The sequence below is a fragment of the Lissotriton helveticus genome, chromosome 5_1 (assembly GCF_964261635.1).
Source record: "Lissotriton helveticus chromosome 5_1, aLisHel1.1, whole genome shotgun sequence".
NCBI classification, from domain to species: Eukaryota; Metazoa; Chordata; class Amphibia; order Caudata; family Salamandridae; genus Lissotriton; species Lissotriton helveticus.
The window spans coordinates 2,044,832,273-2,044,976,451 of NC_136065.1; positions in this window are offsets into that span (position 1 = coordinate 2,044,832,273).

Consider the following 144,179-nt stretch of genomic DNA (forward strand, 5'->3'; position numbering starts at 1 on the left):
AAAGGCAGAAATGCAGGAGCGCGAATGCCAACGCGCGTCAGATTTGAAGTGAGGTGACAGATCGCGCATGAGCTCGAGCGAACAGAGCTCGCGCCTAATCATTTAAATTTGTTACAGTATCAAGGCTCACGTTAGCGCCTCAATATATCATCAGGGCAAGAGAATTCCTTTGAAGCAAATGACCACATTGAATAAATCAAAGTCTTTCGCAAACTCACAGTCCAAGGCTACTCCGTTGCTGTGTGAACGCCGTGCCGCTTTTCTTTTCTGAAGGTTTCACATCAGACTTGACGTTTGTTTGCTCCGTTGAGATTGAACACACAGCAACTCTTGGAAGAAGCGAAGCGCTGGACCATCGTCGCCAGTGAAAGGAAGAGAGATTACACAGGTTTCAAGAGGACTTCCTTTATTACCGTCCAGACACCAGCTCTCCCGGCAGCAACTGCCGTCCAGACATTCTACACTTGTCAAAGCAGGAAAAGCTCGTGACTATTAAAGAGGCAGTACTTCCCAACAAAAACCAATTCCTTGTTCTGGGCCATGAGCAGGATATCATCTAAGTAAATAATTAGACACACTCCCTTTTCTCCGAGATACTGAACCACCAGTCTAAGTACTGGTTAAGTTTACAACTACTACTTAGGTAAAGGTGATTAAGGCATTTTGCCTTCTCGGGGGCTACTTCTTGGGGCAAGTAAAATCTATCTGCACCTACCACATGCGGGATAAATGAACACATATAACATGACCTGGCTGATGCTTGGGAGCTGACTGTGGTCATAAGCTGGTACCATGTGTTATGCAAAAGGGCGCTGTGCAATGAATGTGGGATTCTGGTGTTCCGTTTGGTGTAATTTTAGGTAGCGTATGAGAGATCCATATGCAGACCAAATGCTGTGGTTCCCCTTTAGTAAACTTCTTTTGACTCGGCAGTTCCTTGGTAGTACTCAAGTGTGAGACTATCGATATTAGACAGATTGTACATAACCATATAAATATACATAACGTTTGTTGCAACACTGCAGACCCAGGTATGGATCTCTTGGGAGTCGCCTGCGCTTCTCCAGTGGCTGTGTTACTTTTGATCAGTTCATAAAAGTTTATTGTTTCCAGCTCTGAAGTGACATTGCCATGGAAGGGCTCAACTGCATTTTGGAACGGAGCTCCCATGCACTTTTTCCCTCCTTTTTGAGGGCCTTGGGTGTTAAGCAGAGCCCTCACTGAGGCCCCGTGGTGGTTTACTCCTTCCATTGGCCAAGTTTGGTGATGTCCATGCTTTTTCTTTCCCCATGGATCATGGGGGATTAATGACAAATCAGGAGCGGATGTGGCCTAATGTCTAGGGTGGCCGCTCTCAAATCTGGGAAACTGGATTCGAGTCTCGGCAATGCGCTCAACATCCTGGGATTCTGGGAAAATCACTTAATCTCCATGTGCCTAACAAAAATGAATGTGTCCTTGTGTAACACAAATGGTGCTCATATAAAGCGCTCTGATACCTTCAGGTCAAGTTTGCGGTATATAAAACTCCGGAAGAAAAAAAACCTAGTGAAGCACCAAGGAGAGGCAGAAGGGCATGGCAATAAACTCGAACCAGTGAAGACGCCACTGAAATTGCAGAAACCTCTGATGAAGAGGAAAAATAGGAACTGCCAAATACACGTCCTTACAGTCGAAATGCACCATCTAGTCTCCCTCCAGTAACAGGTCCCTCAACAAGTTTATGCCCTCAATCTTGATACCCGATCCATGAATTAAATTTTTTCAGATTTAAAACTAGACTGAACCTTCGATCTTTCTTTGGAACTAAAAAGATGGTGCTGGCAAAGCCGTGAGAGTGTGGACTAGCTTCCGCTATTGCCCCTTTCTGCGACAGCGATGAAACCTCTTCGACTATAAAATTGCTCTCTGTTATGGAAAAATTGAGAGGACTCGGTTGTTGCCTCTTGTATGAGGAGCAATAGAATTCTAGATGAGAACCCTGAACCCTCTGAAGGACCCACGGATCGTGAGTAAGCATCTCCCAATTGTGTTGACACAACCTTATCCTTCTCCCCACCAAATTTCCGAAGATGGAAAAATATTTACCTGCGTAAAAGGCGTTACCAGTATTGTTTCCTCCTCTGTATCCTTCACGTTGTGCTCAACCCCTGCTACCCCTATTGTGAGTGGGATAGAAATTGGAGCGAGGGGCACCACCATGTCTTCTTAAAGCATATCCTCTTAAAGCATATCCGCTGGTGCCAGAGGCTAGGCCCGATAGCATTCAGGAAAGTTTGGGCCTTATCAAGAGTAGAGAAGTTGGGCATATATTTGCTTAGGTCTTTGACAAATGTAACACAGAATAAGAGACCGTAGGCCAAGGAGAATCTGTGGAGGCTAAATCTGCCAATTAAGAATCTATTCTCATAAAAAATGACTTGCGTCTCTCTGTAGATAGAGCGCAATTGGCATTGCCCAACAAACATAAGGCTCATTGTGCCCATTCCAGAATTTCTGTTGGATCAAGGTGTGAATTGGAATCTTTTGCTCTGACTGCCAAATCTAGAATTTTGGTGAGGCGTCCGGACAAATCCAATAACTTATCCTGACAACCCCTCCAGGCCCGATCCAACTCCTTCTTTGGATCCTTGGCGATGTTGGGGTCCAGCTGAGTGGTCTTGATCACTTTACTGAGAAGTGAGGGGCGAGGACCTTCTGATTTCAAAGTATTGCGCACTTCACGCTCAAAGCCCTGTTTCATATTCTCTTGTACGTAGTGTGCTACCTCAGCGCTGGCGACCCACTCAATAGACCTCGTATGGATGATGTTCGTTGGATCAAAAAGAAGATTTTTGTTCGCCTGGGCTTCCGGCACTAAATGGTGGGTTTTGCGCTTATGCTTGGAAGGGGGAGGCGCCTCTCGTTCCTTCTCAGAGGTTGAGGTGCTAGACGAGGGGGATGTTACATCTGCCTTCCCAGAGGCTGGAATGGTGGGGTTATCAAAATGATATTGCACGAAAGAGCTGCGATAGCCAAGGTCTCGAAGGGCTGATGATGCCATTTGCAATTACACCTCCACAGAAGAGGAATTCCTGGAAGCCACCTCCCGGGCAAGGCCTGGCTCACCCAACTTCAACTCCCTGATTGAGGAATCTTCTTATGGTCCTCCCAAAACTTGCTTCCCATAGTTCTTCAAAGGTTGGGTTAAGGGCTGTAAAACCTTGATCAGCGCCTGATTCACTGACTCCTGAACATGTGAATCCAAAGCCTCAACAAGCTGCTCTTCTATATGGTGCTCATAAGGCACCTCTTCAAACTCTGTGTAGTCTGCACATTTTCATCACCCTCATCAGTAAAGTACGCCATTGTGCTAAGGAAGGAGAAGAAGAGGTTCAGGGGGAGAGTATGCCCAGGTGTGAAAACATAACCTGACTGTCTTAGGCCAAAAGCATCCAGTCAGTAAAGTGCAATTTTAACAGGCACTGAAGATTCAAATGAATTTAAGAGAAATAGAGTGTGAAAGGAGCCACCCCAACTCTCCTAGGCAAAGCCTATCAATGTTTATCCGCCCCGTTTAGGTACCAGGGATGAGCCAGGTCGTGAACACTGTCACAGCGCGAGGAGTCGATCGAAGATTAATTAGACCCGCTCGGCTGGTCATGCTTGTACAAGCCTGAAAGAACAAGCATTTATAATGCAATGGTCTCGGCATTGTTAAAGTTAGAGCTATTGGCATTGCTCATAACAATATTTTTATTTATGTTTTTGTTTTTAAAACATAAATAAATTGCATTGTCATTTACAATGCCAATAGCTTAATGTCTCGCAAATGCCATTTGCACCCACACACAGAGCCACTCACACACACATACAGAGCCACTCACACAGAGCCATTCACGTCGAGCCACCACACACATACAGAGCCACCCACATAGAGCCACCTACACACCAAAGAGCCACCCTCACACAGACCCACCTACAAAAAAATCTACACACACAGAGCCCAACACACACACACACACAAACACAGAGCCACACACACAGACAGAGCCACACACACAGAGAGCCACACACACACTCACACACACACAGAGCCACACACACACACACACACACAGACAGAGCCACACACACACACAGAGCCACACACACAGGCAGAGCCACACACACACACACACACACACAGAGCCACACACACACACAGAGCCACACACACACACACACAGACACACACACAGGGCGACAGAGCCACACACAGAGCCCCACACACACAGCCACCCCCACACACACACCGCCCCACACACACACTGCGTCCCACACACACACACAGCACCCCCCACACACGCAGCGCCCCACACACAGAGCCACACACAGCCACACACACAGAGCCACACACAGCCACACACACAGAGCCACACAGAGCTACACACACACACACACACACAGACAGAGCCACACACAGACAGAGCCACACACAGACAGCGCCCCACACACAGACAGCGCCCCACACACACACAGCACCCCACACACACATACAGAGCCACACACAGCCACACACACAGAGCCACACACAGCCACACACACAGAGCCACACAGAGCCCCCCACACACACATCCCCCACACACAGAGCCCCCCACACACACACAGCCCCCCCACACACACAGAGCCCCCCACACACACAGAGAGCCCCCCACACACACAGAGAGCCCCCCCACACACACACACACATACACACACAGAGCCCCCCCCCACACACACACACAGAGCCACACACACACACAGAGCCACATACACACACACATAGCCACACACACACACACACACACAGCCACACACACACACACACATAGCCTCCCCCCACACACAGAGGGCCACACACACACACACAGAGCCACACAGACAGAGCCACACACACACACACACACACACACACACACACACAGAGCCACACACACACACACAGAGCCCTACACACACACACAGAGCCCCACAAATAACTTCCACTTAACACACAGCCGCCTTTATAAGTATTTTGGGTGGAGTTTCACTGCAAAATCGGGGCCAATGGAAAACGTGTTCCCCGTATCACCTCTCCATTGAAGCAGTGGATGCGTGTGGCATTAACATGAAAAGGACTTTAAGGCTCAGCATATCATCACCCTGAGAATACGACTCCCAGTCCAAGCTCTCCACACCAACTTCCTACTGACCCACCAGTGGATCGTGTAGAGCAACCATGCATGGTTCAGAGAAAGCCAGTGAAGCATTTTGCATCCAGGGTCTCCTACCTTGGCGTTGTCAGTTTGGTTACAGTTGTCCCCATTGCAGTAATACATGCTGCTAAGTTAGAGAGGCTGAGTGATGTTGTGTGAGGGTGAGGGTGTGGTGGGTGAGGGGGGTGAGGGTGAGAGGGTGAGTGAGGGTGAGAGGGTGTGTGAGGGTGAGGGAGGGTGAGGGGGTGTGAGGGTGAGGGGGAGTGAGGGTGAGGGGGTATGAGGGGGTGTGTGAGGGTGAGGGTGCGAGGGTGTGTGGGGGTATGGGCGTGTGAGGGTGGGTGTGGGTGGGTGAGAGGGGGTGTGAGAGAGGGTGGGTGAGGGTGAGGGGGTGTGTGAGGGGGTGTGAGGGTGAGGGGGAGTGAGGGTGTGTGAGGGTGAGGGTGAGTGAGGGTGGGTGAGAGGGTGATAGGGTGAAGGTGACGGGGTGAGGATGTGTGAGGGTGAGGGTGTGTCTGTGAGGGTGTGTGAGGGAGTGTGAGGGTGTGTGAGGGTGAGGGTGGGTGTGGGTGGGTGAGAGGGGGTGTAAGAGAGGGTGGGTGAGGGTGAGGGGGTGTGTGAGGGTGTGTGAGGGTGAGGGTGTGTGAGGGTGAGGGTGGGTGAGGGTGGGTGAGAGGGTGATAGGGTGAAGGTGACAGGGGTGAGGATGTGTGAGGGTGAGGGGGTGTGAGGGTGAGGGGGTGTGAGGGTGAGGGGGTATGTGAAGGTGAGGGGGTGTGTGAGGGTGAAAGGGTGTGTGAGGGTGAGAGGGTGTGTGAGGGTGAGAGGATGTGTGAGGGGTGTGTGAGGGCGAGAGGGTATGTGAGGGTGAGTGAGGGTGTGAGGGTGAGTGAGGGTGTGAGGGTGTGTGAGGGTGTTGGGGGTGAGGGTGAGGGGGGTGAGGGTGTGTGTGAGAGTGAGAGGGTGTGTGAGGGTAAGAGGGTGAGGGTAGGTGAGGGTGAGGGTGTGTGAGAGTGAGGGGGTTTGAGGGTGTGTGTGAGGGTGTGGGGGTCTGAGGGTGTGAGCGGGTGAGGGGACTCATTGTCAGTGAAATTGCTCTCCCACCCTCGCAGCTCCACCATTAAGTGAGGTGCCCCTGCCCCTACACTCTAGAGTGTTAGTGATCGAGGCCCTCCTCCACCCACAGGTTTCCCTGCGCCTCATCCCTGGTGGTCCAGTGGACCTCTGTCTCCTTTCTCTCACTCTGCTCCTTCACTCGTTTTTCTACCCTTTCTATCTCTCACCTTTCTGCACCTTTCTGCATCTCTGCTCTTTTGTGCCTTATTTCTGCCCATTTTCCCTTTCTCTCCCTCTGCTCCTTCACTCGTTTTTCTACCCTTTCTATCTTTCACCTTTCTGCACCTCTGCTCTTTTGTGCCTTATTTCTGCCCATTTTCCCTTTTTCTCCCTCTGCTCCTTCACTCTTTTCACTCGTTTTTCTACCCTTTCCATCTTTCACCTTTCTACCCTTTTCTGCATCTCTGCTCTTTTGTGCCTTATTGCTGCTTATTTTCCCTTTTTTCTCTATCCCTTCTTTCCTCCCTTTACCTTTCCCCGCCGCTGCTGCCCCAGCGGCCCCTCCCCACCAAGCGCGACTGGCCCAATCCAGCTCCTCTCCCTGCTCCCGCCTCCCAACTGTCCAGCCCTCCCCGACCTCTACTTAATGGCGGCCACTGCGGGGACTACCGAGCAAGACCACTGACTCATTGTTAGTGAAATTGCTCTCCCACCCTCGCAGCTCCACCATTAAGTGAGGTGCCCCTTCCCCTGCACTCTTGAGTGTTAGTGATCGAGGCCCTCCTCCACCCGCAGGTTTCCCTGCGCCTCATCCCTGGTGGTCCAGTGGACTTCTGTCTCCTTTCTCTCACTCTGCTCCTTCACTCGTTTTTCTACCCTTTCTATCTTTCACCTTTCTGCACCTTTCTGCATCTCTGCTCTTTTGTGCCTTATTTCTGCCCATTTTCCCTTTCTCTCCCTCTGCTCCTTCACTCGTTTTTCTACCCTTTCTATCTTTCACCTTTCTGCACCTCTGCTCTTTTGTGCCTTATTTCTGCTCATTTTCTCTTTCTCTCCCTCTGCTCCTTCACTCTTTTCACTCGTTTTTCTACCCTTTCCATCTTTCACCTTTCTGCCCTTTTCTGCATCTCTGCTCTTTTGTGCCTTATTTCTGCTCATTTTCTCTTTCTCTCCCTCTGCTCCTTCACTCTTTTCACTCGTTTTTCTACCCTTTCCATCTTTCACCTTTCTGCCCTTTTCTGCATCTCTGCTCTTTTGTGCCTTATTTCTGCTTATTTTCCCTTTTTTCTCTATCCCTTCTTTCCTCCCTTTACCTTTCCCCGCCGCTGCTGCCCCCGCGGCACCTCCCCCCCCAGCGCGACCGGCCCAATCCAGCTCCTCTCCCTGCTCCCGCCTCCCAGCTGTCCAGCCCTCCCCGACCCCTACTTAATGGCGGCCACGGGCTGAGGGTGCGCCGCTGGTGCACCGAAGGCCCGTCAAGGGCAAGCACGTCTGCGCCCGTCCGCGACCCGTCCGCGACCAGCACCAGGGACCCTGGACCTCCGCCCCGCCAACGCTACGACCCAGCAGCACTCCACGCACTCAACCCAGGCTGCAACAACAACTGCAAGCTAGCATCACCAGCCGACACCCATGGACCCTTCAGCTGTCACCGCTGCCGGCACACCTGCAGCACCGCCAAGAACACGGATCCAGCACAACCCGCCCACAAGAACACAACCGAACCGAAGACCCTGCAATGCATCCTTCTCAATGTCCGATCCCTCCACAAACACGCCACAGAAATCTGGGACCTCCTCGACAGCATCACCCCGGACGTAGCATTCTTCACCGAAACCTGGACCAACGCCACCTCGGACATCGCCATCGCCATCCCCCAAGGATACAAGATCTCCAGGAAGGACCGCCCCACCCACCCAGGAGGAGGATTCGCCATCATCCACAAATCCAGCTTCCGCCTGAGCACACTCCCTGACGAGTCCACAGAACTGATGGAACACCTTCACTTCAATATACTGGCCAGCCCCACCGCCGCCCTCCGAGGAACCCTCATCTACCGACCCCCTGGACCCCGCGGACCCTTCGCCAACTCCATCACGGACATTATCTCCCCGCAGGGCATTGCATCCACCAACTACACCCTGCTGGGAGACCTCAACTTCCACCTCGACAATCAACTGGACCCCAACACCACATGCCTCCTGGACAACCTCCACAACATTGGACTCTGCCAGATCGTGACCGAGCCCATGCACTCAGCAGGACATACCCTCGACCCCCTCTTCACTACAGGAAACTCCATTACCTTCAGCCACACCACCGAACTCCCATGTACCGACCATCGTTGCGTCCACTTCACCTTCAGAACACCCACCATCCACAGACACCAGCACCTGCTTCCACAAAGAAACTGGACCAAAATCACAGACGACCAGCTCACCTCCTCACTCAACAACTCCACCCCCAACCATCGCGGAAAACGACAACCCCAACACCGCAGCCCGAACCCTGCATAGATGGATCTCGGACAGCACCAACACCATAGCCCCCCTCAAGAAAAACAACAATACCCGTGCCAAGAAAGCCAGATGGTTTACCACCGAACTTCGAGAGTCCAGGCGCACATGCCGCCGCCTCAAAAAGGCCTGGAGAAACACCAAATCCACAGAAGCCCACAACAACTTCAGAGCCGCCACCAACGCTCATCATCAACTTGTTAGAACGGCGATCCCGGGGGAGGCAGAAGATGTCTGACTGACCACCCCTAGGTCCACCCCTCCGTCGAGAAGTAGCCGAGCGTTATCGAGAGGCCTCCTGGGTGAGGGTCCTCTCCTAGGATCGTACAGCAGGGTAACCACAACACTACAAACGGACACCACACAAGAGGTTAAGTTCTTAGGCTTTATCAAGAATAAAGGTTGCTGGGTCTCAGCGGTATATACAGGCAGATCGAGGGATCTGTAGAGTCTCGTAAAAGGGACAGGGTAGCGGGACAGTCTCGGTATGGATACAGGAAGGGATACCCTGCGCACAGCTCTCAATCCTCGAGCCGGGCGTTCCGAGAGGTCGAGCCGCGGCAGCGCCTGCAGGACTCGACAGGTGGTCTTAACGGAGAGGAGGCCGCGGCAGCGCCAGCAGGCTCTCAAGATGGTTCAGCCGCGGCAGCGCCGGCAGGCTCTCAAGATAGTTCAGCCGCGGCAGCGCCAGCAGGCTCTCAGGTGGTTCAGCCGCGGCAGCGCCAGCAGGCTCCTAGGATGGTACAGCAAAGGTGGGCCGCGGAAGCGCCAGCAGGCTCTCAAGATGGTTCAGCCGCGGCAGCGCCAGCAGGCTCTCAGGTGGTTCGGCCGCGGCAGCGCCAGCAGGCTCTTAAGATGGTACAGCAAAGGTGGGCCGCGGCAGCGCCAGCAGGCTCTCAGGGTCTCTTCAGGTTACAGGAAATGAGTTCTTCTGGTGTTGGCCGTGACAGCGTCAGCAGGGCTTCCAGTCCAGGATACAACTGGCGTCCTACTCCGGGGCTGACCCAGATATAGGATTGGAGTCCTTTGATGTCCGGACCCTCGCGCCTGGGGGTCAGAGGGGCCGGGATGATGGTGTCCAGACCCCCGGCAGGGGGGTGGAGCCAGCGCCCATGTTAAAATCTGGATTGTGGCGTAAACATTATCGGCGCCATCTTGTCCTTTTCAGATCCATACGTGCGTGTAAGCGGCAACCATTTTGATTGCCATGGCCTCTCTGCCCACTCCCGATAGCCAGTGTCTCTCTCCCCCCTCACTCCCCAGCCTCGCAAGCATCCCCAACAGCCCCCGGTCTCTCCTGCTTGGGTCTTAAATGCACCTCCAGCGCGACCCTGTCTCCGAGCCACATCCCGTGCTGAACCCCCCTAACTCTTTCATCTCATTCATAGAACAGGCCCTTTTGATAACCTCTTCCTCCCTGCCCGATTGTCCGGCCTGACCCCAGGCCATCAACTAGCTCAACAGATGCAGTTTATTGCCCCCTACAGTAGGACCTCGCCCCACATCAAAGGAGCAGGGATTAATCAATGCCTTCATACCCCTAGATCCGACCGATCGCCCACATTCCTGTTCCCAGCGGAATGTCCAGCTGCGCGATAGCCATCATGCTGTGATTTGGGTGGGGACCTCTACTGTAGATATGTGTGAGAACGGGCCTGAACCGGGGATTCCAAAGATGCCTTTTTGAACTTCAAAGCAATACCACGGATGTCATAAATGTAATAAAGCCATAAACCTGTGTATAAGAGGCCAGGCCTCAGAGATGCGGTTAGAGAGCACCTCGAGAAGATACTCTGTTGTCTGATTTGACGTGTTCTGCTCCGTCGGAATAAACTCCTGTTTCCTGCCTTCCAGTCTCCAGCGCCTGCCTCTTTATTTGGTAACCGTGAGTTGGGTGAGAGGCGGCTAACGCCGGGCAAACCTTGAAAAGGGGTAATCGACCTGATCTGCCTGACCCCTTTTTCCTCAATTGGCGTCCCAAACGTGGGGCCCATCAGCGACACGTGGATCCAGTGGGAAAGGTCCTGACGACGGAGTGAACGACTGCAACGATCGGGAAGTGCACCTGCCCGATATACCCTCGTCTGGCAGCCGATCATCCGAACTTCACTGGTTCCGAGCAGACCTCTCTCGAGTGATCTACAGTCCTGACTGGGAACCATCAGGAGTGCCACGACAGAAGATAGAGGACGATCAGGCGCTGGAATCGGAAGACAGGAAACTGTCCATGCGGTCCGGGTAAGGTCGTGTAACACGACAAACTGTAAAATATTTGATTGATTGATTGGAAAATACTAGTATTACTCTCCGAATTGTTGGTTCTCTTGGAGATTCTCTGTCTGCAAACGGAGAGGAATAGAAAGTATTCTCTCTTCCTTTGCAGGTAGTGAAGGGTAGGTAACGCAGGCCTTTTGCCCCCGTTGTAACCCGTCGTGCCTATCTTTCTCCCCCACTGATTGATTGTTTGCCCGAACATTGTTTGTTCGAGGATTGTTTTCTCGAGAATTCTCTGTCTACAAACGGGGAAGGATAAAAGTATTCTGTCCTCCTTTGCAGATAGTGAAGAATAGGTAACGCAGGCCTTTGCCCCCGTTGTAACCCGTCGTGCCTATTTCTTTCTCGCCACTGATTGTTTGATTGAACGGACATTAATTGTTCGATATTGGTTCTTTGGAGGTATTCTCTGCTTACAAATAACGTGGAATAGAGATATTCTGTCTAGTCTTTGTAAGCAGTGAAAGGATAGGTAGTGCAGACTTTTGTCCCCATTGTAACCCGTCATGCCTATCTTCTCCCCATTGTTCAGTAGTTGGTTCAGCCCGGACCGCTTATTAGAGGTGGATCATCCGGCTCCTCTGGAGGGCACCCCTAATAAGGATATGTTTTTAAAGTATGGACTAGTCGCCGTAGCTTATAGTAAGTTATGGCATAAATATACTAAAAAGGATCAGGAAAGTCAGTGGCCACTGATAGGATCCTTCGATGACGCAAAAATAAGCGTGCTGGAAACAGCCCTTTGTAAACATAAAACAACGCCCACTATGCTTGATAGTTTCGGCATGTGGTGCAAGGAGACGGAACAACGAAAGAAAAGAAACGAAGTCAGACTAGAGAAAGAATTGCGAAAAGCAGCTCATTTAGCCGCGAGCAAGTTGAAAGAAGAGATAAAGGAAAGAGAGGGAGCTAGACTGAAGCAAGAATCCGAGACATCGAGCCAATGTCCCGTTAGAACACCCTCTACGCTTTACCCTGAGCTACCTTCGAAGCAGCGAGCGAACGATGATCTACTGCTAGGTCCCCCGATCATCTACATGCCCCCTCCATACGCCCCTTCCCAACCTCTAGTGCAACGCACGCAACCCCCTAGCACAGATGAGAGCAGTGCCAGAGCCTCGGTCCTCACGACCTCCGCGCCGGCCGAGCCCCTTGTACTCAGCGCAGCGCAAGCAGCAACATTAGATGAGCCCGAAACTGAGAAGAAAGACTCTGCTAGGCTCCATCGATTGAGTAAGAATGAACGAGCAGGGATTGATAAAATCGCAAAGACGCTAGTAGAACGGAAAGAAAACGAAGATTACGTGACAGATATATGCAATATATATATGCTGATAACCACAAACGACACTTTGTTGCACGTTTCGATTACCACACCCTTAACGCCAATGAAGACCGGTATCGTAACAAAGGTCCAGAAAGCCTAACGACACTGTATAGAAAAGTCGACATTGGAGACGAGGGCGAAGGTGATGTGACGGACCTCTTCTCGTGCACGCTTGAAGTCTTCCGCCACCTCACTGAACAAAAATTAGAAGCCGACACCACGACCCCTGTAGCGACTGAACCTCAAACCGAGAGAACTGACACCATGATGCCAATAAGAGAAGCGGCACCTTATTGGGTCCCCTCACGAGGACAGGGAACACACGACGATATTAACCACCAAGATGCGAGAGGGAGGGTAGTGTACAACTGGGTCTACCAACCCTGGGATCGGCAAGACATCCTGACTTTCCGAAAGTCCTTGCCCGATCTACGAAAGAACCCCACTGCCTTCTACACAGAATTAGGTACCGCCTTGGGTTCGACGATTATGACCCTAGCAGACATCGACTTGTTTTTCGGGCTATGTCTGCCAGCTGATGTGTGGAAGCAAATCCGGAAAGTCGACCACCTTGAGCTGTTCGGACATACCTGGTCACAACTCGATGGCATAGACAAACAGCGAGAGCCCGGACAGAAACCCTTGAAACCGATTCTAGACCTGCCAGACAAAATAGTACTAAAACTGAAAATCATAGTACCAGAAAAGAAGGTGGACTGGTCGATAGTAACGGCTTGCTGCCAGAAACCACAGGAAGACGCCTCAGAATATTTCTCCCGGTTCGAAACGGTGTTCTCCGATTACAGTGGCCAGGGCATGACCTCTGCGACCGGACATCACTTGTTCGTCCAGAACTTTGTAAAAGGCCTGACACCAGAAGTCTCGCAAAAACTGCAGACTAGTGAAAGTAGTTGGGCTGCCTCCAAACCCGCGGCTATCCTTCAGATGGCTCAATACTACGAACGGCAAAAGAACGAGAACGATAGGGCGACTGAGAAAAAGAAAAAGGACTTGAAAGAACGAGTGATGATTACTCAATTGCAAGGAGTGACGACAGGAAGGGAACAGTATAGAGGAAACTACCAGTCGAATGCTCCTAGAAATCCACCCCCTAGAGACCGCACACCCGCACCCGGCGCTCCACGAACAGACCTCGATGAGAATCAGTGTGCGTTTTGCAAAGGATATGGGCATTGGAAGTCCCAGTGCCCGGTCCTGCTAGAAATGTACAAAAATAGGGACGCAAAAGACGTAGCGGGTGGGCCGAAAAATAGAGGACAGGGACGAGGGCACACCAACGACGCCAGAAATGACAGATCAGGCAGACCGAACGCTTTTGACCACCCCCGACAGAACCAATGCCAACAGACTGACTGTGACGATGCCCGCAACTGGGCATAGGACTGCCTAGGGCAAGGGAGGGATCCAGTCGAGCTCTATGTTGACCAGCAAGGTCCTTATGTCACCGCTAAGGTCCTAGGTACGAAGTCTCCATTTCTGGTAGACACTGGCGCGACACGTAGTGCGTTATCTAAACGACTGATTCCAAGGGCACCCTTGTCTGGCTCACGCATAACATCAATAGGCTTTGATGGAACGCCCTCCACTAACCCCTTATCCGCACCGGTTTCCTTCGACTTGGACAGTAACCCCACTGACACGACGTTTCTGCTTTCCTCCAACACCCCCGATGCCATTATGGGACTTGACTTACTGAAGCATTTCCGAGCTACTATCAGGTGTTCACAGGACGGAGTTCGAGTCATTCTGTACGATAACCCGACTTTGCTCAGACCTCACCCCGCACGACACATGTTCTCCATCTCTGACGCTGACGCATCCTTACTTGACTCTCTACCTCTGTATCTGTGGGCTAAAACTGACGCTGACGTAGGACGAATGATGATCGACCCCGTGCACATAACTGTTCGCCAAGATGCGATACTCCCAAAACTCCCACAGTATCGGATATCGCCCGAAGGTGAGAAGGCATTGGTAATGATAATCCAGTCCCTGGTAGAGGCAGGAGTGGTAGAGGAAGTAGTCAGCAATATTTGCAACAGCCCTATCCTACCCATTGTGAAGAAGCAGGGCGAGGGAGATGAGAAAGCGTACCGCTTCATCATCGACCTTCGAGAGGTCAACAAGGTAGTTGTACCTCAGTACCCCGTAGTCTCAGACATCGCCACCATTCTGACCCTGATTCCTTCCACAGCCACCACCTTCACTGTAATAGACCTCAAGAACGCTTTCTTCTCCATCCCCATCCACCCAGACAGCCGCTACCTTTTCGGCTTCACGTTAAGATCCCGCTCATATAGATTTTGTAGAGCTCCCCAAGGTTACACAGAAAGTCCCAGCATCTATAGCCAGGCCCTCAAGAGACAGCTGGACGCCGTTCAGCTACCGGAGGGAGTGGTGTTGATACAGTACGTCGATGACATCCTTTTGGCGGCCGACACCACTCCACTTCCAGTCACAGCCACCATCCAACTCTTGCACTTCCTTGCGGAAAATGGCCACAAGGTCTCCAAGAGAAAGTTGCAATTCTGCCAACCCCAGGTCACCTACCTAGGCCATCTCTTGTCCAAAGACGGGAGAAAGCTTACACCCGATCGAATTCAGGCCATTCTAGAAACCCCTGTCCCAAAGACCCAGAAACAAGTCCGCTCCCTGGTAGGCCTCACCTCCTTCTGCCGGCAGTGGTTGCCAAATTTCAGCCTCATTGTAAAGCCACTACTTTCCCTACTAGCCAAAGATGTCCCCTTCCCACTCCCTTAGACCCCCGAATGCCAATCTTCCTTCAAAGAACTTCGAGACGCACTTTGTTCTGCACCAGTCCTAGGAACCCCCGATTACACCAAGCCCTTCTCTCTCTACACTCACGAAAGGGAGGGGTGCGCTTTGTCTGTCCTGACTCAAACTATTGGCCCCAAGCAACGACCATGTGCCTATTTCTCTGCCACCCTTGACCCCGTAGCGAGAGCCTTGCCTGCCTGCCTTCGAGCCGTAGCTGCCGCTGCTGTCTCTATCCGACAAAGTGAGGGGATCGTACTATCGAATCCCCTCACGGTATTAGTGCCCCATGCTGTTGACACCCTCCTGAACCAGACTAAGACGCAACACCTGACTAGCGCACGACTGACTGGATACGAACTGACTCTGCTTGCACCCCACAACACGCTGAAAAGATGCACCACACTGAACCCAGCCACCTTGTTGCCTCTGCCCGAAAACGACCCAAATGTCCCCCCTATACATGACTGTGTGACCCTCACAGACGAACAGACTAGGAGTAGAGTTGACCTCCGAGACACCGCCTTCACAGACCCTGACGGAGTGCTATGGGTAGACGGCTCTTGCATCAAACTCTCCGACGGCACCACCTCAGCTGCCTATGCAGTAACGACAGCCCGAACAGTAATTGAGACAGCTCGCATCACACAACGATCCGCACAGGCGGCATAACTGATTGCCCTCACACGAGCATGTATTATAGCGACAGGGACCACGGCAAACATTACACAGACAGCCAGTACGCCTTCGGAGTGGTTCACCATTTTGGACTCTTGTGGAGAGAAAGGGGATTCCTGACGTCCCAGGGCACGCCCATCCTCCACGGAGATCTAGTCTCCGCCCTGATTGAAGCAGTTCTCCTCCCCAAACGATTAGCCGTAATCAAATGCCAGGCACACAGGAAGGTGACAGACTTAGTCGGACAGGGAAACGCACTGGCCGACATCACTGCCCGAACCACAGCTGAGAATAGGACGACGACACGCATGTATGTGACCAGGTCTCAAGCAGAAAAATGGACTGACGCTAGGGAAACGATTAGGGACATCCAGTTGGCCAGCACACCTCACGAACTGACTGAGTGGGCACGGGTAGGCTTAAAAGACGATGAAGGCTGCTGGCGGACAAAAGACACAAACAAATGGTTGCTGCCTGACTCGTACCTGATTCCCATACTGACTATGGCACACTCCCCCGCACACATAGGATCTGCCCCCATGATCGAACTCATCTCCAAGGTCTGGCACAACGACAAAATCCCCGACTCAGCCAGACGCCTGGTCCAGCAATGCCTTATCTGCCTGCAACACAACCCTGGGAAAGGAACTGTGGTACCCCGGGGAGGGTTTGGGGTCCCCGACCATCCCTTTGAGGTCCTCCAGATGGACTACATCCAACTAGAAAGATGCCAAAGCCTGAAGTATGTATTAGTCATTGTGTGTGCCTTCAGCAAATGGGTAGAAGCCTATCCAACCCGTGATAACACTGCCATGACCACTGCCAAGGTACTACTGAAAGAGTTTTTCCCTCGCTACGGTCTTTGTCGAATTCTATGGAGCGACAACGGCCCCCACTTCATAGCTGAAGTTATCCAACTAATCTTGAAAGGGTTGGGTGTAAAACAAAGGTTTCATGCAGTCTTTCACCCCCAATCTGCTGGCTTAGTTGAGCGACACAACGCCACACTGAAACTAAAACTGTCGAAGATAGTGGCCACCAGAGGACTTAAATGGCCAGATGCCCTCCCACTGGCATTGCTATCGATGCGCTCCACTCCCACTAAGCACCATTTGACCCCCTACGAGGTTGGATTTGGGCGACCGATGAACCTCTGGACTGCCCCTAAACCGACCTCCATTCACAACGTCCCGGATGTCTTACTGTCTGATTACTTGTGCAAATTGACTAAAACGTTGTCTGTCATTCATCAGCAGGTGCAGCAGGCCATCCCCGATGCTTCCAGGGGTCCGGGTCACGATATCCAACCGGGGGATTATGTGCTGATCCGAAATTTCCAACGAGCAAAGAGTCTGGAACCCGGGTGGACGGGCCCCTGGCAAGTACTGATCACCACCCGGACGGCTCTTCGAGTGGAGGGGAAACGACACTGGCTGCATGCACACCACTGTAAGAAGGTCTCCTCGACCCTGGCCACGACAGAAAACGTCAGCACCCAAGAAGAGCTCCTGAACAACGACCGTCCATCACTGAACTGTTATCCTGATACCGAGGCACTCGAACTTGCAAAATTCTCTGATCCCACTGTGCCATCCAGGGAAGGGTATTTCCTGCGTCGAAAGGAGGGAGCTTCGGCTAAGTAGACCACGGACTAAGTTGAATCTCAGAACGGTAGCCTAAACACAACCAAGGGTTACCCGGAGAGAAGCTAAACGAAGTCTGCAGTTCTGCCCACTACCGAGCACCTCGAAGATGATGGAAGCGCCAGATAAGAAGATGATGGAAGCGCCAGATAAGAAGATGATGGAAGCAACCGGAAATACCCACTACAGGAACCCAAAGACTGACAGTATGCACAAATCAAAGACAATTGCCCTTTTCATTGTCCTCCTCTTTTGCCTCCTCCTCATGACTTCCTTCTGGATCGTGGAAGAGAGCGCACCCGCTCATCAGATATTGCTGACCACCGCACAGCCAACCACTATGAAAGAGCATCACCTGATCTCCCTTTCGCCTCAGCTCCGAGAAAGGCGTAAGGAGTTCTGGAACAATTCCTTCGTGCAACTGTTGCACCAACACAACCTTGCCGCCAACGCCACAAACTGCTGGATCTGCGGGTTGCTCCCGCATGCCACCGGACACTCCATCCCTTTCATCCCTTCCCCTTTCTCAGTTCATGGCTCCTGCCTTGCCTGGTTGATCCTCTTGCAAGAGAGCTACAAGGACAACGCCACTTCTGGTCAAACCGTGTCACACTTTTACCATGGGTTCTGGCTGAACAAAACCGGGAGGACATCTGCTCCCTTTTGTCCTTTGACCTCTGGTTCCTCCTTCCATATGGACATCCCTGCCAAGGAACGAGTTGAAATGCAGGTGTTCCATAATCCAGCCAGACCCACCTTCTCCTACCTACGGAAACGAACTGCTGCCACTCTGACTGTGGCTCTGTCTGTTATCAATGTCACGGGCCTCGTATGCCTCGAAGGCCTGGGAACAAAGCTGGTGTGTCACAGTTCCTGCCACATCACCAGAACATTGGACTCAATTGATCCCCCCTCCTTTGTTGCTTCTCCGAATATGTACTTTGTTTGTGGCACCAAAGCTTACACTTGGCTTCTAAAAAGTTGGGGGGGTACTTGCTGCATCGCCTTCATTCTCCCTCCAACATACGTGGCCCCAGCAAACCATCACCGGCAGAAGCGCGCAAGAGACATTGAACAAGCCGACTCCACCGGAGCACAGTTCCTGGATGCAGTGAAGGGACTTGTTCCTCTGTGGGGCCCAATGGCAAACAGCCGCGCCATCCGACACCTGACCCAGGCAGTAGAAACGACCATGAACATCACGGCTGGCATCCTCACTAACAATACGGCCGAGCTTCAGGCAGTCCGCCTGGTGGCTCTTCAGAACCGCCTTGTTCTAGATGTGGTTCTAGCTGACCGTGGAGGAGCATGCCGCATCATCGGATCCAGCTGTTGCACCTACGTGCCAGATAACTCGCCCTCAGTCTACAAAGCAATCGAGCACCTCCACAGACTTTCCTCAGAGGTTCACCAGGAGCAAGAAGGATGGTCGCTTGGGAGCTGGTTTTGGGGTACTTTGAAGGACTGGGGATGGACGTTGTTTACATTTATATTGATACCGGTCGTGGTACTGTGTGGGTGTTGCCTAGGTATTCAATGCTTGCCACCTTTGTGTTCACTCATTGCTAACTGCATGTGCCCTAAGACTCCGAATTTCGAAGCTGAACGTATGAAAGCTTTGTATGATATCGAAATACGTAATATAATGGGGATAGACATAAATTGACAAGCTGGCTAGATATGTTGAAAAGGGAGGACTGTTAAAATCTGGATTGTGGCGTAAACATTATCAGCGCCATCTTGTCCTTTTCAGATCCATACGTGCGCGTAAGCGGCAACCATTTTGATTGCCATGGCCTCTCTGCCCACTCCCGATAGCCAGCGTCTCTCTCCCCCCCTCACTCCCCAGCCTCGCAAGCATCCCCGACAGCCCCCGGTCTCTCCTGCTTGGGTCATAAACGCACCTCCAGCGCGACCCTGTCTCCGAGCCACATCCCGTGATGAACCCCCCTCACTCTTTCATCTCATTCATAGAACAGGCCCTTTTGATAACCTCTTCCTCCCTGCCCGATTGTCCGGCCTGACCCCAGGCCATCAACTAGCTCAACAGATGCAGTTTATTGCCCCCTACAGTAGGACCTCGCCCCACATCAAAGGAGCGGGGATTAATCAATGCCTTCACACCCCTAGATCCGACCGATCGCCCACATTCCTGTTCCCAGCGGAATGTCCAGCTGCGCGATAGCCATCATGCTGTGATTTGGGTGGGGACCTCTACTGTAGATATGTGTGAGAACGGGCCTGAACCGGGGATTCCAAAGATGCCTTTTTGAACTTCAAAGCAATACCACGGATGTCATAAATGTAATAAAGCCATAAACCTGTGTATAAGAGGCCAGGCCTCAGAGATGCGGTTAGAGAGCACCTCGAGAAGATACTCTGTTGTCTGATTTGACGTGTTCTGCTCCGTCGGAATAAACTCCTGTTTCCTGCCTTCCAGTCTCCAGCGCCTGCCTCTTTATTTGGTAACCGTGAGTTGGGTGAGAGGCGGCTAACGCCGGGCAAACCTTGAAAAGGGGTAATCGACCTGATCTGCCTGACCCCTTTTTCCTCACCCAGGGAGGCCAGAGGGCGATCGAAACCAGGCGTCCGGGGACGGCTGGAGGGCCATCGAAACTCCCTTTTCTCCGGGATCTGTCGAGTGGCCACTCGACCACCTGGGTTGATCTTGGTGCCTCAATGTCTGGGCTTCGCTGGACCTGGGCCGGGGCCGAGGCCACGTGGTCGGGACGTGGTGGGCCCAAGATGGAGTCGGGCGCGGCCTCGTGCTTAGGTCGTGAGGGGTCCATGATGGAGCCAGGCCGGTAGTGGGGGTCCGGGATGGTGACCGGACCAACAATGTTGGGGCGTGCAGTGTCGGCCAAAAGGGCTGCCCGATGCTGGGTGGAGGGCCAATGTCGTCCTGGGCCCGCCATGCGGGAGGGGTAGGACCACGCCATGAGGCCGGGTCCAACACAACTCATCAGAGAAACGAGGAAAAAAGCGATTGAAGACAGAATCTCCACCCACGCACACAACAGCAAGGAACTCTTCAGCAGCATCAAGGAGTTCGCCCAACCCACCAGCGAGTCTACCAACATCCCTCCCTCACAAGACCTCTCCGACAAACTCAGCACCTTTTTCCACCACAAAATCAAGAGCATCTACGACAACTTCGACGAAGACAACCAACACACTGAACCCTCACCAACCACCCCCGACACCCGGAAACCAGCGATTGATGAATGGACAGCCCTCACCACCGAAGACACACTGAAGACAATGAAGTCAATCCACTCAGTGGCCCCCACGGACCCCTGCCCCCACCACATCTTCAACAGAGCCGCCAACACCATCGCACCCATGCTCCGCCACACCATCAACCGCTCCCTGGCGACCGCCTCATTCCCCGACGACTGGAAACACGCCGAGGTCAACCCCCTCCTAAAGAAACCCTCAGCGGACCCCACCGACCTCAAAAACTACAGACCCATCTCCCTGCTCCCTTTCCCAGTGAAAGTCAACGAGAAAGCCATCAACAGCCAACTCGCCACATTCATTGAAGAACACAACATCCTCGACTCCTCCCAATCCGGCTTCAGAAAAAACCACAGTACGGAAACCGCCCTCCTCGCCGCAACAGACGACATCCGCACCCTACTGGACAAAGGAGAAACAGTAGCCCTCATCCTCCTAGACCTATCAGCGGCGTTCGACACAGTCTCCCACCGCACCCTAATACGCAGACTCTACGACGCAGGAATCCAGGACAAGGCCCTCGACTGGATCTGCTCCTTCCTTTCCGGCAGGACGCAACGGGTCAGACTCCCCCCTTTCCTCTCAGACCCCACACCTACCACCTGCGGAGTCCCCCAGGGCTCCTCCCTCAGCCCGACGCTCTTCAACGTCTACATGGCTCCACTTGCCCCCATCGTCAGAACCTACGGACTCAACATCGTGTCATACGCAGACGACACCCAGCTCATCCTCTCCCTATCCAACGAGCCCAACACCGCCAGACGCAACTTTCGAGAAGGCATGGAAGCAGTCGCCAAATGGATGAAAAACAGCTGCCTACAACTAAACACCAACAAAACAGAAGTACTCATTATTGGCCCAAACCCCGACGCCTGGAGCGACACCTGGTGGCCCACCGCCCTTCGGAAACCCGTCAACCTCCACAGACCACGCACGCAACCTGGGAATCATCCTGGACTCCGAGCTCAAAATGGACCGCCAGATCAACTCTGTCTCATCTTCCTGCTTCCACACCCTCCGCCTCCTTCGTAAGACCTTCAAATGGATCCCCCTCGAACACCGAAAGACAGTCACTCACGCCCTGGTCACCAGCAGACTCGACTACGGCAACGCACTCTACGCCGGAATAAACAAAAACCTCATCCGCAAGCTACAGAACATCCAGAACGCCGCCGCAAGACTGGTCCTCAACCTGCCAAAACACTGCCACATCTCCCAGCACCTGCGCACACTCCACTGGCTCCCCGTCGAGGCGAGAATCACCTTTAAGATGCTAACCCACGCACACAAGGCCCTCCACGGCACCGGACCAGCATACCTGAACAGCCTGCTCAAATTCCACACACCCCAAAGGACCCTACGATCAGCCCAGCTCTCCTACGCCGTGGTCCCCCGCACCAGAAAGACCAGATCGGGAGGCCGCTCCTTCTCCTTCCTCGCGGCCAAAGCATGGAACGCCCTTCCGCTCCACCTCAGACAGACAACATCGCTCCCCATCTTCGCAAGAAACCTCAAAACCTGGCTCTTCGACAGACCCCCTCCTTGATGGAATGGAACCTGCACCCCCCCACCCCTAGCGCCTTGAGACCCTTATGGGTGAGGTAACAAACTCCTGATTGATTGATTGAGGGGGTGTGAGGGTGAGGGGGTGTGAGGGTGAGGGGGTGTGAGCGTGAGGGTGTGTGAGGGTGAGGGTGGGTGAGGGTGGTTGAGAGGGTGTGTGAGGGTTCCGGGCAAAAAAGTTTTTCATGGAGAACTTCTCAAAGGTCTGTGGGGCAGGTGGGTCCTTGCTGTCTGGGGGGTCACTGCTGGCTTCCATGTTGGCCAGACAGCCACAAGGACTGAGCACTTGACACAGGTATCAGTTCTGGTAATTTCTGTCCTTCAGATCTGCAATGTTCGGTCTTGTTAAGGAGGGCGCCCCCTTCGCTTGCAGCACTTCACCCCTCCATGAGCACGTGTGGCAAAGGTTTAAATTACAGCATCGACTGCCTTCCCGCTTGCAAGCCGGCGCCCACCCAGGGTCAAAATCAAAGCAGAAACCCGCAACCCTGCCACAATCCCTCTGCAGTCAGTCTCTGGGTAGATGTGCACAAGCTCAACGCCGAGCAAGCGGGCGAGCTTTGAAGTCCGACTCCCAGCCGTTCCGAAAGGTGCTCCACTTCCGTGTGTCAAACACCTACAAGCACACGAGCGTTCCCCGGGCCCTGCCCTTCCAAAACTTGCGGCCCGCGGACTGCCTTCCCAGGAGCACCGCCTTCCTCCCACTCTTTGTAGGACCGGCCTTCACTGAGCTACACCCTGAAGGAAGTGATCCCGTAGTAGGGACTGCTATGCCGGTCAGTGCTCCCGCTGCACTAATCGGAGGAACATAAAGGTCACTACTTGCTCGAATCCGGGCTCAGACGTTCATCCTTCTGGGGTCGACACCACCAGCCATTGGGTTAGGTAAGGGGAACATCTTACCAGAGTGCGAGACACACCGACGGAGATAAAGTACACTTAAAAAATAAATAAAACAATACAAAAAGCAAACAACAACAAAAAAGGCTCCACTTAGCTGAAAACGAATTCTTTGCAGGTGTGTTTTTAAATCCGATCGTCTCCTTTTGCTCCTTCTGAAGAGTTGGACCAACAATTCGAAGTCTCGAAAAACAGCCACGTAACGACGCGGGGAGTTTTGGAAAATGGGGCGCGGGACTCGGAACTCCAAGGGCACGAAGGGTCCGGCTTCCGGGTTCCTCGGTCCGGTCCAGCTCCTCGAGGCAGCAGACCGCGGGCCATCGGCACCGGGGCTCCGTCCTCCCGGTCTCCAAGGACTCGGTTTGGAAAGCAGACCGGCCTCTGAAGGGCAGCCGGCCGGTGTCAGGTTACCTGTCAGGTGAGGCTGTTGCTGCCGGCGTCCAGCCAGCACGAATCACGGTCAGTATAAACAAAGCAAATAACCCATACCTAGAGCAATGTAACCCACCACCCAGACCCTCACAAGCACCCAAGGAAATTTAATAAAAAGCCCACTTAACAATCCGTTCACTAAAGGAGAAGAACCCCTGTGTCTTCATAGAGCCTGCTGGCACAGTCGATCTCTAGGAGTGTCAGCTCGTTCTCCACACCTTCCACCGGCTGCTCTGCAGCTTTGGTTTCCACTGTCTTGTGTCCATTCTTGGTGGTTTGTGCTCGAAATCAGACATGGAGTTTTGAACGCGGGTGGCAAAATATAAAATGTTTAAAGTGGAAACAACCAGTAAGTGTTCTTGCGAGTTCCGGGGGAGGGGGGCGTGGTTTTCGTTCTCTTCCCTTTGGCTGGAATGTAAAATTCCAGCCAGTGGGAAGAGGAGAGAAAGAAAACAGAAAGAAAGTAAAGGGAGGAGCCAAGATGGCGATCGGAACGGTCGCATAAACGCCTCGCTCCGTGATCCTTTCCTCCCCGCCATCTATCCTGTCTTTAATCCTGTTCGGGGCGTTCCGAATTTGGTTACCAAGGAAGAGCCTTCACTTACCGTCTGTTTCCGGGGCTCCGGCGTGCAGTGGTTTCTGCATTCTGCCCTTGTCGTCCTGCCGGCCTTCCCGGCCCTGACGCCGGGGCCTCGAGTGCTGTGTCTGCCCGGAGGTGTTCGGAGTGCCGGCGGCCCGGAACCGGTGGAAAGACCCAATGGTGGGAGCCTGAGAGCCGCGGGCCGGAGAGACTGGAGCGGACCCACCCCCGATAGTGGGCCGCCCCACATGCCCGATTTCCTGCCGGACCGGAGAGAGAAACCGCGTTGTCCGGCGCCCCTTCGGTGAGACGCCCACTCCTGTTGATTGTCCCGCCTGGGATCCGGTGCTGGGCTCCCCGAGAGTTGTGGGGAGCACACCCGCTCTTCTGGTGACTCTCCTTTCTCCGCCGAGCGCCATCCGCCGCGGATCTACTGTGTGTCCTGGGGCCTCCGGCACTCATGGTGGACTTGGAGGCGGACGAGATAATGGCGGCGGGCGATGTACTCAAGATGGCGGATGGCCCCTCGGAGTGTCTTCCTCCTGGAGACAGGGACGTTGCTGCATTTGCTCTCCCCGGCCCTTGTTTGCTTTGGGCGGCCCCTACACGGAGTTCTGTTTTGCTTGCCCTGTCTGCTCTACGGATCGACCTGTCCTTGCAATGCCGGGACTTGGAGTTGCGGATCGCCGCCATGGTTGCTCCGCCATTTTGTGACGCTGTATCGTCTCCCCGAGTTGGTTTCGTTGAGCCTCCTCCAGCTGTTGTGCTGGAATCTCCTGATGGTTGCTCGATTCTATGGGATCAAGTGGACTTGAAGCCGGTGCTGCAGTGTTTCCTACGTCCTGATTTCTTTGCTTCGTGCTGGACGGCCCGGATTTTGTACTTGACCACGTGGATATTTGGTGTACTTTTGCATTCTGACTGCAGCCGAGTCTTCCTGGTTGCTTCTTGGTGGCCGGGACGCTGTTCCGCGAAGATTCCACTTGTTTTCCCTGACTGGTATGAGCCCACTATATCGTACTGTTTCTTGGCCATGCCGGGGTCTGGCAGTTCTGCTCTTTGTAGAAGTGGACAGGGGTGATCGTGCCTGGGTGCCTGCGGGACTTTCGTTTTGTTGATGGCATCTCCGGGCTTCATTATTTGGACAGTTTCTGTCTCCATCCTCTGTGTAGGCTTTTCTCAGTATCCTTTTTGACCTCGATTATTGATCCTTTGTTGCGGGTGGGGAGGTGTTCTGTATTCCGATCGCCGGCTCCTCTCCTCTCTCTCTCTTTTTTTCTCTTCTTTTCTCTTTTTCTCCTTTTCTTTCTCCGTTATTTCTCCCTTTCTCTTTTCTCCTACCTTTCGGGTTTTCTGGGGCGACAGGCACGCTGTTTAGTGGGGTAGGCCATAGCCATTACAGTGATGTAGGGTGGGGGGGGGGTGTTTGTTATTTTAGCTTGTTTTGTTCTATGGTCCCTTTTTGCTTCCTTTCTAGGGGGTGGGCTATGTCCTTTTTCTTCCTCCTTCGTTTTGCAAGTGTCTGCACTTTCTCCTTTTTGGGGCGGGTGGGCTGTCTATGTGGCGTCCTATTCAATTGTTTGCTACGATTTGTCCTTGATTTTTGACCCCTTTGTTGGGCATAGGATGTCTTTGGGATTTGCCCTACTATGGTTACCTGATTGCGTGGGGGGCTATATCCCTCCCGTCCCTCCTCCCTTCTCTCCTGTCTATGTTGCATGACGCACTGGTAGATATGGCTGCTACCTCCTCTATAAATATAAAATGGAACCTTTCTTATCCTGGCGCATACTGTGTAGCGACTTTATTTCACGTCTATACTGTATTCAGTTTGCCATACGCATTGTTGTTGCTCCTTTTTTGCCTCTCCTGCTTTTGCGGCCGGCCCCTGTGGTTGTAGGCCTGCGCTTGTACTGATACGCATATTTCAATAAAGGTTTTTAAAAAAAAAAAAAAAAAAAAAGAAAGTAAAAAAGACACCCCTGAATCCCATCTTCAACGGAGTGACGCCCCTCTCCTCCAATGGCTGGCCTCTGTTTAGGAAGCCAGCCAATGGAGAAGACGGGCGCGTTCAAGCCCCCACACTGTAGACATAAAGTCTCGAAGCGAGACTGCGCAAGCGCAGCCTTCGCTAGTCCGAGACCTAAAAAGGGGACTGGCCTGTGCGCACTAAGCGTGTCTGTCCTGTTCTTGCTCCACCAAGGAAAATTCATTATTACGTTTGCGCGCTGTCTCACGCTGGCTGTAACACCATTGAAACAATGACATGCCACCAAAAGCAAACACACAAAACATGCAGCTCAAACACTGTACATCTGAACCAATTAACAAGTATGTAAAAATCACTTAACTGTGCTGCTGTAGCAGCAAAAAAAGAGGAAGGACTACAGCTTGTTGGCTATATATAATGAGACTGGTGACCTGTGATTGGTGGAGAGATGGGCTGCTAAGGCTGTTGGGATATGTAGTTGAAAGTTTTCATTGACTGCTGTGTAAGCTAAGTAAAGAAAGAGAAGCGTAATCCGAAGCCTCCGTTCCCTGGCATAGAATGTAGATTTTTCTAGTATTCTTGACGGAAAATCTTAATTTTATTAAAGACACGGAGGCGAGTATTATGCTTTCTTATCTTGCTTTATTACACACAGCAGCCAAGATAAGTAAAAAAACTACAGTTCCCAGAGGGCCAGGGGACAAACTGGGCCATGGGACTGAAAAAACGTGAGAATACATTAGCCAATCACAATGAACCTATGAGATAAAGACCCTAACTGACTGCGCAGCTTCCTCTTTTCGCTGGCGAGCAGATCAAGAATAGTCATTAAACAAAGGGAAAATGAATAAAATTAAGGATATAGCCAAAGTCCAGGAACAGAAGTCTTGCATCAGGGGAATCCAAGGGAGAAGACCAAACAGGCGTCCAGGAGGATCCGGGAGCAATGGAATCGGAGCACTTGCAGGAGAAGATCGAAGAAGGTGCAGGGTAGATCTCTAAGATGAAGCCGGTGGCAAGGCTGGATTCGCTGTAGGGAGGGAGAACAGAAGTTAAGAAATGTTGCGGCGGGATAATACTCGCCTCCGTGTCTTTAATAAAATTAAGATTTTCCGTCAAGAATACTAGAAAAATCTACATTTTATGGCAAGACCGGAGGCTCCTATTATGCTTGTTTAAAGCATATGAACAATATCAGAAGCCACAGTATGAACAGGTTTGCAATAGAACATGCGAAATATGCTGTCATTTGACCAGTCTGCTGATCTCAGAATGTCTTCTAGGCGAGAGCCAGACCAAAAGGCTGTAGAAGCCATGGCTCCCCTGGCCGAATGAGCCCCGAAAACGGAGACGTCAATTCCGGCAAGAGACATGACCCAACGGACCCAGCGGGCCAGAGTGGGAGAAGAGACAGGAAGATGGGGTTTAATAAAAGAAATAAGGAGTTGAGAATGAGAGGGCGTTCTGAGATCAGCAGTTCGGTGTTCGTACACTTTTAAACATTGACCCACACACAGTTTGGGATGAGCTGGAAAATAAGGATAAAACACTGAATCCAAATTAGTCTTAGTACGTCTGCGTATCTGAAACAGCACACCTGAAGGAGAATATTGGCGAGCAGAAACATCTAGAGCCTTAACATCAGAAACTCTTTTAATGGAAACTAGACACAGTAACATAGTGAGTTTAGCAGATAACATCTTTAGTGAAAGAACAGCATTGTCTGGCCAAACATTAAACAATTTAAATACCACTGTAACATCCCATAAAGAGGTATACTTAGCCAACGGAGGTTTCGCACAACGGACACCCTTGAGTAGACGACAAATCATAGGGTGAGCACCAACTGGTTTACCATCAATTTGGGAATGGTACAGGGAGATGGCAGAGCGATAGAGATTGATGGTGCGGTAAGCCTTACCGGCACTGGCTTGTGAACCAAGGAAGTTAATTATGAAATACAGAGAGGCTGAAATGGGATCGAGGTCCCTTTCCAAACACCAGCTTGTCCAAAGAGACCAGGCGGATCTGTATGCTTTGGAGGTTCCCGGAGCCCAAGCTTGGTTGATAAAGAACGAAGCCTCTTGTGAAATGAGGACGTCAGAAGGGGAAGGCCGGAAACTTTCCAGGCCGACAGTTGCAGGGAGGAATCGAGAATGAGATTGTGTTGATCGCCCTGAGGATTGAGAAGTAGGTCTCCGAAAGAGGGAAGAAGGACCGGGAAGTCCACTGCCATCTCGAGAAGAGTCGGAAACCAAACCTGGGCTTGCCAGAAGGGGGCAACTAGAACCAGGGACGAGGACTGGCGGCGAGCCTGAGAAAGAACCCTGTTGATCATCAGAAAAGGAGGGAAGGCATAATGAAGATGACGAGACCAATCCTGCAGGAAAGCGTCTGTCGCCAAGGCCAGGGGATCCGGGCGCCAACTGTAAAACCGGGGCAATTGGGAATTGAGACGGGAAGCAAAAAGATCGATAGAGAAAGGGCCCCAAAGATGGGAAAGAGAGAGGAAAACGGATGGACAAAGCTTCCAATCGCTGGAATCTCGAAGAAATCTCGAGTGCCAATCCGCCACGCTGTTGAGATCTCCAGGGAGATACTCGGCGGTCAGAGAGAGATGATGGGCGAGGCAAAATTCCCATAGACTCTTTGCCAAGTCCGCCAGGGGTTTGGACCGTGTTCCGCCAAGATGGTTGATGTAGCGGACCGCAGAAACATTGTCCATGCGGAGGAGAATAGAACAGTGAATCCTGTTTTTGGAAAGGCTTTTGATCGCAAAGGAACCTGCAAGCATCTCTAAACAGTTGATGTGCAACTTTGACTCCTCTGCGGACCATGAACCTCCAGTCGAGATTGGTCCACACCGGGCGCCCCAGCCCGACAGGCTTGCATCTGATTCTAAGACTAGATCTGGGGCCGTGGCGAAGATAGTGCGCCCGTTCCACGCATCTAAATGGTCTATCCACCATTGAAGCTCGGTGCGGGACTCGGGGTCTAGAGCCACGAGATCTGAATATGCAAGGCCTTGACGAAGATGACGGATTTTTAGGCGCTGAAGAGCACGATAATGGAGAGGTCCCGGAAAGATGGCCTGAATGGAAGAAGAGAGAAGGCCGACAATCCGTGCCAGAGATCGGAGGGACAAAAGAGAGGACTGAAGAACAGATAGGATCTCCGCTTTGATCTTGGAAACCTTGGAAAGGGGGAGACGAAGGGACGCTGCAGCAGAGTCCACTAGGAATCCCAAGAACTCCATGTTCTGAGAAGGAGTTAAAGACGATTTGTCTTTGTTGATGAGAAAACCCAGATCCAGGAGAAGGGACTGAGTCAAAAGAAGGTCGGAAAGGAGAGATTGTTTGTCCGAATTCATGAGAAGGATATCGTCCAGGTAAATAATTAGCCTTATGCCAAGAGATCGAAGATAAGCGACCACTGGTTTCAAAAGCTTTGTGAAACACCATGGCGCGGAAGATAGGCCAAAGGGAAGAGAGGTGAAACAATAGTTGATACCTGACCACTGGAATTGAAGAAATTTCCAGTGAGAGTGATGGATGGGGACCGTGAGGTATGCGTCTTGAAGGTCCAGACGGACCATCCAATCGTTGGGACGAAGAGTGTCCCTCAAATGTAAAATGGTCTCCATTTTGAAATGGCGGTAAACCACAAACTGATTGAACCATTTCAGATTGATGACCATGCGGAGCTTCTTGTTTTTCTTCTGAACAAGAAAAATGGAGCTTAGAAAGCCTGAGGAGTCGACGGGAAAAACTTGAATTGCTCTTTTGAGGAGAAGAGTTTCGATTTCGTTTGAGATTTGAGATGCCATCAGAGTTGAAAAAACGAGAGGGGGGGGAAGAGAAGTTTGGATGGGAGGAGAAAGGAACTCTATCAGGTAGCCTTGTACCGTGCTTAAGACCCACGGATCTGAACTGAGGGTGCACCATTTTTGAAGAAACAGTTTTAAGCGACCCCCCACAGGAGGGGAAGAAGAAAGGCTTACCTTGTTGGTTGGAGTTTTGACGATAATTCCGTTGGCCTCTGCCTCTGAATCCGCGGCCACGTTGGGGATAGAACTGAGGCTTGTAGTCCTGGTTGTTGTTGGACGAACCTCTGGAGCCTTGGTTGTAGGGACGGCCGGAAGAGCGACCCCTGCCTCTGCCGGCCCGTCCAAAAACCCGAGGGGCGAAGACCTTCTTTACTGTTTGCTGGGCTTTGTCCAAAGAAGCAAACGTAGAAACAAATCTACTAAGGTCACGAACCAGAGAATCTCCAAAGAGGAGACCATTTGCCTTGGGGCCAGGATCCATGGGAGCCAGATTAGAAAGTTTGGGATCCAATTTGATTAAGAGACCTTTACGGCGCTCATGGGTGATAGCGGAATTGGCATTTCCTAGAAGGCAGAAGGCGCGTTGGGCCCACATGGAAACATCATCTGCAGAAAGTTCAGAACCTTCTAAGCGGGCAGCTTCCGCTAGATCAAAGATACGGGCGAGAGGGCCCACAACATCCAATAGTTTGTCCTGGCAAGTGGTCCAAGCTTTATCCACCCCTCTGCGGGGGTCCTTGCCGAACTTGGAGAAGAAAGTGAGGAGAGGTTGGTCGATGGAAGGGACCATCGTAATTTTGTCTGGAAGAGAAGGTTTGGGACATTCGGATTTAAGTCTGGCTCTTACCGGTGCCTCCAAAGGGAGGCGCAGCCTGGCAGAGATATATTCTCCCACATGGTGAGAAGGGAACCATTCGGTGGAATTAGGATGACGAATAGTGGAGGGATCAAACATGGGTAAACCCTCAGAGTCAAAAACAGGCTCAAAAGAAAAAGAATCCAATTTGGGGGATTTAGCAGGGGGGGGGAAGGGTCAGTAGTATCAAACAGGTCAAAATATTGGTCAGCGTCATCGAAATTAGCATCATCATCATCGTCATCAGTGTCCAATATAGTGGAAATTACCAATTTTCTCTTAGGAGACTCTGCATGTTTCTCTTTTTGTTTGCGTTTACCCTCGGAGCCAACAAACCCCTCCTTAGAAGGAGGCCTGGGAGGAACAGGGTCCTCAGTCAAATGCGAGGAAGACTCGCTGATCAAAGACGCTTTTTTGGGGACACGAGATTGAGCAGAGAATTCCACTTTTTTCTTTCTGCTTTCCCCCGCAGACTGGGCCAACATTTTGGACATGATGCTTAACATCGAATTTTCCATGTTTTTGGACATTCTCTTCATAGAGACTTCTACAGCTGATTCCACTGAATTATTAATAAATTTATTTAAATCCCTTTTAAAAGAATGTGATTCCTGGGAAGGGATTTCCTCTGAGGAACTATCACGTTCCATGATGCAGCTGTCAATAGAGCCAAAAATAACACCCAGGAGGTAGGAGAGGGTTAATGGACAGAGCGGGGGCGTGTACAAGCTGTGGGCTGGGCAGAGCGTGAAGCGACGTCTGTACACGGAGCTCCAAAGGCACGGAGGCCGGAGCACAAAGCGGAGCAGCAGGCACACACAGAACGGTGACCGGAGGGAAAGAAGAACCCAGAAAGAGGTCAGAAGGCGCGCGAAGACGCGCGCGCTGAGACGCTACCAACGGCGTCTGAAAACGGGGGGGGGGGAGGGGGGAGCAAGCTAGAAGCGCCGGAGCTCCGAGGAGAAACGCGCGAACAGCGCGAAAGAACTAGCGCGAGGTCGCGCTAAACAGTCATAATTAAAATGTAATACAAGCGGTCACAGTAAATGCATACAAAGCATAAAAAGTACTGAGAGCAAAGATAAAGGCACTTATCTGACTGCGAGCAGCAAGAAAAAAGGAAGCTGCGCAGTCAGTTAGGGTCTTTATCTCATAGGTTCATTGTGATTGGCTAATGTATTCTCACGTTTTTTCAGTCCCATGGCCCAGTTTGTCCCCTGGCCCTCTGGGAACTGTAGTTTTTTTACTTATCTTGGCTGCTGTGTGTAATAAAGCAAGATAAGAAAGCATAATAGGAGCCTCCGGTCTTGCCATAAAATTAATGAACTTCCTTTGGTCTACCCTGTAAAACTTACCTTTGGTATTCAGCATTTATCTTCTGGTTTACGGGAAAGATGGTAGTTTACACGATTGCTGGAGGTCAAACAGGAAAAATGGTTGGATAACAGTTGGCGCTGGGATAAGATATACTCATATCTAGGAGAGGATGTGGGTTAGCGGCCAAAGCGCCGCCTTTGAAGCTAGGGAACCAGTTTCGAGACTGGAGGGAGGCTCAAACATCCTATGATTCTGGACAAATCACTTAATCTGGGTGAGTGCGCACTATTTAAAATTGCAACAACAAAAAAAACATCTTTTATTTACCACAAAGTAGTAGCACCAGTATGTCTGATTTTGCTTCACATAGTGACCACGCCTTATAGCCTAAAACCGGTCTTGCTTCATACACAATGTTTAATCTTAGGCCTTATGTACCTCTAATTATACTACATCTGTGCATTACCTCTCAGTGTTATTATATAGCAAAAGAACCCAATAAAACTTAAGTACCGGCTTTTTAGGTCGAGCTTCGGTAGTGCATGCGCTGTTCTGCAAGGCATTCTGTGGTGAATTTCAGAACTACACATTTAAGATAAAGAAGTATTTAATGCATTTCTCGACCAGACAAAGAAGAAAATAATCCTCCGGGAGCTAACAGCTATAATCAACTGCTCTCCGGTGCAGTTAAGCTGCATTACGTATCTATATTTCTACACTTTCCTCGCGGGCCTACCCAAGAATGAGAGTCCCACGAGGAAAGAGCAGAACGCCACACATCTCCTCCTTTACAACACATAAGACATTATTCGCAAACAAAATCATTTAATGCAACAGGGCGTTTGATGACTCTTTTTTCCACGAGTGTTGGTATCTTCATCCGGAGAAATGTCGTGCAGTACAATATCTTAATTTCTCTGAGCAGGATGAAATTGTGGTTCAATAGAAAAGTCATGCAACACTGAAGACTGTTTGACATCAGATTTGTAAGCTAAAGGAGCTTTGCACATAGCTACTCTCTTGAGATTCCAACACTTTCCATCTTCCAAAATAACAGCATTTTTCCTTAACTTGGCAATACTTTGAGGTTCAAAGAATTTGCTCACATTTTTCTTTACAACACCAGGTTTTTTTACTCTAACCCCCTGTCCAACAGATAGTTTAACATTTTGCGTGTTATGCTTCATGCCATAACATTTCTTGTACCTGTCATGTTTAAGGGAAAGATTGTTTTTTACATCAGCAGTAGACCAAATCACGTCACCACAACTTTTAACCCAACCAGGATACCACTTAGCTCTGGGTTTTCTCCCTCTCATGAGCTCGAACGGGGATAATTTAGTTGAATCAACAATTGAAACTCTATAAGCCCAGAGTGTTTTAAACATTTGTGTTTCCAGGGAATATTGTTTTTAAAAGCCATCTGAATTGCGCCTTTCAACACTCTATAGTACCTCTCCACCAAGCCATTTCCACTGGGATTATATAGGGAGGAGGTTTTGTGTAGAATGCCACATTTGAATAAATATTGGTTCAGGACGTCCAAAGTAAACTGTACACCATTTTCGCTAATGATGACCGCCGGAGTACCTTCAGAAAGGAAACTTCATCAAAAAATGCTATTACAGTCTCAGTATCTAATTTTCTGATAACTTTGAGTACCGGCCATTTAGAAAACACATCCATCATGGAAATCACATACTTCTCAGAACTGCCCACAGGACCCATGATGTCCACAGCAACGCACTACTATGGGGAATGTGGGCACATAAAATCACTCATAGGTGGTCTTAGAGTTTTAAGTGTTTTCTAAGCAGAGGAACACAAACCACACTCTTTCACAACTCTTTCCAAGGCAATGTCCATACCGGGCTACCAATACCTGCTCTTGACAATGTGCTTAGTTTTTAAAATCCCTAAATGTCCCTCCTGGCACAAAGCAATTATTTTATTCCTTAATTCAAAAGGAGGAATAATCTTGTCACCTCTCATAAGATTACCATCCAACGAGGATATTTCATCTCTAACTTCCCAAAAAGCTTTTACGTCTTTAATGTCTATTGTGCAAGGCCAACCGTCACTCACAAATTCAAAAGCTTTTTTTAAACAGTCATCTTTAGTCAAAGCATCATTCCACTCATCTTTTTGAAAGGAATCCAGACCTTGGTCCCATAATCACGCGACTTGAACACTATCCATAAGATCATCCTGGTTCTCCACCATTTGAACCGGTAAGCATGATAAGAAATCAGCAACTGCGTTTTTTTTACCAGGCAAATATTCAACTTTGTACAAAAAATTCAAAAATCTCATAGAAATGCGTGCTAATCTGGCAGAAGCATTTTTCATACCAACGTTAGATAGCACCTTGACTAACGGTTTGTGATCACATTTGATGGTAACTTCGCTGCCCCAAATAAACGTGTGCAAGTGTTCTAAAGCCCAAGCACAACCAAGTGCTTCACGCTCAATTACTGCATACCTACACTCGGCAGGAGACAAGAATCTATATGCATACGCAACAATGGATTCAACACCCTTTTTATCAATTTGTGAGAAAACAGCACCCATACCAGTACCACTCGCTTCAGTCGTGATTATATTTTTTCCACATTGATCAAAGCCTTGAAGAGCTGGGGCAGAGGCAATAGTGTTCTTAACATCAGAGAACTCCTTCTGACAAGCCTTGGACCACACACATTTAGCATTGAATTTAAGGAGTTCCCTTATGTGAAAGGTTCTGTTAGAACTTTTATGTATAAACTTTGAAAAAAATTCCACTAGTCCTAAAAAGGATTTCACTTCATCTTTGTTTTTAGGACTTGGGGCATCTGTGATTGCAGAAACCAATTTGGCTTTGGGATGAATACCTGGAGCACTAATTTCATTATTCAGATAGCTCACTCTGCTGGCTGCAAACTTGCACTTTGAAAGCTCAATAGTTAAACCAAATGTGTTCAAAAGGGACCTCACATAGAGCAATTTGGTTTTGTGGTCCTCGCTGTTCCTACCCATTACAAGAATATCATATTGAAAGATGAGCACATATTTTAAATGACCAAAAATTGTATTCATTAATTGTTGGAAAAACTGCAGCCGCAGAAGCTAAGCCGAACAGCATTCTAGTGTACCAATGTGAGAAATGAAAGCAGTAAGACGTTTACAAGCACTAACAAGGGGAATTTGATGGTAAGCTTGAGAGAGGTCAATCGTAGAGAAAACTTCCATACCCCTAGTTTTAGTAATCCTTTAATTAATTTTAGGTAACGGAAATTGATCAATCAAAATATTATCGTTAAGATGGCGCAAGTCGATGCATAATCTGAGCTTTCCGTTGGCCTTCCTTGCTGCGACCAATGGAGAAACCCATTGGGAGGCTTCAATTGGTACAATAACTCCATTATCTACTTACCTACTTAATTCTTTTTCTACCTCATCCCAAACTGAAAAAGGTATATTACGTAATTTATGAATTTTGGGAGAAGCATCAGGTTTGAGGCAAATTAGGTGTTCAAAACCTTCTATTTTACCTAAATTGCCAGAAAAAACAACAGGAAATTTTCCCATAACATTTTACCTAAACATTTACCCTCATCCGATACCAGAACTTCTTCAATACCATTGGGGTCCAAAATCATGTTGAGTTTCCTCTGATCTTTCCATCCAAGAACTGATGTGCCTTTTTTAGAAACATAAAGCTTAGAAAGCTCCCTTCTATTCTTGGATCTAAAAATAAGGGGGCATATTATCAAGAAAGGGCGTAACATTATCGCCGCTTTTATCGGCAGGAAACTGCCGATAAAGTGGCGATAATGGGCTTGATAATATGCTCTATGAATTCCAATCGAAGCCCATAATAGATGTCTTCACATCTAACATGGGCTTCGATTGGAATTCATAGAGCATATTATCAAGCCCATTATCGCCGCTTTATCGGCAGTTTCCTGCCGATAAAAGCGGCGATAATGTAACGCCCTTTCTTGATAATATGCCCCAAGGTTCCTATAACCCAAAAGATCAGTTGGTTCACCAGTGTAGCTTTGTGGAGCAATATCAGGTTGAAGTAGATTAGGACCTAGTTTCATAACACATTTTTCAGAGCATATAGCTTCATTCACAATGGTGAATGGGGACCCTGAATCACCTGCAATGTGAATATCAACACCCCCTAAAGACATAAAACATATGGGTTTGTTAGAATCATTATCTTGCACAATTATGAGGACAACCTTACCCATGGATCTTGATGTTGGACAAACTTTATCATCACTAGCTTCATTGGAAGATGAAACATGGCCTTCCTCAATACATTTGATTTTATCTTTTCTAAAATTCTTAGCATGACAAACTTTTCTGAAATTACCCATTTTCTTGCAAACTGTACATCTTTGTCTAAGGGCCGGACAATTTTTATCATTAGCAAGGTGGTGTCTACTATCACAGCGATAGCATCTGAAATTTGTATCACTTGAATATACTTTCTTCTTAACAGGAGACTTAGTAGAAGGGTTATCTTTGGTTCTATTAGTAAGAACAACAGTTACTTGTTGTACGCGATCAGAATTTTCATTCTTGAGCGCCAGACCTACCCGATAACTCAGATTTTCTAGCTACAGCAAGAACATCTTTAAGCGAGTAATCACCATTAACCCATAACCTGTCTTGTATGGATAAATCATATGCTTGCATCACAACTTGATCTCTGATTAATTTTTCTTCTTCTTTCTTTTGGCCCAGGCCCCTTAAAACACACAACCACCACACACCTCTCCATACCCACAATTCTCACAAATCCCCTTAGGCCCCCCACTCTAAGCAACAGAAGCTCCGTCCCCAATAATCTCAGAAAAGTCCCCCTAGAACACGCGACCATCCTTCTCACCCCCAGACTTAAATGCATCCTACTCAACTGCAGATCGGCCCAGAGACACTCCTCCGACATCGCGGATCTCATCATAACAATGGATCTTGACCTAGCCATTCTGACTGAAACGTGGCTAACTGAAGCTTCTACACCTATAATGGACATACTAGTCCCCCCCAACTACCACATCATTAGACTCAACAGGACCGGCAAGACGGGCGGGGGAATCGCATGCATTTTTAGGAGCAACCTCTCCGTTACTAAAGTCACCTCCCCCTCCCTCACTTCATGTGAACTCTTCTGCCTCGATATCTCCAGCGAGGGCAAACCAGTATGCGCTTTACATCTCATCTACCACCCGCCTGGGGACAACGTCACCTTCACCCAACAACTCATGGACACGATCTCATTCAACACCGGTCGGCAGATCACTCAAATCTACCTGGGTGACTTCAATCTCCACTGGAACGATCAGAAAGACGCAGTGGTGAATAGTCTCAAAACTTTCCTTAATGCGCTTGACCTCACCCAAATATGCAACAGCCCTACACACGACAAAGGCTCGATACTCGACCTTATCATCGCCAAAGAGGACTCTACCCAACTGGGGGCGATCCAACCCTGTGACTGGTCAGACCACTACATTATCACTTTCTTCATCAACGAAAAAGTTAAACTTAACCCGGCTCAACCCACCAAATCCAAGATCTGGAAAAGGGACATGAAGAATCTTAACCCCAACTCCTTGCCTCCTCACACCTGCAGTCTCCTCCTTCCCCCGTCGGGCGCCTCTGATGTTCAATCTCTGACCGACCTCTACCTCGATTCTATGAGCTCAATAATCAACGAAGCCGCCCCACTGCAACTGAAGAGAGTCTCCACCAAGAACTCGAACCCTTGGTATGACGGTAGACTCAATGAAGACAGGCGTGCTATGCGAATGGCAGAGCGCACCTGGAGATCTGACCCCTCAGCACGGCACCTTAAAACGCTTAAGAACAAGAGAAATGCCTACTTTAGGAAAATCAAGCGCTCGAAATCTGACTTTTTCAGCCTCCAGCTAAACCAAGCAAAAAAACGACCAAGAAAACTGTTCGAACTAGTCAAAACTCAAACCAAGATGCAACCCTTACAATCAAACAGCACAACAAGCGATATTCCACACTGTGAAGACTTTTCTGCTTTCTTTAAGCAAAAGACCGACAACATAAGAAGTGATCTCCTCAATGATGTAAGCCGATACTCCAGCCCCATCAGCATGAATACCACTCAACCTAAAAACAACGCATCATGGACGTCCTTCGACACCTACTCTGAAGAAGCAATTCACAAACTGCTCGGCACCTTGAAGCCCTCTAATCACTTCACAGACCCCCTACCTGCTAATGCTGTAAAAGACTTCACCCCCCTGCTCCTCCCACTCTGGACTAAAATCATTAACAGCTCCCTTCAACAAGGACTCATCCCAGACTCCCTCAAGGTGGGGCAAGTCACGCCGATACTCAAGAAACCTACAGCTGACCCGTCAGACCTAAACAATTACCGCCCTATCACCAATATCCCCACCTTGGCCAAACTGCTGGAAAAATGTGTACAACTCCAACTGACAAAACACATTGATCAGTTTGACCTCCTCAACCCTCATCAATCAGGCTTCCGAGCGAAACACAGCACCGAAACGGCTATGACGCACATAATTGATGACGCCCTCCAAATCTTGGATCGCAATGATTCCTGCCTCCTCATCCTTCTTGATCTCTCCTCAGCATTTGATACGGTCAAACATGAGAACCTACTGGAGCTGCTAAGTACCAGAATGGGTTTATCCGGGACTGTTCTCAAATGGTTCACCTCCTTCCTACATAACCGGTCTCAGAAGTTCAAGATTAACAACGTGCTGTCCTCACCTGTGCCTGTAACTTTAGGCGTCCCACAAGGATCTTCTCTTTCCCCCACATTGTTCAACCTCGCCACCCTGCTCCAGGCATCTAATGTACACTTCCATATGTACGCCGATGACACTCAACTTTACCTCAAGCTACAATCCCCGGAAGACATCGAACTTCTGAACTCCACACTTAGAAACACCCAATCATGGTTGGCCGATAATCACCTCAAACTAAATGCTCTGAAAACTGAGTTCCTTCTGATCTCACCTCCTGCGAAAATCGCCATCACCCAAACCTGGCTCAATCACCTAACTGCCCTCAATGTCCAACCCACCATTGTGGAATCCTCGAAATCCTTAGGCATCACACTTGACGCCAAGCTCAAGATGCAGCAGCACATTAGCAAAGCAACGAAAGGAGCTAATTTCCAAATCAACACATTGAGGAAACTTAAACCCTTCTTCCCAGCCGAGGACTTCCAAACTGCTGTACAAGCCCTAGTCATCCCCCGCATAGACTATGGAATTGTGGCCCTCAGCGGACTCCCCCTATCAACAACCGCACCCCTAAGAGCCTTCTTGAACGCTGCCGCGAGACTCATTACTGGTTCAAGAAAACATTCACACATATCCCCTGACTTAAAATCCCTGGAATGGCTGCCTTTTGAAGCCAGAATACAGCTGAAAATTGCCGTTATGACACACTCGGCCGTACACCACAAGTCACCCAACTACCTCAATCAGAAGTTGACTATATCAGGTGGTTCGAGATCCAATAGAAGTACAAAAAATCTACTCCTGAAACCTCGTAGATTCCGGAAGGAAAAAACATACAAACGCTCCTTCTCAGGAATGGCACCCAGGATCTGGAATGCACTCCCTCCTGAAACCAGGCTTATCTCCTCCACTGCATTTTTCAAGAAAGAGGTAAAAGCCATCCTTATGGCCAAGTTCACCTGAACTCTATTGTTGCTGGATCAGAGACTTTGCACTGCTTTTGTATCAATTGGATACCTGATTGTTTATTGTTTATTATATTTTTACATGATTGCGATCCTATTATGCTACTCACTTTCTACTGACTACTATAGTGTACCCAATAGCTTGTTTAACCACCCTCTTGATGCCCCTACCCCATGTTTTTAAGAAAGAGGTATAAGCCATCCTTATAGCCAAGTTCACCTGAACTCTATTGTTGCTGGATCAAAGACTTTGCACCGTTTTTGTATTATTGGTTACCTGATTGTTTTTTTTTTTTGGTATTATATCTTTACATGACTGCTATCCTATTATGCTATTCACTTACTACTGACTACTATATTGTACCCAATAATCTGTTTAATCACATTCCTGTTGCCCCTACCCCCTGTTTCTGTAAAGCGCTCTGATATCTGCAAACATCTTGTTCGCGCTATATAAAACTTTAAAAATAAATAAAATAAAACCACAAATCTACAATCTATTGCCAGTTTCTGAAGAGCTGTATCAAAATCATCGAATGATTCATTCTTAAGTTGTTTTCTTTGGAAGAATTTAAAACGTGTTACACCAATACATACTATGGGTGAAAAGTAATTATCTAATTGTCTAATAGCTTGGTTAAGGACATTATCATCTCCAGCGACAGTATCAGGTATGGACTTAAAGCCCCGCCCACTCTCCGCCCACATTTTTCATTGGTGTGTGTCATTGTCCACTTTAAACTGTGGCTGTTCGTTGGTCAAAAGGCTTAGTTGTCCCTTCTTAGTACCGCCTTGTCCCATTTAGTAACTTCCCATGAGGACACCCCCTGTTACATGTGTTGTTGCTCTGTAGGCTTTAATTACAGCTTCCGAGCACTATTTTCCGAAATAACTTTGTCCTGAAGGAAAAGGCAGAACACACTTTCTCCTACTGCCAAAACTGTGCCCGACAGAGAATCAAACACAGGCAGTGTTGTTTTTGTATCACTTAATATTGAAATGTCTTTTCCCGTCAAACCGATTGCTGTTTTAAAGTCAATGAAATGAACTGCTTTTCTTTTATCCCTTCTGTACATAGTTTTGCCCTCCCCTTTTAAGGTCTACAAAGACGTTGTGAGGTTCCAGAGGAGCTGGGGTTGAGTCAGTCGCACGCTTACTGTCTCCCCTCAAGGAGCAGCACCGAGTGACAATCTTGTGACTGCCTTGTGGATGTAAGTAACTGCGTGGGGTACAGCCCCTGAGACCCCTCGTAAGGCGGCAGTGATATAGGTACTGACCTTTCCTAGTATGCAGCTCTGTTGTCATTTGTATAGCGCTTACTACTATTTCCGCAGCACAGAGCGCTTTCCTAATCTGGGCGTTTCTTTGTGCGGGCCGGTAGTGCCATTACTCGAACATCTGTGGTTTGTTAGGTGCAACAGTAAATTCTGCCATCTGTGAGTAGGGTCTGCAGGAAGATTTTAATGTTTGGAGTCTTTAATGCTCGCAGCCACTGTAGAGCGCCGAGATGCAGCCGCGGTGCATCCTCCATTGCATCCTCCATTGCATCCTCCATTGTATCTGAGGGGTGTACAAAAGTGAAGGACACTTTTTGCACATCCTTTCTCTTGGCCCCTCGAGAAGCCACTGTCCTGGTGTCCTTTTTGCCAGCTCTGAGAAGACTCTTGAAAATTCAGAAGTAGTCTTTTCCCTACTGCCTATCGGATTCAGGGCTTGATTAATGCATGTGCGTTGAAAAAATATATAACATGTTTGCTGTTGCATCCACAAGAGACACCAATGCTTTGAATTAAAGCTCATCCCCACAGTTTCCTTCATTTCATTGCCGGGTGTAGAAAGGCAGAAGTGGACACTGTTAAGTTTTCATTGCTGGACATTTCTTGTGTAATCCCTACACCTTCTCTTCTCAGCAGATCTCCCATCTGAGAGAAGAAAACAAGCATTTGCAATGCAATAGGTCTCGCATTTGCGAGAGTCTAAGGTATTGGCATTGTAAATGACAATGTCTTTTATTTATGTGTTGTTTTTAAAACAGATTAATAAAAGGCATTGTCATTTACAATGCCAATAGCTTAAACTCTCACAAATGCGAGACCTTTTGCATTGAAAATGCTTGTTTTTCCTATGGTGCTGAAATAAGACTCCAATGTGGTTGAAAGTACCTCAAGATGTACTACAGCTTCACACTACAAGATATTTTTGTCCCACCCTCCAAAATGTTCCACTACCAGAACCTTGGATGGATCACATCACCAAGCTACAAGAATTTGAATAAACACATCGTAAAAACTTAACCAAACACACACAAGACACCACACATCTCCAGCTTACAAAGATAAAAATGATGATCACACCAATGCTCAACTATATGCTAGCCATGCTACCCCTCACCAACACAGAGGACTTCCACAAAAAGATAGACAAGATACTGAACGATTTCCTATGGAGAGGGAAGAGGGCCAGAATAAGTATGCAAAAACTTAGACTATCAAAAGAACAGGGGGGGCTAAACATAACAAACTTCAAGCGATTCCACGAGGCATGTCTAGCTAGACAGGGACTGCACTGGCTAGACCCAAGACAGGACTACACCCCGGCATGGCTAACATTAGAACAAGGGTTGCTAAACGGTATGAAACCCATCGCTCTCCTCACGGCCACCAAACACCCGGCAATAAAAGACAACCCGATACTCAGAAACACAAAACGAGCTCTGCTTAAGATTGACAAACTGCTAAATACGAGCATCAAAAGGGGACCTCTTGAATCAATCTGGCATAACCCATCCCTAAAATACAGGGGTAAGGTCCTAGACATGCATGACTGGTACAGTCAAGGCATATCCACAGCCAGTGACTTTAAGAAAAAGGGCACCGACGTAACGTTCGAGACCCTGAAAGGAGAGTACAACCTAGAGAGCGTAGAACTATACAACTTCCTGAAGATAAAGGTCGCAATAAGGAAGGCAAACCTCAACATCCAGACACCCTCGATAATACAGCTGGCTAACAGTCTGAACACACTGGGACATCAGGTAGCACACCTTTACAAGATCCTAAGCCCCAAACACACCAGACTGAATGACAAGGTCATGAACTTCTGGGGGGAGGCAGCAGGTCAGGCACTCAGTGAGGAAGCCAGAGCAGAGCTATGGAGGTCCACCAGTCGGAAAAAAGTAACGGCCACGCTGAACCAGACAAAATTCTGGCTGATACACAAGGCATACTGGACACCAGCCCGATTAGCCACCGTAGGCATCAGAGACAGCGATGTGTGCTGGAACTGTGATAAAGAAAGGGGAGACTTAGAACACCTTTTAATAAAATGCCCAAAAATAAAGGACTTCTGGGGGAAGATCAGAACACTTATCCATGAGATCACTGGCACAGACATACAAACAGACCTCACAGGCCTAGCGCTAGGATTCACGTCCCAGGCAATCACTAAGACGGAGGACAGGGACCTCATAGATCTCATGCTGACAGCCGCAGTCAAAGTCGTCCTAACTAACTGGAAGGACACATCAAAGGCGTCCCCACAGGCGTGGCTCAACTGGGTCACGTTCCTGAGGGGGGCGGACAACATAACAGCAAAATACACACCGAAGACGCACAAACAGTCGACCATGTGGGGATCCTTAGATCACTACCTGTCATCATCACACAAGCCGCCATGAGCATCTGGGGTCACAGGCCGAAATAGGCTAGTGCCAACAGAGCACCGAGCACATCTCCTACTCAACCTATAACCTATAACCTAGACTTCTTTCTACTGTCCCCCGGGGTGGCGCGGGGAACAAGCCGCCTGACAACAAACGCCAGGGTATACCAATGGGCGCAATATGGACTACCAGACTATGAGACTTTTGGACTATGAGACCACGAACTGGCGAACGATCTCAAGAGTATGGAAATGCCCCCCCCCCCCCTCTCTTCTTTTCTCTCTTTTCTTCTTTCCACTCATGTATAAGCCTCTTCCATGTATGTAAAATTATATTTTTCTATATACAATAAAGAATTTCAGAAATAAAAAAAAAAAAAAGACATAACTGCACAGGCAACACAACCGGAATCGCACATGAAAACTCCAGTACATAGACACAAGATATATAAGTTGCTTCTAGAAATAATACTTTATGTGCTGAAAAACGCGAATCATGCGATTTGACGATAACTCATTCAGATCCGGGCACACATCTTGCCTCACAGCCAGTGACACCCCTGTCACATACATACCTGCCCCCTGACCTAGTGAAGGAAGACCTTGGATGCTACATCTTTTCCATGCCAACCTAAACTGAGTGAAATACTGACATAATGCACATCAGCCCCCACTCTGGCCAAACCATCTACAGCACAACTATTCAACCAGTGAACCACAAAACTGCACCATCTTTCTACACAACTGTGATGCTCGTTTACCAATTGGTAGTTGAGGTGCATAACTTACACGGAGAAAAAACTGTGTTCAATTTCACCCCAAATGCTTGATTCCAAACGTGCGTCCACTCGCTAGTTGTAAAGTACAACTCCTGCATGCTCTTTTTGTGACAAAAACTCTCCTTGGCCTTGCTGCACAACATTACATACATTCTTTCATATCCTTCAAACCTGTTTTGCTAAATTCCTCGGTAAACATGTTGACCAAGCCTCTATGCCACTTGACACGAATATTCCACTCAGCACTGCAAATGGACATAATCTACACCAGGGTAAAGAGCGGTATAGGAAGAACCCAACATAGCAAACTGGCATTTTCCAATCGACTGGCCAGAAACACTGTTCATCTAGCATATTGCTTCATTAAACCACTAACCCTCTCTACTAGACCATTAAACTGGGGATGATGAAGAGCCATCCTTTGATTCCAGTACAAAAAATATTCAACATATCGGTTCCTCCTTGGAAGTAAACAGCAACTTGTTATCCGAAGCAAACTGTAGTGGACAACTGTCTCTAAAATACACTGGTTAAGAACTTGATTACACCTTCTATGGTTGAATGTTTTATAAAGTAAACTCAACTTATTTTCTGAAACTATCAGTGCGAGTCAGCAAAACAATGCTGGCCACTTGGAAGATTATTCACAGGTTTTACAAACAGAACTTGCTTCTAACTACTTTTCCCCCATCTACCACCAGCCATAAGAATTCTTCACACACATTTTCCTTGTTATTGGCCAACCCAAATGACCTTTAGGAGTAGTACCAACCAGAACATGTTTGACAACTATAAACGGGTCAAACTTAGGGGTCAATTACGATGGCGGTGAATCCGCATCCTCCGGGCTGGCGGAAGCCACTGCCGGCCCGGAGGATGCGGATTCACCGCTGCGGTCATAGCAAACACCCACCGCCAGATAATGATGGCGTTGGGATCAGCGGCGGATGGCAAGTCCGTCCGCCGCTGATCCGCGGTGGGTGTACACAAATATGGTGGCGGTGTCTGCAAGACACCACCAGCCATATCACGACGCAGGCTGAAACATGCTTTTTCACAGCTGCTTTTCTGCCGTGGAAAAGCATGTGGTCTTTTGTTTTTGGGGGCCCGTTGCGAGCCCCCAGAGTGTTGGGGGTGGGGGGTGCACATGTGGGGTACCTATGGTACCCCCCTGCTTTGGCATGCACAAGGTGGCAGGCACCACGCGGTGCCTGCCAAGTTGTGCATGCCAAAGGTAAACATGCATATTTTACATTGCGGCGGGTGCTGCTTAAAGCAGCACCCGCCGCAATGTAATATATACGGGATGTGACCGCCAGGGTGGCGGTCACATCTTAATTGCAACGGAGGGACCGCCGCTGCCCCTGCGGTCGGTCCCTCCACCTCGGGGGGGGCGGACGGACGCAGATCCGTCCGCCATCCTAATCGACACCCTAGAGCCTGATTCACGAAGGTAAACTAGTCTATGATTGTTTGGTATTCACAAAGGGATTTACGAGTAGTATCTTTATGAGATATTGACAGAAACCTTCAACAACTCCTGAGCCCATTATCGCCGCTTTATCGGCAGTTTCCTGCCGATAAAAGCGGCGATAATGTAACGCCCTTTCTTGATAATATGCCCCAAGGTTCCTATAACCCAAAAGATCAGTTGGTTCACCAGTGTAGCTTTGTGGAGCAATATCAGGTTGAAGTAGATTAGGACCTAGTTTCATAACACATTTTTCAGAGCATATAGCTTCATTCACAATGGTGAATGGGGACCCTGAATCACCTGCAATGTGAATATCAACACCCCCTAAAGACATAAAACATATGGGTTTGTTAGAATCATTATCTTGCACAATTATGAGGACAACCTTACCCATGGATCTTGATGTTGGACAAACTTTATCATCACTAGCTTCATTGGAAGATGAAACATGGCCTTCCTCAATACATTTGATTTTATCTTTTCTAAAATTCTTAGCATGACAAACTTTTCTGAAATTACCCATTTTCTTGCAAACTGTACATCTTTGTCTAAGGGCCGGACAATTTTTATCATTAGCAAGGTGGTGTCTACTATCACAGCGATAGCATCTGAAATTTGTATCACTTGAATATACTTTCTTCTTAACAGGAGACTTAGTAGAAGGGTTATCTTTGGTTCTATTAGTAAGAACAACAGTTACTTGTTGTACGCGATCAGAATTTTCATTCTTGAGCGCCAGACCTACCCGATAACTCAGATTTTCTAGCTACAGCAAGAACATCTTTAAGCGAGTAATCACCATTAACCCATAACCTGTCTTGTATGGATAAATCATATGCTTGCATCACAACTTGATCTCTGATTAATTTTTCTTCTTCTTTCTTTTGGCCCAGGCCCCTTAAAACACACAACCACCACACACCTCTCCATACCCACAATTCTCACAAATCCCCTAGGCCCCCCACTCTAAGCAACAGAAGCTCCGTCCCCAATAATCTCAGAAAAGTCCCCCTAGAACACGCGACCATCCTTCTCACCCCCAGACTTAAATGCATCCTACTCAACTGCAGATCGGCCCAGAGACACTCCTCCGACATCGCGGATCTCATCATAACAATGGATCTTGACCTAGCCATTCTGACTGAAACGTGGCTAACTGAAGCTTCTACACCTATAATGGACATACTAGTCCCCCCCAACTACCACATCATTAGACTCGACAGGACCGGCAAGACGGGCGGGGGAATCGCATGCATTTTTAGGAGCAACCTCTCCGTTACTAAAGTCACCTCCCCCTCCCTCACTTCATGTGAACTCTTCTGCCTCGATATCTCCAGCGAGGGCAAACCAGTATGCGCTTTACATCTCATCTACCACCCGCCTGGGGACAACGTCACCTTCACCCAACAACTCATGGACACGATCTCATTCAACACCGGTCGGCAGATCACTCAAATCTACCTGGGTGACTTCAATCTCCACTGGAACGATCAGAAAGACGCAGTGGTGAATAGTCTCAAAACTTTCCTTAATGCGCTTGACCTCACCCAAATATGCAACAGCCCTACACACGACAAAGGCTCGATACTCGACCTTATCATCGCCAAAGAGGACTCTACCCAACTGGGGGCGATCCAACCCTGTGACTGGTCAGACCACTACATTATCACTTTCTTCATCAACGAAAAAGTTAAACTTAACCCGGCTCAACCCACCAAATCCAAGATCTGGAAAAGGGACATGAAGAATCTTAACCCCAACTCCTTGCCTCCTCACACCTGCAGTCTCCTCCTTCCCCCGTCGGGCGCCTCTGATGTTCAATCTCTGACCGACCTCTACCTCGATTCTATGAGCTCAATAATCAACGAAGCCGCCCCACTGCAACTGAAGAGAGTCTCCACCAAGAACTCGAACCCTTGGTATGACGGTAGACTCAATGAAGACAGGCGTGCTATGCGAATGGCAGAGCGCACCTGGAGATCTGACCCCTCAGCACGGCACCTTAAAACGCTTAAGAACAAGAGAAATGCCTACTTTAGGAAAATCAAGCGCTCGAAATCTGACTTTTTCAGCCTCCAGCTAAACCAAGCAAAAAAACGACCAAGAAAACTGTTCGAACTAGTCAAAACTCAAACCAAGATGCAACCCTTACAATCAAACAGCACAACAAGCGATATTCCACACTGTGAAGACTTTTCTGCTTTCTTTAAGCAAAAGACCGACAACATAAGAAGTGATCTCCTCAATGATGTAAGCCGATACTCCAGCCCCATCAGCATGAATACCACTCAACCTAAAAACAACGCATCATGGACGTCCTTCGACACCTACTCTGAAGAAGCAATTCACAAACTGCTCGGCACCTTGAAGCCCTCTAATCACTTCACAGACCCCCTACCTGCTAATGCTGTAAAAGACTTCACCCCCCTGCTCCTCCCACTCTGGACTAAAATCATTAACAGCTCCCTTCAACAAGGACTCATCCCAGACTCCCTCAAGGTGGGGCAAGTCACGCCGATACTCAAGAAACCTACAGCTGACCCGTCAGACCTAAACAATTACCGCCCTATCACCAATATCCCCACCTTGGCCAAACTGCTGGAAAAATGTGTACAACTCCAACTGACAAAACACATTGATCAGTTTGACCTCCTCAACCCTCATCAATCAGGCTTCCGAGCGAAACACAGCACCGAAACGGCTATGACGCACATAATTGATGACGCCCTCCAAATCTTGGATCGCAATGATTCCTGCCTCCTCATCCTTCTTGATCTCTCCTCAGCATTTGATACGGTCAAACATGAGAACCTACTGGAGCTGCTAAGTACCAGAATGGGTTTATCCGGGACTGTTCTCAAATGGTTCACCTCCTTCCTACATAACCGGTCTCAGAAGTTCAAGATTAACAACGTGCTGTCCTCACCTGTGCCTGTAACTTTAGGCGTCCCACAAGGATCTTCTCTTTCCCCCACATTGTTCAACCTCGCCACCCTGCTCCAGGCATCTAATGTACACTTCCATATGTACGCCGATGACACTCAACTTTACCTCAAGCTACAATCCCCGGAAGACATCGAACTTCTGAACTCCACACTTAGAAACACCCAATCATGGTTGGCCGATAATCACCTCAAACTAAATGCTCTGAAAACTGAGTTCCTTCTGATCTCACCTCCTGCGAAAATCGCCATCACCCAAACCTGGCTCAATCACCTAACTGCCCTCAATGTCCAACCCACCATTGTGGAATCCTCGAAATCCTTAGGCATCACACTTGACGCCAAGCTCAAGATGCAGCAGCACATTAGCAAAGCAACGAAAGGAGCTAATTTCCAAATCAACACATTGAGGAAACTTAAACCCTTCTTCCCAGCCGAGGACTTCCAAACTGCTGTACAAGCCCTAGTCATCCCCCGCATAGACTATGGAATTGTGGCCCTCAGCGGACTCCCCCTATCAACAACCGCACCCCTAAGAGCCTTCTTGAACGCTGCCGCGAGACTCATTACTGGTTCAAGAAAACATTCACACATATCCCCTGACTTAAAATCCCTGGAATGGCTGCCTTTTGAAGCCAGAATACAGCTGAAAATTGCCGTTATGACACACTCGGCCGTACACCACAAGTCACCCAACTACCTCAATCAGAAGTTGACTATATCAGGTGGTTCGAGATCCAATAGAAGTACAAAAAATCTACTCCTGAAACCTCGTAGATTCCGGAAGGAAAAAACTTACAAACGCTCCTTCTCAGGAATGGCACCCAGGATCTGGAATGCACTCCCTCCTGAAACCAGGCGTATCTCCTCCACTGCATTTTTCAAGAAAGAGGTAAAAGCCATCCTTATGGCCAAGTTCACCTGAACTCTATTGTTGCTGGATCAGAGACTTTGCACCGCTTTTGTATCAATTGGATACCTGATTGTTTATTGTTTATTATATTTTTACATGATTGCGATCCTATTATGCTACTCACTTTCTACTGACTACTATAGTGTACCCAATAGCTTGTTTAACCACCCTCTTGATGCCCCTACCCCATGTTTTTAAGAAAGAGGTATAAGCCATCCTTATAGCCAAGTTCACCTGAACTCTATTGTTGCTGGATCAAAGACTTTGCACCGTTTTTGTATTATTGGTTACCTGATTGTTTTTTTTTTTGGTATTATATCTTTACATGACTGCTATCCTATTATGCTATTCACTTACTACTGACTACTATATTGTACCCAATAATCTGTTTAATCACATTCCTGTTGCCCCTACCCCCTGTTTCTGTAAAGCGCTCTGATATCTGCAAACATCTTGTTCGCGCTATATAAAACTTTAAAAATAAATAAAATAAAACAACAAATCTACAATCTATTGCCAGTTTCTGAAGAGCTGTATCAAAATCATCGAATGATTCATTCTTAAGTTGTTTTCTTTGGAAGAATTTAAAACGTGTTACACCAATACATACTATGGGTGAAAAGTAATTATCTAATTGTCTAATAGCTTGGTTAAGGACATTATCATCTCCAGCGACAGTATCAGGTATGGACTTAAAGCCCCGCCCACTCTCCGCCCACATTTTTCAGTGGTGTGTGTCATTGTCCACTTTAAACTGTGGCTGTTCGTTGGTCAAAAGGCTTAGTTGTCCCTTCTTAGTACCGCCTTGTCCCATTTAGTAACTTCCCATGAGGACACCCCCTGTTACATGTGTTGTTGCTCTGTAGGCTTTAATTACAGCTTCCGAGCACTATTTTCTGAAATAACTTTGTCCTGAAGGAAAAGGCAGAACACACTTTCTCCTACTGCCAAAACTGTGCCCGACAGAGAATCAAACACAGGCAGTGTTGTTTTTGTATCACTTAATATTGAAATGTCTTTTCCCGTCAAACCGATTGCTGTTTTAAAGTCAATGAAATGAACTGCTTTTCTTTTATCCCTTCTGTACATAGTTTTGCCCTCCCCTTTTAAGGTCTACAAAGACGTTGTGAGGTTCCAGAGGAGCTGGGGTTGAGTCAGTCGCACGCTTACTGTCTCCCCTCGAGGAGCAGCACCAAGTGACAATCTTGTGACTGCCTTGTGGATGTAAGTAACTGCGTGGGGTACAGCCCCTGAGCCACCTCGTAAGGCGGCAGTGATATAGGTACTGACCTTTCCTAGCATGCAGCTCTGTTGTCATTTGTATAGCGCTTACTACTATTTCCGCAGCACAGAGCGCTTTCCTAATCTGGGCGTTTCTTTGTGCGGGCCGGTAGTGCCATTACTCGAACATCTGTGGTTTGTTAGGTGCAACAGTAAATTCTGCCATCTGTGAGTAGGGTCTGCAGGAAGATTTTAATGTTTGGAGTCTTTAATGCTCGCAGCCACTGTAGAGCGCCGAGATGCAGCCGCGGTGCATCCTCCATTGCATCCTCCATTGCATCCTCCATTGTATCTGAGGGGTCTACAAAAGTGAAGGACACTTTTTGCACATCCTTTCTCTTGGCCCCTCGAGAAGCCACTGTCCTGGTGTCCTTTTTGCCAGCTCTGAGAAGACTCTTGAAAATTCAGAAGTAGTCTTTTCCCTACTGCCTATCGGATTCAGGGCTTGATTAAAGCATGTGCGTTGAAAAAATATATAACATGTTTGCTGTTGCATCCACAAGAGACACCAATGCTTTGAATTAAAGCTCATCCCCACAGTTTCCTTCATTTCATTGCCGGGTGTAGAAAGGCAGAAGTGGACACTGTTAAGTTTTCATTGCTGGACATTTCTTGTGTAATCCCTACACCTTCTCTTCTCAGCAGATCTCCCATCTGAGAGAAGAAAACAAGCATTTGCAATGCAATAGGTCTCGCATTTGCTAGAGTCTAAGGTATTGGCATTGTAAATGACAATGTCTTTTATTTATGTGTTGTTTTTAAAACAGATTAATAAAAGGCATTGTCATTTACAATGCCAATAGCTTAAACTCTCACAAATGCGAGACCTTTTGCATTGAAAATGCTTGTTTTTCCTATGGTGCTGAAATAAGACTCCAATGTGGTTGAAAGTACCTCAAGATGTACTACAGCTTCACACTACAAGATATTTTTGTCCCACCCTCCAAAATGTTCCACTACCAGAACCTTGGATGGATCACATCACCAAGCTACAAGAATTTGAATAAACACATCGTAAAAACTTAACCAAACACACACAAGACACCACACATCTCCAGCTTACAAAGACACAACTGCACAGGCAACACAACCGGAATCGCACATGAAAACTCCAGTACATAGACACAAGATATATAAGTTGCTTCTAGAAATAATACTTTATGTGCTGAAAAACGCGAATCATGCGATTTGACGATAACTCATTCAGATCCGGGCACACATCTTGCCTCACAGCCAGTGACACCCCTGTCACACACATACCTGCCCCCTGACCTAGTGAAGGAAGACCTTGGATGCTACATCTTTTCCATGCCAACCTAAACTGAGTGAAATACTGACATAATGCACATCAGCCCCCACTCTGGCCAAACCATCTACAGCACAACTATTCAACCAGTGAACCACAAAACTGCACCATCTTTCTACACAACTGTGATGCTCGTTTACCAATTGGTAGTTGAGGTGCATAACTTACACGGAGAAAAAACTGTGTTCAATTTCACCCCAAATGCTTGATTCCAAACGTGCGTCCACTCGCTAGTTGTAAAGTACAACTCCTGCATGCTCTTTTTGTGACAAAAACTCTCCTTGGCCTTGCTGCACAACATTACATACATTCTTTCATATCCTTCAAACCTGTTTTGCTAAATTCCTTGGTAAACATGTTGACCAAGCCTCTATGCCACTTGACACGAATATTCCACTCAGCACTGCAAATGGACATAACCTACACCAGGGTAAAGAGCGGTATAGGAAGAACCCAACATAGCAAACTGGCATTTTCCAATCGACTGGCCAGAAACACTGTTCATCTAGCATATTGCTTCATTAAACCACTAACCCTCTCTACTAGACCATTAAACTGGGGATGATGAAGAGCCATCCTTTGATTCCAGTACAAAAAATATTCAACATATCGGTTCCTCCTTGGAAGTAAACAGCAACTTGTTATCCGAAGCAAACTGTAGTGGACAACTGTCTCTAAAATACACTGGTTAAGAACTTGATTACACCTTCTATGGTTGAATGTTTTATAAAGCAAACTCAACTTATTTTCTGAAACTATCAGTGCGAGTCAGCAAAACAATGCTGGCCACTTGGAAGATTATTCACAGGTTTTACAAACAGAACTTGCTTCTAACTACTTTTCCCCCATCTACCACCAGCCATAAGAATTCTTCACACACATTTTCCTTGTTATTGGCCAACCCAAATGACCTTTAGGAGTAGTACCAACCAGAACATGTTTGACAACTATAAATAGGTCAAACTTAGGGGTCAATTACGATGGCGGTGAATCCGCATCCTCCGGGCTGGCGGAAGCCACTGCCGGCCCGGAGGATGCGGATTCACCGCTGCGGTCATAGCAAACACCCACCGCCAGATAATGATGGCGTTGGGATCAGCGGCGGATGGCAAGTCCGTCCGCCGCTGATCCGCGGTGGGTGTACACAAATATGGTGGCGGTGTCTGCAAGACACCACCAGCCATATCACGACGCAGGCTGAAACATGCTTTTCCACAGCTGCTTTTCTGCAGTGGAAAAGCATGTGGTCTTTTGTTTTTGGGGGCCCGTTGCGAGCCCCCAGAGTGTTGGGGGTGGGGGGTGCACATGTGGGGTACCTATGGTACCCCCCTGCTTTGGCATGCACAAGGTGGCAGGCACCACGCAGTGCCTGCCAAGTTGTGCATGCCAAAGGTAAACATGCATATTTTACATTGCGGCCGGTGCTGCTTAAAGCAGCACCCGCCGCAATGTAATTTATACGGGATGTGACCGCCAGGGTGGCGGTCACATCTTAATTGCAACGGAGGGACCGCCGCTGCCCCTGCGGTCGGTCCCTCCACCTCGGGGGTGGCGGACGGACGCAGATCCGTCCGCCATCCTAATCGACACCGTAGAGCCTGATTCACGAAGGTAAACTAGTCTATGATTGTTTGGTATTCACAAAAGGATTTACGAGTAGTATCTTTATGAGATATTGACAGAAACCTTCAACAACTCCTGAGGCGGAAAGCCGGGAGCACCACTTGCTTGCAAACTTTTTAAAATCTGTTTGTCTTTTTAAAATACTGTTTGGGCACTTACCCCTTTCACTTCCCTCCCCTCCTCACTGCATTTCGCTTCACCCGCACAGCCGATTAGGCGCTGTAGCGGGCAACGGTTGGGGATAGCCGCCATCTTGGGGGAAGCCCTGGGTTGCCGGTGCAGTCCCACGGCCACTCCCACCCCCTGCCCTCTGCCATTACTTAAATCGCGCTCAGAGGCTTGCGCGCTGTATTGACAGAAACCTTCAACAACTCCTGAGGCGGAAAGCCGGGAGCACCACTTGCTTGCAAACTTTTTAAAATCTGTTTGTCTTTTTAAAATACTGTTTGGGCACTTACCCCTTTCACTTCCCTCCCCTCCTCACCGCATTTCGCTTCACCCGCACAGCCGATTAGGCGCTGTAGCGGGCAACGGTTGGGGATAGCCGCCATCTTGGGGGAAGCCCTGGGTTCCCGGTGCAGTCGCACGGCCACTCCTACCTTTTACCAGCATATAATGATCACTCTCCCCCGACCGCGCAGCGGACGCGTGCAGCGGGCGCGCCAAAGGCAAGCCCGTCTGCGCCCATCCGCGCACGGCCGGGACCCGGGGCCCATCCCCATGCCCGTTTATTAAACTACTCCCCTACACAATTACACGCCTGCCAAGGCAATTGGCCTCTCAGTGCTCCCATCCTGGCCCGGATTGAAAATCTTGGCATATCTCAGCCAATTCATCCTTCATTTTCGTCTCCCTCGCTTGGACCACAGACTTCCTCATCATCAACTCCTCAATCAGTGCCCCTTCCCACTCCCTTCCTAGCCCTTCTGCTGTGGCTACGGCCTACCTCCTCAACACACGCTCAGCGGTCAAACACCAACTAGAGCTTTTTAAACTCCTGGACACAGCCAAGCCTGACTTCCTGTTTCTGACTGAAACATGGTTCTCACCTGATTCCTTGCCCGATGTCCTAGCGGCTCTTCCTGACTCTTATTATGCTCTCCGAGCCGACCGCCCTGATGAGAAGGCCGGAGGTGGAGTGGCTATGATAGTCCGCTCCAACCTTCAGTTCCAGCTTCTTTCCTACCCCTCTATCACTGCAGTTGACTTCCTAGTCGCTCGCTCTATCAACCTAGCGCCTCCTCTCACCTGTGCGCTTTTTTACCGTCCACCTCAAGCCATGCCTTACTTCATCCCAGATATGCAGGAATTGGTGGCCACCTTGGTGGTCAAAAATTCCTCTATTCTGATACTGCGTGATTTTAATTTTTGGCCTAGCGATCCTCGAGAGGACCATACATCTAAAGATTTTACAGAATCTCTTCACTGTCTAAATTTCACTTCTCAGATCCATCTCCCTACCCATACACACAGCCATACCCGTGACCAGATCTGGTCAGCCAATTTGCCCATTTCCTCCCTCACAGTCCTTCCTTGCACCTGGTCCGACCACTCCTTGATTTCCTTTTCCCTTGAACTTGGGGCCGTTAATAAGCACTCCCCTCCTAAAAACGTTTGGGCTCGCAATTGGAACCGCGTGGACTTTGCTGCTCTCTGCTCTTCTCTAGCGGCATCGCCCCCCTGTTTGGCCGATGCCTCCCCTGATTCTCAGGTGGCTGCCATCAACAGCTGGCTTTCTGCTTCCTGTGACTTAGTCGCCCCTCTTAAGTTGGTCAGAACGTGTCGTTCACACGAGGCTAACAGATGGTTTACTAACGACCTTAAGGCTCTCAAACTTGCACTTAGGCAGGGTGAGCGTCACTGGAGGCGCGGATACTGTCCTATACTTAGGACACAATACTCGACTCTCCTTCGGGACTACAAAAAGGCCATCCTCTTAGCCAAAACAGAATACTTTTCCTCAAAGATTCTCCTTGCGGCAAATAAACCCAAGGAGATCTTTACCATCGTCCACAACCTAGCTGCCCCTGACAGAGTCGCCCCCAAGCCTATCCCCTCTCAATCTCTCTGCAACTCCCTCAATACCTATTTTATTGAGAAGATTGCTATTATCAAATGCAATATTCCCCTGCCCTCCCCTTCCTTCTCCTCCCCCCAACTTCCTCTCACCTCTTCTTTCCTTGACCAACTGTCTCCGATCTCTAAAGAGGTCTTCCTCTCTCTGCTTAAGAAAGTGAAATCGGGGTCCCCCTCCGACTGTTGCCCCGCCCACATCCTGAGGGAGGTTTTCTCCAGCTGTCCCGAGCCCCCGCTAACCCTCCTCAATACCTCCATTACTCAGGGAATTGTCCCAGAATCGTTCAAATCAGCTACAGTTATTCCCATCTTAAAAAGACCTGGTGCTGATCCTTCCTCCCTTTCCAATTTTCGACCTATCTCTTTGCTCCCGTTCCTGGGAAAGATCCTGGAGAGCCACGTCACCACCTGTCTCTCTGCCTTTATTGAACAGAACCACCTTCTGGCCTCTCATCAGGCCGGTTTCCACCCAGCTCACTCCACAGAATCTGTGGTCCTCTCCGTGCTGGACGAGCTTAGGAGAAGTGCTGATATCAATTCTCCTCAGGCCTTTGTTCTCCTCAATTTGTCCGCCGCCTTCGACACGGTCGATCATTCCATCCTTATCGATCGTGTCGGGGGCACCGGTATTTGGGGGTCAGCTTTGGCCTGGCTCACCTCTTTCCTACAAGTCCGCACCCAGGCCGTTCAGTTGGAGGGTTTTTCTGCCCCTACCTGCTCTGTCTCTTGCGGGGTCCCCCAGGGTTCTTCTCTCTCTCCTCTCCTTTTCAACCTTTACATCTATCCTCTCATAGCCGCTCTGCAGAAAATGGAGGTCACGGTATTTAATTATGCCGATGACCTCCAGCTCATCTTCAATCTCTCTCCTTCTTCTGATTCTATCTCTAAGTTCCAAACCACTCTTACGTTCATCTATGACTGGATGAACTATAATCACTTAAAACTCAATCCTGATAAGACAGAGTTGGTCCTTACCGGCGGCCTCCCTAACCCCTGGACCTCTGCTTTCTGGCCCCCAGCCCTTGGTCCCCCCCCCAACCCTCTACCTCTGTTAAAACCTTGGGCATTAAAATCAGTCATGATCTCACTATGCGTCCCTAGATCAGTTCTGTTGTTTCATCTTGTTTTTTGTCTCTCAGAATCATTCGTAAAATTTCCCGCTTCTTTTCTGTTGAAGCCCTCAAACTCATCCTTCTGGCTATGATTTTATCCCGCCTTGATTACGGTAATGGCCTCTATGTAGGCATTCCGGCTTACGAACTTCGGCGCTTACAATTAATTCAAAATCAAGCAGCCCGCCTTATCTATAGGCTTCCAAAGTCCCATCGAGTCACCCCCCTGTTAAAAACCCTCCACTGGCTGCCAATCCTGGAGCGATCCTTATTCAAGATGGGTTGCCTGATCTTCATGGCCCTGGCTGGCACTGCTCCAGTCTTCATTAATTCGAAGATCTGTGCTAACGTTCCTAGCAGAAACCTTCGCTCCTCCACTCAGTCCCCCCTGAACGTTCCTCGCTTTCGGAGGAAAAAATTTGGAGGCATGAGGTTCTCCACCCTTGGCCCCTACTTCTGGAATACCCTTCCCTTTTCCATCAGGTCCATTCCCACCTATATGGACTTCCGTAAAGCCCTAAAAACTCATCTCTTTTCCCAAGCATATTCACCGCAATAATCCTCTCGCTTTCCCTCAGCGCTGTCACCTCATAGCGTTAAGAAACCGCATGATGTTAGAGCGCTTTACAAAACACTTCAACTTCAACTTATGAGTGCGGAGAGAGTTGGATCTCTAACTGTCCAGAACGCACCTCAGCAAATGCATCATTCTGACAAATCCTGGTACAAATCAACAGTACAATTCTAAACGGTCTAAAAACTAAACCACCAGTACTGGATCCATACACGGTTGTGGGTCGTGTATCGCGGAAAACCTTCACAATAGTCTTGTGTATGAAAGCATCACTCACAATTACATGATCCCGAAACTGATCTCGGCGTGACGTACGCAGTCAGGGCATGAGTATTGTGAAAAAACGTACTCTGGTGATTTGCAGTGAAAAGCTGCAGGCAGAACATATTGTGGAATCAAGTTCAATAACTTTAGATAGCCAGTTACAATCCACCCCAAATAGATCCATTTATTTAGCACTTTTTTAGAAGGCAACGATCACAGAAATTACCAATGAGAAGGATTTGATTGGCTAAATACTTTTGGCTTCCACCATTGGATGGATGGGCACACTACATGGCACCTTCCTTCAATCTGATCTTGTGCTGTAAATCTGAAAGTTTTGTTAACTTAGTCAAGAATATTTCCAAGAGCTCTTGAGTTTGGCTTTGTTGAGGATTGTTATACAACATAACCAAAACTGAGGTTTCCAAAACGTGCTTCAAAACAGTATTTAATTCCGCTTGATGCTACCACCAGGACTCCTCAACTCCATCCTCAGAAACATATACTTTCCCTTCAGCTCTATTTGTGTGTTTGTGGAATGGGCACAGGGCAGAGAACCCACATGCTTCCATCCTGCCAGTACAACCCTTTCTGCACTTGACACTCAGAGTAGCTAGGGCGAGCAGTCAAAGGCTCTTGTGAAGATAGTATGGGGGCAAGAACTCATAATTCAACAATCAACCAGCAGACACAATAAAGTGTTGTTTAGCACACTGGTAATCTTTTAAGAAAAAGAAAGTACTTTAATCAAATGTTACTCAATACGACACAGCACATTTTGGGAAACACTCTGATTGAGTATAGACGCTACATACAGAGGTGGTGTATGTTTGGCAATATTAGCATGGAATTGTTTATTAAATTCATGCAGCAGGCCTTCGCCCACTTTTCAGTCTCTCATTCATACATGCTTTCCAGCCCCTTGGTTACTCGCTATCGGCAGCTGGAGGACAGAGACAAACCAGGGCCGGACTGGGCGTAGCGGGCATTGGGCTTTTCCCCAGTGGACCAGAAGGGTGATGGCCAGTTTAGGACCAGTGGGGGCCATTTTTGTTAATGGGGGCCAGTTCTGCAGCAGCACTGCAAGATCGGCCGCTTGTAACAAAAGCGCATGCAGCAGCAATATTGTTCCCGCCAACACCCACCCCAACTCCCAGTCGACCTAATTGCCAGGGCTAGTTTGCGATCCCAGTCCAGCCCTGAGACAAACGTGTGAAGCGTTTCTGCTCCAGCTGCAACTTTGGAGCTGTTGGGGCCCTGGCCGTGTTGTTGCTGGTCACTTGCAGACTTTGGTGATCTCGGTGCATCAGTTTCCAGTCTTTAGCGGGTGCAGCCTCCCTAAGCTGAGGCTGGTAGGGATGCTCTGTTGGCATCGATTCATGCCAGGCTGAGTTCAACTTCGTAGATGGTCTTGGCATTTGGAGCCTTCGAGCAAATCAGGCCACACCTCCAAGAGCAGTGGAGCACTCAGTCTCAGCCAATAGTGGAGGCAGCACCAGGCTTTCATCCGTGGTGGACCAAGGCCAGCACCAGCCATGCTGCTCAGGGGCACCTGACAGCCACTAAGGCTTGTGTTATTCTAGCAGTATGCTTAGAGCCCTCAGTCCACACTTTACCTGTCCCTGTATTTTGACCCTAGAGGACCTCTCAGACCGGGTACCTTGCCCTATGTACCACCATGTCCCCCCCTGCTGACTGTCTACGCATTTAACCTCCACGCATGCCTCAGTCTGGCCCTGTAGTTACTTCATGTCTAGGTGGCAGTCGGAAAAAGGAGCTGTCTGCTCTTCACATCAATTTCAAGTCTCTGCATAAACATGTCCTCCACATTTTTTGTTCTTCTGTGTGATGGGGGCCTGGATCTGCTTTTTATGATGAAAACGTGGATGAATGAGTTTTCTGTGCTGGACATTGCTTCGGCTGTTCTGGAGAGGTATTCCCAGGTCCAGCATGATAGATGCCATACACGAGGCAGAGGAGTGGCAATAGTTTTTAAACAGCCTCTTGCATGCTCTACTTTTTAGCTTAGTGACATTAAGGGAGCGGAGTTTCGGTTACCACTATACACTCTCTACCCAACCCTCTTACTCAGGGCCACTCTTTTACCATACCCCGGGCATCGCAGAGGATTTTATTGATTCTATTAAAGAAGCTTTGGCCACTCACCTCTTTAAATGGTCCAATTTTATCGTATTAGGGGACTTGAATTTATATGCCAATGACCCTCAGGCCCAGCCGCTCTCTTCACTGTCTGAAAGCATGCAAGCACTGAATCTGCCCCAGCTTGTTTTGGGAGCTACGCATTTGGCTGCTTGTTATCTATTTGAAAATGGGAGTGGGGTCGCACACTACTCACACACCAGCGGGATCGCCCCTAAGGACTGTGGTAAGTGTAGTTCGTGTTCCGCGATGCATCTTCTTTCGATTCTCTGCTATCTTCGCTATCTTCGCCATCCCTGGACACATGTTTCAGGGTATTTACCCCTCATCAGCAGGGATTAGACCGTGTTCTGGGGTTGCCGGTGGCTGCCAAATATTGCCAGGTTTAGTACCACTCAGGCGCGCAGGTGCGGGGTCCCAGGCTCGTCAGCCAACTGCTCGAGGGAGCTTTAACATTACAAATGGGGGTGGGGTCGCACACTACTCACACACCAGCGGGATCGCCCCTAAGGACTGTGGTAAGTGTAGTTCGTGTTCCACGATGCATCTTCTTTCGATTCTCTGCTATCTTCGCTATCTTCGCCATCCCTGTACACGTGTTTCGGGGTATTTACCCCTCATCAGCAGGGATTAGGCCGTGTTCTGTGGTTGCCGGTGGCTGCCAAATATTGCCAGGTTTAGTACCACTCAGGCGCGCAGGTGCGGGGTCCCAGGCTCGTCAGCCAACTGCTCGAGGGAGCTTTAAAATTACAAATGGGGGTGGGGTCGCACACTACTCACACACCAGCGGGATCGCCCCTAATGACTGTGGTAAGTGTAGTTCGTGTTCTGCGATGCATCTTCTTTCGATTCTCTGCTATCTTGGCTATCTTCGCCATCCCTGGACACGTGTTTCGGGGTATTTACCCCATATCAGCAGGGATTAGGCCGTGTTCTGGGGTTGCCGGTGGCTGCCAAATATTGCCAGGTTTAGTACTACTCAGGCGCGCAGGTGCGGGGTCCCAGGCTCGTCAGCCAACTGCTCGAGGGAGCTTTAACATTACAAATGGGGGTGGGGTCGCACACTACTCACACACCAGCGGGATCGCCCCTAAGGACTGTGGTAAGTGTAGTTTGTGTTCCGCGATGCATCTTCTTTCGATTCTCTGCTATCTTCGCTATCTTCGCCATCCCTGGACACGTGTTTCGGGGTATTTACCTTTCATCAGCAGGGATTAGGCCGTGTTCTGGGGTTGCCAGTTTCTGCCAAATATTGCCAGGTTTAGTACCACTCAGGCGCGCAGGTGCGGGATCCCAGGCTCGTCAGCCAACTGCTCGAGGGAGCTTTATCATTACAAATGGAGGTGGGGTCACACACTACTCACACACCAGCGGGATCGCCTCTAAGGACTGTGGTAAGTGTAGTTCGTGTTCTGCGATGCATCTTCTTTCGATTCTCTGGTATCTTCGCTATCTTCGCCATCCCTGGACACGTGTTTCGGGGTATTTACCCCTCATCAGCAGGGATTAGGCCGTGTTCTGGGGTTGCGAAGATAGCTAAGATAGATAGGGTGTCAAGGCATGGAATGAACTTCCCTGTGAGCTGCAACTGACTGCTTCTGGTAGATCTTCTGGTATTGGGTTGTGCACTGGTGCCCACCCGTTAGTACGGGACACTCCTTGGAGAAGCCGTGAGCTCTATACATCTGTCATTCACTCAGTGGTTGTTTTTTTGGGAGGCTTCATGTGGTTCATGATGACAGCTGTTTATGGTGATCTGGGGATCACATCTACACACAGGTTGCACATGGCATGGTCTCTGGCAGCCGTTGACTTTCTTCAGTTATTCTCACACCAGAAGCACACTGGGCTTCTCTGCTGAACAGTCTCTGCTGCTGCTGGGCAAGTCCCTTCCATTTCTCTGCAGTAAATCAGGCATTTAGACAGGCCTCTGTCTCCTCCAGAAGAAAGTACAGACTTCTAGTGATGTTTCCTCACACTGGGAAGATTGGCTGTCAGGCAGACATTAGCCTTTAAATATATTCAACAGCACTAGAAAGAGTCTCCTACCTATATAATTAATATCTTTACAGCAACCTAATTTCATGTTCTCTGAAGCGTATTTGATTTGGAAAACACAAGGTACTTTTATAAGAACCCTCACTCATCTACCTAGTAGGTGACATGCTTCATCAATCAATCAATCAATCATAGCATTTGTATAGCGTGCTACTCACCCGGAGGGGTCTCAAGGTGCTGGGGGGGGGGGTCTGCTACTGCTCGAAGAGCCAGGTCTTGAGTTGCTTCCTGAAAGAAAGGTGTTCCTGGGTCAGCCGGAGGTGGATGGGGAGGGAGTTCCATGTCTTGGCTGCCAGGTAGGAGAAGGATCTTCCTCTGGTGGTGCCTCTGCGGATGCGCGGAACGGCGGCGAGGGCGAGGCTGGTGGAACGTAGCTGGCGGGTGGGAGTGTAGAAGGTCAGGCGGTTGTTGAGGTACCTCGGTCCCAGGTCGTGGAGGGCCTTGTGTGCGTGGGTGAGGAGTCTGAACATGATCTTCTTGCTGACGGGGAGCCAGTGCAGGTCTCTCAGGTGTCCGGAGATGTGGTTGTGTCGGGGGATGTCCAGGATGAGTCGTGCGGAGGCGTTCTGGATGCGTTGGAGTCTTTTCTGAAGTTTGGCTGTGGTTCCGGCGTAGAGGGTGTTTCCGTAGTCCAGTCGGCTGGTGACGAGTGCCTGGGTGACCGTCTTCCTGGTTTCGGTGGGGATCCACCGGAAGATCTTTCGGAGCATACGCAGGGTGTTGAAGCACAATGATGAGACAGCGTTGACTTGTCTGGTCATCGAGAGGGAGGAGTCCAGGATGAAGCCCAGGTTACGTGCGTGGTCCGTTGGCTTGGGCGCGGTGCCCAGGGCAGGGGGCTACCAGGAGTCGTCCCAGGCGGAGGGCGATGATCCCAGGATGAGGACTTCCGTCTTGTCTGAGTTCAGTTTCAGGCAGCTGTTCTTCATCCACTCGGCGACATCTTTCATCCCTTCGTGTAGGCTGGTTCTGGCGGTGGCGGGGTCGTTAGTGAGGGAGAGGATCAGATAGGTGTCGTCGGCGTAGGAGATGATGTTGAGGTTGTGTTGGCGTGCGATGGCTGCGAGGGGGCTCATGTAGACATTAAAGAGGGTGGGGCTGAGTGATGATCCTTGTGGTACGCCGCAGATGACTTCGGAGGCCTTGGATCTGAACGGGGGGAGGCGGACTCTCTGCCTTCTTCCGGAAAGGTAAGAGATGATCCATTCCAGTGCCTTCTCTTGGATTCCAATGTTGCTGAGGCGCTGGACTAGGATGCGGTGGCAGACAGTGTCGAACGCTGCGGAGAGGTTGGATCTGATGTCGTCTGTGGCTGCGATGAGGGCGGTCTCGGTGCTGTGGTTGGCTCGGAAGCCGGACTGCGAGTGGTCGAGGGATCCGTTTGTCTCGAGGAAGGCGGCAAGCTGTCTGTTGACGGTCTTCTCGATGACCTTGGCAGGGAAAGGGAGGAGCGAGATGGGACGATAGTTCTTGAGGTCGGTGGGGTCCGCCGTTGGTTTCTTCAGGAGGGCGCTGAGCTCAGCGTGCTTCCAGCTCTCCGGGAAGGTGGCGGTGTTGAAGGAGGTGTTGATGATGTCCCGGAGTTGGGGTGCGATGATGGAGTCGGCTTTGTTGAAGACATGGTGGGGGCAGGGGTCGGTTGGTGACCCGGAGTGGATGGTGTTCATCACGCGTGTGGTGTCTTCGGTGCTGACCGGTGTCCAGGCGCGGAGGGTGGTGGTGGGGGGGCGTTGATTCGGTGGTTGGGTGCGTGGTCTGTGCGCCAAAGCTGTTGTGTATGTCGGCGATCTTGCTGTGAAAGAACGAGGCGAGTGAGTCGCAGAGGTCCTGCGAGGGGGTGATGTCGTTGTTTCCGGCGCTGGGGTTGGAGAGCTCTTTGACGATGCTGAAGAGTTCCTTGCTGTTGTGGGCGTTGTTGTCCAGTCGTTTCTTGAATGCGGTCTTCTTGGTGGTGCGGATCAGCTGGTGGTGTTTGCGGGTGGCGTGCTTGAAGGCAGTCATGTTGTCTGTGATCTGGTTGTTGCTCCAGGCTTTTTCGAGGGTACGGCAGTTCTTCTTGGAGTTCTTGAGTTCGTCGGTGAACCAGGAGGCTTTCTTGCTGCCGGGTCTGCTGGGAGGGTCTTCAGTGGTGCAAGGTCGTCGGCGCAGGCGGTCAGCCACTGTGTGAGGTTGCTGGCTGCTTTGTTGGGGTCCGTTGTGCTAGCGGGAGGGTTCTGGCTGAGGGAGGTGGTGAGCTGCTCGGCGGTGATCTTGCTCCAGCTCCGGCGAGGAACCTGTTGCGGGTGGTGGTGGGTCGTGGTTCTTCTGAAGCTGAAGTGGACGCAGCTGTGGTCCGTCCAATGAAGTCTGGTGGAGTGGCTGAAGGAGATGTGCTTGCTGGAGGTGAAGACGGGGTCAAGCGTGTGGCTGGCGTAGTGGGTGGGGGTGTTCACCAGTTGCTTGAGTCCGAGGTTGGCGAGGTTGTCCAGCAGGGCGGTGGTGTTGCTGTCGTTGTTGTTCTCCAGGTGGAAGTTGAAGTCCCCTAGGAGGATGTAGTCAGCGGAGGGGAGGGCGTGCGGGCTGATGAAGTCTGTGATGTCTTCGCTGAATCGTGTGCGTGGTCCCGGGGGTCTGTAGATGAGGGTGCCTTTGAGGGTAGTCTTGGGGTCGGTGTGTATCTGGAAGTGGAGGTGTTCGGCGGCGGTGAGGGTGTCGTCGGAGTTGGTCGTGATGCGGATGGTGTTCTTGTGTACGATGGCGATGCCTCCTCCGGTCTGGTTGACGCGGTCCCTCCTGGTGATCTTGTACCCGTCCGGGATGGCCATTGCGATGTCGGGGGCTGAGGAGGCGTTCATCCAGGTTTCCGTGAGGAAGGCGACGTCTGGTGAAGTAGTGTCGAGGAGGTTCCAGAGTTCCACGGCGTGTCTGTGGACGGAGCGGGTGTTGAGCAGGATGCACTTGAGGTGGTTGTTGTTGGTGCTCGGCTTGGCGGGTGCGGTGCAGGTTCGAAGGCAGGTGGACTTGCAGGCTTTGCAGGTGAAGGGTCCGTGGGTGCGTTTCGGGGTGGCTCGGTAGCAGGCAGGGTTCCGGCCGCCTTTGAGTGCGTTGAGGGTGGCGGCGTCATAGGTCCGTCGGGTGGTCTTGCATCAGCGGGGGCCAGGGGTCCTGGCGCTGGGCGTGGACCAGGCGCGGACGGGTGCAGATGGACTTGCCTTTGGCGCGCCTTCGGCGCACAATCGGGGCACCCGCTGCGCGAGTCCGCTGCGTGTCCGCGTGGGCGTCATAAGTAAAGAGCCGGGAGGGAGGAGCAGCTGGGTGGCGGGAGCGGGGCGGTGAATGGGCTGGAGGGGGGCGGGGCCGCAGGGAGGCAGCGGTGGGAAAGTAGGCGGCTCAGCGGCGGCTGGGGCGTCCGGCAACTGGAGCTGCAAAAGTGAGGCAGGAGCGGCACAAAAGTCAGGCAGGAAGCAGCGGTGTGTGGGGGCGACCTCGCCTGGTTACATCATTGGCTTCCCACCCTGGTTGCCGAGTGCTTCTAGGGGGAGCTGCGATGACTGATTCCCGCTGGAGTCGGGTTTTTTGATAGAGTGATCTTGTGGCTGTGTGGGTGTCAGTGTGAGATGAAAACAATAAAATTGGCTCGAGATTCCGTTCCACAAGTTATGATTTTATTCCCTAGGATTCTCAGTCAATATTAAAAAATAGTGGCAGATATTTGTGGGATATTAAATTGCTCCCACTTATCCTCGATGTGGTTGACATGATACAGCCATATTTTTGTGCCTCTCAGGGTCAGATTGGCTCTCTTGATGACCAAGGAGTCTTTTAAACTTGCATGCGCACAAAAGCATGCAAGTGCAGGGTGTTGTGCAGTCAGTACTTACAGAACCCCCGGTGTTCGTGAAGACAGTATCACTTGTGACCCACAATCTACGGGACTGTCGAGGATGTGGTAGGTTCCAATGCAGGTGAGACGCAAAAGTCCCTACGGGAGCCACAAAGATGGTCTCAAATACTCACAGATGCCCATAAATGACCTATTTTTTGCAATAATACCAATCTCACAGTAATCAGAACCTCCAATTTTCTCAAAAGTATCTCAAAAGCCAATTCTGGATATATCAACTGTGTAATAACAGCTCACAATCGCATATCAATCAAAGCATTATACAGAATTCAACATATGAGAAATTTCAGGCAGAGAAAAAAAGAATATTTGTACAAATTGGGCATACATATATTTATTTAACAGTTGTACAATTTTATCTCACATAGCAAAGACTGAAAAAATGCATACAATCATAATACAAAATGCATGTTATATAAAAAACATAAAAAACCAATATACGGCGATAGTTAAAATGATCATGAGGAACAGGTGTCGACGCGGCGTTTCGGTTGAAATGCAAATTAAAAACCTTCTTCAGGACAGTTTCTATAAGGAAACACACAATTACTATTTCATGTATGTAATACATTTTCACATTATTTTTGTTTCCACATACAGTCTTTATTGCTATAGCTTCTATTTAGTCTCTGCTGATCTCTTTTTAATTTACTACACACATATTCTACTCAAACAGTTGATAACTGAAACGATTGACTTATCACTAGATCTTACTCTTGGAAGGTCATTTTATTGGTATTATCAAAAAATCGGTAGGGCTCTATTCTCAAACAGCACAAAGTATAGCTCCTATACTATGTGGATATTAATCTATATATACGCTCAACCAGTGAAGTATGAGCTCTCTTACCTCAGTACCTGAGGCTTATTATTTCCTCAGAGGTAGGTAAATAGGACCGTTCACTAATTCGGGCACAACGGAACTCAGACGATATCCAAATTTCTATATTGTAGATATGTCAGGATGTTCAAGTATCTGAAAAATGAGTAAAGTCGAAGGTGCTTCTATTAATAATGTTAAGCCCTCATTCTTGATTGTTATCCTGTCTATTTAATTACAAAAGGGTAAAATACCTTCATATGTTTTCTTTCAGGTTCACGCTATTTTAGCAGGAGCCACCGATATCGGATTATATATCCACTTGCATATTGCTAAGGAATAGACCAAGAGCATAGGTTTTACCTTATTGTCTAAAATATTTTTGTCTCTTTAGTCTATAGATGAATAGTACTTCCACTCACCAAGTTCCACTTAATGGCAAATCGCTGTAGTCGCAGCCCTTTCAATTGGCATGTTGTGTCGACTTTGCTAGTCTGGGGGTTGGCCTCCCACTGTTTCGGCAATTTCTGATGGTAAAAGGGACTTATGTTCAGAAACCCTTTTGTACTTAAATAGACAGGATAACAATCAAGAATGAGGGCTTAACATTATTAATAGAAGCACCTTCGACTTTACCCATTTTTCAGATACTTGAACATCCGGACATATCTAGAATATAGAAATTTGGATATCGTCAGAGTTCCGTTGTGCCCGAATAAGTGAACGGTCCTATTTACCTACCTTGAAGAACCCGGGTTATTTAGAACCCAGCGGTGCCAGGGGACACACCCGAAGTCTCCGGATTCACCTGTCTCAGAACTACAGAAACGCGGACTCTTCTTGGTGACGTCAAAGATCAGATTTATTGGCTGCAACCGGTAACAGAGGTCCACAAAGAACAAAGGCTGTATATTCGTAGGAGACTGCTCAATTTTACAAAGCAAGTCATTCCTTTTATACCAAATATTGTGCTTCAGGCAAACATTCCTTATTTACAGTTGACCAATCCCATGTGTACACGACAAAAGCATTGCATGACAAACCCACATTTCATTGTCCAGCCCACCATCAATTACCCGGAAAAGGCCCAACACTCTTCATCAGATAAGTCGAACGGACCCCTAATAAAAATGGGCACCTCCTCATCGTAAACAGGCCATAAAGAAAGGAGCAGAGACAGGTGTGAGTAAGATAAGACATAGTTGTGTGCAATAAAGGGTTTATGATGTCCTCTGCCTTGATCCTTAATCTTGATCAGCTACTGGGAAAGGAACTGGTCTTACAAGTTTGGCTTCGGGCAACGGAGTCAACTTGCCCAGGTCACACAGAAGTCAGCTATAGGTGTACGTGTCCCAAGGACTCGTTCGGACATAGTCATCGGCCTATGTGAGGGCAACCACAAAATGGCTGTCGTGCACAAAATGGAACCCAAGGGTTGTGAACGGAATCCCTGATTTCATGGTGATCTCGTCGCTCGAACATGACGAAAACACTCGTACATCTTACACTCGCCATTTTCGGTCCGCTGATCCCAAAATCGTCATGATACGACGACTTTTATGAAACGGGTTCAGAATTCACGGAGCCTCAGACCCTCCTTTTGCCCTTACATAGGCAATAACCTAAACCCATGTCAGTCTGAATCTAGGTCTATACTCATCAGATCATCAAGATGTTGCTGTAGCATCATCCTATTACTTAGCTCGTCTCTTGACACAGGTCTCCTTACACACGATGTAGCACAAAGGCCACATATAGCAGGAGCACACTGTACACAAAGACAGAACAGGAAAAGGATGGCTAAGATCATCCCAATGACCATCAGAATCTTCCATCCCCAGGCTGATAACACTTCCCAAAACAATCCCATCAACGACCAATCTCCTTTATCCACGTGTATAGATCCGGAGATCTTGTGTAGTTTGGAAATGGCCTGGTACACTGTTGAAGCATTGTCTGGAATGAAAACACAGCAGCTTGATTGGATCACTTTACATACCCCACCTCGATCTGCAAGTATGACATCTAACGCAACCCTGTTCTGGAGAGTCATAAGGCGATCCGACTGGAGCTCAGCAGTCAAGTTACTAAGGGCACCGGCAGTTTCAATTACGGTGGACTCAACCACTCTTGTCAATTGCCGCATGTTCCTGCTGTTAACCATAGGTCCCCAAAACGGCAGAAAACCCTTCAAGAAATCACCTAATTCTTGTCCTGCAGTATCTTCCTTACTGAAGACACCTCTAACAAATCTCGGCTTGTGGTAATCTGCCGCAGCTGTGTAGGTGGGAGGCAATAGGAACGAAACAAAACATGTGCCCGAGAAGGCATGGGGCAACCATGTATACGCTCTATCGTAACAGACAAAATAGGTACCCTTAGCTGCCAGAAACGATGGGGAAGTCTGGGACGCAAAAACATATGTCTCAGTGCAGATACTCTTCCCTAACTGAGCTCTCGGATTCTTGCCATTACCTTGCAGACAAAGATGGCCCTGATGGGGTACGATCCAGATCGGAGAGGATCTTTTCGATCGCTGGTTCTCACTCAGACTAACTCCATATCCGGTCACGTTCCATCCAATATACGCTAGTGTCTCATCTCTCCGGATAGTCTCATAAGAACTAGCTCCTCTAATCATATCGACTATACCCTTAACTAGAGCACTATTTTTTGGATTGTCCTTCACAGAACGTAGGGGGTGGACTTCACGAGCATAGATGAACATCGTTCTGTATGCCCACACAGAACCATTGTAGCTGAATGGCAGGACCAGGTAAGGAATACCTTTATCAGTGGTATGAGGCATAATGCCACACACCCAACAGTTAGTCGTGTTCACTACTAGCTGGTGTTGGTGCAGAAGCTGAACAAAGGAGTTATTAACGAATTCCAATCTTCTAATGGATTTATGTTCAGGCAGAGGATGAAAAGAATGTGAAGAAACAGTAGAAGAAGGTATGGGCTGTGTAGTGGGTGCAAACGTCACTTGAAAAGAGAATATAATATATCCTATCAAAAACATCACTAAGCTAAGCAACATAAAAAGACACAATATTAAAAAACATTTTCTGCTCATAATTGTACACATTCTGCTTCTGAAATTCATTTCTTCAACAGGTCTCTCCACCTCGAAAAACTCCATCCTCTAACCGTGCTGCTCGCGGCGGTAGGGTGTTCCGTGCTAAGGAATGTGTCTGTCAGTCCAGGGAACGCCCTAGGACCAACCAGAACCGTCGACCTTGTGTCTTCGGCTTGCACTCCAAAGACTTGAGACCGCGACCCTACAGCTGAACCCGGATGGCGGTTCGAAAAACAAAAATCAGTCAAAACAGTTTCCCAGATGGGAGAGTTGAACCTTCAAAAATAGCAAAGAAAAGAGTTTATTTTATTTGTCCCATGATTCTTGGTCGTAAATTATAACGGCCTTTCCCAGGCAATGTCTGGTCTCGGAACAAGAGTTCAGGCTCAGTAGTGTCCAATCGAACTGGCGGTGGCACAGTTTCTTGAAGAAGATCGTCGCTTTCACGCTCAGAACTCGTCCCCATTAAACGTGCATCGCTAAAAGGCAGAAAACGAGGCACAGTCTCAGTTTCCGAATCAGGAATGCCCTCCTGGACCCACCGGTCGTACGGCAGAGGCAAAGGGACCCTCTTACAGTGTACGCCGTGGATCCAGTTCTTCTTTCCTTGCACTCGCACTGCAGATCGCGTTGATAACAGCACCAAGTAGGGACCAATCCAGCGGGGCTGATCGTTCTTTGTCCGCTGAAAATTATTGATCAGCACCCATGAGCCTGGATCGATGACATGTCCTGGATCTTCAGAAGCCGGAGGCAAAGTATCGTGAACCTGTTGGTGTAAGACACGCAATTTAGCAGTCAATTCATACAGATAGTCAAGCAATACAGGGTGTTCAATCTCGCTGAATTTCGTCGGCCTCGGCACTCCCCATATGTTGGCCGGGCGACCAAACGCAATCTCATAAGGACTAAGTCCTACTCGGGAATGTACAGTCATCCTTGATGACAAAAGTGCTAATGGCAGAGCGTCAGGCCATTTAAGACCAGAGCTCGCCTGTATCTTGGCAAGTTTTAGTTTAAGAGTGCCATTATAGCACTCTACTAGTCCAGCTGATTAGGGGTTATTTGCAGCTTGGAATTTCTGGCGTATTCCTAACCCATCACACACTCTCTTCATCACTTGACCCACAAATTCACTCCCATTATCACTCCAGACCATTCTCAGCAAACCATACCTAGGGAAAAACTCTTTGACAAGGGATTTAGCTGTGGACAAGGCAGTATTATATTTCAAGGGATATGCTTCTAGCCATCTTGAGAAGGCACAAACAACCACGAGTACGTATTTCAGGTTGTTGCATCTCTCCATGTGAATAAAATCTAGCTGCAAAACCTCGAACGGATACGTCGGAGGAGCAAAATGACCAGCTGGAGTTGGAGTTCCCTTACCAGGATTGTACCTCAGACAAACCATACAATTCTTGACCACATTCTCTGCACACTTAGGAATTCCAGCATTTTGCCATACTGGAGCCAACAACTTACAAATCCCTTTCACACTGATATGAGCCATTCCATGTGCCATCGTGACCACTGCAAGCACGTACGCATCGGGTAACAACCTTCGCTGATGTTCTGACAACTCAACCCAACAACCATTTGCATCCAATTTACCCGTACTCTCTCTCCACACACAACTCTTTCTCTGTAGCTTCAGCTTGAATCGACTTCACACTCTCTTTCGTATCCTCACACATTCCTCTATCTGGAACCCATCTTGCCGGACCCGCAACATACATTCGACTCATCACATCCCTTGCCACGTCTTTCGCAACTTCATCCGCAAACGCATTACCGCGACCAACGTCATCGGTAATCTTCTTGTGTGCACTGCATTTCACAATCGCAACTTGCAACGGCAAGGTAAGTGACTCCAGAAGCTCATTCACCAACTGACCATTCTGAATCTTTGTCCCATGAGACGTGAGGAACCCACGTTCCTTCCACAAACGACCAAAGCTATGAACCACACCAAACGCATACTGGCTGTCGGTATATATGGTCACTTTCTTTCCTTTCGATAACACACACGCTCTCGTAAGTGCAATCAACTCTGCTGCTTGGGCTGAATTATGTGGGATACGTGCAGCTTCAACAATCGTATGCAAAGTCGTAACAGCATATGCCGCAGTCCTATCACCATTCGGAAGCTTGAAGCATGAACCATCCACCCATAAGGTACCGTCACACTTTGCAAGAGGAGTGTCCCTAAGATCTATTCTCCCTTTTGTTTCCTCCTCTGTCCTGAGAAAGCAATCATGCTGTTCAAAAACATCTGTCTCTACTGAAATCGGCAACAACGTGGCTGGATTCAACGTATTGCATCTCTTTATGTGCACATGACTCGCTAAAAGTGTCAGCTCATAGCCTGACAATCGAGCACTAGTTAAGTGCTGTGTCTTGGTCCTGTTTAACAAAGTATCCACTGCATGTGGAACCATCACGACCAGTGTATTATTCATCACCAAACCAGCAGACTGTCGAATAGAAACAGCTGCTGCCGCTGTGGCTCTCAAACAACTAGGCAACGCCCTAGCTACCGGATCCAAAGTCGAAGAGAAATACGCACATGGGCGCTGCTTGTCCCCAAAAGATTGTGTCAACACTGACAACACACATCCCTTGATCTCGTGGACATAAAGTCTAAAGGGCTTACTGTAGTCGGGAGTACCCAACACAGGAGCCGAACACAATGCATTGCGCAATTCGGAAAAACTTTTCTGACAATCTTCAGACCACGGGAGGGGATTTGGTGTATCTTTACAGGTCAATGCCACCAGCGGTTTGGCCAGCAGAGAAAAATTTGGTATCCATTGTCTGCAATATGACGTGATACCCAAGAAAGCACGCACTTCTCTCTGTGTAATTGGCACACTCATTTTCGCAATCGCTTGAATTCTTTCTGGGGTCAATCTTGTCGACTTCTTGTCGACAATACTGTAATTTCGAAAGAGACACCTTGTGATGAAAATCAGACAAATGACGCAACAATGATAAAGTAGCTTTCTTACAAATGTCCTCAGTATCGGCAGCAACTAACAAATCGTCAACGTACTGAAGAAGAGCAGCACCATCAGGTAAGACAATCGCATCAAGTTGTGTTTTCAAAGCCTGACTGTAGATTGATGGACTCTCACAATAGCCTTGAGGAGCATGCTTAAACCGGAAACTTCGACCTCCTAAAGAGAAGCCGAAAATATCTCTACTCTCCTCGGCAATCGGGATGCTGAAGAAAGCATTCTTCAAATCAATCACCGAAAACCAAGTGGCCGAAGCTGGGATCATCGTCAATAGGGCAGTGATATCAGGGACAACAGGAAATTGTGGCACGACGATTTTGTTCACCTCTCTAAGATCGATCACAAACCTGTAAACAGGTGGCTGAGAAGAGTCAGTGCGTTTCAAGACAGGCAAAACAGGGCTATTGCAAACATTACGTCTTGTTTCTTCAATTACATCTTTCTCAATTAGACCATGGATAATCGTTAACAACGCTCTTTCACCTTCACCAGAGATCCTATATTGGGGAATGCGTGGCATTTTAACATTCGCTTTCAACGTTACAACATATGGCGGTATCTCCAAAGGACCCACATCATTAGGACCAGTCGCCCAAATAGTATCAGGAAGAGAAGACAATTCTGTCGGAAGTTTATCCTTTGATAAATACATCGGAGAGACCACTTTCTTACCCAGTGTAAGTTGTACTCCCGAAGGAGAACAATACAACGTCGCATACAATCTTTTCAACAGATCAAATCCCAACAAGTTCTCACCACAACCTGTCGTCAGAATAAGGGGTGCTTCAAGTTCGCATGGTCCAACAGAAAGAGACAAAGGATTAGAAATTGGGTTTCTAACTGGGGTGCCAGAAAAACCTACTGAAACATTCGTTAAGCCAGACAAAGGTGCGCCAGGGAGTTTAGAGTGCATAATAGTACTCTTCGCAGCACCAGTATCCAACAGAAAAGGCTCTGACACACCTGATGTAATCACCTCAACATAAGGTCCACTCTGATCTACTGGAACTGAAACAACTCCCTCTCTTTGTCCATGGCTGTCCTAGCAATCATTACCATCTATATTCTCACCCTCAACGTAGTAGTTGTCAGCATAGTACTGAGTCGTCCTACCAGATGCATTATTTTGCTGATCAAAACTATTCATCGAATTTTGTGGAGGAAAGGAACGCGCGTTCTGGGGGAAACCTCCACGTCCCCTACCTCTAGAAGCTTGCGGAATACCCCGACCTCTTGTGCCAAAAACACCATTCATACGCTGTAACAAAACAGGGCAACTATGTTTAAAATGACCCTCTTCTTTGCAATATGCACATTGATTAGGGCCTACAGGAAAGCGCGGTTGAGGAGACTCGTACCTTTGTGAGTTTCTCTGAAACTGCTAAGGCTGTTGATAATCACGCTGGCTACTACGGGGCGGATACGCTTTCTGTAAAAGCACCTTCGTCTTCAACTCTTTAGTTTTCTTGTCTGCTCTATCCTTCTCATCCTTATCCCTATTTTCGTAGTATTGCGCAGTAGCCAATATCTGTGCTGAAGAGGAAACAGCCCAAGAACTCTCTGAATCCTTTAACTTCTTACATAATTCGGGAATTAAATTATGCACAAACTTGTCAACGAACAACCGTTGACCACCTTTTGTACTCATGTCGTGACCACTATGGTCGATAAACGTCTCATCAAACCTAGTGAAGAAATCAGACACGCTTTCATCTTTCTTCTGCTTACACGCAGACAATTTGTCCCAGTTTACTCGCATAGCAGGCATTAAAGTCTTCATGTAGGTAATGATCTTACCAGGGAGTTCTGCAACTACAGGCTCAGGTTTAGCACCACCAACTTGTCGGCCGTCCGCAGCACTAATATTATTCCATGTATCACCTAACTCCTGCGCATGATCAGTATGACGAATCAAACCCCATAAAGGCTGTGGAACCACATTTCCAAACAACATGTCTATATCAGTTAGATTCATAACACATGAGTCTGCAGTCTGTGATAATTCCTTATAATATCCTGCAGGATTTTTACGGGGGTCAGGCAAAGTCTGCTTAAGAGCCAAAACTTCAGCACGTTTCCATGGAACATGTACCCACACACGTTGAAAATGAGCCGGTACGGCATTAATGTTATTAACGGCATCAGCCTGAACAGCGTCCTTCCATACAGGAGGAACTTCTCTCATGGGGCACTGTCTCACTTTCCTCCTAACAAAAGGGTCAGGCTTAAACAACGACCGAGAAGGAGACTCATTCCTGAACGAAAGCAGTGTCGCTACCGCCCTTTCAACGTCGAGACCCACATTTGTGCCTTTCGCAAACTCGGATTGCACATTAGACAACTCAGGCGGGGTTTGTTCCAAATCACCATCTTCCCATTCCTCACGGAGAAAAACGCACATCTTATCGAAGACATATCTCTGCTTCGGTGCTTCCCATTGACGGAAGACATCCATAACAGACTCTAAATCATATCTTAAAGGACGAGTGACCCATTTATGTGCTAAATGATCCAATACTTCCCTCTCTCGGGAATCAGGCAGTTGACTACGCAACTCCTTACGCTCTGAAACGGGGGTCGTATTAAATGACCCAAAGAAAGGAGACAAAAAACTAGTAACAGTATCAGTCATTCTCTGTCGAACAGAAGGAGAGGTTGACAGGACAGGAGATAAAGCGGACTGAGAAAAGGTCAACGTAGGAGCAGTAGCAGAGGAGGTAGCGAGAACAGGCGAACAAGTCGCAGGAATGAAAGGCAGAGCAGGTAGCAAAGTCGGCAACCCTTGAGTAGGCTGCACCAGAGGAGCAGGAGCCAGCTGAAGAGGAGCCGGCGGCTGTGCAATAGCAAGAGGCAAAACAACCGGAGGTTGCGCAACTAAAGGTTGCGGAGGTGCTGTAGCACTCTTCGCATAAGGGGGTGGCGAATTCAACAAATGTGACAAAGGATATTTCTCAAGTTCTTTCACTGTATCTTGCTGTTGAAACGGCAAAGCTGGATAGCATTTATCAATCGCCATTTTACGTTGCCTGTGCAACTGCTCGCTTGCTTGTTCTTCTTCATTGTCTTTAAATTGTATAGCAGCTTGCATTATCGAGATACCCTTTTCTCTTTTATTTCTCTTCGCTAATTTAATTTCTTTCTGTTTGGCTTCCTTTCGCCATAGGCGGAAAGAGTCAAACATCGCCGGCCGGGCTTTCTTCTTAAAAAGTCTAACCTCTAGATTATCTAAAACTTCCGTGTCAAAACTACCATATTGGGGCCACTTTAGGACACCATCCTTCCTGGTGTATAGGACCCATACTTCATTACACGTGATGGAGGCCACGCCATGTTTCACATAGAGCTCATAGGTTGGAGTTCCAATCGGAGGAACCGGACACGAGTCCTCCAATCGGGAATCCCTATTACAACCACAACAAAATATCTTACCAAGTCTGCTAAGACCAGGCATCTTCGCTCTCTAGTCTAGCTTCAAACTTCAAAGGATTATCGAATACGATAGTCTCGTGAATACACAAGTCCCTCGGCTTTGGTACTTGCGAGGCCCAAATCAAAAGATCCCAAAGGGATACCCAAAAACTAAGGACTGGGAGACGCTCCACTCATACTTAACTGAGGTATCGATGACATCACCAGAAGACCCGCCTATAGTCTCGCTCTACAAATCGTCTAAGGCTCCAAGACAGGGCGACAGTCAGGGCAGCAGTCCTTCGTAGCCGTCGGAAAGCGGGGAACCTAGCAGCAAAGACTTTCGGACCACAAAGACATACAGGGATCGATGAAGTGGCTGGCGTTCCTCCAGAATTTTCACACGAAGCTCCTCACGATCGTCAGGCTTGGACCGGTACCGCTGAAGTCGCTCCACGTTGGGCGCCAAATGAAGAACCGGGTTATTTAGAACCCAGCGGTGCCAGGGGACACACCCGAAGTCTCCGGATTCACCTGTCTCAGAACTACAGAAACGCGGACTCTTCTTGGTGACGTCAAAGATCAGATTTATTGGCTGCAACCGGTAACAGACGTCCACGAAGTACAAAGGCTGTATATTCATAGGAGACTGCTAAATTTTACAAAGCAAGTGGAGAGGTGTGGCTCACTGGTTAGAGGCGGCAGACCTGTAAGCAGAGAACGGCCCGGGACCAGGATTCAATTCCCAACGTGGCAGGGTCTTGGACCAGGGTCAACGGACTCGATAATTCTCGCCTCAGTGCCTACTCTAACCAGGGAACACACTCGGTAACTCTGGGCATTAAGCTTGCCTCATCTCTACAACGGCCCCCAACAGACGCCGGGGATGCCTGGTTTCACCCTGGAGATACCCAGAAAGGGACCATCTCACAGGGAAAACCAGGACGGGTTCCCCAGCGGTCTACAGCGCCAGGACACTCGGGTAGAGTAACAGTGCGCTTTACAAGTATCCCACATTTACATTTACAAGTCATTCCTTTTATACCAAATATTGTGCTTCAGGCAAACATTCCTTATTTACAGTTGACCAATCCCATGTGTACACGACAAAAGCATTGCATGACAAACCCACATTTCATTGTCCAGCCCACCATCAATTACCCGGAAAAGGCCCAACACTCTTCATCAGATAAGTCGAACGGACCCCTAATAAAAATGGGCACCTCCTCATCGTAAACAGGCCATAAAGAAAGGAGCAGAGACAGGTGTGAGTAAGATAAGACATAGTTGTGTGCAATAAAGGGTTTATGATGTCCTCTGCCTTGATCCTCAATCTTGATCAGCTACTGGGAAAGGAACTGGTCTAACAAGTTTGGCTTCGGGCAACGGAGTCAACTTGCCCAGGTCACACAGAAGTCAGCTAAAGGTGTACGTGTCCCAAGGACTCGTTCGGCCTTAGTCATCGGCCTATGTGAGGGCAACCACAAAATGGCTGCCGTGCACAAAATGGAACCCAAGGGTTGAGAACGGAATCCCTGATTTCATGGTGATCTCGTCGCTCGAACATGACGAAAACACTCGTACATCTTACACTCGCCATTTTCGATCCGCTGATACCAAAATCGTCATGATACGACGACTTTTATGAAACGGGTTCAGAATTCACGGAACCTCAACCTCCGAGGAAATAATAAGCCTCAGGTACTGAGGTAAGAGAGCTCATACTTCACTGGTTGAGCGTATATATAGATTAATATCCACATAGTATAGGAGGTATACTTTGTGCTGTTTAAGAATAGAGCCCTACCGATTTTTTGATAATACCAATAAAATGACCTTCCAAGAGTAAGATCTAGTGATAAGTCAATCGTTTCAGTTATCAACTGTTTGAGTAGAATATGTGTGTAGTAAATTAAAAAGAGATCAGCAGCGACTAAATAGCAGCTATAGCAATAAAGACTGTATGTGGAAACAAAAATAATGTGAAAATGTATTACATACATGAAATAGTAATTGTGTGTTTCCTTATAGAAACTGTCCTGAAGAAGGTTTTTAATTTGCATTTCAACCGAAACGCCGCGTCGACACCTGTTCCTCATGAACATTTTAACTATCGCCGTATATTGGTTTTTTATGTTTTTTATATAACATGCATTTTGTATTATGATTGTATGCATTTTTTCAGTCTTTGCTATGTCAGATAAAATTGCACAACTGTTGAATAAATATATGTATGACCAATTTTTACAAATATTCTTTTTTTCTCTGCCTGAAATTTCTCATATGTTGAATTCTGAATAATGCTTTGATTGATATGCGATTGTGAGCTGTTATTACACAGTTGATATATCCAGAATTGGCTTTTGAGATACTTTTTGAGAAAATTGGAGGTTCTGCTTACTGTGAGATTGGTATTATTGCAAAAAAATAGGTCATTTATGGGCATCTGTGAGTATTTGAGACCATCTTTGTGGCTCCCGTAGGGACTTTTGCGTCTTTTTGAATATTTTCCCCTGGTCCCAGACCTTAAATAGAAGGGGGCCTCCTTTACTTTTATCGAATGCAGGTGAGGCACCTTGAAGAAAGTGTGACTGCAGGGCGTACATCCTCACAGTATCCCAAGCAGCAATGGGCTGCCTCAAATTAGGACAGGATACAAGAAGTACTGTCTTAAAGTGGTGAAATAAAGATAACACTGGAAGAACTGTGGTCTGTGCCTGGTCGATTTTAGCAGAATCAATACAGGAGGCGTCATCAGTGATGTCACTGACCATGTCATGAGTTATGTAATATGTGAGGTCATAAGCAGTGCATTTCGGGGGCGTGAGTTATAGTTAGCCCAGCTGACTATAAATGCAGAATTTCTCTGGTTTTGTACGAGTGAAATGTCAGCATAACTATAACATCCATGTAACCTTTGTTTTTTCAGGGAATTTCTAAGGTTTTTAAAAATTTTTGTTCCTAACTATAACGTTCCTGTAACCTTTGTTTTTTCCGTAAATTTCTAAGGTTTCTTAAATGCTAATTCCTAACAATAACGTCCCTCTAAACTTTGGTTTTTTCAGTGAATTTCTAAAGTTTTCTTTAATTCTATGGGCACCCTTGCTTAACATTTGCGTTACCTCTATGTCTATAAGAGACATCTTCTCTTCCTCTAAATGTAATTCCATTGGTTCCCTGATTTGATGGGGTGTTTTCCAAAAATCTATTTTGAAGCTTACAACTGTTTCTAAAACCCAAGAGTCGTGAGTTATCAATTTCCAATTATGGGTAAAGAATTTTAGTCTGCCCCCCCACTTTTGAGTGGAGGCTCTTGCTCTTCCTCTGCGGTTCCTTGGGGTCCTGCACCTTTGAGGGTAGATATTGGAATTTTTTCTGAAGCCTCTCCATAGGACTGGGGGTTTCTATATTCTTGCTGATAGAATTAGGACTTGAAGGATCCGCGGCTGACGGGTGGTCCTGTTCTGTCAGCTCTTCCAAAAAGTGGATGTGAGTCAAAGACTCTACGCATGTTATATTGCGGTTTGCTGAAGGCAGTAAATGTTGAAACGTATCTGCCCAAAGTTTTTATAAAGTTCTCACCATAAAGGATACCATTGGTATGATTAATGTCTTCCTCGGAAGCAAGATCTGCTAACTTTGAATTCATTCTTATCAGGACGGCCTCCCGTCTCTCCATTATGAGGTTTGCATTTACGTTGCCTAACATTCTTAAGGCCCTTTGCGCCCAGCGTCTTAGTAAGTCAATGTTCACAGGGATATTTTTACCCCTCGCTTTCAGTCATGTCCAGGATGCGTGTTAGGGGCCGTAAGATATCCAGGAGATTATCCTGAGACTGTTTCAGGCACCTCTCTATGCCTTTCCTCGAGTCTTTACCATACTTAAAAAATAAACTTATGATCTTGGGATCCAAATTAGGTGTAATACACACCTTGTCCTCTGTAGAGTGTCTTGGGCACTCACTCTCAAGGAGGTTATGTGTGTCTTCGTAAAGGGTTTTTTGACCCATAGACTTAAAAGTGAGAGGCATGTTCTAGCGGCCACCAGTCTGCACTTCGTGGGTGCTTAATAGTTGCGGGATTAAACATCTCTTCCCCAAAGGGGTCCTTAATTCCGTGGGAAGTAGAGGGTTTAGTCAATATCGTCATCCAGGTCATCTAGGAGATTGAATTTATCCTGTGGGTCAAAGATAAACTTGTCTACATCATTATCAGCTGATGATGTCGTAATTTTAACATTTATTGTGCCATTAAGGTCACTCATTCTTATTGTGGCACCATGGGCTACCTTTCTCCGTGCCCCGTTAAGGTGGTCATTTTCTTTTGTGCTGCAGCACGCACCTGAATCTATTGTAGCGCGAGGGCTACCAGTAACATAACCTGGTTCAAGAGCTTTAGCTAGGTGTTTGCTTTTATGAGTAAATCCTCATCAGATCGAGAAAAATAATTATCCTCAGAGGGAGCTCCTCTCTTTCTTTTAGACAAAGTGGCATCTACTGCCTCTTTAAGGGAGGCTTTACGTTCCTCCTGTAAATACTTTCTAATATTGTCCCCCAAAATGCCTGATTCTCCCTGGTTCTGGGAGTTATTCAGCTCCATCAGGCTAATAGATAATTTAATAAAATTAAATGGGTGGTAAATCCCTTTAAATATCCTCCCCGCGCGGCTACGGCCCCTCCGCCCGACATCCTGGTGTGCGTTCAAGACTATCGGACTAAGGAAGAAATACTGCAGAAGGCGCGCCAGAACCACCCGATCATGTTCCAGGGCACTTCACCGCAGTTGTTTCAAGACCTCGCGGCACTCACGCTACACAAGCGCCGGCTCTTCAAGCCGATCACCTCCTTCCTGCAACAGAAGGGCATCCCGTATAGCTGGGGCCACCCCTTCCGCCTCGTCTTCAGAATGGAGAATAAACAGTACCAGCTTCGATCGGTCGCCGAAGCCTGCTTCTTGGTTGGTATAGAGACGCCGGAGGAGGAGACGGAGGCCCAGGGGTCGGCACCCGAGACTGGGGGGCGGAGGCCACAATGGACCCAACAGCGGCGGCGGAAGCGGGTCAGGAAGCCGCCGGCGACGGAGATAGTAGCGGGACAACGTGCAGCGGTGGATGCAGTGGCCACGGACGGCGGCGCCGGCCCCACGGGATGAACGCCTCACGACATAGCTTGCCTTGACCGTCTGCTCTGGCCATCGGGCCGTTGGCGGGAGGAAGACTCCCGAACTGACTAGTAAGACTACCTTACTTTACCTCCTATTCTTCTTTTCGTCCTTGGATGAGAGACAATGGTACTTTTTGGGGCATACATTGACAGTTTGCAGTTGGGGGGGATGGGGGTGGGGAGTTGGGTAGGGGCAGAGTTATTGGGGGTTGAGGGCTGGGGGGGGGTGGGGTTCATGGTCCATGGTCGGCGGGTGGTGTGAGGGGTTGGCTTCCCTGGGGGAGGTAGGGTGGCAACACCGAGGGTTAGATGTGTCTGCCAGTCAGGGCGCTGGGCTATGCCCTTATGGCTATCCGTCAGTCTCCCTCTTCCTGGATGGCGCGGGATGACACGGTTGTTCTCACCCTGAATGTGAGAGGCTTGAACAACCCGGTGAAACGTAAAGCAGTGCTCCTGTACTTAGAACACTCCAGGGCGGACATCTGCCTCCTGCAGGAGACACACCTTCTAGCTAGGGATTGCCACCGTCTCCACTCTCCCAGATTCCCGCAGCAATTCTTCTCCTCCTGTACAGAGAAAAAAGCCGGGGTAGCTATCCTGGTAGCACGCACTTTCAAGGGCAAAGTCCTGGGCAAGGTGGCGGAAATTAAGGGGCGGTTACTGGTTTACGGGTTTACACTGGGAGACCTACACTATACGATTGGCTTGATATACGGGCCGAATGAGGGTCAAGAGAAGTTCCTACACTCCGCACTTACGGAAGCGACTGCAACACTAGACCATCACATTCTGCTGGGGGGGGACCTGAATTTGGTTCTAGATAACTTATTGGATCGCTCTTGCCAGCGCGTTAGTCAGGTGGGTGCTCTGTCAGCATCAGGCCTGGCTCGCTTGAATGACCTAGGGCTTGTAGATGTATGGCGCGAGCTTCACCCGGGGGAGACAGAATACACACACTTCTCAGCTGCGCGTAGAACATACGCACGCCTGGATTACCTGCTTGTCTCCACAGCGGTGCGCCCTCTTGTCACCAATGCAGAAATCGGCACGGCGTCACTGTCCGACCATGCCCCAGTCATGGTCACCCTGGCAGGGCCAAGTGAACCGCGCCTCGGTAAAGTATGGCGGCTCCGAGACTCACTGCTCTACAAGAAGGACGCGGTTGCCAGAATACAGGGCGCCATAAAAGATTACCTGTCCCACAACAGCAACGGGGATACCACTCTGGCTACTCAGTGGGCCGCGCTCAAAGCCGTACTGAGGGGTGAATTTATATCGATTTCCGCCGCGGAAAACGCGGAACGCCAGGCCAAAAGGGACAAGCTCACCCAAAAGACCAGGGAGCTAGAGCACATCCACAGACGGACTGGGGCCCGAGAATTTGGCGCCAGTTACGAGCTGCCCATCAACAGCTGGCAGCTCTAGATATGGACAGGGCGGAGTATGCTGCATTACGGCTGAAACATGCCTACTACACTGGGGGAGACAGATGCGGGCGTCTCCTGGCGCATAAACTCCGAACGGTTGCCCAGAAACGTGAGGTTAAAGAATTGAAACGTACCGACGGTACCAGTGTCACCGGTGACAGTGCAATAGCGGCTGCCTTTAGTGCTTTCTATGGCACTCTATATGCGGCAGACCCACCTGACCCAGAAGCGGAGTCTGCCTTTCTCGACGGAGTCCCGCTGCCGGTCCTGACTCCGGAGCAAATGGATGACCTGGAGAGAGACATCCGTCCGGAGGAGGTCATATCAGCGATCTCTCGGCTCAAACTCGGGAAGGCGCCGGGGCCGGACGGCTTCCCGGCATGCTTCTACAAAACATCCTGTGTTCAGCTTGCGCCGCTCTTGGCCAGGCTCTTTACATCGTTTGCGGATGACGGGGCGATCTCTCGGGAACTGCTGGAGGCCTCTATAGCGGTTATACCCAAGCCAGGCAAGGACCCCACAGACTGTGGAGCTTACAGGCCTATCTCCCTTTTGAATGTTGACCTTAAGCTCTATACGGGGATCCTCGCCTCCAGACTGGGCCCTTACATGGGTGGTCTTATTCAGCCGGACCAGTCGGGCTTTATCCCGGAGCGTCAGACCTCTGACAACACCAAGCGGGCCTTCCACCTTATCGAGAAGGCAGCCCGCACACAGGGCGAATACATGATGCTGGCCATCGATGCAGAGAAGGCCTTTGACAGGGTTCATTGGCCCTACTTGGAGAAGGTCTTACAGAAGGCTGGTATGGGACCCAAGTTTCAGACTAGGGTACTGAACTGCTATAAATTCCTCTCGGCCTCGGTCAGGGTTAATGGTTTATCCTCCCCGCGCTTCCAGATTGAGAGGGGCACTAGGCAGGGGTGCCCGCTATCCCCTCTCCTGTTTGCCCTCTACATGGAACCGCTGGCACAGCTCATTCGATCTAACCAGGAAGTCAAAGGAATCAAATTTGGAGCGGACGTTCACGTCATCAGTCTCTATGCGGACGATGTCCTGCTGTCGCTCGCGGACCCCCGGAATTCTCTCCCCGCTTGCATGGCCGACCTTGATAAGTTTGGCACCGTATCGGGCTTTAAAGTCAACCTGACGAAATCGGTGGCCCTTGACCTATCCTTAGCAGTGAACACGCGCACCTCACTACAGTCCCAATTTCCACTGCAATGGGCTAAGGAGGCGGTCCCCTACCTGGGAATCAAATTGGCGGCCTCCCTTCAAACCACGGTGGAGGTTAACTATGACCACCTCCGGCAGAAGGTACGGCAGGAATTGGGACAATGGAAACATTATCCGCTGTCTTGGTTAGGCAGGGTGGCGGCGATCAAGATCCTCTACACCTTTCGCACTATACCTCTCGCCCCCCCGAAGGGATGGATTAAAGTGCTGCAGTCGGAACTTTCTCGATTTGTTTGGAACGGGAGGAAACCGCGCCTGAAAGCCCAGATTGCAATGCTCCCGCCGGAGCGGGGGGGATCGGGATCCCGAATCTAACCGCCTACTTCCAGGCGGCACAACTACGCTTTCTGGCGGAATGGCTCCAATGGGACTCTGGGAAGCACTGGTTGTTCCAGGACCAAGCGGTGGCAGGGCGTACGCTGCAGGAGATCCCGTTCATGCGCAAGATACACAGGCCACGCAACCTGTATGCATCACACATTACTCGAGTCCCCCTTGAGATCTGGGACCGGGTTGGTCTGGAGCTCGGTCTTACCACCACCATTTCACCTCTCACCCCCATACTGGATAACCCCGACTTCCAGCCGGGACTAGACGGGAGGGCTTTCGCACGATGGAAGTCTGCCGGTTGTCATTCCCTATGCCACGTGTATGATTCTGAAGGGATAATCCCCTTTCCACAACTGCGTCAGGACTTCGGCCTTCCGGAGACTGAGCGACTCCATTATTTCCAAGTCAGGCACTGGGCCCTCAACAAGACAGTCAGAGTGGACGCTGACAGGCGTCTAACGGATTTCGAGTATTGGTTGATCACCCGCAAATCGGACAAGCAGCTAATATCCGACCTATACAAATTGCTCACACGCAAACACGAATACACTTACAGCGCGAGTAGGGCTCGCTGGGAGAGGGAGCTGGGGAGGACCTTTACACGCAAAGAGTGGGAAGATATGTATTACAGAGCGCGTCATTCGGCGTATCACATGGGGCTCACTGATACGCTGACGAAGGTGGTGACCTACTGGTACTACACACCGGAACGACTATACGAGATGGACAGTAGCAAGGACCCCCTGTGCTGGCGGGGCTGCGGGCAACTAGGCACTCTCACACACACACTATGGGACTGTAGTCTTCTGCAGGAGTACTGGGGTCGGGTTCTGGACGACGTGGATAAGCACTTTGACACCGAAATCCCACGCTTCCCCTCCTACGTCATCCTGGGGCTCCCAAATGCGCTGACTTACCCATTGCGATCGCGAAGGGGTCGCTTGATAGCTATAGCCCTAGGTTCGGCGCTACAAAACATCACAACGCACTGGCGCACGACCCACATCCCCACGTATCAGGGATGGCTCCACCGACTGTGGATGGTGCTGGGTATGGAAAGGCTCTCACTGTATAAAGCGGGGGAAGGGGCAACATATGCCGAGCTTTGGCAACCATTCCTAGCTCTCCTGTCCTCAGAGTTCATAGAAGTCACCTGTCCGAGGTATCTTCGTTTGTTGAGATTGACTGAACCAGCCCCGGCAGTAGGGAACGACAAACCTGCCCCTAACTCAGGGAAGTGAAGGTGTAGGACTCGCTAGCCCAAGATTGTGGACCGGGGGGGGGGTTTTGGAGGGGGCAGGGGGGTTGGATTTGTTGGGGTTGGGGCGTTGGGGTGGGGGGGTGTTGGGCATGGGGTGGGGTGGGTCTACTCCGGCAAGGGTGGGGGTGGGCGACAGTTTAAGAGGGTGCTGGCGGCCTGCACAACCGAGCTGTGGGGGCAAGCCATACTCTACATCGGTGAGGGTAGGGATGGACTGGCAAGAGGACTTGGAGCTGCACTGACCAACATCGCAATGTTTGAAACGCGGCCGGCCCGTAATGGGTTGTAGGCGGTTTGCTGTGTATAATCACGAATTGCTATGTACTGCATACTCCTGCACCCTCTGATGCAATTGAGCCCCAGCTCTGGATGACATGTATGCTTAGACCTCTTGATTGTTGATGCTGATACTGTGTTAACTTACTTAATAAAACATTTAATACTAAATATATGTTATGGGGTAGAGAAACCTTTAAAAAGAGCTTTGTCTAAAAAGCTGTTTATTTTTTCTAAAATGGTTAACAAACGTACCGGAAACAGGTACTAGGTGGTGCCAAAGAGTCTAAAAAGCTTAATACAGTATAAAAAAGTGTCCGATTGTCTCCGTAGCAGTCCTACTCCTGTGGAGCCGTTACATTTTGTTTGGAGCTGTAACCATGGCTACACAGCAGAAGGATACCGTCAAAGAGGAAGGACTTCCTAGCGCGTTGTCATGGCGATCGCACGTGAAACTTGTAAGTTGTTTTTTATTAAAATGGGAAGCGAAGTGAGGCGCCTGAATGCATGCCTCGCCTCACGAATATAAATTATGAATTTATGTCTAACTAACGCCAATTCGGGCACTGTTATATTTAACATTATGAAGGCAAGGATCCTTCGGGAGAGTACCTGAAGGAAAACAAAGATAAATAAGCCGACCATACATTGGAAGGCTGAGAAAAGATATAAGGAAAAATAAACTTGTTAATCCAAGCGGTCACATTAAGACACCATAGCGTGAAGGCATTTTAAAATTTCTCTATAAATGCGATTTACATAAGAATCAAAGAATTATAGTCAAACATAAATACTGTTATACTTAAGAGCTGTATATTACTAAAATAATGTAAATAAAAATTGTAATCAAAACCAGTAGGAGAGTAACAGAGTGGTATACTTATCTTGTTTCGAGCAGCTAACAAAAGAGGAAGTAAGCCCTGCGCATTGGATAGTTATACTTGTTCACGAACATTCTGTATGTTTATGATAAATTACTGTTCTTTAATGGGCTGCATGTTTGGGCAGCAAATAAAAGTATATGCATAATGGTAGCCTCCGGTCTTGTAATGAAATTTGTGCTCAGCTAATGTATTTCACATACTGAAAAATACACTAAAAGCCAATTTTAAATCAGAGCCATCCAAGAGGCCAATATTTTGATCATTTTCAAGTCAAATAGTTTTTGGGTGGAATTTTTAAAATCCGTGACGACGTAGAGATGACCTTGATCATGTTCCAAAATCGCAAAACAAAAGCAGACATTCAACAACCACAACCACATTCAAAAATGTTAATGGAAAAAATGTATTCTAACTATTACAATACACACATTACTAACTACAAAACTGCTTTAAAAACATATTTAAACACATATATTTCTATTAACTTTTTAAAAAACTGTGTTTGAACCTTACTTCCAGTTTTCGCCATTTCACTGAGAGTCGTGATGACTCCAGTAACTGTGACAATCGCCCCTTTTTTAGGCGGTGCAAAACACATATTTGCACACATTTTACAGTATTTTAGACACTAGGGGTTTATTACTGCACTGTTTAAAGTCATATCTTTGTAGGGAGTTTGTATAAAAACAACCATTTAAAATGATTATCCATTTTTGCGGTGACACCGGGCATCGCAATGATATTGGTAGCCACGATCACTGCGAATACGCCATGAAATGACAAAACAAATGCTGACATTCAATAGCCATACCAAAGGGGATGATGGAGGGAGCGTTAGAGCAAATCAAACACCCACCCCCAGGCAACTGATCTGGGTTTAATCCATCATCATTCTTTAGCTCACTCCACCACCCCAGTTCAGACATGGCCATATGCAGATCAGTCTGACCCTGTGCCTCATGGGATCAGTCCAGCCCGAACTACCACGCCATGTCTTCCCTGGGGATCACTGAAAAAATATCGACTGACATAATATCGACTAGCAAAAATATCGATGAAAAAATATCGACACACAAAATATCAAGTTTGTATCTACAAACAGGTAAGTACAAAAATATCGAGTACAAAATATCGTTTACAAAAATATAGTTGTAAAAAATATCGACTTTATTAAAAACAGTGTTAAATTAAAAATTAATTACTAAAATATACTTAAAAATACTTAAATTAACTTATAATAATTAAATAATTAATGAAAGTTATAAAAAAACATTTTTACAATCATATTTGTTAAAACATATATATATATTAACATAATATAATTAAATAATATCCAATAATATTACCGTACAATAGCATAAGTGTAAAAAATAATATTCCCACTCCACAGAGTGCAACTGTAGGGAAAGCGTTGAATAGCGGAGGGGTAAAAATTACTATTCCCACTCCAGTGGGTGCAACAGTAGGGAAAGCGTTGGATAGCGTAGGGGTTTAAATTACTATTCCCACTCCAAAGAGTGCAACAGTAGGGAAAGCGTTGGATAGCGTAGAGGTAAAAATTACTATTCCCACTCCAAAGAGTGCAACAGTAGGGAAAGCGTTGGATAGCGTAGGGGTTTAAATTACTATTCCCACTCCAAAGAGTGCAACACTAGGGAAAGCGTTGGATAGCGTAGAGGAAAAAATTACTATTCCCACTCCAGTGGGTGCAACAGTAGGGGAATCGTTGGATAGCGTAGGGGTTAAAATTACTATTCCCACTCCAAAGAGTGCAACAATAGGGAAAGCGTTGGATAGCGTGGGGTTAAAAATTACTATTCACACTCCAGTGAGTGCAACAGTAGGGAAAGCGTTGGATAGTGTAGGGGTAAAAATTACTATTCCCACTCCAGTAGGTGCAACAGTAGGGAAAGCGTTGGATAGCGTAGGGGTAAAAATTACTATTCAAACTCCAAAGAGTGCAACAGTAGGGAAAGCGTTGGATAGTGTAGCAGTAAAAATTACTATTCCCACTCCAGTGGGTGCAACAGTGAGGAAAGCGTTGGATAGCGTAGGGGTTTAAATTACTATTCCCACTCCAAAGAGTGCAACAGTAGAGAAAGCGTTGGATAGCGTAGAGGTAAAAATTACTATTCCCACTCCAGTGAGTGCAAAAGTAGGGAAAGCGTTGGATAGCGTAGAGGTAAAAATTACTATTCCCACTTCAGAGAGTGCAACAGTAAGGAAATTAAATACTTCATATATTATTTCAATAAATATAAATTAATATCTATCAAAAATTAATTGAAAGAAATTACGAATTTTATATAATATAATAATTAATCAATTAAAATTACAAATTAAATGTAATTATTACAATTATTTAACTATTAATACAAATGAATTACAAATTAACAATTAATAATTTAACATTTAAAAATTAATTTACAATAAATTCAAATTAAATACAATTAAAAAAATTTTTAATTTAATTAATTATAAATAAATTACTTCCCATCCTATTCCCCTATAAACCCACAACCCACTACAGAAAATAAATTATTAAATAACATAATTAGCAATTAATCAATTAAATAAAATTAATTAGCAATTCCAATGTAATTAATTACCCATGAAAAATTAATTAACAATTAATTCTAAAACAATACCAATAAATATGTTAGCATATTTAATTAATTATAAATAAATTACTTGCCACCCAATTCCCCTATAAACCCACAACCCGCTACAGAAAATAAATTAGTACAATTAACATAATTAGCAATTAATCAATTAATTAAAATTATTTGCCAATTAAAAGTTAATTAATTACCAAATATAAATTAATTTACAAATAATTAAAAATGAATAACAATAAATAACTTTACATATTTAATTAATTATAATTAAATTACTTCCCACCCTATTCCCCTATAAACCCACAACCCGCTACAGAAAATAAATTAGTAAAATTAACATAATTAGCAATTAATAAATTAATTAAAATTAATTGCCAATTAAAAGTTACTTAATTACCAAATATAAATTAATTAACTAATAATTAAAAATGAATAACAATAAATAAATGTACATATTTAATTAATTATAATTAAATTACTTCCCACCCTATTCCCCTATGAACCCACAACCCGCTACAGAATTAAATTACGCAAAAATTAAAAAATAAAAATGTCATTAATTAAAATTATTTATAACATAAATACACACTTTTAACACATATAATAACATAAAAAACACTATAAAAAATTCAATATTATCAAAAATTCGGTAATTTTATTAACCTATATTATATACTTCGATATTTTAAATGTCTATGGGCCAGATGTAGGTCGGTCGGTAACGGCCGAAAATCGGTATTTTCGGCCGTTACCGACCGGTATTTCAGAAATGGTATGTAGGGCCCTTAATTTTACAGAATCGGTAAATTTACCGATCGGTAAATTTGAGATGTAGGTGGGACTCTTCTGAGTCCCACAAGCCTTACAAAATCGGTATTTTACCATCAAATCCAATTTGATGGTAAAATACCGATTCCGGTGTACATGCACACCTCTGCCATATGACAGGCAGACCTGCCCTCGGGGCATGTATGCCTGCCACATGGCACCCGAGCCTGTTTTGGGGGGGCCAGAGGGTGTCAAAGTGACACCCCCTGCACCCTTGTGAAATTCGGTATTTACCGATTCGGTAAATACCGATCGGTAATGCCCATTCATTCCTATGGGCTTCAAAGCCCATAGGAATGAATGGGCATTACCGATCGGTATTTATTGAATCGGTAAATACCGAATTTCTCCGATTCGGTATTCCAGCACATCTGGAATACCTACATACCCACCCCTCAGATTTACCGATTCTTAATTACCGAATCGGTAAAATTCGGTAATTAAGAATCGGTAAATCAATCCTACCTACATCTGGCCCTATATTTTTTACATTCGATATTACATTACTTACCTTAAAAACGATATTTTTGATGTCTATATTCTGTCCAGTCGATATTTTGTCCATTCGATATTTAAAACTCGATATTGTGTCCAGTCGATATTTTGTAGTCGATATTTTGACTGTGCACCCTTCCCTGGACCAGAAACAAGCATCCTAGGACCGGTTTTGGGTTCATAACCCTTATCAGCCAGGCAATCTTGAATCCAGTGGCAAAGTGAGCAAGGGACCCACGTCTGGGCATACCCTGCCAACTTAGGGCGAACAAAGCGATACCAAAGGGGATTAAACCCAAATCAGTTGACAGGGGGTGAGTGTTTGATTTGCTCAAACGCTCCGTCCATCATCCCCTTTGGTATCTTTTTGTTTGCCCTAAGTTGGCAGGGTATGCCCAAACGTGGGTCCCTTGCTCACCTTGCCACTTGATTCAAGATAACCTGGCTGATGAGGGTTATGAACCCGAAACTGGTCCCAAGATGCTGGTTTCCGGTCCAGGGAAGACATGGCTAGGCAGTTCAAGCTGGGCTGTTTCCATGAGACACAGGGTCAGACTGATTTGCACATGGCCATGTCTGAACTGGGGTGGTGGAGTGAGCTAAAGAATGATGATGCATTAAACCCAGATCAGTTGACTGGGTGTGAGTGTTTGATTTGCTCAGACGTTCCGTCCATCATCCCCTTTGGTATCGCGACATTCAATAGCCAGCACCACATTCAAAACTTAAAACTGCAAAATGAATTATAACTAACACACTAAACACATTACTATCTAAACTACTGTATAATAGCATATGCAACTACCTTAATATCTCTATAACACAGTGCATAACTTTTTCAGTGAAATCTATGACTGCATGCATCACTGTATCACTAAGTCTCTCATCCACTCAAAGTATTTGAGGGGATCTGAGAGACGATGCATCAGTCTATCAATACTTCTGTAACAAAATGTGTGACTACCTCAGTACATCTATGAGTGAGTGCATCACAATGGGTCTGTGATTGGTTGCGTAAGTCTCTCACTCAATCTGTGAGTAGGTGCATGAGTGCATAAGTGGGTGTCTGAATGGGTGAGCGAGTGGGTGCATGAGTGTTTAAGTGGATCTGTGAGTGAGTGCATGTAAAGTGCACAAAGTCCTAAGGCCAACATAAACAAGAATAGAAAAATATGGACAAATAAGGCAACGTTTTGGGGGACACCCCCTAAGGCTGTCAGGTCTAACAGGGAATGTAAGAGTTGACATACTGGATAAAAAATTTTTTTTAAAAGAGTTGACATACTTGAGGTCTAACAATGACCTAATTTCCCCTGAGCCTTTTTTTTTAACATCAAACATTATTGAATAAACTCCCTGCCCAATTTGGGAGAGGGGAACAATGACCTTTTTTTAAGAAACTTGCGAACATCCTGCAGTAGAGCATCTTTCTTCATTTGATGTGTCGGTAACAGTGTGTCTCGAGAACACTATAGTGGTACGGAGTCAAAAACAATTCTGTAGCCCTCTTCGACTATTTTCAAGACCCACTGGTCTGAAATTGATGTCTTCCATGCCTCTAGTAAACGTGATATCTGACCTCCCACCAGAATGCTCTTGTTGTCTACATGGTCAGAATTTTGACTGTGATTGGGATACAATCTTCGACAGATTGGACCAGACTTGTCTGAGGTAGGGACCCCCGGCCACATTCCCTCCATCAAAAGGGTGATTCGATTTACCCTGAAACATTGGTGCAAAAGCTCTCCTACTACCAAAACCTTTTCTTCTAGTAGCTTTCGATGGGGCCAAAAGCTTTCTGTCCACAGCCAACCTCTCAATCATCTTCTCTATAGGAGCCCAATCTAATTTTGGTTACAAAAAGAAGTCTTCATGGGTAGAGACTTCTCAGGTCATCTGTCTTCCAATTTTGCGACCGTACTAGCTTTTTTGCCTGAATAGAAGATCCCGCCATGGCTGCTGCTACATTCAATGTTTCATGTGAAAAGGCTGATAACATTCTTGACTGCTGTTCCAGTACAGCAAGTGTTGTGTTACTATCTGCTCCCTGCCATATCAACTCTGCGGAATCCTGAAAATCTTTAAGCAGGGATTGTATTGAATAAGAATAAGTGGCCGCCATGATGGCAACATTTGCTGCATAAGTGCACTTGACTGCTGCATCTACCCTCTTGTCCTCGGGATCTGAGGGAGATGTGTTTTTCAAAATGATAGTCCCATGTGACGCTAGACCAGCTATTAAGGATTCAACTTTAACTGACATAGGATAATCAATTGCAAAGTTTTGTGTACAGTATCTCTTTGCTAAATATCTGGGATAGGTGGTTTTATCAATCTCCTTCCACTCGTTATCCACCACCTTCTTTATAGAGGCATGCAGTGGTAGGGACCCTGTTTTTTTTTTTTAATACTAAAAGAAAAAGTCATCATTCTCCTATGCGACCGAACTCTCAGGGAATGCCATATTGTCCTTTAGATCCTGCAGGACATTGCACAGTTCTTGCCCCTGCACATATCTATGCTTAATATTCTCCTCTTCTCCCTCAGGGTCCTCATCAGTAGAGCGCTCCAAGTGCTGCTTCTTGGGTGAAGGAAGAGTCTCTTATTCTTTAAAGGCAGCAGACACCACTGCCTGAAACATCATTACTGCCAGGAAAGGTGGACCAGCTGTTTATTCTTGACCCTCCTGAATGTTGCAGGTCTTGTCCTCAGCTTTGCTTGAGCACTCTATGTTGATTGTGGCACAGAAACAATGAAGGAACAGAGACCCAGCAATAGTTCTCACTTCTTATAGCTGCCTGGCAATGGAGAGACGAGAAGAATGCATTTGTCATATTGTCTAGCAACTAGAAAAGCAGACAAGCGATCTCACGCTAGCTCCATTCTCTCCCCCGCAGCCCGAGAGGGAACCCTGCTCGTAGCTGCTGCCGCATTGCCCAGGAAGAAGCCCTAGTCAAATGATACGAAACAGCAGGATCTAAACTTTAATCACTGTGAGCCCGCTAGAGCAGCACCTTATGAACACTACAAACAGTCGGTGTCACGCAGTGCTTTAAATCAACAGACTCCGCTATAGCAGGACCTACGAAGGGTATATGGGTCCACTTTAGCAAGACCTCACCTAATCACTTTTTTTCTTTTGTTAAACTTACCTGAAAGTGGCTTGAAAGTACTCCTCACAGAAACTATGTTGGATGGTGTATGTTGGGGGGTTTCTCTTTCCTACACAACTCTGATTGTTCAACTACTTTGGCTATATCAACAGCATCTTTAAGAGAGGGATTTTTTTGCTGCCCAGAGGCGTTCATGCATTTTCTTGCTCCTGCATTGAACTATTAAATGATCTCGAACCCACTCATCAGTCAAAACTTTGAATTGACACTTCATTGACAATACTCTAGGCCTTGAAATAAACTCATCCACAGTTTCATTCTCATTCTGAGCTTGGTATAGAATTTGTATTTGACCATTACCAAATTGACCTCCTTGGTAAATCTAGTTTCAAATCTTTTCTTTGCACCCAGATATTCAGACAACATGGGTTGCCCATTTAGATCAAGAGCCATTAGTTGGTACTTGAATATGTGCTGACCGTCTTTCCCTAATGTATTTAACAATAAAGCTTTCTTACGAGAAGGATGATAGTTTTGCCAATCTAGTGCCTTAATATAATGCTCGAACATCCCTATCCAATCTTCCCATTCGATAGATGGTGATCCAGGTTGTGGAAGGAACAGAGGTGGGGTAATGATGGAAGCTTAAGACTCCATCTCAACAGACTATACAAACTGATGGATGCGCTTACAACCTAAAAACGAAGATCACATACAAGAATTACAATTGAAAAATAAAGCGTACTTAGGTGTGCGCATCACTGGTAAATGATGATCCAAGGGAAGTTCACCAATTGACCCAAGATGTGCGTATCTCTAAGGTGGGTGCATCACTTTGTGGCCACATCACCTTGTGGCCAAGACAACTGGCGTAAAACGTACCTGCAAACAGTACGGAAAGTACAAGGTGTGCTTATCACTAGTACAATTGGCACACGCAAATAGAATAAAAAAGGTAGTAGCACATAGAGATGTGTGACTCAAAGTGAGGCCAATGTAAAATGGGTTTTAAGATGCCCACTTGCAAATATGTGTGTTTTTAATTTGTATATTTCATATTGAATAAAGGGGGGGCAATAGCTCATTTAATCTCCCCGATGGCCCCCAGCACCTTGAAACCTTAAGGGGTGATATGTTCATGCTTTATAAAGATGGAATTATTTATTGATCCTTCGAAACAATAATCACCACTGGCTCACACGACGTGAACGAGCCCCATTCCAAGATGGTGCTTACACCATGACACCACACTGTGCGTCATGTGTCAGGTGCTATGCAGTCAATGTGCCACGTGAAGGTACTTCCAAAGCCTCCTCAACAACCAAAAGGTAAGAGGTGAAAAATCCTTCTTATAAAGTTGCTATTGATAAAGCCAAAGTAGTTGAACAATCAGAGCTGTGTATGAAAGAGAAACCCACCAAGATACACCATACAACAAACTAAAAAACAGGAGGAGGAAAAGATATAACTTTCTTTTGTGTGGTGATAAGAGGAAATCAGCCAACTTGAGGGAGGGACAAGAAAAACTAAAGCGCATTGTTTTTCTTTATGATTCTGTCCATAGGAGCTATTGCTCTCTTTGTTACAACTGTGGAGAGGAAGACCGACGAGGAGGAAATCTCCTCTGACCAAATCTGCTCTACTAAAACCCTCTGTCCAGGGTGTCCAGGTCAGACATCCGGTTGAGGGTCGTCAATCATGCACAATACTAAAAATACTATCCACTAGGTTTAAAAAAAAGACAACATCCTTCCATTCTGTAGCATGCTGCCATGTGGTAAGCACTTCAGAGTCCCAAATAGGAGATTAAGGGCAGCCCTGAACAAGATTCCGAGGTCTATGCATCAGGGCAGATTTTTTTTCTTTGAATTATGGGACTTGTAGTCTTGTATGAGTCAAAAAAAACTTGGGCTGGAGTAGCTCATCGACCATGAACCTGGAGAAAGTGGCAGATATGTGCTCTATATAAGGCGACAGTGCACATATCAGGGCACATAAATCCTGACTGCTGTAGCTACATTGCAGCAGGAGCAATGACATCAGAGCCCAGGTGTGCAATGGGCCCTATTCAAACCTGATTGTGGCTGCTTTTACTTCCTAACCAGGGGATAGTGAACTCCATTTCCACTGTTTGCAATAAGGCCCGATGGCTCCGTGGCTTCGCTACTGGATTTCACACAAATCCGGATGTGGTTTAACGTTTAGAGTGGGCAAACTTGAAGCTAGGGAACCAGGTTCAGGTCTGGTGGGAGGCTCAAGCATTCTGGGCAAATCACTTAATCTCCCCAATGAATGTGTCCGTATGTAATGCAACTGGTGCTATGCTGGGGCGGTTTCTGTCTTAGGGTGACAGGGCATTGCCCCACTAATTTATGCCCCCCAGCCTTTGTAGTATAATGTGTATATAAAAGAAGTAAGAAACTGATTACTTTATTAAAATCAGCCTGCAAACAAGTCAGCCTTCGGTGCAGTGGCATTGGGGAGGGGAAGCTTAATTGACACCGTCACGTGACACGACTCAGAGACAGGCAATGATGAACGAGCGCACTGCACAGCAAAGTGCGCATGTCTGTTTGGCCGACTGCCTTTCCCCAGCCAAACAGACATGCGTACCACAGGCTTCTCTGTACTGCACATTGAGTGAGTGGGGGTTGCTAAATACCGCAGACCCCCAGTCACCTAATGAGTGGTGAATTTGACTGCTCACACCAATCCTGAAGCTGCTCTCGGCAAGAGAGCAGCATCTGAATTGCCTGCAGCAGGGCCGGCGCTAGGCATGGGCAGTGTGGGCAGCTGCCCAGGCCTCGCGCTCAGCTCAGAAACATGGGGGCCCCTTGCTCTGTGACTGTGAAAGGTCACACTTTCCCAGTCAGCCCTCCTGCTCCTTCAGGGCCCCCTCCCCAAAGCAATCACATTGCTAATGTGTTTTCAAGTGAGGTGTCTCGACTTCCCTGCTCACGGCGTGGGGTCATTCATAGAGGTGCAGTGGAGGGGTGTGGGGAAAGACTAGGTATAGGAAGTGACAGCCGCAATGCCAGCAATTATGCCGCCTCACAGGCTCAAGGGCGGGGCAGCACCTCTGTTAAAAACCTGTCTGCCCTTTGTGTATTCTGTTTTCTCCGCAACAGAAGGCTCTTTTGTTTCACGGACTAGACGCACATTAACAAGTAAGGAGAGGTGGCTGAGGGGAGGAGGGAGCATCCAGATCAGACTGGCAGAGCAGACTAGTGCAGTGTTTAGCAAAGTGTCTTGCTACTGCTTTGAGGCACAGGGGAGGTGTTTTTGCCATCCCATGGGCCTCGAAGCACTGGATCAGGCTACAATGTCATCTGTGGGGCCCCTTTCACTGGGACTTGCGAAGCCCAGGGCAGGTAGGCCTCACAGCATTCAATTAGGCTGCAAGGTCCTGGTGTGGGGCCCCCTTTGCAGGGCATTGTATCCATTATGTAGTGCTGGGAGGCCCAGGGCAGGAGGGCCCTGCTGTCCTTGACCTCGCAGCGCTATACCGTGAGATCACTACATTTTATTCCGCAGAGGGACTAGCATGTTAGCTTCCCAGACCAGGCCACCAGTGCTAAACTTAGAGGGCTAGAGAGGTAAATGCAGCTAAGTGCAAAAAACCTGATAACCACCCAATTCCCCAGCAGGGAGCTCTTTTCATGATTGTAGCAGATTAACTGCTCCATGACACACTTTGAGTCCCCCGGTCCACTTATGTCCCAGGGGCTGTGAATTCATAATTTCTTGTCCATATGATTACTCGTAGGAGATTTCATAGATACAGTTTTGACAGCCCATGGCGAGGTCTGCTCCTGGGCCTCGTTTGACAAGGCAGTGAGGGTGCAGTGCAGGGGCAGACAGAAAGGATCTACTGTAGCTAGACAAGGTTTCTTGTTGTGGAAGAGTGCGACCGCTGTCAGCCAGCAGCCACGAAACCTCGGTACCTTACCTGCCCTTTCAAATGTAGAAATAGCAGGCAACTTCCTTGATATGATGAGTGACCAAGCACTGATTGAGTCAACTTAATCAGTGCCCGTCCATTGCTCCGGACGTCATAGAGGTACTATTCTGTTATGTTAAACTTGTAGTGCCCTGCAAGTAGAAGGCATGCGACTGGCATAAACATGCCCAGCAGGACAAACAATTGCAAAGATTTATTTTCTATACTCAAGTTGCTTTTATTTTGCCACGTCTTCTTTTCCTAATTTGCACTCATGCTTTCTTTTGTTTTTGCTTGTGGACACTGTTCTCAAAAGACAAGGATTATTTTATTGTAAAGCACAACGTTGTTTCTTTCTTATGTGTATTTTCTGAAATTATTTGACACATAATTGTGCAGTACACCCAAATCCACTCCAATCCAAAACAATCTGCCCCACTCCAATTTACAGCACTCCAATCCAAAACAATCTGCCCCACTCCAATTTACCCCACTCCAATCCAAAACAATCTGCCCCACTCCAATTTATCCCACTACAATCCAAAACAATCTGCCCCTCTCTCAATTTACCCCTCTCCAATCCGCAACAATCTGCCTCACTCCAATCTACAGCAATCTGCCCCACTCCAATCCAAAACAATCTGCCCGACTCCAATCCAAAACAATCTGCCCACTCCAATCCAAAACAATCTGCCCCATTCCAATACAAAACAATCTGCCCCACTCCAATGTACCCCACTCCAATCCAAAACAATCTGCCCCACTCCAATCCACTCCTATCCAATCTGCCACACTCCAATCCGCCCCACCTCATTACATTCCACCCCACTCCACTCCAGTCCACTCTAGTCCAGTCCACCCCACTCCTATGCACAACACTCCACTCCCATCCACCCCATTTAGATCCACCCCTCTCCAGTCCACCCCACCCCACCCCACTCCGGTTCACAGCACTCCTGTTCACTCCACTCCATTCCACCCCACCCCACCCAATTTTAATCCACCCCACTCCAATCCACCCCAATCAGTCCACCCCACTGCAGTCCAATCCACCCCAATCTGCTCCAATCCACCTGACTCTACCCCAATCTAATCCACCCGCCCCAGTTCTATCCACACCACAAAATCCAATTCCTCCAGCTCACCACATTCCAATTCACCCCAATCCAGTCCAATCCACCCCACTACACCAGTCCAATCCACCTCATCCAGGACAGTCCAATCCACTCCCCCCAGTCCACTCAAATTCACCCCACTCCAAACCACCCTACTCTAATCCATTCCACCCAATCCAATCCACCCTACCCCAAACCAATCTAATACACCCTACTCCAATCCACCTCAATCCAATCCAACTCACCCATCAATCCCCCCTCTACAATCCAATCAAGTCCATCCACTCCAATCAATCTCACTCCACTCAATCAAACTCACTCCACTCAATCAAACTCACTCTACAGTCCAATCCACCCCTATCTTCCTCACTCCACCCGATTCCAACCCAACTCACTCCACTCTACGGCACTCCACTCTATTGTAATACACTATACGACACTGCACTCTGCCACTGAACCACTGAACTCTACTCCCCTCTTCTCAACTGTATGACACTGTACTCCCCCTACTGCATACTGCAACACTCTACTCCAACAAATCCAGTCTATGACACTCAACTCACACCACTCCACTCCACTCAAGGGCACTCTGTGCCACTAACTTTCAACCATGCTGAACAACAGCCACGCTAGTGTACAACATGCCAAATACACATTGCCAAAGCCAATTGCCCTTATAGGGGAGACCTATTGGCTTTACCACTGCTTGTTAATGGTGATGTTATTCTGGGCCTTTGCCTAGAATATTTACCAAGAAAAGATTCACACAGCACATTGGGTATTAACACAGTGGTGAAAAGCACAATATCTATGTGGTGGTGTGCCAAAAATATTTTTAGCTGTCATTTGAATTACCACTACCATATCAAAGTGTTTAATTCCACTTTTTCTAAGGAGTTGCTATTATACTATTTAATGACGCTCACATAATGGACCCTGGAAGGATGATTGTGCATCACTTAGATTCAAACTACTGATCTGCAGTTATACAGCCAGAGTGCAACTCACCAAACTATTCAGCTATCATCTGTGAAGAAACAGAGGCCTTTGCTTGCCTCCTCTCCAGGCTTTGTTGGTCAACAGATTTACTATCCAAACCAATTACTCAATTATTAGTGACCTCACACAAGGATCCAGGCCTTGCACTTATTTAGCCTTGTTTGTTGCATGTACAGAGCACAAACACACTTTACGGAGTGGGGGAGAGGGAATGAAATTTAAAAAAAACACACACTTACCTGTCTGCCGCTCGCCATCACCTCCGCCTCCTCTCGGTCTTCTTCCCCCTTCCAGGGCAGGAAACAGGATGCATCCCACTCCCAGCCTCCTGATGGCCAATCACAAAGCTACAATACAGCATCGTGATTGGTCTGAGCACCATGGATCGGCGCTCAGCCAGAGAATGGGAGGCTGGGCATGTTCTCCATGCAGGCTGTAATGCAGCCTGCAAGGAGAACATGCAAAGTGCGCATTAATGTTAGGCCGGCCCCAATGGCCGGCCAAATGTTCATGTGCACGTTAGGGAGTGCAAACCACTCCTCCAGTCCCCTGCTCTGTCAGCAGAGCAGCCACGCCCCGTCCCTCCTGCAAAGCTGCAGCAATAATGAAAACATTAGCATTATAATTTTATTTTTCCTTAAGTGACACTGCTTAAAAGCAGTGGGGCGACCCTCCTCCGCCACTGGATGTCGGTTTTCTATGAAAAATTAAAGGTAAGAGAAAGCTACAAGGGGTTTAGTTTATGACTTAGTTAAATTGATTTGATAGCATCAGTCAATAAAGTTAGTTCTCAGAAATCTAACTAGAAGGTAACCATAAGATAGCAAAACAGTTTCATTCAATCAAGAAACAATCAATGGCAAAAGCACACAGATAAAAGAAGCACACGGAAAAATAATTATATCTGAAAAGGTATTTATATTGAGTTTATCAAAAGATTTGTATCGCAGGGAAATAGGGCACAGATGAATGTGAGCAAAATAGGTTATGGACAGATATATGCATGAATCAAAAGATCAGTACATAACAATTCATCAACTCCTTCCTTTAGTACAATGTAACCGAGTCCATTAATGAACAAAGGTATACTTTTGAAGCGATGTTTAGCTTTGGAGATGATGATTCGGTCGACGTTTCGGTCTTGAGTGCTGTTGTCTGTAAGGCCATCATCAGGACTAATATTTTTGCACAAAAGTTGCCCCTTGGCAGCGCGGCCAAAAATGATGTTATGTTATGTTATGTTATGTTAAGCATTTTGTAAAGCGCAAACAGCTGCCCCAGCAACGGGGCGTCCCGGCGCTAGAACCATAACACAACAACTGAGTAAAGAACAGAGGGAGACCTACAGGGGGGGAAAGAGATGGGTTTTAATAGCTCTGCGGAAAGCTAATAGGTTGTCGAGGCAGCGGATGTGGAGGGGGAGGGAATTCCATAACTTAGCCCCCAAAAGTTTGAAAGAACGTCCACCGATGCGACAGAACTTAATGAGGGGTACCATGACTAGATGTTGCCCCTTGGACCGGAGGTTGCGTTGTGGGTTATAGGGCGTCAGCAGCTGGCGGAGGAGCTCTGGACCCTCATTATTCAGAATTTTAAAGGCAAAAATAAGGGCCTTGAATTGGATGCGGGCTTCCACGGGCAGCCAATGTAGTCTGTGAATGGTAGCTCTCGCTGAGCACCTTCTAGGCAGACCTACTATTGCCCTAGCCGCCGAATTCTGAATCCGTTGGAATCTCTTGATTTCAGCTTTGTTGGCTCCTAACAACAGGACACTCGCGTAGTCCAGTCTAGCCAAGATGGTCGATTGTACAATCAGTTGCCGCGTTTTGGAGTCAAAGTAGCCTAAGACGGGGTTGAGGCTTCTCAATAATCCAATACAGGTTGCGGCAACTTTTTTTGTATGCGACTGGAAGTTAAGTGCAGAGTCCAGCCAAACTCCTAAGTTTTTTACCAGAGTTTTCGGTGGGGGGGCTGGGCCTAATGAGTGGCGCCACCAGAGGTCACTCCAGCTGTTCGGGTTTTTCCCCAAGATCAGTACCTCGGTTTTGCCACCGTTGAGTTGGAGGCAGTTTGCTGTCATCCAATTGGCAACGGCGGTCAGTCCATCCCTGAATCTAGTAGCATCGGGAGAGGGCGCCTCAGTGAGGCTTATGACCAACTGAGTATCGTCGGCATAAGCCACCATTGTAAGGTCCCATTTTTTGGCAACCTCCGCCAGGGGTTGCATGTATAGATTAAACAGGCCGAAAGAACACTAAGATTTGGATACCACCAGTATATTTGCTGAACTGGGTATCTTCTGTTCAGAGCATCTGATATGTGAGTAGTAGGTCCAATATACGGAGACCAAAGTTCACTGTAAGGTTGCTTATCTCGAGCTATCTGTATACAGCGTTTCAGGAAAGATAAATCGTCCACATCAGCCAACGCCGGGGGGGGCCCTATTTCCCTGCGATACAAATCTTTTGATAAACTCAATATAAATACCTTTTCAGATATAATTATTTTTCCGTGTGCTTCTTTTATCTATGTGCTTTTTCTATTGATTGTTTCTTGATTGAATGAAACTGTATTGCTATCTTATGGTTACATTCTAGTTAGATTTCTGAGAACTAACTTTATTGACTGATGCTATCAAATCAATTTAACTAAGTCATAAACTAAAACCCTTGTAGCTTTCTCTTACCTTTAATTGTTTACTGCCCATACCTACAAGGGTCAATTGGGTTACCCATTACCTCTTTAGGTTTTCTATGAAGTCACTTCTCGTGATGTCACATGCAAATTAGAGGGGCCTCGCATCTTCCATTTCGCCCAGGGCCCCACAATTCCTAGGACCGGCCCTGGCCTGCAGGGTATGGTTGCCAGGTCTAGTATAGCCGGCTTTTGGCACAGAGTTCTACACATGGCACCGCGGGTTGGGAGGATCTGTGCAACAGAGAAATGACCAATCACTATAGTGGGTTATTGTAAAGCCATGCTGTGATTGGCCCTTTCTGCAGTTGCTGGGCTGGGCTGATCAGCCTGCCTGTCTCCCCTCCTCTCGCGAGCCTATGCTGTTGTGGCGAGGCAGATCTTGAGCCACTGTCACAACAAGTCGATCCCGAGCCTAGGAGTTTCACTTAAGGAGTGGACGAGCCAAGGAAAGTCGACTAAGCATCAGTAGTCACACTTCTTAGCAAAAGTAGGTTGAAACGAACTGTGGCACTGTGGCTAGAAATGCAGACGGCAGTTAGTTTAGTGGGGCGTGTAGCGTGCTTGATTTGGCTAGCGCTAGATTAGCGGCCGCGCTACGCTAGTAATTACAGGAGCGAATTCTTGGTCAATGCGTGGCTCCGACTGACTGTCGTGACCACGCCCCTTTATATCCCCCGCGTCTGACGTCAGACGTCAGCGCGGGGACGCTACGGCGGTGCGAGACGGCAACGGCGCTGTCTCGCGCCTTCAAACATTACATTCCTTTCAACCTTTATTAAGACAATGAACTTCAGAAAAATGATATGCATTTAACGATGGATCTGTTACCAGTCTGCCAGTGTTCCATTTGGGACATCACTCCACCAGGTAATCAGCAAGCTGGGATGAGGGCGCTGGATTCCGTCTTAGTCCATACCTGGATTGTCCTCCTCTGTGCATTGTCACTCTGGGTGTCCCCGGGGTTGTGGCATTATTGCGTCCGGCCAGAGAAGGTGGGCTGGACTCTCTGCTCACTGGGGTAGCCGGAGGTCGGGGACTGTCTTGATCTCCCAGGCCTTCTTCTTCCGAGATATACGGGTCAGTCTCTGGCTCTTCCTCCTGTTGTGAGCTTGGGCTGGATTGCGTTTGGCTGGGGGAGGCATCTTGGTGTGCTCTTTTGAAGAACGAGATGTCTTGCGTCACAGTTTCAGCTCCTCTCTGGGCGGTCACCATGGTGCCGGTCCGGCGGGTGACAGTCCACGGTTGATGCTCAAATGATAGTCGGAACTTGCTCCCCGGGTACCGGTCTTTGACAGACTTGGTCGCTCAGTTGGATTGGGGATTCTCGAGCTACGTGGCGTTTGCTGGCTTGTTCATTGGAGCGGGCTCGGTTTGCAAGCGTCTTTTCCTGGCTGGCCTGCTGGGGGACCCACCGGGGGTGGCTCGGGAGAGTGTCTTGGATTATCCTGCCCATGGTCGATGCACTGGGTGCTGCCTCCGTTGTAGCGTGTGGGGTCATGTGGTATTCTCGGAGGAAACTGTAAATGGCCTTCTCTAGGGGTGACCCATCGGCGAGGGCTATGCGGATGGTCTTGTTGAGTGTGCGCATGAACCTCTCTACCTCCCCATTGGCTTGGGGCCAGCGTGGGGTTATTTTCCTGTGGTGGATACCCCAGCTCCTTAGGTACTCAGCAAATTCCTGGCTTTGGAAGGGTGGTCCATTATCAGTCTTTACCACTCCAAAGATGCCATGAGTGGCGATGGTCTTCTCAAATTTGGCTATGACCTCCATGGCCGTTTGGCTGCCTACTATTTCGACCTCCGGATATTTGGTGAAGTCATCGATTATCACGAGTGCGTATCGCCCATCCGGGAGGTGTCCAAAGTCCGCGCTCACATGTTCCCACGGCTTCTGAGGGTTGTCTTCGGTTGCCACTGGGTGGGGCCGATCTGGTTGTCCTGCGGCTTGGCACCAGTTGCAGGTCTTGACGGTTTGTTCGACCATGGGGTCCATGCCGGGGAACCAAACCTTGGCCCTCAGTCTGCTTTTCATTTTCACCATTCCTTGGTGACCTCTGTGTGCCAATGTTACCGCCTGATGGGTTAGGCTGGTCGGCAGGACTAGACGGGGACCTCGTAGAAGGCATCCTTGGCTGTCAAGGGACAGTTCTTCTCTGATCCTCAGGAGGGATTCTAGGGTTGCTTTGGCTTGAGGTGTCCTCTTGTTTAGAGTGTCTTGGATGGGGCGCCATTTGCCCGACCGGACGGCGTCGGCAATCAGCTGAAGGCATTCGTCTGCCTGCGTTGCTTCTACGATGGAATCAAGGCTCATGGGCAGTGGCCGGGATCTTTCTGTCACGAGTCTGACATATTCTTCCGTGTCCTCCGCCTCCTCCTTCTCCTTAGATGTGGCCTCTCTGGGGTGCCTTGACAAGTAGTCCGCAGGGTTTGTCGATCCAGGCTTGTACTCCAAGCGGTAGTTGTAACCCTGTAGCTGAAGGATCCACTTTTCTATTCTCGGAGGTGGCTTTGATGCTGATCCTTGGAACAGGGGTAACAGAGGTTTGTGGTCCGAGGTCACGGTGAAGGGGTGGCCGTACACATAGACGTGAAAGTGTCGACAAGCCCAGTGGATGGCTATAGCTTCTTTCTCGATCTGTGAATACCTCTGTTCGGTGTCGGTCAATGAGCGGCTGGCATAGGCGATGGGTGCCCACTCTCCGTTATGTTGAAGCTGCGTCAGCACTGCCCCTAAGCCAAACGGACTGGCATCCACTGCTACGTTGGTGGACTTTGATGGATCAAAGTATGAGAGGGTGGTGTCCGCAGAAAGGGCTGCCTTTGTGTCATGGAATGCTTTCTCTTGTTCTGGGCCCCATTGCCACGTAGTGGCTGATTTGGTCAATTCTCGGAGCGGTTTGGTGAGGTTGGAGAGATCGGGGATAAAGCGACCACAGAAGTTCACCATGCCTAAGAAACTCCTGGCCTCCGAGACGTTGGTTGGGGCCGGGGCTGCCTGGACATCCTTCACCTTGTCGGGGTCTGGTGCTACTCCCTGATCTGAGAATGTGTACCCGAAGAAGCTGATTTTGTTCTGCAGGAATTGGCACTTTTCTCGGTGTAGGGTTAAGCCGGACTCTTTGATCCTTTGGAGGACGCCTCGGAGTCGTTGGTGGTGCTCCTCTATGGATGTCACGTAGATGAGTAGATCATCGCTCACGTTTAGAACTCCTGGGAGCCCACTCAGGACCTCGCGGATGGTGTTCTGGAACACTTCTGCTGCGCTCGAGATCCCGAAGTTGAGGCGTCGGTATCGCCTTAGCCCTACGTGTGTGGAGAAGGTGGTTATGTACCTTGAGTTGGGGTGGAGCGGTAGCTGGTGATATCCCGATCGAAGATCTACTTTGGAGAACCATTTGGCACCATTGAGCTCCCCTAGGATGTCGTCGATCGTGGGGGTCAGGTGTCGTTCCCTCTTCACCGCTGCGTTCGGGAGGCGCATGTCCACGCAGATGCGGACTTGCCCAGGCTGCTTTGGTTTCCGGGCCACCACTATTGGGGATACCCAGGGGGTGGGTCCACTGACCTTCTCTATGATTCCTTGCCGTTCTAGTGTTTCGAGTTCCTCTTCGACCTTTTTCCTTAGATGAAATGCAATGCGTCGGTGCCTTAGTGCGACAGGCTGGACTGATGGGTCGATGTGGAGAGACACTTCTTTTCCTTTTAGGCATCCGATACCTTTGAACACCCCTTCAAACTCCTCCAAGATGGTGTCTAGTTCTTCTTCCAGAACTGCCATGGCGTAGGAAATCAGTTTGAGGTCTTCTGCCGATTGTCCGCTCAGCAGCATGCCACTACCTTCTCTGGTGACGTAGATCGTTGTGTGTACTTTCTCCTCTTGATGTTGTAATTCTGTTCGGAAACACCCGATCAGGGGAATGGGCGTCTTCTGGCCAGATGCGAATACCCGGATCTTGGCTTCTCGCAGAGGGGGCTTTACTTGCAATTGGTTATACACGTTCGCCGCCATTAGCTCGATGGACGCCCCTGAGTCTATGGTTGCTCTCACCTCTTGCTGGTGAATTTTAATGCGGCACTTCGGAAGACGGCGTTTCTGTCTTGTTGGCTGGTTGATGGCGTATACGTAGTGAATTGGATAATCTTCGGTATCGTCATCCATGTCTTCACTGTCCCTTTCTTCTCTCACTGCATGTGCGGCCTCCTTCTTGGCTCTCGTGGATCTGCATACTGCCGCAAAGTGGTTCATCCACCCACATGCACTGCATTTCTTCCCTCTCGCTGGGCAGTCTTGCATGCGGTGAGGCTGGCCTCCACAATATCCACACTCCTTCTTCTAGCCTGGTTGCCTTCTTCCGCCTGTTTGTCTTCCTTTCGGCCGTACCATGTTCACCTTTTCTGCCGCGTTCACTTGTTCCGTCTTGACAGCCCGATGGAGGGCTGACTCCATGTGGGAGGCTCTTGCCTGAGACAGTTCCTTGGAGCGGCCGAGTTTGAGTATGTCGGCAAGAGGTTTGTCATCTTCTTGGAGGATTGCGACCCGGAGTTTCGACGAGAAACAGCCTTGGATGATCTGTCCACGGATCTCCTCCTGTTCATCCCGGAACCTGCAGGAGCTGGCTAGTTCTTTGAGCCTGCCGTGGAACGCGTCCAACGATTCGTCGGCCTCTTGTTTCGCTTGGCGGAAGATGAATCGCTCATAATCTTTGCTCGCCATGGGCTCAAAGTAGGCATTGAGCGCCGTAAGGAGTGTTTGATATGTTTTCGGGGTGGCCTCCGTGAGAGTCTTGTAAATACGATGTATGTCTTTACCTCCTAAGTGTAGCAGTAGAGCTCTGCGCCTTTCTCTGGAGATACCCGCACCCTCAAAGTAGATTTGGGGACGGTCTGTCCAATCCCTCCAGCGTGGGGCAAGGGATGATGGAGCACCGTCAACCGCGAAAGGTTCCAGGGCGGGGATAGACGCCATTTTGGCACGTGCGCGATGCGCTGTGGCGAGTCCTCGACGTTCTGGTGAGGCGGCGCTGGATTGGGGCTGCTGGCTGTCTTGCCTGTGCACCACTTGTGTGGTTCCTCCCTGCTCTGGGCGCGCTCACTCGATCTGGCTCCAGGCGCGTCGGTGGCGGTGCGTGGATAGCTCCTGGGGAGGCGGTAGACACAGGGCGGTGGCGTGAGGTGATGGCCTTACTCCCTTCGCCTACGCAGTTGCAGCATCTGCTCTTCGGGCGGTATATTTGCTCCTTTCCCCCTTTTGCAGTGCACCTGATGAGGGAGGCCTCTGATCACGTGGCCTTAGGCTTTGCACTTTTCGCCCCTAACGCTGTCCAATAAGGAATTTCTGCCACATGCAGGTGGGGGAGTGGGTTCAGAGGGACCCTCGTCGCCAGTGTAGCGTGCTTGATTTGGCTAGCGCTAGATTAGCGGCCGCGCTACGCTAATAATTACAGGAGCCGAATTCTTGGTCAATGCGTGGCTCCGACTGACTGTCGTGACCACGCCCCTTTATTTTTATATCCCCCGCGTCTGACATCAGACGTCAGCGCGGGGACGCTACGGCGGCGCGAGACGGCAACGGCGCTGCCTCGCGCCTTCAAACATTACAGGGGCGGGGGGAGAAGCAAGAGTACGAATTGGCCTGAAATAAAAGGCGAGGTTGGGTTCGGTAAGGGACGGTTAACAACAGTAACAATCCCAGAATGATACGGAACCCAAGCACACCTCTGCTAATGTAAATGCCTTTGTTTCCTCACTGGAACTGTCCAGTTTTTTCGTCGGAATTCTGTGCTTGCTATAAATCTGGTGCAATGCATACCCTCTCATCCAGGGTAATATATGCCCTCTCTTTCACCGAAATTTCAATCCTGCTTCTTCTGTCGCCTTTACAAACGATATCAGGTTGTTCTGAACAACATGATCTAGTTTGTAAAGGTGATAGGAGGAGCAATGTTCTGTCAGCAGAAAACATGGCCCGTATAATTTAGCTGCGTAAATAACCTGGCGGGTCTTCATTTGTTTTAGAGTTTTGTATAGCGCGAACTAGACCCGAGACATCTGGTATCACAGTGCTTTTACATGAGCACCAGTTTCCTTACATGAGGACACATTCATTGTTGTGTGGCACGGGGAGATTAACAGCCTGATTCATCATTGGTCCGTTTTGCGAGTCCTTTATAGCGATTATTAAGGAATCGCTATTAAGGACTTGCAAAACGAGATTCATATAGGAATCGCTAAATAAATTACGATTCCTACACATTCCTTATTTGCGATTAGCTATTTGCTAATCGCAAATAAGGAATAACTCCCCATTCATTCCTATGGGCCTAAAGGCTCATAGGAATGAATGGGGAGTTATTCCTTATTTGCGATTAGCAATTTGCTAATCGCAAATAAGATAGCGATTTCAAGGGTGCCAGGGGTGTCCAAAGGACACCCTGTAGCACCCCTGAAATGTAATCTACATTGGTGTTGCGCACACACATGTCCAAAGGACATGTGTGTGTGTAACATGCAACTTAGAAAAATGCATTTAAATGCATTTTTCTAAGTTTTCGCTATTTACCACGAGGTTTGACCTCGCGGTAAATAGCGGCCCAAAATTGCGATTTCGCAAATTTAAAATGGTTCATGAATTGCATTTAAGGAATCTCAAATAGCAATTCCTCGCAAATATGCCAATTCTTTATTAGCGAATTTTGCATTTGGGATGATGAATCCCAAATGCAAATATTGCACTCGCAAAGGGCCAGATTCACAGATTCTCAGAATCTGGCCCTTTGCGAGCGCAATTAAGCTTGATAAATAGGCTTTAAGTGATTTGCCCAGGATCACAGGATATTGAGCTGTTGGTGCCGAGTCTTGAACCCGGTTCTCCAGCTTCGAGGTCGACCGTCTAGCCATAGGGCTACATCTTCTCCTTTGGCCAGCCCTATACGGAATGGAGGGATCTGATACGGCAGCGAACAGAAGAATATCTGAAAAAACTTGTGCAATTTTTTCCAACAGCATACTGTGTATGGAAAATTTGTTTACAAAATGGTTGAACTCAGAGTCAGTGGGTGGTCGGTGTACTCACTGCATACTGCCACGTTTAGAGCTATAACGGAATGGCTAGTTTTCTCATTGTGCCACCTCTAACCTTTCTATTCCTATATTGAAACATTTGACCAGGATGTCGTTTTTCAACTGTTTTTGAGCTGTTAGCTGGCTCATGTCGTATTCACCCTAATATTTGGGAGACAGAAAGATGCATGGAATGGTTCACAGTTGCCTCACCGGTGCCAAGGGCCGTTATCATGCCACCCCGAAAAGCCATGCCATGATGGATGTAAAAATGCCCCACTGTTCGAGGGCATCTTAAGGATTTCAAGTAACCGACAGTACTTCTGGTGACCCCTACCACTGCTGGTCATTTCACCCACGTGCTGCCCGTGAATGGTGGGGCTTCCGCTGCTGAAATAAATGAAATATGAAATACCAGAATTTGAAAAGCGCACAGCTACCTCCAGAGAGGTGTTCCGGCGCTGGGGGCCGTCGGGAAGGTTAACACCTTCCATGCTCATGACGAGCTGAGCTCGTCATGAGGCACGGTGCTCCGGTGAGCCGTGGAACACTCCCACGTGGGGATAATTCCCCTGCTGTGCTGAGCGTTCCACGGGAACGGATGCAGCTGTGACGAGCTCAGCTCGTCATGAGCATGGGGGCGCTATGCGTGCCCCCCCAGCACAGCGGGGGAATTACCCCCTGCAGCGAAGGGGTTTAGCGAGCTATTGCCCAGAGTCGCATGGTGCTGGGCTAACCTGCCGCCGGCACCGGGGATTGAACCGAACTCCGTGGTCTGGGGTCAGGCACCCTGGCCGCTGCGCCATACCTCATCCACACACCTCTAGGAGGCCACCCTCTCAGATGCCAATTAGTGCCAAAGCCTGGCACATGCCAGGATTAGAGATCATGGTCTGCCGGGAACTTGGCAATGAAATATTAGTATATCTCTGGAAGGCTGGTCTACTCAACACAGTTTTTTGATATGTTTAAAGAAAACTGTAATTAAATAAAAAGGATGACTTGAAGAACAACCTTGGACGCAGATCTTATAATTTTTTTGATATTGTTCATACGGTGGTGCACCTACTGCTTTGTTTTGTTAATCTCTGAAAGTAGTTAATGAGTGGTCAGCTTAAAATTGCATAAGATTCCGGGGGTGGGGGAGGGAGACTAGATTTTTTTACAGACTCAACAGCTGTCAGCAAGTCCTGACTAGGGATCTGTATATATTCATGGGGCGAGAGGGTTCACTTGCAGCTCTGTATTTATATGGAGTGGAGAAGCGAACGTTGGGGTAGAAGGATGAAAGGTAGATGGGAGGTGAGGTGGAGAGGAGAAAGGAGGGGTCCCTCGCCATGTCTTAAACCAGCTGTATTAGGTTTGAAAAGTGATGTCAGTGTGAGAGCGGGTGGCAGACAAATGGGTATCTGCCATTCTGTGGTCTGACCATACCCTTCTCTGAGGCATGGGACTGTCATTTGACAGAATCTGAACAAACCCTAAAACCCTCTCAGAGGCACAGGCCTGTCTTATTTCTGAGGGACTCTGAGCAAGCCCATAAACCCTCCAAGTAGCATATCCTGTCCTATATCTGAGGCACTCTCCACAACCCTACCATCCTCTCAGAGACACTGGCCTGCCTCATATAAGAGGGACACTGTGCAAACCCCATGAGATACTCGGAAGCAGTGAGCGTCTCACATTTGAGGACACTGCCATAACCTACCACCCTCTCCCTGATGCACCTTGTGTCATTTCTCTTCTGGCCGGATGCCCTCTTCCATATGACGTAAGTTCAGGGGGGTGAGAATGGCAGTTACACCAGGTAGGTCACGTGTTTGAATAATCCCAGCAGATTCTTGTCTGGGCTAAATAACTTTGCAGGAAGGACCTGTTTGCACTGGACAGAAGGCTTCACATTCATTCACAAGGTGACACCAGGACAGTGGTGGTGTGGAGGCATTAGATGAACCAGGCAACACGGTCTTGTGACTTCTCCATTTTGCCATTGGTCAAGGATGGCCAAGAGGGCATGTGACATGCAGTTTGTTAGCCCTGAATTACCAGATGATCTGACTCACATGAAGAATGGTCCCCTCAAGGGAGGAATATTCATATAGCAATCTAATTTTGTGGTTATACTGAATAAGATATCATAACTACACTTTCACAATTGCCTTATTAAATGTCTTGCTGTCTCAAATTTGCTTGAAAATGCACAATGTGCCCACTCTTTTTTCAAAATTTTCTCGGGGGAGAACCCAGTCCCCCTTCTGACAGTCGTGCTCGCTGGCTACTCTTGCTCGCTTCAGGTCACTCACCAAGAATGTTTATGCCTTACCACTTTCAAATGTCACCAGCCACCACTGGTACTATGCTACATTCGGGTCGAGTTTGCGCTATATAACACTGCAAAAATAAGGAAAACTGCTTCTGAAATGTTTTCTTCTACTCCTGGAGTCCGATGTGCATAGCTCCAATAGTGCATTCTCCATTGTGACCGCGTGGTGGCGGCATTGCTCCAGCTCTGGTTTCTTTCTGAAGCTCGCCATATCACAACTGACTCCTGCTTCAGGGTCATTGAATGAAGGCGGTGTGCTAACGCCGGACCAAGGGAGGGTAGAGTGCCTTAGATGGGCAGCATACATCCTGTCGCCATTTTCTCCACCTTATCTGGAGCTGGAGCTTGATGCACACCTAGGACCTGGACTTTCCCCCACTTACACAAACTCACCTCAGATGCCCTCATGCGTCAGCTATGTACATAGAAACGCGCCTCGGCCCGTCGTCTTTGCAGTCCGTCGCTTCGGAAAGCCTCTATTCGCTAACAGCAAGGATTTTCCCGCGTAAAGTCCACTCCCCCTTCCCACTGTGGGTCAAGAAAATACCCCCAGCAGTCCACCTTACATTACAACCTGAAGCTGTGCCAGGGATTAGGGTATTCACTGCAGCCGGCATAACTCAAACCTCTTGCCACTGCTGCAGAATGCCAGTGTCAGCATTGCCTACTAACCATCACATTTAAACAAGTGTGACATCTTGCACTATTGCAGGTCACCTAAATATGTAGGGATGGGTCGGAATTGCGAGTTTTTAGCATTTTGTGTTCATACAATAGTCTGAGGGCCTCACCATGTGGTGTACTCTCATAAGGAAATGCTGGAGTTTATAAATAAGTGCGGGTGCCCCGGCACAAATTGAGGGGCCTATTACCAAGGCAAGCGATATGAAATTATCGTCGTTTTCGGCCACAAAGCGGTGATAATTTAATCGCCCTATTAGCAAGCTGTCGCTAACATCAGTTAGCGACAGCTTTTAGGGGATGTATGACATTACAACGCATGCTTTTACCACGCATGCCTTTACATCGCAGTTTTTACAACGCATGCTGTTACAACGCATAGCGTTAAGGGTTGCTGGATAGTGAATAGTTTAATTTACTATTCCAACTCCAGTCCCCGTGGATAGTAGGGAAGGTGTTGGATAGTAAATTAAATCCATTCCCTATCCTAGAGCGCCCCCCAGCGCAATGCGTTGTGATGACATGCGCTGTAATAGTTGCGTCGTAAAGGCACTGCGTGGTAAAAGTTGCATTGAAAAGGATGTTTCCCGCTTTTAGGTGATAACGAGCGGTTTGGGGCAAGCTTTGCATTTCAGTGATATTTATCGCTAATGACATGCAAAGTGGGCGACTGAAAGCAGTCGCTAACATCGCTATCGCCTGTTATCAACGCAAGTGTGGCGATGAAAAAATTTGCGCTAAGCGCGAATATCGCTGAAAACTAACGCCTGCTCAGACCACTTCTTAACCTGTATATCCAATGGGAGGTGGATATTCAGGTTAAGACCCTATTGGCGTTAATGCCTGAATATCGCTGGATTCCCAGCGATATTCACGCATTTCGCCGCTATCGCCGGATATTTTATCGCATTGGAGATAAACTTTGCTAATAGCACGTTATCTCTGCGATAAAATCCGGCGTTGCGCTGCGATAAAAAAAATGTCGGTAAGCTTATTTAGTGATAAATATCGCTGGTTGTTGATAATATGCCCCTAAGCGCTTAAAGAAGTTGTCAGAAAGCAACACCATAGGCACAAGGAGGCAGTGTACTGTCGCCTTTGTTGTTACACATATATAGGGGCTATCGACAGAATGAGTGAGTAGCTACAGAGAAGGGATGCTGCCTTACTGGAGGGGTCTAGAGGCACCCGAAGGGATGCTGCTTTACTGGAGTGGTGCAGAGGCACTTGAAGGGATGCTGCTTCACTGGAGTCATCCAGAGGCACTTGAAGGGATGCTGCTTCACTGGAGTCATCCAGAGGCACACAAAGGGATGCTGCTTCACTGGAGAGGTCTAGAGGCACCCGAAGGGTTGCTGCTTCACTGCAGTGGTCCAGAGGCACCCGAAGGGATGCTGCTTCACTGGAGCGGTCAAGAGGCACCTGAAGGGATGGTGCTTCACTGCAGAGGTCCAGAGGCACCCGAAGGGATGCTGCTTCACTGGAGTGGTCCAGAGTCACACAAAGGGATGCTGCTTTACTGGAGTGGTCCAGAGGCACCCGAAGGGATGCTGCTTCACTGGAGCAGTCCAGAGGCATCCGAAGGGATGCTGCTTCACTGGAGCGTTCCAGAGGCACCTGAAGCGATGGTTCTTCACTGCAGTAGTCCAGAGGCACTTGAAGGGATGCTGCTTCACTGGAGTCGTCCAGAGTCACAAGAAGGGATGCTGATTCACTGCCGTGGTCCAGAGGCACCCAAAGGAATGTTGCCTCACTGGAGTGGTCTAGAGGCATCCGAGGGAATGGTGCTTCACTGGAGTGGTTTAGAGGCACCCGAAGGAATTCTGCTTCACTGGAGCCGTCCATTGTCACACAAAGGGATGCTGCTTCATGGGAGTGGTCTAGAGGCACCCGGAGGGATGCTGCTTCACTGGAGGGGTCCCGAGGCGCCCAGATGGATGCTGCTTTACTGGAGCGGTCCAGATGCACCCGAAGAGATGCTGCTTCACTGGAGCGGTCCAGAGGCACCTGAAGGGATGCTGCTTCACTGGAGCGGTCCAGAGGCACCTGAAGGGATGCTGCTTCACTGGAGCGGTCCAGAGGCACCCGAAGGGAACTGCTTCACTGCAGTGGTCTAGAAGCACATGAAGGGATGCTTCTTCACTAGAGTGGTCTAGAGAAATCCCGAAGGATGCTGCTTCACTGGAGTGGTCCAGGACCTGTTGACAATATTAGCCCAAAGCCACTGACAGACGCCTCATACTGTCTGGAACGAGATTCTATGTAAATTACATTTAGGTGAGTCTAGGAGCGGCCGACCTTACACCTGCTTGAATGGTCTTTTTGCCTCCTTGCTACTGATTGTAATATCACATTAGAGTAGGTGTAGGGCAAGGAGAGAGGAGGGGCTACTGGTGGTGAGAGAAGTTGGGAAAGTTATGCCACTTGTTTGAATGTGTACCAGGCTGGCCGCAAGGTGATGCTCGGTGTGTTTATATATTACCCATGTGGAAGTGCATGTGTTCTAGGTTAGGGGGAGCACCAAAGCCGATAAATATCTTATGCAGGGGTGCTGCAGTGAGGGGGCAGTACTTATCACAGCTAACAGGAACCCAGTTATAACATGTATTTAAGTATCACTGTGCAGGATGTGCTGACCTTAAAGCACTTGCTCGCTTCTACTTGTTGTGACCTGGCAGGCTGAACACACATCTTTTGGGCCTAGCTAAGCTTGTGGCAAAGGTGCTGTTCATACATACAAAACACTGCTGTTCATGCCAAGAGGGATCCTTTCATATGAAGCACTGTCATTCACACCAAGGTCCTTCCATGCCAACCAAGAACGCCCCATTCACAAAACTCACTCCTGAGTCACACAAAGAACTGCCCATTCATTCCAGGCACTCCCCATTCATATCAAGCATGCCAGTTCATTACAAACGTAGAAAGAACAATTAATGGACAGAATGCTGAACAATGTCAAACATTCACCCCAGTACAGAGATCTGGGCCTAAATCCATTGTTTTTTTGCTCCCCATGCCATTCTAGTTTAAACTCAGCCATATGCAAATCAGCCTTGACCCTGCTCCCTATGGGAACAGTCCAGCTGGAACTGCCAGACCAGCTCCTCCCTGGACTGGAAACAAGCATCCTAGGACCGGGTTTGGGGTTTCGCCCTCATTAGTCAGACTAGCTTGACTCCAGTGGTCTGGGCATACCGGTCTCACTCAGGGTGACAATTGCAAAAAGAACAATTGATGGACACAATGCTGAACAATGCAAAAATTCACCCAATCTCAAAATTCACCCCAGTACAGAGATCTGGGCCTAAATCTATTGTTTTTTGCTCCCCATGCTGTTACAGTTTAAACCCAGCCATATGCAAATCAGTCTTGACCCTGCTCTCCATGTGAACAGTCCAGCCCGAACTGTCAACCCCCTTTCTATTTAAAAGGCTCCCTTGAGCCAACAAACTGATGAGCTTTGGACACGCAGCTGTGTGCCGTTGAGTGGTACTGAGACCTGTGAAGACTCTGGCAGCATTTCCAGCATCCCTAGGTGAAATTGCTTTCTGTTCCATACTGATAAAGGATAACATCCAGAAACATGTGTCTAGAGCTGAACAGCACTATCTGCACCAAAGCTGGTGAAAAACGACAGTTAATACTGAAGTAAGACCTACTTTGATACTGCATTTACCATAATGCAAAAAGACCAACTGTGCTAGGATGTGAGGCAGTGTGCTCCCAACCACCCTTCCCCCCTTATGCTTTTGTATGTGTTTTTGCCATGTTGTACACCAGTGTGGCTGCTCTTCAGCATGGCTAAAAGTAAGTGGCGTGGAGGGTCCTGGAGTGGGGGGAGTAGAGTGGCGTAGCCAGAATTTGTTGGAGTAGAGTGTCATGTGGAGTAGGAGGAGTAGAGTCTCGTAAAGTTGAGTAGAGGGAAGTAGAATTCAGTGAGAAGTCGTGGAGTAGAGTGTCGTAGAGTGCAATGTCAAAGACTTCAGTGTCGTAGAGGGGAGTGGCGTAGAGTGGGGTGGGGTGGAATAGGGTGGAGTGTATTAAGGTAGTGGGGTAAATTGGATTTGCGTAGACTGGGGTGGATTGGAGTAGGATGGATTGGTGTGGGGCGGACTGGATTGAGGTGGGGTGGACTTGATTGGGGTGGATTGTTTTGGATTGGAGTGAGGAGGACTAGAGTGGGGTGGATTGTTTTGGATTGGGGTGGGGAGGACTGGAGTGGGGCGGACTGGAGTAGGGCAGATTGTTTTGGATTGGGGTGGGAAGGACTGGAGTGGGGCGAATTGTTTTACATTGGGGTGGGGTGGACTGGAGTGGGATGGACCGTTTTGCATTTGGGTGGGGACGACTGGAGTGGGTCAGATTGTTTTGCATATGGATAGGGAGGACTGTAGTGCAGTGGACTGGATTGGGGAAGATTGTTTTGCATTTGGGTGGGGAGGACTGGAGTGGGGCAGATTGTTTTGCTTTGGGTTGTGAGGATTAGAGTGGGGCGGACTGGAGTGGGGAGGATTGGATTGCGATGAGTGGTTTGGATTGCAGTGGGGTAGATTAGATTGGCGTGGCGTGGATTGGATTGAGTGGGGCGGATTGGTGCGGGGTGAGTTGGGGTGGATTGCCACAGATTGGAGTGGGGCAGATTGGGGTGTACTGCATGATTAATTGTTAAAGCATCATTTCAGAAATTACACATAAGAAAGAAACAATGTCACTTTGCAATAAAATAATCCTCATCTTTTAAGGACCGCGCCCACGAGCAAAAACAAAAGAAAACATGAATGCAAAAGTGAGAATATAAGAGTTGGCAAAATAAAACAAAGTAAACTATAGAAAATAAATCTTTGCAGTTTTGTTTGTCCTGCTGGGCACGTTTTTGCCAGTCACACGCCTTCTATTTGCAGGGCACTCAACGGTAAAAAGAACAAAATAATACCTCAATCACATCGGGAGCAGCGGTGGGTATTGATTAAGTTGAATCAATCTGTGCTTGGTCCCTGCTCTACCGAGATGAACAGAACTGATATTAGGCCTGCCTTGACGAATTAAGAGGTTGTAAAGAAAAGTGCCACAAAGCCAACGAAGGGTAAGTAACGGTGGGCTCCAACCCTTTTTTGTTAAGTGTCTCGCAAGCGAGACGCATGCGCCAGCGCATGCTCTTGCAGGCTCGACCCTAAATATGCCATGTATTTAATCACTTTACAAAAGGGACAATTGCCTATGTTTCTCCCAAGTCTACAGGGTACTTCCAAGAATCAAGACACCCATAAATAAATACATAAATAATCAAAACTTATTAGTATGAAACAATATTCAAATCAGTATTCTAAATGAGAAAACGCAAACATACTGGCAGAGTTTTTAGATGTACCTCTAAACACGATTATTTGGACTGTGAACACACAAGCATACCCCCAAATATCATTGCAAACAGTCTAACCCCTAACCAATGTCGACCTTCCTCCACAGCTGCGGTGAGCTTCCATCATTTGCCCACAAGGAAAGATATAAGAATGATTTGCGAGTTACAAACGGGTTTACAGCTGCAACAACTATACCACTGAGATGTATGAAAACCCAAACCTCAAGAGTGTAAAAACTGCACAGAGAACCGACTGATTGTGGAATCTGCAAATTAGAGACAGAGAACCACAATTCCCAAAAAGCAATTTCTAAATAGCGAATCACAAAATGTGTGTGCATTCGCAATTTGGGAATAGTTGCAAAAACAGCAAATTGTACCTGCAAATTAACACCAAGTGGAAGCAATTGGTAATCAGATGCAAACAATAATGGAGAGCCAAAAGACAGCACCAATGTCCTCAAGGTCAGCCCTCTATCCTGTGGTGAGAGAGATGCGTATATTGAATCCCAGGGGAGGAGGGTGGAGAGAGCATCAAGCAGGGAGTTACACTAATTGACCAGACAGAGAAGGAGACGTGTGGCAGGTACACGTTGAGTAGTTCTAGACCTCATAGAAGCGCTGTAACCTGTGCTAGGCAGAAAAACTACAGTCAGGCCAATTCTACACAAGTACAGGTCCTGTGTGTTATATCTGTCATGTACAAGAATGTTGCTGCCCTGCCAAGTACCACACATCAGGGGTTAGGATAACTCATAATGTTAGTATGTGGCGGAGGGTTCTTGGGGACTGACTGAGGAAAGCTGGTGAATCTTTATCTTACCCTGTGAGCCTCAATAAGTATTCTGGGCCAGATTAACAAAGAAGTCACGCAACGCAGCACAGCAAGTAATGTTGGCACACTGCATTGCATGAACAGGACTACTTACTAAGATGTGGTGCTGTTCTGCTCTCTCCCTATACTGGCACACTGCTGGCTGCAATGTGCCGACACAGACACCCTTTCACCCTAGTCTAAAAATGCCTAAATTGTGGTCAGCAGCTTTTTTGTGCTAGAAGGGGTCTTTTCTTGTGCAACAACTTTGCTTTAAGACATTATCCTGTTTGTATGTGTGATGTAGCACGCAGCACACATACATAGAGTAAGATATGAGGCTAAATAAAAATATTTCTCCTCGTTACCTCTGCCTCAAGGAGGTGTAGGATTTTAGCGCAAATCCCTGTCTATGGTTCGTTGAAGATTGTGTTTGCATCACTGGTGGTTGCATGGGAATGCCCATGCACTACCCATGGAATGTCCCCTTGAAGCAAAGTAATGCAAGGCAGTGCATTGCACTACTTTGCGTTAATTTGGTTTATAATCCAATGCAAATCTTGATTTGCTTTGGAATGTAAATACCAACACAACACTTTGCGTTGAGAAAAAAAAGTAACGCAGACCCAATACAATGTAATAAGATAAAAAACAAGGTACACTGGGACACCTTCAAATCATTGAACCAGTACAACATTGCTAAAACGCTAGCTGACATCAAACCTAACAACCACTATAATGACCCACTACTGTCAAAATGCCTTACAGAAATCAGACATTTCGTGATCCCTATTTGGACAGAAATCGTAAACGCATCGCTTTCCCAGGGGATCCTTCCAGATTGCCTTAAAAAAGGTCAAGTAGTACCGAACATCAAAAAACCTACAGTGGACCCAAAAGATCCAAACAACTATCGCCCGGTGACCAACATCCCACTTCTGGCCAAATTAATAGAGAAATGTGTACAGAATCAGCTGAGCCAACATATCGACAACTTCTCTCTACTAGATGACTGCCAATCAGGATTTACAACAGGTCACAGTACAGAAACGGCAATCCTACACATTGTCGATGATGCACTTCAAGCACTAGATCAAAACAGATCTTGTCTACTCATCCTCCTCGACTTATCATCTGCATTTGATACAGTCACCCATGAAAAATAACTGAACAGACTCCAGGACAGGATGGGAATATCTGGTAAAGTACTGAGATGGTTCGAGTCCTTCCTACAGAATAGAAGTCAGAGATTCCTGGTCAACCAATCTCTCTCACCTTCATGTACAAACACAATTGGAGTACCTCAAGGTCCAACATTATCTCCTTCACTGTTTAATCTGTACATCAAAGCCCTCACAGAAATGCTAAAAAAAATCACAAAATATCTTACCACATGTACGCGGACGACACGCAGATCTACATCAAGATCGAAGCCATGGAAGACATCATCTTAATGAACGAGGCCCTCAAAATGACACTAAATTGGCTAACTACCAATCATCTGAAGCTAAACGCACATAAAACAGAATTCTTACTTATCTCGCCACAAAAGAACCAATCAGAAATGAAAGAATGGTCGAAAATGATCACAGCGTTAAATTGCACCCCTACTCTAGTTGATTCAGCGAAATCACTTGGAATCACACTGGATGAGAATCTAGACATGAAAGCAAACATCAAAGCTATGGCAAAAAACGCCCACTTTCATCTGAACTATTTAAGAAAAACGAAACCATTTTTACCAGAGAGAGTTCTAAAACTAGCAGTACAATCACTGGTTATCTCGAGGATTGAATATGGTTGTACAACGTTAGAAGGCTTACCAAAAATGCAGCAGCAAGACTGGTCACAGGAACGAGGAAATTTGACCATATATCCCGCACTTGAAAGCATTAAATTGGCTACCCTACGAAGCTAGAATTCAACTAAAAATGGCATGTATTACCCTCAGAGCGATTCATTACAACACACCAAGATACCTAACACAGAAAATTGTAATATTGGGAGGAAACAGACCGGCCAGGAAGGCCAAGGAACTGATGCTGAGACAACCCATATTCAAGAAGAAGAAAACCTACGATAGAACTTTTTCAGGAGCGGCCCCCAGAATTTGGAACTCTCTCCCCCCGAACATTAGAAAAATTCCAAACACCACAACATTTAAGAGGGAAGCTAAGATCTTTCTCATGAGCAAGTTCCTTCTATAGACAAACAGATCATCATCTAAGCCTGACATAGAGACGCCTACCCTACAGCATACGGGAAGTAAATACAAAACAGCCAACTCTATGTTGATACGAGTTTGAGTTTAAAGCATTTGTTGAGCGCACGTACACCTGGCGGTTTCATGGCGCTATGAGGTACTGAGCCCAAGAGGGTAGGGAGATCGGAGAGGATGAGGAGAGTGGGGTAGTTATGATAGGAAGGCTTGTGAAAAGAGAAAGGTTTTAAGCGCCTTTCGGAAGTACAGGTAGTGAGTGGAAGATCTGAGGTGGGCGGGAAGGGAGTTCCAGAAGGCAGGGTCAAGTGTGGAGAATTTCGTGCCCCCCCACTTTTTACGCTTGAAGCGTGGGATTGTCAACAGCTGTTGGGAAGATGAGCGTAGTTCCCTGACGGGGGCGTATGCTTTGATTTCCGAGGAAATAAAAGCGGGGGCAGTGCCGACCCGGGCTTGAAAAGTGATGCATCCCATCTTGAACTGAGCTCGTTCTCGAATAGGGAGCCAGTGCAAGGACTTGAGGAGAGGCGTAACGTGATGGAATTTGGCCAAGTTGTAAACCAGGCGGGCCGCCTGGTTTTGGACCAGTTGTAATTGTCGCATGCTGTAGGCGGGCATACCACAGTATAGAGCATTTCCGTAGTCCAGGCGGGAGATTATCATCTGTAAGTATCAATGGGGGCTAGCTAGCTTTAAGGGGAAGAAAAAGGGTGACTCAGGTACGTCAGACAATACAAGGAAAGCGCAATGTTTTCCTTTGAAAGCCCTCACCCACCGACCTAGTCGGTGGCATGCTTCATCATCGGGCCCACCACAGTGGCACCGAATGTGCCCCGGGTGTGCTGCAACGCCAGGAGACTGCGGAGCTGGTATATTGCTGCGTGTGCAGTGAAGGGGTGAGAAGTGAAAGTTTAAAAAGCTATACAAGCGGTCCCAGCACCCGAGGGTTAACAAGTGTTTAATAAACTGGGCCTCCGTTAGCTGTTTAAAAAGGCGAAAGGACAAAGTGGAGTGATTAATGATCTCCCATGTCCTGTGTGGTCTACATGTTTCTGCCAGTACCTTTTCTATTATAAGCTGGCTTTCCTCAGGACCAAAGAGTTAAGTGAAAAAGTGCAATTAAATAATAAACTAATAAACTATATTAAGTGATTGTGTTTTTGTTGGCTATGTGTTGCGCTCGCTAAGGCGCTGTAGCTGTTAGAGGGGGATTCCCTCAGGCTTGTTCTGTTATTTCTCTGTAAAAAGCCTCATGGGTCGCCTGGCAGAGAAAGAGACCGAGTAGTTCGGTCTGGTTCCTCCTTGGACCTATTCGTCCTTCCGCGGCGCCGCGGAAGGACGAATAGGTCCAAGGAGGAACCAGACCGAACTACTCGGTCTCTTTCTCTGCCAGGCGACCCATGAGGCTTTTTACAGAGAAATAACAGAACAAGCCTGAGGGAATCCCCCTCTAACAGCTACAGCGCCTTAGCGAGCGCAACACATAGCCAACAAAAACACAATCACTTAATATAGTTTATTAGTTTATTATTTAATTGCACTTTTTCACTTAACTCTTTGGTCCTGAGGAAAGCCAGCTTATAATAGAAAAGGTACTGGCAGAAACATGTAGACCACACAGGACATGGGAGATCATTAATCACTCCACTTTGTCCTTTCGCCTTTTTAAACAGCTAACGGAGGCCCAGTTTATTAAACACTTGTTAACCCTCGGGTGCTGGGACCGCTTGTATAGCTTTTTAAACTTTCACTTCTCACCCCTTCACTGCACACGCAGCAATATACCAGCTCCGCAGTCACCTGGCGTTGTAGCACACCCGGGGCACATTCGGTGCCACTGTGGTGGGCCCGATGATGAAGCATGCCACCGACTAGGTCGGTGGGTGAGGGCTTTCAAAGGAAAACATTGCGCTTTCCTTGTATTGTCTGACGTACCTGAGTCACCCTTTTTCTTCCCCTTAAAGCTAGCTAGCCCCCATTGATACTTACATATAAATCCAGGGGATACGGGCTAGCATATCTAGTCCTCTCTCTCTCTTTGATCTGAATAGGGAGATTATCATCGCCAGGACAATGAGTTTAAGGGCAGAGAAGGAAAAAAAACGGGAGACTTTGCGGATGGTGCGAAGTGAAAGGAAGGAAGAGGACACCACAGAGCTGACCTGGGAATGCAGGGTGAGTTGGGTATTCAGCTTGATTCCTAATGTTCTCACAGAGGAAGAAGGAGAGGGGGGGACCTAGGGAGGGGGGCCAAAAGAGAGAGGACCAGGGACTGGAGCAACCACCTGTCAGAACCAGCTCGGTTTTGTCTGGATTTAACTTCAGGTGGTTGTAATTCATCCAGTCCCGGATGAAGATCATAATAGACTGGAACATCGCCATGGACTCAGGGGATGGGGACAAGGTGAAACTAAGCTGTAGGTCATCCGCGTAATTGTAGACGGTGACTTCCATTTGCTGGAGGGCGAAAATGAGAGGGGCGATGTACAAATTAAATAAAAGGGGGGAGAGGGAGGAGCCCTAGGGGACGCCGCATGGAACTTTCCGGAAGTCCGCCGAGAAGTCACCCAGGCGTACTGCCTGGATGCGGTCCCTCAGGAAGGAGGACAGCCAGACCAAGGCTGAACCTCCGATCCCCGCCGCCCTGACACGAGAGAGTAAGATGGAGTGATCAACCGTGTCAAAGGCGGCGGAGAGGTCGAGGAGGACCAAGGCCTGGGGATGGTTGGTGTCCATACCCTCTCTGAGGTTGTCAAGGACCGATAGCACCACGGACTCCGTAGAGTGTGCGGGGCGGAACCCAGCCTGTCGGGGGGCTAATACCCCGTTCTCCTCCACAAAGGTACTGAGCGTACGGGTAACATGGCGCTCCAGTACCTTCCCTAGGAAGGGCAACAATGAAATAGGGCGGTAAATGACAAGAGCTAAGGGGTCGGCTCCAGGTTTTTTTAGGATGGGCAAAATGGTGGCTGTTTTTAAGGGTTGAATGACAATGCCCTGGGACAGTGAACAGTTGAGAAGTTTGAGAGGGGGCTGCACACAGGCAGAGTAGATATGTCTGAGGATGTGAGGAGGACAGGGGTCCAGGGGAGAGCCTGATTTGACCATAGGGAGGAGGGGAGAAAGGCCTCCTCTGTCAAAAGGGGGAGAGAGTTGAGGCATGCCTCGACTGACGGGCACTGGGGGTCGACAAAAGAAGGGGGGGGGGATGTTTGCTTTAATGTTAGAGATTTTGTCTAGGAAGTAGGTGTTAAGGGAGTCGCATAAATCCTGGGAGGGAGATGGTTTAAGGGTGGCTCTGTCAGAGTAGGCAAGATAGTGTACAATGGAGAAGATATCTCTAGTCTGGTTTTCGGCAGCCAGAATTTTGGAGGAGAAGTAGGCAGTCTTCGTGGTCAGAATGGCTTTTTTATATTGGGACAGGAGGGCGGAATACTGGGTTTTAAGGCTGGGGCAGTAATCACGCCTCCAGGCCCGCTCGGCATGGCGTACTGAGATTTTAAGGGCCTTGAGTTCCTCCTTGAACCAGCGATTTGCGTCATTCAGACGTCTGGAGGACACCCGCCTAAGGGGGGCGACCGAATCGCAGCCCGACAGGAGCCAGGAATTTATAGAGTCAGCTTGTGCGGACGATGACAGGCCGTCTAGGTCCGGGCTGGATGCGGAAAGTGTGGCGGAAAGAGCAGCCACATCCACCTGGCTCCAAGAACGTGCCCAGGTGTTTTTGGGAAGGGAAGGCTTGGTGACTGGGTTAAGGTGCAGGGAGAAGGATATCAGGAAGTGATCAGACCAAGTGCAAGGGGAAATAGACAAGGAAGCTATGGGGCAGTTGAGAGACCAAATCTGATCAAGGATGTGACCCTGATTGTGGGTGGGGGAGTGAACGTGGGAATCAAAGTTAAGAGAACGAAGGGTGTCCGAGAATTCTTTAGAGGTTGAGCATTCTGCGGGGTCGGAGGGCCAGAAGTTAAAATCTCCTAAAACCAATATGGAGGAGTTATTGACCGCAAGGGGGGACACTAGATCTTGGAAACCGGGCAGAAAAAGTTGGGAAGGTTGGGGGGGACCGTACATGAGCAAGCAGGTAAGCAAGACTCTAAATGACGGTGAACGGACGACTAAAAAGTCGGTTGATCCGATGGAGGAAAAGGTTAGGGGCTGAAAGGAGAATTCTCTACGGGCGATCAGGGCGATGCCACCTCCTGATTTGCCGAAGGGACGGTCGGTGCGCAAAGCATAGTATGCAGCGGGAAGGGTAGCTAGCAGGGAGGGAAGGGAGTGGTCACCGAACCAAGTCTCTGTAAGAAATAGGAGGTCTGGTTTGTGCAGGTCCAATAACACAAATAGTTTGTTCGTGGCAGTGCTTGACTGCTGATCTGGTGTTGAGATAATAAACGGATAGGGTGGTAGGCACAGGGGGGGGAGGGGGAGCAGGGGGTAGAGGAGGGAGGGAGGATAAGAGCGGGAGGGAGGAGAGAGGGCACGGAGCCGTCAATCCCAGTTTGCCAATGTGCAAAGTCACCGAGTCATCCAAAGGCCACGGTCCTTGGAGATTATACAGCTGTGCGGGAGAATATTGAACAGTCTGGGCATGATGGTGAGCCCCGGGACCCGGTCGGCCGCGGACGGGCGCAGACGGGCTTACCTTTGGCGCGCCTTCGGCGCGCATACGGCGCGCCCGCTGCGCTCGTCCGCTGCGCGTCCGGAAGATGCACATAATTTATGGACAGGTGAGGCGGTGGCCGGGGGCGTGGCCTCTGAAAAAGGGGCGTGGCCTCCGGGCTCGCCGAGATGGCGGCGAGAGATGTTTTGTTTAAGGGGTCGCGGCAGCGCTAAATCCGCTGCGCGACCAGAACTGAGGAAGCGAAGTGGGTAGGTGGTGGCAAACAATATACAAGTGACTTTCAGTGCCAATTTTAAAAATACAACTTAAAAAGAGTCTCGCTCCGATCCTCGGCATTCGTACTGCGCAGGGAGAGATGGTATACACCCAGGCAGCGGTATTGGAATGTTTTAGGGGGTACTATGAGGAACTGTATCAGGGCCAGCTGGGAGTGGGGGTCCAGGACATTGCGGAATACTTGGGGGCGAGGCAGCTTCCGGTCCTAGATGAGGAGGACGCGAAGGAACTGGGCGGCCCGATCACGCTCTCAGAAATGCGGGCGGCCATTAAGCATATGGCCCGCAACAAAACGCCCGGGGTGGACGGATTACCGATTGAATTTTATCAGCGGTATGCGGACAGTTTGGCGCCCAGGCTGCTGGCGGTGTACGCTGAAGCCTTCGAGGCTGGGGTATTGCCTGGGTCCATGCGGGAGGCCTTGATTGTGCCGCTCCTAAAGCCTGGCCGGGATGCTGCGGATGTGAGGTCTTACCGCCCGCTATCCATGCTGACGGTGGATTATAAGATTCTGAGCCGAATACTGGCCACCAGGCTGGCCCCATATATGACGGGCCTGGTACATAGGGACCAGGCCGGGTTCATACCCACGAGGAGCACGGCGCTGAATATTCGCCGCCTGGTGGGGATAATGGACGCCATCTTGGACGAGGAGGGAGCCCCGGCGGTCCTATCCGTGGACATCGAGAAAGCCTTTGATAGCTTGGAATGGCCGTTCCTGGACGGAGTTTTGGAGAGGTTTGGCATGGGCGAGGGGTTCCGCAGGTGGACAAGGGTCTTGTATGCTTCGGCGGCGGCGAGGGTGCGTTTGGGCGGCCTGGTGTCTGCGGCGTACCCGGTGGGCAGGGGCACGCGGCAAGGATGCTCTCTGTCCCCCCTGTTGTTTGCTCTGGCGATGGAACCTTTGGCGGTCCATGCGAGGTCGGGTGTCAGATACGCGGGGATAGCGAGAGGCGGGCAGTGGCATTATATATCGCTGTATGCGGATGACTTGCTCCTGTACCTGGCTGACACCTCGCGGGCGTTGGCCGGTGCGATGGAGCTGTTGTCGGAGTTCGGCCGGCTGTCGGGCCTTAAGGTCAATTGGGCGAAGACTTGTGTGTTCCCGCTGCGAGCGGGCTCGCCCGTTCCTGGTGGCGACTTGGGCGTGGTGTGGGAGCCATCTTGTTTCACCTATCTGGGTGTTCGCATCTACCACGCGACTGCGGACCTCTTGGAGGGCAACATTGGTCGCTGTGTCCGGGCACTGAGGGGCAGCTTGTCTTTCTGGTCGACCCTCCCGCTGACGGTTCTGGGTAGGATTGCGCTTTTGAAGATGGTGGCGCTCCCCCGCTTCCTCTATTATTTCCGAACGCTGCCTGTCTGGATTCCCCAAGGGGTCTTCAGAGACCTGAGATCGATGATTATTGGCTTCTTATGGGGACACGGCCGCCGTAGAGTGGCCCTGAGCACGCTCCTTCGCCCTAAGGTTGAAGGGGGCATGGCTGTGCCTGACTTCGAGCTGTATTATCTAGCGGCGCAGCTGCAGGTTCTTACACAGAACGTAGCTAGGGTGTTCCGGGGTCCAGAGGAGGACCGGGACCGAGGGATACGACGCCACGTGCTGTCTTATATTGTCATGCAGCAGAGGCTTGAGTTGCGGGCCCTCACTATGGAGGAAAGGACGCTCCGGCTGTGTTGGCAGAGGAGCCTTCGGAGAGCGAGGGCTTGGCGGCCTTATGCGCCGGAGATCCCGATCGGCATGCTGACGGCCTTGCCGCACGGGGGAGATTGGTCCCCGTTGCTGGATTGGGAGGAGGCGGGACTACAGGTGGTAGGCGACTTGTACATAGATGGGGCTTTGGCACCGTTCGAGGCGCTCCGGGACCAGTTCGGGCTGCCCGACGGGGGGTTCCTCCTGCACGCGGCAGTGGTGGCTGCCATACAGAAGCACTGGAAAGGGGGGCTCGTAGAACCCACGACGACTATGGCGTGCCAATATGTGGTGATGGCAGCAGGCACGGTCAAAGCTGTGACGTGCCTCCATAATAGGATGCTGAATGAGGGACTGGAGCCACTCCTGGGGCTCAAGGCTAAATGGGAGGAGAGTGTGGGCCGGCACATACCGGATACGGCTTGGGGACACATCCTGCGGCGCACGTGGAAGGGCACGAGAAATGCGCGCTTTCAGCAAGTGCATTTCTATGTGCTTCATAGGGCCTATTTAACTCCAGAGAAATTACAGCGGTACTTCCAGGTGCCGGATGCCCGATGCCCACGGTGTTCGTCTCTGGGAGCGGACATGGATCACTTGTTCTGGAAGTGCCCGCAATTGGGGACCTATTGGGCGGAGGTAGGGGGACTCCTGAATGCAGTGACAGATAGGGAGGTGGAATTCGATATGGCGGCGTGCCTGCTGCTCTGGTTCCCGCACACTAAACGCACCAAGGTGACGAGCAAGTTCCTTGATCTGGGTCTGATATTGGCGCAGAGGGAGATATCGTGGCATTGGAAGTCCAGGGGGGGGCCCTCGCTGCGTAGATGGAAGAATGAATTGCTGCGGTGGTCTGCCTGCGAGAGTGTGCTCCGGATGCGGCAGGCTGTTAAGATGGGGAATGAGAAGGTTTTGGATGCGGCGCGTGCATGGGAGCTAGTGGTGCATGCCTTGCGTGATTCTTTTGTGGACGACGAGGATGGGGAGAACTAAGCCAGTGGACACCACGGGGCGAACACAGAAGTGCTATATTCCGCACTGTGGTGGTTCCATCTAACTCGACAGGACGAGGCGTACGCCCAGCAGTTGCCGGGGGGGGGGGGGCCTTGGGGGGGACTGGTTCATGGGGGTTCGGGGTGGGACGGAAGCCACTGGATGGTAGCCGCCTGGGTGCCTTGACTCTACTAGGATGGTTGGCACAGTGTGGAGTATGAAAGGGCTGGAGGGAGCAGCCAGGCGAGATAGAACGATAGCACCTAGGGTAGGCCCCGATATGTCCCTGCTTTACCTCTGGGATGGCTGACGGAGATGTTGTTGTGGGTGGGGGGGATAAAAGCAGATACGTACAACGACTTTTCGACCATGGTCCCCGTGGGACGTGCACCGTGCTTTTCCTATTGAATGTAATAACATGCCGCCCGGCCCCCGGGATGCGGGCTGAATGGCTGTGTACAGTTTGGACTTCTTAGTGGACGAGGGGATGTCACGAGTGCACTGGTTGATTGATTGTATCCTGTGGTTTCTAATTCTGCAATAAAAATATATTTGAAAAAAAAAAAAGAGTCTCGCTCCCAGCTTTCCGCCTCAGGAGCTCAGTGCTGTTAGGTCTTTGGCGCTTGCAATCAGCGTTTTTATGTAGGGCGGTGACCGCGGGGCGTGGCCTCTGAAAAAGGGGCGTGGCCTCCGGGCTCGCCGAGATGGCAGCGAGAGATGTTTTGTTTAAGGGGTCGCGGCAGCGCTAAATCCGCTGCGCGACCAGAACTGAGGAAGCGAAGTGGGTAGGTGGTGGCAAACAATATACAAGTGACTTTCAGTGCCAATTTTAAAAATACAAGTTAAAAAGAGTCTCGCTCCCGGCTTTCCGCCTCAGGAGCTCAGTGCTGTCAGGTCTTTGGCGCTTGCAATCAGCGTTTTTATGTAGGGCGGCGGCCGGGGTGCGTGGCCTCTGAAAAAGGGGCGTGGCCTCCGGGCTCGCCGAGATGGCGGCGAGAGATGTTTTGTTTAAGGGGTCGCGGCAGCGCTAAATCCGCTGCGCGACCAGAACTGAGGAAGCGAAGTGGGTAGGTGGTGGCAAACAATATACAAGTGACTTTCAGTGCCAATTTTAAAAATACAAGTTAAAAAGAGTCTCGCTACCGGCTTTCCGCCTCAGGAGCTCAGTGCTGTCAGGTCTTTGGTGCTTGCAATCAGCGTTTTTATGTAGGGCGGCGGCCGGGGCCGTGGCCTCTGAAAAAGGGGTGTGGCCTCCAGGCTCGCCGAGATGGCGGTCGATGCGATACTACCTCTGGGTTATGAAAAACATAAAGAACTATGAAAAAGTCATAAAAACATTCATATACAGAAGAATATAATTAACTACCTATCCTACCTCAGATCACTGTATATTCTTTGTTAAACTAATAATGTACTCTACCTATTTTACATCTTTGTTTTCTTCCTTTCATCTATCATGGGAGGAAGCACACCTATCGAACTTCTCTACTGTAATATCATATATTCTTGTCATGTTAAGCGCTCTGATACCCAAGGGTCTTGTTCGCGCTATAAAAAACTTTTCAATAAATAATAAATAAATGCAAAGTCTTTGTAAATCTGATAGTCAGACCTCTCTTATTGAAACATGCCTTAGAACTCTTTTCTGCATTCACGACATCTGATAGTATCAGGAAGCTACAAGGACATAATAGCTATGCCAGTTGGCATACCTTCCAGAGTGCTCTATCTAGGGTATTTAGCAATATTGTCTAAAGTCTACAACCACATAGATTTTCTACATACCCCAGGTAAACAGCAAGACACCAAGGTGCAATTCTACATCAGTGCCCAAAGCCACTCACATCTTGATCTGCCCACCCTCAATGAGTGAGTGCCTGCACAAGAACAGGAGGAGCCTGCACCCCCTCACCATGCACATGGTGTGCAATGCTGAAGACTCATACATGACATTCTGGCACAGTACCCAGGGAGCACACATGATTCTTACACATTTCAGAACTGTGGCTTTTCAACCTTGCGAGTGAAGCTTGGAGACTGGTGGATGTTAGGTAAGTGACATCCACTGTACACCCAATATTTCAGTAATTCCAACCCCTTCACTTTTTCAAACACTCCTGTCCTTATTGTAGGCGACAGTGCTTATGTCATAAATCCAGGGATCATTCTACTCTACAGAAATCCACAGAAGAAGATAGGAATGGAGAGATACCAGGGCTTCTCCATCTGTGTATTCAGGATCTGGAAGTACATTCCTTTATGCATCAGAGCCGCCTTGTTCCGGCTTAGCAACAAGCTAAAGATGCACTACTTTTGTTCTTAGAAACCAACCTCACCGCAACTCAGACGTTGACTGTATCTTTGCCTTTGACCCTGCACAGTGCTCACTACCTTTTGACTTTGTTTGCGCTATAGACATATTGCATACATACAAACATAGACATACAAAATGGCTCACAAGCACAGAGGATCTGGCTCATGTGCTAAGTGGACCAAACATGTTCATACTTCTGGACTTCAAGAGGGCCTTTCACTTACTCAACTGGGACTTCCTCTATCAGGTCCTCCATAGCATAAACATTGGCTGCTGTCCACTACCTCTGGATTGGATTGGATTGGATGTGTATTTGTAAAGCGCGAATTGCTGCCCGGAGGCGTCCAAGCGCTAAGAATACCGTAAGCCCAAGCTGTGGCCCCGTGGGGAGATGGAGGAGTAGGTTAGATTGGGTGAAATAAAAAGGTTTTCAGCTGTTTGCGGAAGGCTAGAAGGTTAGGGTTAGCTCTAAGATGCAGCGGCAGGGCGTTCCAGGCCCTGGCCGCGTTATGTGAGAAAGACCTGCCTCCGGATCTGGATCTCTTTATTCTGGGGACTGTTGCCAGGAAGGTCTGACTCGAGCGTAGACTTCTATTGGGCGTGTAGTGGGTTATTAGATCTTGAGTGATTCTGGGGCCAGTGTTCCAGAAGGCCTTATGAGCTATGCACATGGCCTTGAACATAACTCTCTGACGCACTGGTAGCCAGTGGAGGGTTATCAGTCCGGCCCTGGCTGACTGTCTGCGGGGAATGTCGAGTAAGATGCGGGCTGCGCAGTTCTGGGCTGTCTGAAGCCTACTCAGAGTGTATTCCGGAGCCCCGAGGTAAAGTACATTATTAAAATCAAGGCGTGACTGGATTAGACCTTGGACAGCTGCTTGTCTGGCCTCCATAGGAAGGAGAGGGAGGATTCTCCTCAGCATCCTCATGATGCCGAAGCATGTTGCTGAGAGTTTTGTGGCTTGCGTACTGAAGGACAGAGATCTGTCGAGCCAGACTCCGAGGCTCTTGATGCTGTTTTTGGGGGTAGGTGGAGGGCCCAAACTAGGTGGCCACATGGAGGCGGGGAAACTGAGGTCTGGGGGCCCAAGAAGCATCAGCTCGGTTTTGTCCCCGTTCAATTTTAAAGATGAAAGGGACATCCAGGTTTTCACTTCCTCTAGGCACTCTCTAAGCCCACCCTGTGCTGATGGATTAGCAACCTGCGTCAGGGAGACCATTAGCTGCGTGTCGTCCGCGTAGGAGATGATCTTAATCCCAAAAGGACGGACGACATCCGCCAGTGGTCTCATGTACAGGTTAAAAAGTGCAGGGCTTAGAGAGGAACCCTGGGGGACTCCGCATTTCAGAGGTCTGCTAGTGGAGACAGACTCGCCGTCAAACACGCGGAAGGACCTATCCTCTAAGAATGACTGGAACCAGGACCAGGCTTTGTCCTTAATCCCGACCTGGGACATGCGGTACAGCAGGGTGTTATGGCTGACCGTGTCAAAGGCCGCTCTGAGGTCAAGGAGGATCACTGCCACTGATCCTCCCTGATCCAGAATTTGTCTGGCTTCCTCGGTGACCATGAGGAGAGCGGTCTCGGTCCCGTGTTTCGGTCTAAAGCCTGTCTGTGGACAAAATGTAACAAGGACTCAGACGAAAGGGTACGCAGACCAGATATCACCAATACCCACAAAGTAGGTGGACTATATGGTAGATCACGTATGTGATAAATCACATATCTACATAGTTTGGGTTGCCAAAAAAACCTTTCTGTTTAATTACAGGTAAACAATTACATGATCCAACAACCATCCCTTTTCAATCAATTACTCAATGGTGCGTGACGCTAAGAGTTGAAGGAAACAAAACAAAAGTTACATGAAAAGAGATGTGGTAATGTCAGGTTCTGGTCACTGCCTCTCCGTCCCTCTGTCCAAACTGGCCTTCGATGGAACATCACCTCAGAGCCACCTCCCTCTGCATCGTGGCTCCTGGTTTGCGTATACTGTGCATCTCCTCTACAGAGGCACTGCTGAGGCTGGTGCTTTTTACTCGTAGCATCATCTCTGCCTCAAAGGGTGGCTTTTTCTCATTCTCAGCAGCACCTCTGCCGCTGAGGCACTGCTGAGGCTGGTGTTTCTCACTCGCTGCAGCATCTCTGCTGCTGAGGCACTGCTGATGCTGACTCGTCCTCACTCTCAGCAGCACCTCTGCAGCTGAGGCTCTGCTGAGGCTCGCTTAACCTCACTCTCAGGCGATCCTGACCTTGGATCCAGCATTGGACGACCTCCACTGAGCTTCATCTCGATGCCTGCAGCCTCAATCCGAAGGGTCCCCCGTACCGCAACCTGACCCAATGAGAAGAACCCGACACGAAAGGACACCCCGGCATCAGCAGCTCCCGAGACTTGAGGTGCCTGAACGATGGTCTACTGGTGTCCAGCAACTCTTTAACTTCATCCTCCAGTCATTGGTTCCCTTCGTGCAGTTTTCTGGCTGCAGCCTGCAGTCCTTTTTCGAGACAGACATACCCCATTGAATTGCATTGGAATCCGACACCTCCTAAGCCCCTGCGCCTCTGATGGTGTGGACTTGGTGCTAACCTGGGACCCCCTTTGCCTTGATCCTAACCCTAGTAGCTTGGTTCCCGAGACCGAGTGGCCTGCCCGTGAGCAGTCCCCAACCAAGGTGCCTCCTAGCCCCATTGGCTAACATTGACACCCTCCACTCTGCTCCCGGCCGCGCTAGATCGTCCAGAACAGAGACGATTGTGCCGATAGAACTGCATTCCATCACTGATGCAAATTCAACATTGAAAATCACTTGGGGTGAAATATACCCCTTTTTTGGGGCTTTTCGACTTTTCTCAAATCAGAAGCTGAAGCCTGGCTAATGTATTGTTGGGTATAAAGTGGCAGTGAAGGGCGTGAAGTAAGCAGAACTTCTTCAACCTTTGAGGCAGAGTTTACTGACTTCCTCTTGCTAGAGAGAGACCGGTTTCAAGCAGAGGTTTGCGGGAGGAACCGCTCTCAAGCCCGGGATCTCCTGGTGTGCCAATATCTCATGCCCTAGCTGGACTTGCACGCTGTCTACACATGCCACACAGTGAGACCTGAAACTGTTGGTAGGCTACTGTTTTGAAAAGCAAGGCTGACCTGTGCCCCTCAAATCCCCCCACTCTTTCCCCCAATCTCCTCATGAGAATTATATTTTACCTACCCAAGATCCTCTTGATGTTGTATGTAAACTAGGTGGTCTCCCTCTGCACTGTTTACTTTTCTTCCCAGACATTTCCATTCCCTTCCTGCTAATAAATACAGATTCATGGACAGAAGCAAAGGCATTTTAACAGAGGGCAAACCATGCTGTTGGGCTACAGCAGTCCCTGCTTCTAATGCTCCTTCATGGGCTGGATTTATGAATGAATGAATGAAACCGGATGTAGTATCGTGATTGCCTGACCCCTGTCTGCGACAGGACAGGCAATAGAGGAAGGGGCGTGGGGAGGAAGTGGGTCATGAAAGGAAGTTAGTTACGAGTAGGACACTACCGAATAAAGACGTGAAGTGGGTCATGAAAGTAAGTTAGTTACGAGTAGGACACTACCGAATAAAGACGTGTCATCTACTACTCCCGGCTCCTGTCCTACTTTGGGGGGGCATCACACTGGCGACGAGGGTGGGATGATGCAACAAACCCACAACAGCCCAAACCCCTGCCGTTTATAAACGGCCCGCGATCAGAGAGCCTGCAGCCCGTGCCGGCGCCGAGTGTCAGACGCGCATAACGAAACGCGTTGCATGTTGCGCCTGGATGCTGCCCTGTGACTCGCCAAACGAGTGAGGTGAAGCTACTGCCCGATCGAAGAGGCCACCGGAGCATTCCTGACGAAGTGGCCGGAAGAAAGAAAAACGGCGCGAAAAGCAGCACAGAGGTCCGAGTTCACCCGGGGGCAAACCACAATAATCATCAGTGCCAGGGTGAGTCCCGCCGACCTATGAGCTCAGTCACAAACATTTTTGACAAGCGAGCAGAACGACTGCAGCATACAGCATACCTGCAAGTGAAGATTCACGAGGGGCCACGTGTCCCGAGCGGCGGCCATCTTGGAGTCAGGCACCGCCATTGACTCCTATTGAGGCTTTAGTGTCGGCCATTTTGGAGTCAGGCGTCAGAAAAAGAAAAAAAAAGTAAAGAAGAGAACTTTGTACAGGCTGCCCAGTGGACATTGGGAAAATCAAAACAATCAACAGCAGTTAACTGAGTAATTACAACTAAAAATGTCGGTCACCAGTTCGACTGGAGCCACAGGAGGAGCATCAGCGGCACCGAGCAACCCACCACTGCCGGCACCACCTCTTCAAGTACACATGGGAGTGCCTTATCTGCGACCCCCGGACGCTCTGGAACCAACGTCCGGCAACAGCATGGGACCCAAGTGGAAGAGCTGGGCCGAAGACTTCGAAGATTACATGACGGGATCTCAGGTACAGGACCCCAAACAGAAACTAATCGCTTTGCGGAGCCTGGTGGGGAAGGACATCGCGCAGATCATTAAAGAACTGCCTAACGCGGCCACTGCCTCTTACGACGATGTCAAAGGTGCCCTTGACCGAAGATTCCTGCACAAACGCAACCTGGACTACGAACGGTATACATTCAACCTAGCCACTCAAGAGAAAGAAGAGCGCATGTGCGATTTCATTGTGCGCATCAGACGACTAGGTCGCTACTGTGACTTCGACAACTTCAACACTGAAGATGCGCTGCGACTTCGCATAATAGAAGGCTGTCACTCTGAGTCACTACGCCGGCGACTTCTGAAGAAGCATTACAACCTCGAAGAAATTGAGGAACTGACTTGAATTAATGATCAGGCGGAAGACCACGCAAAGAAGATGGAGACCAATAAGACTGACAGAAAAGAACAAGCGTTCAGACTGCAAGCTCGTACAGAGAAGAAACACCGAACTGATCACCACAAAACGAACAAGCCGACACACTTCACACCCTCTCGGAGGCTGTTGTCGCGACACGAACCGCGACACACCAAGTCCAGCAAACCTGCACCCGCGTGCTACAGATGCGGCCAGGACTACCCTCATTCAGGACAATGCCCAGCCATCGGTCAGAGATGCCACCGCTGTGGTAGGGAAAACCATTTCGAAACTGTCTGCCAATCTCAACGCTCAGGGCAACGATCATCCAGAACCCGAACCACCACCCAGCATCACGCACGAGCAGTAAAAGGGAGAGAGGAACGGTCCACTAGTTCTTCTCGATCGAGTGTCCGGTCTGTGAGCTCATATCGATCACAAAAGTCAACGTCAAGCGACTCTTCATCACACACCCCCGTGTCACAAGATAGTGACGAATACATATGCATGGTATCAGATCCAGACCGACTGAAAAGATACCCGAAGCTCGACATCCGAATAGGAGATCACCCAGCCAAGTTCATCTTAGACTCGGGAGCTTCCCTGAACTACATCTGTGCACTGGAGTACCAGAGCATGAAACCACGTCCCAAGCTAGAACCGGCGGCCGTCAGAATATTCACGTGGATGTCCAGGAAGCCTTTACCATGCCTAGGCCGTTTCAGCACAACCCTGTCGTTCAAAAACCGGAAAATTCCAGCCTATATCCACGTAGTTGGGGGCCCAGATATGGCTGATTGCCTGCTCAGCCTGCCAACAGCTGAAAGACTAAAGCTCGTGGAGCTCCTTTATATGACTGAGGACGCCCCGGACATCGTGGCAAAATTTCCAAACCTTTTCAAGGGGCTAGGGAAGCTAAATCAGTTCAAGGTGAAATTGCACATTGATGAGCGCGTCACCCCAGTAGCGCAGCATCATAGGAAAGTACCGTTCCATCTACAGCAGGCTGTCGATGATGAACTCCAAGACCTGCTTCAGACAGACATAATTGAGCGTACCTCAGGACCAACCCCATGGGTGTCGCCTGTAGTAGTTGTACAAAAAAAGGGACAAGACAACAAAGTGCGCCTATGTGTGGACATGCGTGCACCCAACGTGGCCATTGAAAGAGAACGCCACCCTGGACCACACATTAGCGATATGATTGCTCGTCTTAACGGAGCCACGGTATTTTTGAAACTTGACCTCAACAAGGGGTACCACCAGCTAGAGCTCCATGACAAATCACGCTACATCACCACCTTTACAACACATCAAGGACTCTTCTGTTATAAGCGCATAAATTTTGGCATCTCGTCCGCAGCCGAAATCTTCCAAGAGGCTATCAGACGTGTGATTCAAGGGATCCCTAACGCATTCAATTACAGTGACGATCTGTTGGTTTTCGGAAAGGATCAGACGGAACATGACACGGCTTTGGACAGAGTATGCCATGCGTTACTGAATGCGAACCTGACTCTGAACACAGAAAAATGTGAATTCTACAGATCGACTCTGAAATTCTATGGACACATCGTCTCCAAAATGGAATGAAGCCAGATCCAGACAAGGTCTCTGCCCTGGAAGACACCCCAACGCCACGAGACGTCGGCGATCTCCGCTCTTTTCTTGGGATGGCAAGCTATTGTGCACGATATATTCAGGACTTTGCCACCATCAGCCACCCCCTTCGAGAACTCACCCGCCAGGGTCAACCTTTTACATGGACAGATGCGTGTGATCACTCCTTTCACAAGATTAAACATGCTGTCCGCTCTGCCATCAACCTAGCCTACTTCGACGCAAAGAAACAAACTGAAGTCACTGTCGATGCCAGCCCGGTGGGCCTTGGCGCTATTCTGGGGCAATATCAGGAAGATTCAGACCAACGCCACATCATCGCATATGCCAGTCGCAGTCTTTCCAGCACTGAGAAACGATACTCCCAACCAGAGAAAGAGAGTTTAGCGGTAGTGTGGGCCTGTGAACACTTCCACCTCTTTGTTTACGGCAAGCACTTTACCATCATAACGGACCACCAAGCACTTGTCACCGTCTTTGGCAATCCCAAAGCCAAGATGCCCCCGCGCATCGAACGCTGGGGATTGCGATTGCAAGACTATATATACACCATAGTCCACAAGCCTGGGAAATCAGCAAACCCGGCGGACTACATGTCCCAGCACCCCACACTGACTATCCATGAGGAGCGCTCATTGGCGGGAAGACTACATTCATTTTGTTATTGACACGGCGTGCCCGCCCACAGTCCCGTTGGCAGCAATCCGAGAAGCATCCGCCCAAGATCCAATTATCCAAGATGTGGCAGATCGCATACGCAACAACTCATGGCGACACGTGAAGGACGTGTCTCAGGACTCTGGCCACAAGTCTCAAGAACTCACGGCTTTCAAGCACGTTCACGAAGAACTATCCATCAGCGAGGACGGCCTACTTTTGCGAGGGGGGAGGATTGTCATTCCTCAAAGACTACGACAAGGTGTAATCAACCTCGCTCATGAAGGCCACAGAGGGACAAGTGCCACGAAAAAGGCCCTACGAGAACACGTCTGGTTCCCAACACTGGACCAGATGGTAGAGGCAACACTCAAGGACTGTACGTCATGTCAGTTGGTGAGCCGTGATGAACCGCCAGCTCCCCTACAAATGTCAGAGCTACCGGAAGGAGTTTGGCAGCAGGTTGCCGTTGATTTCTTCGGCCCTTTGAAATGAAGCAAATATATCATCGTCATCATGGACGAATACTCGAGGTTTCCGTTTGCACACATAATATCATCCACCAAAGCAACCGCCGTGATCCCAATCCTTGACGAAACGTTTGCAGCATGGGGCATTCCACTGCGAGTCAAATCAGACAATGGACCACCGATCAATGGACACGAATTTGCAGAATTCGCAGAACATCTTAACTTTAAACATCAAAAAAGCACACCCCTATGGCCCCAAGCCAACGGCATGGTAGAGCGCTTCATGGGAACTTTGAAGAAAACAGTGCAACAAGCAGAACTGGCTCACCGGGACATTCAACAAGCTCTAAATGAAGTGTTGAGGGCATACCGCACCACGCCTCACAACGCGACAAATCACTGCCCCGCCACTCTGATGCTGGGAAGAGTTCCCCGCACTCAATTGCCCACTCTGAACAACACACTCCAACCTCAAGTCCCGAACATTGACCATGAGACACTAGTCAAAATAGACTATGGCAAGAAGCTACAAATGAAGACATACGCTGACCAGCGCAGACGCGCAAAAGACAAGGACATTCAGGAAGGAGACTGGGTGATGGTCCGACGTGACCGAAGAACAAAAGCGGACAGTCGCTACCTCGCTCACCCGTTGAAGGTCAGCAGCCGGAAAGGAACTATGATCACAGCAGAAGCTGACCACAAACGAATCACTCGAAATATCTCACATTTCAAGAAATGTAACACCCATGTGCGGAATGAGAGTCAATGCTGGGAATCCACCACTGACTCGGAAAGCCGAAGCGGGAGCAGTGACCACAATCAACTCAGTCCAGCAAGACCAGTCAACACGGTGCGTCGCAGAGCCAGAACACCGGAGCATGTCGACCGCCCAAAACGACAGACTAGACGTCCAACGCGTCTCATCGAAGAGATCTAAAGAGCAGTAAGACTTTGTACAAAAGGGGGAGATGTAGTATCGTGATTGCCTGACCCCTGTCTGCGACAGGACAGGCAATAGAGGAAGGGGCATGGGGAGGAAGTGGAAGTGGGTCATGAAAGGAAGTTAGTTACGAGTAGGACACTACCGAATAAAGACGTGTCATCTACTACTCCCGGCTCCTGTCCTACTTTGGGGGGGCATCACACCGGGTAAAGCGCACAACCACTCAAACTGAGCATCCTGGTGCTAAACTCACACACAGATCCTGTGTACCTAGACTGATGTATGAGAAAGAATGAAACCGAGACTTGTAAAGTGTTCTTCCACTCAATCACATCCACATTTATTAGTAGGTTGGAGTAAATATTCCAACTTCAGCACAGTTGTTCCATGCAGAATACAGAACCTCTTGGATCTTGTGGTGTCTGTCAGCAGAGTGTCACTGGCTAGTCGCAGCTTCACCACCGTTATTTGTGTGACTTTCCACATTGGTGTCACTTTGTTGGTTGAGTGTTTGCTAAATTACCTTACACAATTTTCGTATACTCTTTTGTTTGCATATCTGCCTTGATGGTGTTGGCTGCTGGGGTAAGCAGAGGGTCAGTGACTGTTGTTTTCTTACAGTAAAGCCCAATGGGATGGTCATGTCTTGTACCTTCAGTGTGTGTGGACATGTCTCTCTGTTCAGGATGACTTGGCAGTTCGAGCTGGACTGTTCCCTTTGGGCGCAGGGTCAAGACTGATTTGCATATGACTGGTTCAAACTGGAATGGCATAGTGAGAAAAAAACACGATGGATTTAGGCCCAGATCTCAGTACTGGGGTGAATGTATGATAATGTTTTTGCATTCTGTCCATCAATTGCTTTTTTATCTCTGCTCAGGATAACATTATTTTTCATCTTCTCCACCTGGTCTCCTTGTTTTAGTTCACCTGCGCTCTATTTCAATATATATATATATATATATATATATATATATATATATATATATAGCTGAAAAAAACAAAGGTTAAAGTGATGTTATAGTTAAGCCTTGTAATAATATAAAACCTATAAGCTTATTTACAAGCCCCATGCGCTACGTCACTTTTAATATGGCAAAAAATGACGTAACTGCATCGCAAGAGGCTTGTAAATAAGCCCCCTAATGTTTTAAAACTAAAAAACTGAAAGCCACAGGTTAAAGTTTACTGAGGTCACTATAACTTGCACCCCTGCCATACACTGCTTCTGACCTCGCCTACTACATCACTCATGACATGTTCTATGCCATCATTGATGACATCAGAGATGACATTTCAAATGACATCATTGGTCTTGAGACCAAGATGTCTGATGAGCAAAAAAGCCCTCTCGGCCAATCCAAATCTAATTTCTGAATTTGCGATCCCTCAGGATTCACGCTGGACCAACCATAGAAGATATCTCAATTTTTGTAATCTTAAGTTCTCAAACATGACTCAATAGATTTACACCAAATAACAAAAAGCTTACTGAGTTAAGCTGTTTACCAAACTCAGTAAAATTCTATTCAACAGTTTTTTCAGTAGCAGTGTCAAAAAGTCCTATGGGAAATTACATTGGGAAAATGTGTTTAGTGCCCCCCCCACCACCCACCCCTCCCATTTTGTTCTCTGCTCCTACTTGATGAATCACTCTGAAACTTTCCAGCAAGGTGCTAAGTTGAAGGAACTGTTTTTTGGAACGTTTCTTGAAAATTCGTTAAACAGTGTCAAAGTTATTGGTAAAAACAAAAACGCTCTTCCTATAGTAACTCTAACCTAACTATACCTACACAGTGGCAACTGCCACCATGTAATGTAAATGTCTGAATCTATATCTAAATCTATATTTTGTTCAACCTGGCCCTTTTTGCAGGGTCTCCCCAGATGTTTGCCTTTTGTTGGTGAACCCATTTTTGTTTGCATTAAGACTCTCTGCAACTTTTCCCTGCTAACCAGTTGTAAATGGTGTGTGCTCCCTCCTAAAAATATGGTGCAATTGACATCAACATGATTGATACATTTAATTTACTAGTAGATAGTAGATAGGTACTGCATATACCCAGGGCCTGTAAATGAAATCCTAGAGGGCCTGCAGCACTCATTGTGCCACCCACTATAGTAGCCTTTTAAAAACATTTCTCATGTCTCCCACTCAGCTAGTAAAGCAGTTTTAAAGTGCCATTAGAACCTGGCAAACTAAACCTTTTGTTAGGCCTAAACTTTCCTTTTTGATACATGTAAGTCAATCCTAATGTAGGACTTAAAGGATCATAGGGCAGAGTGTACTCTATTTAAAAATTAGGACATGTGTACTTATGTTTTACATATCCTGACAGTGAGAAACCCCTAAAGTAATTTTTCACTGTTTTAGAATCTGTCTTTACCATTGTCTAACACTGGGTTACCTTATTGGAATTGGAAATGGATTTGTAGAGCACATAGCTACCCGGGGGAGTCCCAGCGCTGGACTCATGGAATTAGCTCGGGGGCAGAAGGGACCTACGGGAACATCCATGTTTTCAGGAGCTTACGGAATTTTTGTAGGTCGGTTTCCCTGCGAATGTGGAGAGGAAGGGAATTCCAGAGTTTGGAGGCGTTGTATAAAAATGAGCGTCCTCCTGACCATGCCTTCTTGATTTTGGGGACGATTGCTAGCGAGAGGTGGTCAGATCTTAGGTTCCTGTTGGCTTTATATGGCTTGATCAGGGACTGCAGAATTGGGGGTCCCTTGCCTTGTAGTATTTTGTGTGTGATACAGAGGGTTTTGAAGTTGATTCTCTCCTGTATTGGGAGCCAGTGTAGGGAGTTTAGGGCAGGCTTAGCGGAGGAACGTTTTTTTGTGCCTGTGGGCAGCCTAGCCACTGAATTCTGGACCAGTTGAAGTTTGTTTATGACCGATTTTGGGGCGCCAAGGTAGAGGGCGTTACCATAATCCAGTCTGGACAAGATGAGGCCTTGCAAGAGCAGTTTTCTGGAATGGGAGGTAAGAGTGGGAGGATTTTGCGTGTGGTACGCAGAAGGCCAAAGCATGTCCTCGCGGTTTTCCTAGCTTGTGTTAGAAAATTGAGGTTCTGGTCGAGCCAGACACCCAGGCTTTTTATTTCTTTTTTTGGGGCGCGGACTGGTCCCATGCATGGAGGGCACAAAAGCTTGGTGGTGAGCTTGGATTGGTTGCCTAGCACTAGGATCTCAGATTTGTCTCCGTTTAGTTCGAGGAGGGATTTGCTTATCCAACTAGAGATTTCCGTGAGGCAGGAGCATAGATTTTCCTGGCAGTGGTCCGTCCGAGTTAGAGCGACCACTAGTTGGGTGTCATCCGCGTACGTAACCAGCTTGATGCCAAATGGGGCTATAATATTCTCCAGAGGGGACATGTACACATTGAAAAGTGTGGGGCTTAGGGATGACCCCTGAGGTACCCCGCATTGGAGTGGGACAGCTCTGGAGCGAGTATTGCCTTTGGCGACCTGAAAGGTTCTGTGTTATAGAAAAGATTTGAGCCAGGATAGGGCTGAGCCTGTAACTCCTATTCTGTTTAAACGGTGGACAAGGATAGAATGGTCCACCATGTCGAAGGCGGCACTAAGGTCCAGAAGGATCACTGCTGCAGATCCACCTGCATCCAGGATCATTCGTGCCTCTTCAACCACTGCCAATAGTGCGGTGTCTGTGCCCTGGCCCGGCCGGAAACCTGTCTGCGAGCAGTGCAGGAGTCTGTTGGATTCTAGAAATGTGGAGAGCTGTTGGTGAACAAATTTCTCCTCCACCTTGCTGATTCCAGGCAGTAATGAGATGCGTCGGTAGTTGCCCAGTTCTAGGGGGTCCAAATGGGATTTCTTTAGAAGAGCTTTCACTGTAGCCCTTTTCCAGTTTGGGGGTACGATGCCCAATTGTAGGGAGGAGTTTATTAGGTTGGTGAAAGGGAGGGTGATGATCGGTGTGACGAGTTTAAGAATGTTAAAGAGTGCGGGGTCAAGTGGAGAACCACTTTTGATTGAGTTTAAGAGCTGGGGAAGCGTTTCCGATGTCAGGGAGGGAAGGAGTCCAGGAAGGGGGCGTCCATAGAGGAAGCTGGGAGGAGGGGATCAGAGGGATGGTCGGGGACGCGGAGTGTTTTTAGAATGTTTAGAAATTTAGTCGAAAAAAACTCTGCTAGTTCGGTGCATCTATGACCTGAGGGGTCGGTGACCGGGGGTGGGTCTGGAACTTTCAGCAGTGTTTTGACAATACGAAATGTTTCCCTGGAGGAGTTGGCGAAGAAGGCCGCTTGTGTTGTTTTAAGTTTGGCTTTGTAGGAGTGATAACTTTGGGTTGGGAGCAGATAGAGAAATGTTGTTTACACTCAAATGAATTGTAATGTAAAGCCGTCTTTTATGGTAAAGTCAGATTTTAAGTCACAATTCTGAAAATGCCACTTTTGGAAAGTTGGCTTTTTCTTATGCTAACCATTTGTGCCTTCTGCCAGTGTCCTCGGTCACATGACTGTGAATTGCTCTGCTGTTGGGGGTTTGTCTGTTGCTGCCAGACGGTAACACAGAGGGGCTT